We start from the raw sequence: 144,179 nt of genomic DNA on the forward strand, positions 1-144,179 counted from the left end.
GACCTGTGGAAGTCGTTGGCCTGTTTGTCTTCTCCCACCTCCCTTCTAATCTTACACCCTCTGTCTATTGTTTGCTATGTCCCTCTCATGTCTCTCTAAAGCACATGTTCATTTGTCTCGACTGGTTCGGCCTACCTTGCCAGTAACTCACTTCAGGTGAAACTCCCACACTCCAGGCTCATTGCTGACCTTCATTCTTTTGTTCCTCTTTTCTTTCACCGGTGGAACCAACTTCCTCAGTCCGTTCAATCCCATTCATCCCTTGAGGGCTTCAAGAAAGTTGTTCACCTCCTCTTCTGTTCATCCACCATCCATACTTGCAATCTTTTCTACCCTCATTAACCTTCTCAAAACCCACCCCTTCTTTTCTAGGTTAATTTGTTTTCTCCCATCATCCTCTATCCTCCTTTAAATTTTTTTTTTTAACCATTGCTGTTTCACTGCCAGTTTTCCCTCTGTCTTCTTTCAGCCCCCCTTACTTGCTGTGTTTGAGCTTGAGTATCCAGCTTCTTTAGCCCCTGTGTCTTTCTCTCCAGCCCCTTGCTCTCATTCTGCCTCTTGCCTATTTCCCTCCACGTGTCTCTCTGCTGTTTTCTGATACCCAGCTGTTAGTGCGTTTCCCACTTCCCGCTGTATTCTTTTTGTTCTGTGTTCATGCTTTTCCATGAGCAAAGACCCATCCCAAAATTATTTTTCAGCTTGCTTAGGATTTGCTGATGTCCAGAAAGTAAGAAGAAGCAGGTAGGCCATTTTAATTTGAAATTGTTTGTGACCAGGGTGTTAGCTTGATGGAGGACTACTATATTATTTAGTGTTACTCTTGTCGAAGCTTTTCAAATGTTCCAATGCTTTTCAGAAGTGAACTTCACTGTGTGTCTCTGCATAAGGTCTACCCAAGCCAGGCGTACAGGTCGCTGCCATTGGATCTGATGTCCAGCTGGTCTGCAACAAAATGGAAGAAAATATTCACTGGACTCTGAATGGGCAAGTGCTCCCCTCGAGCCTGATCTTTGTAGCTCAAGATGGCCACCTCAATCTGACCAACATTAGCTTGGAGGCAAATGGCACATACAGTTGCAACCGTCATTCCGGAGTCCTTCTTCATTCCACCACCCTGCTGGTTGGCTGTAAGGAAAAAAAAACTTCTAATATTCTGTGTCTGCTTTCTTATAACTTGTTTAATTGATGGACATTTTAATAATCGAGAGAAAGATAAGGAAAAATAAAACGTAAAACAAGATGTACAAAAGCTGTTTGTTCACCCCCAATTGAGGAATGTGTAACTTGAGGAAGACGACGGCAACCGGTGGAGGGGTCTTGCAGTAGGGAACAGATATGTATGCGACTTAAAAATTAGTGAACAAGAAACCTGCTGGTAGAAATGAAGTCGTGATTGGAAAGTAGCTGATTAGTTGGAATAGAAAATAACTTGAATGGGAATCAGAGGGCACAACATTTCAACATGATTTTGACTCACATGGGGATATTCCACAGGTGGGGGAAAAGGAGGAAAAGTTAGGTGTGAAGCTTTGACTGTGGGAATTCATGAGCGAGACAGGGAAGTAATTATTTTTGGTGTTGTTTTGTTTTATTCTTCAGATCGGCCTTCACCTCCAACGATAAAGTGCAGGGCTCCAAGTACGGTCAATTTTGGCTGCGATTGGACTCCGGGTAGAGAAAGTCACCTTCCCACAAAGTACTCCCTTATTATACACGCAGTAAGGTAAAAGGCTCAGTTTATTTTCATTGTGCTTCAGTGGAGGTATTGAATGAACAGTTTTATTTTGAATGACGGATTTTGAATATGAGCTCGGCTGTAATTCGGCTAAACAATGTGTTTTTTGTATCTGAGTAGAAAGGAGTAAGCTCAATCAACTGGAATTTTTAATTTTGGACCTTTTCTTTTGTCTTTAAAATAAGATAATTAAGCTGTGTTCATGAAATTTACATTTGGCAACCAAGCATACATATACAGCCATACTGTTGTGGAGCCGAGTTTCGGTGGTGAGCACGACCGCAAGGTGGAGCAGTGGAGTCGGCTCCACCGAACACCCAGAATTTAGATTGTGCTCCTCGGAGAACTCCGAAAGGCAAGGGTCTCTTACAGGACAGTGAATCGCCAATAATTCGGCCGTGTGGAATAGGGTTAATTGCCAATTTCAATATACCTTAGTATCCACGCGGCAAAGCTACCGGGGAATTCACACCCTCGGCAGGCCTTGAGCGGAGCGAACCGTTATCGTCCTCGAACCGTGCGTAACCCGAGCGGATGGTTACCAAGACCCATCGGTCCAAATGCACAATTTATCATTTCCCAATTTCCCAACATGCACCGTGCTAAGCCAATGAAAGAAACACAGAAACGAGCTGGAACATTTAACAGGGGATTTATTTATAATGGGGGGAAGGGAACACACAAAGAGCAGAGTTATCATGACTAAGCAAGGCAAATAATGTAGAACAAAAAGCACTTAACAATTCTACTTAGGCAAGACAGGCCCGCACACAGACACGCACACCCAAAATAAATGAACCTCAATGGTCTTTATTCGGCCCTTCGGCTCAAGAGGGAAGGCAAGCTGAGGGTCAAGGTCTGGTTGGTACCTCTCCGCCTCGTGCGGTCTTCACCGATCCGCGCTTGTGGAGTTCGGATTCCGTGGAAGGAAATGGGATCCTCAGTTCGCTCGCTCCCACACAACCCGCCTCGGTGGGACTCGAACCCACGCCTCCAGAATCCAAGGAGCGACTTGGCCAGCCGCGAACGCCGATCGGCGACCCGAGCACCATGAACACGAACACCAACTCCGACCAGCACGATCATCTACCAGGAGCCACAAACTCAACCAGCAGGAACCAACCAACTTCTCTATCTGGCGAGTAGCTCGCAACCTTTCTTATCCCTCCCCCTCGCGGGCGTGGAGTGTCTGCTCTGAGGTAACTTGCCTCCTGATTGGTCGGTTGCATCGCACGATTCGCTGGCCGTCCCTCATTGGACAGGCCCACGGTAGGCGGGGCAACCCCACCCTTCTGGGCGGAGTCCCGATCGGAGGCGTTTGTGGCTCTGCCTACCTCCTCACCTCCGGCCATGTGCATAATGGCGAAGGTGTTGAGTTGGAAACGGGGCGGGTGAAATGCCCGCTCCTTGCCGATTGGCCAAAGAGGGACGCCATGCCCATGTTAGACTCCGCCCACGCGTGCGCTTGCTGACGAGCACGCAAAGAATGCCGCGAGCAGAGTGTTGTTGTGTAAAAGTGAAGATGTAAAAAATCCTATCTATGAAATAATCCACAGCACACGTACGCTTAATTCCCATTAGACACAGGGGATGGATTCTAACTAGAAACATACTTACCGATATAACTGATCTCGAGGACCTGGCTGTTGTGTGTTCATGGCTTCCAGATTCGCAACAATACCTCGTATAATGCTGTCTCTCAGAATACTGTTTCGTTCTGGTGCTAATTTTCCTGGAGGAAGTTTTTACTCTGGAAAAATTTTTTTTAATTAAAATCTATAACGGTTCAGAAGTTCTGCACAAGAATACGCGCAGGTTTGAGCCGTGCCGCTCAACCAATCCCAGAGTTCAAAGATCATGTTACCCCACGCAGTATTGAAGTATATACTTCAATTTAAATAAAATATTAATTTTAAAAATCATTAAAAAAAATTCCAGAAGTTTAGCACGATTGAAGCTGTCTTATACACCACCTTATTTAACATGTCCAAGTACTGCAAAACTGGAGGTTCTTGGAGGTGTAGAGAAGGTGATTTTTGTTCTACAGTGTTCAAGTATATAATTCAATTTAAATAAAATAAAGATTGTAAAAGTCATACAAATCAATTAACTCCAGAATTTACCACCATTGACAGAGAGTCTTTATATTGTTATGGATTTGGAAGCCATTTACACACAAACAGACAGCAGTCACCAAGCTTAGTTATTTCGATAAGTGTGTGTTTATAGTTAGGGCCCCCTACCTGTGTCTAATGGGAATTACATGTGTGCGCTGCGAGTTACTTTTTTAGTCAGGGTTTTTGCAATACAAATCGAGCCTCCAGCCAACCAAAACCATCACTCCTTCACTTCGCACATCGCGTCATTACACACGCGTGTCCAGCCACGTATGTGGGCAGAGATTTCCATCGCCTCAGATCGAGACTCTGCCCAGAAAGGCAGGGGCGTGCCCCTTATCCAATCACGCACAGAGGGTGACTTTCCCACGACACCCCGGCCAATGAGGGTTGAGATGCCTCAGATGGCGATTTTCTCACCCCGCACAAGAAAATGAATAAAGGAACGCCAGGCTCTGGAGTGCTGGTCTTGGGGGTCGCGGGTCTTGGTGCTGGCTGGTTCATCTGGTCCTGGGTCATCATCGTCTCTGGTATTCTCCTTGGTGTTGGTTCATTGGTGCGTGGCTGGTTGGAGAGCACGATCCCTGGTGCTTGGTGCGGCGAAAAACGTGTGGGTTCGAGTCCCCCCCCCCTCCGAACCAGCTTGTTGTTGTTCTTTCTATTATTGACCCAGCACGGTTTGTGCTTGAGAACCAGTAAGCCGATTGGGCTGTAAGTTGTCGTTTGGACCAACAGACTTTGGTAATTCCGCTCGGTTACACCGGACCGAGATCACTAGAGCGACCCAGTTCAACAGAGTCCGTTGAGGGTGTGACTTCCCCGGTAATTTTACGACGTGGGTATTTAGATATATTGAAATTTGGCTATTAACCCTACCCCACGCAGTCAGAGAATTGGCGAGCACAGTCCTTAAGTGACCCATGACCTTCGGAGTTGTCCGAAGGTTACGACCTGCAATTCCGGGTATTCGGTGGGAGAGGGCTCTACTGCTCCACCTGGCGGCCGTTCCTCGCCACCGAACCCCGGCCCACAACAATATTACACCACCTTATCTGACACATTACATCAATTCTTTGTTCCTGTTGTTTGTGTCCTTTGTGACATCCTTGAAAACAGTTTAATTTCCTGTTTGAAAATATTTTCAATTTTGTTTGACTGCCAGACAGGCAGAGTAAAAACAATTACCTTATTCCTCTCCGCACATGTGCGATTGGGACGAATGCAGAGACAAATACTGCTAAACTGCAGGTTTGTTTTCTGATTCTATTCGTGTTCTGATTTTTTTTTCAAAATATTACATTGAAATTAAATTAAGTTGTTCCTAGATCATAAACTGACGTTTGTGGACAGACGGACGGACGGACATTAACCAATTGCTTAAGCCCGCTTTTCGCTTCGCGTGCGCGGGGTAATGAAGACTGTGTACGCTAGTTGGCGCTGCACCAATCAGCATACGCCTCGACCAGTTTTGAATGCTTCCTACAAAATCGCGTTTAATCTGCCTTAAGAACTCTTTTTGCCTTGTTATTGCATGTTGTTGAGAGCATTTTTAACCCATAATGTCTGAAAAAAGTCCTGAGAGTGATAATGTGGCCAACCAGTTAAGGAAAAGCACCAGAATGGATGTAAAAATACATGTGATAAGACGTGTGAAAGTGTGTGAATGTCAGATCGCCATTAAGATCTCTGGTGAAGCTGCAAGCATCGACGTCAGACGATAGTCGGCGCTTGGGTTTGAATACATCAACACTTAGACCATTCTCAAGAATGCAGACAAGATAAGGGCTTCTTCTTAATCCACCACTTCGTTAACTGCAACAAACACAACTCGTTCAAGGAGCATTTTACTGGACAAGATGAAGAGCCGATTGAGCATGTTGGCGGAATACAAGATCCGGCAACATGTTTCCTGAAGTCACGTGACCATTATGGAGAAGGCAAGGAGTATCTTCACCGACCTGCAGGAACTAAAAGGCAAGGGATCGATGACAGAGATGTTTCAGGCCAGTCAAGGTTGATTCGAGAAATGTAAGTGTCACAGTAACTTGCACAGTGTGCATATCTCTGGTGAAGCTGTGAGCGCTGACGATAAAGCAGCACGTGATTTTCCCGACACCCTGAAAGCGATCATCTGCCATGGAAATTACCCTCCCCAGCATGTTTTCAATGTCGATGAGACAGGCCTCTTTTGGAAGTGTATGCCATCACATAACATTCATCTTCAGGGAGGAGAGGCATGCATCAGGGTTCAAGGCTGCAAAAGATGGTCTTACGCTCATGCTGGGTGGTAAGGCAGGGAATTTTAAAATCAGGCCCATCTCGTTTACCATTTGGAAACAATGCGAGCAATGAAGGGGTTCTCCAAGGAACATCTGCCTGTTGTCTGGAAGGCTAACAAGACGGCATGGGTGACACCCGACATTTTGCACCAGCGGTTTACCTCCAGTTTTTTTCCCAGCGGTGTAGCGGTACTGCAATGTAAATAATAAGGAGCGGTAAGAAGTGTTGTTGCTGCTTGACAATGTCCCAGGTCACCCACAGAACCTCGACATCCTACAGACTTCAGAGTCAGTGGAAGCGGTCTTCCTTCGTCCTCACACGACTTCCAATGCAGTCGATGGGCCAGGACATCATAGCCAATTTCAAGGTGTACTACCTTAGATGCACATTCAAGCAGCTAGTCGAAGCAACATATGGTCAAGAGCAGTCGATTTGGGACTTTTTCAAGTCCTACTGCATCATGAAGGCCACTGAGAACATTAATGTATTCTGTGTAGCCTGGAAGGAAATACGCGAGACAACACCAAACTTGACTTTCACAGAAACAGCTGCTGATATTGGGGAAAGTGACGTCACTTCTCAGAGCAATCAAGGTACAGAAACATCGTATTTATGACATCACTTTTGTCTTTGCACTCAGCTGGACAATCAAGGAGGAAGTTCCTCCTCCCCATGGATGCCAACCGATGGGGTTATTATGTGTTCTATCCTTCAAATGCTGAATGTCAAACGAGGAAGCCACACATACCATAATTTTTGGTGTTTGGGATAACTTTAAACCACCAACCTCCCAGACTCAGAGCAGACGATGTTAAACTACATGTCTAGAATGCTATCACTCCCTTGTGGCCATCACCTGCCATTGTAACAGCACCCAGTCCAAATATTAAATTCCTGCCCAAAGCGATGAAAAGGGGGTGGAGGAGAGTTGGGGTGGGGTGGAGGAGAGTTGGGGTGGGGTTGAAGCGTGTGGATGAGGGTGCACTGCATGATTGGTCTTGGTGTGCCCCAGAAATGGTGGAAACCCACAGTTGAATCGATTTAATAATTGTTCTTTTCTTTTCTTTTGCTTCACCAGTTCATTCTTTCCAAAGAAGGATGAGATTGTGAAATGCCTCCCAAAAGGAACCAAACAACCTTACAGATGCATTTTTTATGCATACATCCATGACCAGACAAAGTTTCTTGTCAAAATGACCGCCGGCAATGCTCTTGGCTGCACTGAGTCAAATGGCGAAAGTTTTATACCTCGTGAGATTTGTAAGTACCGTATGTGAAAGGAAGTACACAAACTTTAAAAAAATATTAAAACTGAATGTATGTGCATTATCTTATTACCCCTCCTTAGGCCTACTGTATTCAGCAATTCTATAGGATGTCATTGTGAGTACAGGCCTAAGGATCAAACTTTCTTGGTGTTTGAAGCATAATATAAGGTATTCAATGTCTACAAGTCAATGACGGCAGAACAAGTGAAATTTCAACATTCTCTCAAAAGATGACATAATTCCTTATTCCATACCCTTATATCCTTCAAATCACACTTTCACTTTCTCTCCATGGCTCTCAATTCACAGATCCTCCCTTCGTCCTTTCCCTTTATCATTCGCCCACCCCCTCAAACTTATCCATGGCCTACCCTTTCAAACATCCGGTGGGCTTTCTTAGCCTCTGGTCTTATGACGATACAGAATTCCCAATATGACGTAATTTTTGCTTTTTTCAAACTTCCCATCCTCCACATCCACATTATCTTCAAGAGACTCATTCTCCATCTACACCAATAAGTGTGTGTGGTGTGTGTGTGTGTGGTGTGTGTGTGTGTGTGTGTGTGCCCTCCATAACTCCAAAACCATAAAACCGAGCATCCTGAATCTTTGCATGCAACTAAGGGAACTCCAAGGAAGTGTAGGAGTGAAAATTTGGTGTTTGGGTTAATTAAAACACCCATTTTGAAGATAATTAACGGCATTATTTAATTATGTCCTTCATCAGGCGCATCCTCGGCCACCTCACTCTCTGGGATCTGAAGGCGTATCCTAGGTAACCTCGCTGAGGTTTGAAGCCGCCATGTTTTTTTTGGCCTGCTCAACCATGCCTTGACTTGGAACAGGCCGCAACAATTTCTTCAAGATAAAGCTTTTTTTTTTTCCACTTTCCTCACTCATATTATCGAATGCCTGTTCATCATAGCTACAAATCGCTTTATACATCGCTTTTGTAAGTACGATAGTTTTCAAATTAGGAGCTTGGAGCGATTTCATGCATTATATGATATGATTTTCCATGATCTACTCTCACGGAAATAATCTTAAAGTTTATCATCGAAATATTATTTCGGTTTTGAGGATCAGATATAGTCCAGACTAAATAAGTGTCGAAATCTGGAGTGAAATCTATTGATTTAAAGAAACAACGAGTCTCATAACGAACCCGATATACCTATTTACCAGAAGCAAGCAAGGCTATGGTCGATCATTCTACATGTACATGCATAAGAAAATGAGAAATTTACAAAGCATTGAACTTATCTTTTTCTACTGAATGGAGAATTATATTGAGAGAACAAAGGATTTAGAAATGTGCCAAAATTAACCAACTCCATTGAGCTCAATGATTTAATGCATTTTCTACTTGACATCATGCCTTGCCCTGCAGAGGGACTACTTAGGCCTAAGTCACATTTGCCATGGCGGCCGTGGGGTCTACAAAATCTACGGCCACTAGCAATTATAGGGCGGCTGCAGTATTTCCACAGTCACACAATGTAGCAGTCACATAAGTTTTTATTTTTCGGGTAGCCGCACGGCGTATTTATAAATTGTGGGACACGTGCACAGATGAGCAGGCAACATGGCGGATTATTTGCAATGTTTATGTCACGTGTGATTAAACTTTGCGATGTCTCCTGGGTTGTTCTACATTAAACAGCAACTCTTTTGTGGATAAAGTCATTCTATATTTTATTTTATTAATATTATTTTGAACGAATTCATTTTATTTCTTAAACTGCTACATTCGCAATAAAGACCGGCTTTAAGGTTAAAGGGATCTTATGGTATGCAGCCACAGCCTGGCAAGCCATTCCTTATCAGCCATTTCATTGGAGTGCTTGCTTGAGTGCTTAAGCACCCGATAGTTGATAGCGGTACCATGCTACGCCATTCTGAATAAATCGTGAACTCACTGCAGACGCTTTTGCCGCACCACGTCGTCCTGAGCGAGTGGTTCGCGCTCCGTCGTCCTGAGCGAGTGGTTCGCGCTCCGTCATCCTGAGCGAGTGGTTCGCGCTCCGTCGTCCTGAGCGAGTGGTTCGCGCTCCGTCGTCCTGAGCGATTGGTTCGCGCTCCGTCGTCCTGAGCGATTGGTTCGCGCTCCGTCGTCCTGAGCGAGTGGTTCGCGCTCCGTCGTCCTGAGCGAGTGGTTCGCGCTCCGTCGTCCTGAGCTAGTGGTTCGCGCTCCGTCGTCCTGAGCGAGTGGTTCGCGCTCCGTCGTCCTGAGCGAGTGGTTCGCGCCCCGTCGTCCTGAGCGAGTGGTTCACGCCCCGTCGTCCTGAGCGAGTGGTTCTCGCCCCGTCGTCCTGAGCGAGTGGTTCCCGCCCCGTCATCCTGAGCAAGTGGCTCGTGCCCCGTCGTCCTGAGCGAGTGGCTCGCGCCCCGTCGTCCTGAGCGAGTGGCTCGCGCCCCGTCGTCCTGAGCGAGTGGCTCGCGCCCCGTCGTCCTGAGCGAGTGGCTCGCGCCCCGTCGTCCTGAACGAGTGGCTCGCGCCCCGTCGTCCTTAGCGAGTGGCTCGCGCCCCGTCGTCCTGAGCGAGTGGCTCGCGCTCCGTCGTCCTGAGCGAGTGGCTCGCGCTCCGTCGTCCTGAGTGAGTGGTTCGCGCTCCGTCGTCCTGAGCGAGTGGTTCGCGCTCCGTCGTCCTGAGCGAGTGGTTCGCGCTCCGTCGTCCTGAGCGAGTGGTTCGCGCTCCGTCGTCCTGAGCGAGTGGTTCTCGCTCCGTCGTCCTGAGCGAGTGGTTCGCGCTCCGTCGTCCTGAGCGAGTGGTTCGGGCTCCGTCGTCCTGAGCGAGTGGTTCGCGCTTCGTCGTCCTGAGCGAGTGGTTCACGCTCCGTCGTCCTGAGCGAGTGGTTCGCGCCCCATTGTCCTGAACGAGTGGTTCGCGCCCCGTCGTCCTGAACGATTGGTTCGCGCCCCGTCGTCCTGAACGAGTGGTTCGCGCTCCGTCCTCCTGAGCGAGTGCTTCGCGCTCCCTCGTCCTGAGCGAGTGCTTCGCGCTCTCTCGTCTTGAGCGAGTGCTTCGTGCTCCATCACCCTGTTTATGTCTGGATAGGAGTTTGTCTCCGGACACGTCGGGGCAGCGTTTGTCCCCGGACTCATCTGGGCGGTGTTTGTCTCCGGACGCGTCGGGCGGTGTTAGTCTTCGGACGCGTCAGGGCGGTGTTCTTCTCCGGACGCGTCGGGGCGGTATTCGTCTCCGGACGCGTCGGGGTGGTGTTTGTCTCCGGACGCGTCGGGGCGGTGTTTGTCTTCGGACGCGTCGGGGCGGTGTTTGTCTCCGGACGCGTCGGGGCGGTGTTTGTCTCTGGACGTGTTCTGACTAATATGGAAAACACGATAAATATCCGTAGATGAGAAGTGTTGAGTTGCATCAATTTTCTGTTCATATATGTGAGAGGCAGAAGATATGCAGGCATGGACACACACACACACACACACACACACACACACACACACACACACACACACACACACACACACACACACACACACACACACACACACTTCTTGTAAAAGTAAATATCCTCATTTTAAGAGTCGATTTAAAATTTACACTCTGATGGGAAGGACATTTCTGGGGTTTGTAAATGCAGTGTTCAGAAGCACCCAAACTGGGCACGGTGTTTCCATCCAACTCTTTAGTTGCGCATTATCACACTGCAGCTTTCTCTCAGGTATTTTAACAAGTATTTTTGGACTCTGTTAGAAGCTTAGCGAGCTAATTTAGTCAACAATCCTGACCACACACGTACAATCGAAGTTCACGTTCCCCAAATTTGCATGCGTGCCAAGCTTTGTGGTGGATTACTTCATTTTGAAAGTCCTGTGTTTTGTCGGCTCACAATCCACAAATCAAAAGACCCAAAATACCCACAGGATCCCTAAGACTCTGGTGACCATTTCAGACTCTACTATGAATGGATGAGGTGTGTGTGTGTGTGTGTGTGTGTGTGTGTGTGTGTGTGTGTGTGTGTGTGTGTGTGTGTGTGTGTGTGTGTGTGTGTGTGTGTGTGTGTGTGTGTGTGTGTGTGTGTGTGTGTGTGTGTGTGTGTGTGAGAGTGAGAGAGAGTGAGAGTGAGAGAGTGAGTGAGAGAGAGTGAGAGAGTGAGTGAGAGAGAGTGAGAGAGTGAGTGAGAGTGAGAGTGAGAGTGAGAGTGAGAGTGAGAGTGAGAGAGAGAGAGAGAGAGAGAGAGAGAGAGAGAGAGAGAGAGAGAGAGAGAGAGAGAGAGAGAGAGAGAGAGAGAGAGAGAGAGAGAGAGAGAGAGAGAGAGAGAGAGAGAGAGAGAGAGAGAGAGAGAGAGAGAGAGAGAGATATATATATATATATATATATATATATATATATATATATATATATATATATATGTTTTTTGTGGATTTCTACTGGAGCATTCTGATGGGGAATGTCATTCATCAAAATGATCATCATGACCTCCTGAGTTGATTCGACCAATTGAATGTAAAATCTTTTGTAATTCCCATGTTTTAAAAACGCAGACCATGTTAAGGTATATTAAGCAGCTTCATATGTCCTTCCACCATGACATGGCATTGTAATTACAAAATAAATCTTAAGGCCCAGTCACACCTTGACGTTTTAGCCAACGTATGCCGATTTTTGAAATTTTTTTCTAAAACGCTGGCACACGTTGAATACGTTATGGGTAAGTTTTGATAACATTGAGAGCACGCTGAAAAACACTGCCATACGTCGTTGTACGTTGGCTTTAAACGTTGTACTTTTTGGTTGTCCTCAAATTTTTTCATGCTTGAAATTTCACGACGTATGCCAGCGTATGACTCACACATTCCGCTACGCTGGCCACAAGTTGTATGCACGGTCTGCAATCGTTGACAGACGTCAACACATGCTACTTGTAAGTTAATCATAAGTTGAGACACGCCGAGGTAATGTTTAGCGTACCCGAAACTTATTTCTAACCTATGATTAATGTGTTGTTGGCACGTTACGCGATCGTTGCCACACGTCGACAGACGTTACTTTTAAGTTACTCATAGGCTGAAAGACGTCGGTATAATGGATCGTCCTTGCGTCAGCGTCCACGGCCATGGCCAGGACACTGATTTGCAGCATTCTTCAAACTTTTCTTCGGCATGACGAGGATGTTCACACTTCGATGTCTAGCTTGGCTATGATTCCAATTGTCCATCGGCAGCATCTATTTAAAATAGTCGAGTTTGAGCGCTTTAACACGTTCAGAAGAAACGCTTCAAATTTCCAAACCCCAGCGTCAAAAACACAAAGGCGAGTGACAGCAATTTAAATCGTTCATTATAAACAATGAAAATAGCTGAGTGGTACCGTTTAAAAGTCGTTGAGTGTAAAAAAATTCCAATTGTTGAGCGCAAGCGTCTACTTTCAATAGTGGAGATGCAGCCATTTAAATCGTTGAGTGGCAGCCTATGAATAGCAAACCCCACGTCAACGGCAAAGATAAACTGCCGCACGATATGGATAAGTTCGGCTATCGTTGGGCATAGTTTGTGAACGCCGGCTTCACGATAATTATTTGTTGGTATACTGTATCTATAAGTTATCGAAGCGCTCTATGCACATTATTCGTTCATTGTGCATTTGTCCAACCCGTTATGAATAGACCTAAATCGTAAAAACAAGCCATAGCTCATTGTTGAAAAAGCCCCATAAAAAATTAGCCGCGAAGAACTTCGAACAATGGTGCAAAGATGTCTCCTACCCGTGGACATGCGGACGCAAGGAGGATCCATCATAACCCACACCCTCCCCCTCACACTCACCTACTACTGCCAACATGAACAAACTACTACTAATACTAATACTGATACTGTTACTAATACTAATACTGATACTGATACTGTTACTGCTGACATGGACATCGACTCGAAAAGGACTCGAAAACACTGTTGGGTTCCCCTTTTATGAACACCATTTTTATATACCAATTCCCAAAATCGCTGGGAACACGTCTTCATATGGCAGTTGTAAGTTAGAAACACGTTAATTAATTTTTTTGTCGACCGGAAGACGTCATTGGAATACGTCTACATACGTCAATGTGTGTTGGGACTACGTAAAGAATTGGTTCAAAGCACGTCAAACATAAGTTAGAAATAAGTTTCACGTAAAAAAGACATTACCGCAACGTGTTTCGGCTTATGAGTCGCTTATAAGTAGCCTTTGTGGAAGTGTGTAAGCGTCCGCATATCGTGTGTACAACTTATCCCCATCGCATGCAGAACGTGTGTCATACGCCAAGTACGTCGTAAAATTTTGAACATGTTTAAAATTTCTTGACGTACTCTACTTACTACGACGTATGATAGCGTACTTTAGCGTTCTACTCACGTATACCAAACTTACTCATACCGTATTTGACGTGCCCCAACGTTTTAGACACATTTTTCGTAGGTCGGCATACGCTGGCAAGATCGCCAAGGTGTGACCGCGATGTTGACACTTCCATTTCTACGGCAGTGATGATTCGAATCGTTGTGCGTCAGCCTTTTAATAGGCTACGTCACGACATCGTCGGCGATGCGTGCAACGCGCTATGCCTAAGTTAGACTATCGTTGGGCATCGGTTGTGTAGGCCGACAACAGGTTCAGCATTCGTTGGGATAAGTTATCTATAACACAACGAAACGTTCTGTGTCCGTTACTAATGCGTTATACATAAGACCAAGTCGCAATGAATACGTCCGAATCTTTAAAAAAAAACATCAAAAGTTCAACGTAAGCCAGCGTTTTAGATACATTTTAATACGTTGCCATCGCTGGCTAAAACGTCAAGGTGTGACTGGGCCTTTAATAAAAACAATGATAACATTGTAACAAAGCAAATATTAATTAATACTCATCATATTTATGACAATAAAAATAATAGTAGTATCATATGGCAATATAATACAGGTAGTCGTCGACTTACGAGTGTTCAACTTTACGACCACGTTTTTTTTTTGTTTTTTTTTGGATGTAAAATATACGTTGTTCGACTTACGACCGATTGGTCAGAACTAATTGCGGTCGTAAATCAACGACTACCTGTAATAACGAACATATAATCCCCACGCTGGCCCAAGCACACCTGGGCTTGGTGAAAGGCAAGCTCATGCTCAAGCAGTACAGCAGGCAGGTATGCTACAAGACCGTGAATACCAATGAAAATTTGGTCAAATGCACCAATGGGCCCACGAGTAATTCAAAACACCTCAGTGCACTGGAAAACGTGGGACCTGGAAAACTGTACTGCAGAGTGGGGGCTTGTAATACCCTCTTCCACCTGGAGCCACATTTATATCGAGAATTTCAGTCTTTCCCCTCCCTCTAACTCCCCCTGTTGGATAATTTTTTCTTAGTTAACGTTTTTTCTTTACCGACTCGGTGTAAATCCTGTTACTCAAATGAAAGCCACAATTAATTCACTTTCCACAACGGAAAGTACATTACATCAGATAATTTTATTTTAACTTGGTACCAAGGAGTTCAAAACACTGAGATGTAGACATCCACAATGATTTGCACTAAACCAAGATTACATTTCCTGGCATTTATATACTTTGAAGGGAGCGGAGAGGGGTCTGATAAGCATATAGGCAAAATAATTCAAAAATGCAATACGTGTCCACTAACTGGAAAGCAAATGACATAATCATGGCAAAAGTTGTAGCGTTATCAACCAGGTCACTTTGTTCCATAGCAAGACGTTCCTTTTATCAACATTTAGGTCAAAAGACTCTTGGCTAAAGGAAAGCATCACTGACATCCAATTTGACTTGTAGCATAAAAATTAAATTTATAAAGCACCAGCAACAATTATAATTGAGAGTACATTAATATAATTCTTTTCTCCCACAACCCCAAGACCACCAGCAAAAATAAAAACATTCCTATACACTAATTGGGGTCATGCTGATCCGATATCACAAGTCTGGATGGAATCAGCCCAGACCTATAAGAGCAGTGTGACACATAAACAAACACACACACACACACCAACAATCACCAGTCCATGAATTATAATCTAAGGCAGTAAGGATACCATAAGATAAAGGGAGATGACTTGCAATACCAGCTAACACCAAAGGTGGTCCTATTTCCACCACATGTCAATTTAGGAGTTTCAGTGACATCCACAGTTGCTCCATGATAGTAAGATTCACTGAATATTTTTTTTTATTACTATTTTAATTTCTTCCCTCAGTAAAACCTGATCCACCAGTCATTGTGAATGCAACCTCAGTTGACCAAGAGGCCACAAAGTTATTTGTTGAATGGAAAAACCCTTCAAGCTGGGTTCATACGTTTGACCACTTTTTGGAATACGAGTTGCAATTCAGATCACTTCGACATACTCACTTCGAAAGAGAGGTAGGTGGAGCATGGTGCTGTCCAAACCCTGGGAAATATGTAGGGATGGTTTTTAATTTACACATAATGTCTTCAAAATAAAATACTTCCTCTTACGACTTTTGTTGTTCCCATCTGAGCATTTCCTTCATGATGCTGTGGCCTGGATAAAATCCCATGTAATGTGCAGATTTTTTTCCCCCCAAAATCAATTTCCTCCTGTAACCTTGTACATTGTTACGGTGCTACAAAATCAGCACTCCCCCGAGGCAATGGCACACAACATACAGTGGTTCCTGAGACAGTTATTTCATTAGTATTCGTTTTAAATATGTCTTCTCTTACAGTGCCTTCAGAAAGTATTCACACCCCTCAACTTTTGTCACATTTTGTTGTGTTACAGCCTGAATTTAAAATGAATGAAATGTAAATTTTTTGTCACCGATCGACACAAAATACCCCATAAAGACAAAGTGAAAACATGTTTTAAATTTTTCTCACAAATTCATTAAAATTGAAAAGCTGAAATGTCTCGCATCAATAAATATTCAACCCCCTCAGTCAATACCTTGTAGACGCGCCTTTGGCAGCGATTACAGCTTCGCACATCTGGATTTAGGGATTTTCTCCCATTCTTTCTTGCAGATTTGCTCAAGTTCTGCCAAGCTGTATGCTTGGGGTCATTATCCTGTTGGAACGTAAATCTTTTCCACAGTCTGAGGTCTTTTGCACTCTGAAGCAGGTTCTCCTCAAGGATTTGCCTGTGTATGGCTCCATTCATTGTTCCCTCTATTCTTACAAGTCTCCCAGTCCCTGCCACTGAAAAACATCCCCATAGCATGATACTGCCACCAACATGCTTCATGGTTGTGATGTTGTTCGATTGGTGATGAGCGATGCCCGGTTTCCGCCAGACATAGCATTTTGCATTCAGGCCAAAGAAGTCAATTTTTTCATCTTATCAGACCACAGAATATTTTGCCACGTGCTCTCTGAGTCTTTCACATGCCTTTTTCCAAACTCCAGATGTGATGTCATTTGCCTTTTACTCAGGAGTGGCTTTTGTCTGGCCACTCTCCCATAAAGCCTAGATTTGTGAAGTGATGCAGAGATTGTTGTCCATCTCAGCCAAGGAACTCTGTAGTTCTGTCAGAGTGGTCATTGGGTTCTTGGTAACCTCCCTGACCAAGGTCCTTCTTGCCCAGTTGTTCAGTTAGGTCAGATGGCCGCATCTAGGAAGAGTCTGTGTAGTTCCATATTCTTTCCATTTCCTAATGATGGAGTGCACTGTGCTCTTAGGAACTTTCAACTCTCTTGAAATTGCTTTATACCCTTCTCCATATCTATGCCTCTTCACAATTCAATCTCAAAGTTCTACAGACAGTTCCTTGGACTTCATGGTGGAGTTTCTGCTCTGACATGCAATGTCAACTGTGGGACCTGATATAGAAAGTTGTGTTTCTTTCTAAATCATGTCCAATCAATTGAATTGGCCACAGGTGGACTACGATCAAGTTGTTGAGCCATCTCATGGATGATCAAGGAAATTAGATGCACCTGAGCTCAATTTGGAGTGTCATAGCAAAGGGGTTGAATACTTATTGAAGCTAGACATTTCAGCTTTTCATTTTTCATTAATTTGTAAACATTTCTAAAAACATGTTTTCATTTTGTCATTATGGAGTATTTTGTGTAGATCAGTGACAATTTTTTTTAAATTTAATCCACTTTAATTTTCAGGCTGTAACACAACAAAATGAAAAAAAGTCGAGGGGTGTGAAAACTTTCTGAAGGAACTGTATGTGTCGTGGGTTTATGAGACAACACGCGTTGCACGGGCTTTAGGTCGTGTTTTTTTTTTTGCATTCTTTACACATCTTTCATTCTTTACATTATTTTACTTTTCTGTGCACGACCTTTCTTCACACAAGCATGTACACTAAGGACCATAGGAACAGGGACAGGTCATAATGCGTGGACGTGCACAATTTCCCATTCAAACCGCGCACCATTATCCAACAGATGTTCCACTTCAGATTTCATCAGACTCGAACCCCATCGTTACAACATTTCATACACCATCAAGATTCCTTTATAAAAATCATCATGCCATCGGACCACAACCCAAGCTCACTTACCTTCATCATTAAGGCCTAGGTCACATTTGCCACGGCGGCCGTGGGGTCTCCAAAATCTGCGGCCACCAGCAGTTATACGGCGGCCGCAGTATTTCCACGGTCACACAATGTAGCAGTTACATATATTTTTATTTTTCGGGGGGCCGCACGGCGTATTTATAAATCGTGGAGACCAAAAACGTGGGGGTGCCGTATGGTCTTTGATTTGATGTCGCACGGTGACCTTAGGGCGTCGCTGCGGCGGCCATATAATTTTCAAGGCAGACGCAAGGTGCCCGCAAGGCGACCGCAGGGGGGGCCACAGGGGGGCCCTAAGGCGAACGTGCGGCCAGACGGACGGTAACGAGTGGGTATATATACCAGTTCTTTTTTTTACTGAAATAAAAATATACCAGTATATATAACTGAATATCTTCTTCTTCTTTCGGCTGCTCCTGTTAGGGGTCGCCACAGCGGATCATCCGTATGATCCGCATAGTGATTTGGCACATGTTTTACGCCGGATGCCCTTCCTGACACAACCCTGGTCGCCTCTTACGAGGCAGGGATATGGTACACCTATTTTAACCGGGGTATACACCGGCCCAGTACACTGGTACTCATTTCGCCGACCTCGGAAGGATGACAGGCTGAGTCATCTCCCTGGTGTATTAATTCAGTGGCCCAACGGGGCTTGAACTCAGGACGTTTTGGATCCCAAGCCGCTGCCCTAACCACTGCGCCAACACCAGGCTATATATAACTGAATATACGATAACTATAATATACCGTGGTGCCCCCAGAATCCAAACGCCCCAATATTTGAACAAATTGGAATCCGAACAATTTTTTCGAGAAAATTTTGCCCTAAAAACCGAATACATTTTTAAAAAAACCAAACACAACGTGGCGTTCATGTTTGTTCACGTGTCTCCCCCACCTGTTCAAGCCGCATCTTCGCGCTTTGTTCATTCAGTTCGTCGGTGGAAGTCCTCGTGAAAGCATCTCTCGTGTGTCGATCGATACTTTAGGCCTCAGTCACATTTGCTCCACGGTGAGGATACGGCAGCCGTACGCCCTCTGAATTTACAGAAACGTGTGGCGGCCGCAGATAAACTGAGGTGGCCTCAGGGTGGCCCTATGCCATATGGCTATATTTTACAGGTCGTAAGGTCGCCGTGGAATTATAACGCGGAGTTATAACTTTTTTTCATTTCTACGTTCGCCGTAGAAATTCGACAAGCCGAAACAAAAGAACTGGTAAAATAAATAAATAAATAAATAAATAACCCATTTGTTACCGTCCGTCTGGCCGCACGTTTGGCTTTGGGTCCCTCTGCGGTCGCATTGCGGGCACCTTGCGTCTGCCTTCAAAATTCTATGGCCGCCGCAGGAATGCCCTAAGGTCACCGTGCGACATTAAATCAATGACCGTAAGGCACACCCACGTTTTTGGTCTCCACAATTTATAAATACGCCGTGCGGCTACCCGAAAAATAACAAGGACAAATGTGTCCAAGAACAGCATCCAAAACCTAAAGGTTTTGTCGGCTATAAAAATAAAATAAAATAAAATAAAAAAAACAACAACAACAACTTCCGATATTTCGTCACGTGCCTTCATTAAGCCAATAGCGAAACCCGTCATAATGTATTTATGTATTTACGATATATCGTGTATTTACGAAATTACAATACGATAAATGGAATAATCTTTAAATAGTAACGTCAACTTTTCGAAACTTTAAAGCAAATGTCCGAATATATTTAAAAGTTCATGAGAGACGCTCTCAAAAGGCACCGTCTATGTGAGGATGTGTACATGTGGTCAGTATTTAAGGCGATCCGGATCTTGTATATACAAGAGCCGAGTCCGAGAGATTAATGTTTTGGAAGAAGAAGAAGAAGAAGAAGAAGAAGAAGAAGAAGAAGAAGAAGAAGAAGAAGAAGAAGAAGAAGAAGAAGAAGAAGAAGAAGAAGAAGAAGAAGAAGAAGAAGAAGAAGAAGAACCAAATGTGACTTCAGCCTCACCTCGTGTCTTCACCTTCATCTGTGATGTTTGTTCTTTTTAATCATCTTGTGTTTTAATTAATAACAAAAAAAGCAATCCGATCATGTGGTGTGACGGACTGTCGGGCAAGGATTGAATTTCACAGCAAAACCAGTTGGAATATCCATATATTAATACTGAAGGACCAATTTTGTGCTCCTCCTTGCGGTCGCGTCACGTTTTTCTCGGTGCTGTGACCTGGACTGAAAGAAACTTCGTACCTGTAAGAGTGCATCGCACATAGTGGCGATAGTCAACCTTCAACTCTGAAGCAGAATAAACACTTTTCGTTGAGACGGGGAGCGAGGAGTGAAGAGACGGGGGCGAGGAGTGAAGAAGCGGGGCCAGGGAGTAAAGAGGCGGGGGCGGCAAGGTAAGCAATTTTTTGGGCGGGGTAAGCAAATTGAAAGCGGGAGACGGGGGGAAATGGGGCGGGGGATGAGTGGGCGGGGGCTGGGGTGAATTAGGTGGGGTTCAGTGTGAGGGTGGACAGGGTGGCGGGGTGGCGGGGGCCCGGGGGCAAGTGGGGCGGGGAATCAAGAGACAGGGGGACGGGGAGTGAAGAGGCGAGGGCGGGGCCGGGTAATTAAATTTTTGGGCGGGGGTAAACAAATTGAAGGCGGGGGGGAATGGGGCAGGGCGGGGAATGGGGCAGGGCGGGGAATGAGTAGGCGGGGGCAAGCACGCCCTGTCTAGTCCATGTCCCTTGAGTGTGGGTGAGCTGGTGAGGATGGTTCAATGAACGGAATCCGTCTGTGACGGGATTTCGGCTCGTCCATGATTACGTCAGCCCGATGCATTTGATGAAAGTGATTGTGGTTCTGCGGGCATCATGTTTGATGAGCTGCCCTGGAGGCAGCGCTCTCGCAGAGTGCGCGAGCGGTCGGAACCCAGGACGGAGCACGAGCCTGTGTGGACCTTTGGATGTGGTGATTGTACCAGTTTACATACAATACACCGTCACCGAAGGTCATTTACTCATCTTATTTTATCTTAAACATGGGTAATTTCAGTTTAAAGTGTTTTGAAAGTGGGTTTTCTTTGGGTCCACGAACGGATTAATTCACTCCATTATTTCTTATTGGGAAAATATTTTTGGAATCCGAACTTTTTGCAATCCGAACAGCCTCCTGGAACGAAATAAATTAGGATTCTGGGGGCACCACGGTATAGGCAAATACCTATACTCCGATCTCTAGTGGTAGTGCACGGTCGACGCAGACTGCCACGGAGGCCGTACGTAGGTGCACGGTGGGCGTAGGGGAACCGTGTGTCGACCCTGCGTTGCCCGCAGGTAGTCACACAGACCGCAAGGCCACCGTACGGCGACCGTGGAAATAGTGCGGCCGCCATAATTTTTGGGGGGTTGAGAAAATTCATTTTTCATTGGGAAGAGCTTACGGCAGCCACACGAATAACGCAAGCCCACCGTAAGCCCTACGTACGGTCGACGTGGAACACATCTATGTCATAGCTTGGTTTGTCAAATTGCTACGGCGAATATAGAAATGAAAAAATGTTATAACTCCGCGCTATAATTCCACGGCGACACTACGGCCTGTAAAATATAGCCAAATGGCGTAGGGCCTCCCTGAGGCCACCTCAGTTTCTCTGCGGTCGCCGCACGTTTCTGTCAATTCAGAGGGCATACGGCCGCCGTATCCTCGCTGTAGAGCAAATGTGACCTAGGCCTAACAGCCACAACCACAATGAACCACCATGCCATAACTCACCGTTACGCTTCCGCTCCAAACACCTCAACCACAGGCACCACCAGCAATGACTGCCACTCCCTTTCAGACCAACAGGGAACAGGGGGAGTGTGGTGTACCATTACAGATACTCGGGTCTGGCTGTTCTCGCATCTAACTTGGAGCACAAGAGTGCGTAAGACTCCATTTGACATGTGGGTAGCCCTAGTGTTCCTCTCAATTATGGCCCTCATTGGGTGTCCAGTGGGTGTTCATGGCCGGAGAGCGCAACTGAATACCGCAGCGCCATGTTTATCTCGGAGATGGATTGTGTGGCAGAATTTGGGGCGAGTGAGGCCATTTCCACTGCCGAATTTTCGTATGGGCGAAGCTAGCTCCAGGGTAATCATCCATACACCAATAAGGACGCTGGAAAAAAAAAACCCATTGCTATGCCTGATCTGCTCCCGGGCCCACCTCCACCAGGGGATTGTAAAAGAGCACTCAGTTATTTGGCTGAGTGTTCTAGAAGCTCACTGTTCTTTGGCTGAGTGTTCTAGAAGCTCATGGCTCTTTGGCTCAGGCTCGGTTCTCTGGCTGTGCATTCTTGTTCTTGGGGTCAGGGTGTGGTGAGTAACGGAGCAACTGAAGTGAGAGGAACAGAGCAGAACCAATGGAGTGGAGTGTGGAACAAACAGGAAATCCAGATGCCAGACCGAACACAGTATTAGACAACCTTAGCATTTACAAGTACAGACCTCTTTACACTTCACTTTAGGACTATCTTCTCACATGTTCTTTGCTTTTCTTCCAACCCCCCTTGATCCACATCTTTACCACTTCCTCTCCGCACTTCACCTGCATATCACCACACTCTTCACCATGCCTCCCTCTGACCATGCACCATTGGCATCCTCAGTTTGCCTCCCACCTTCCTACCCCCACCCCCACCCGTGCCCCCTCCTCAGTGACTGGGTTTGTGTTGGTCCATCGACCTCGCCTGGTATAAAGAGGTGTAAACCACCTTAAACTTTCTCTCCCTCTGTACTATTCTAATTTCCTCGGGGAATGATTTTGATGGTGCCTGCTTTGTTAGCATAATTAAGATTGTATAAGATTAGTATCGGGGTAACTCTGCACTGTCTCTTGTGTTTGTAAATAATTGTGTTTCTTTTGCTGCACCTCACCAATCCTTGCTTTCCCCTGCTGAAAATATTTTCATGCATTAAATCCCTTGCTTATTGTGCCACACACCTTTCCTCACCCTTGCTATAAATAAATTGCTATTATTGTGAAGGTACCCAGTTCGTCGCATCTTCTCCTCAATTGGTCTAGCATAATCTGCACGTGGTGTTATCTGGGAAGTTTTACCCCACGTGATTTGCTCTGTTTGCAGCTCAGCTTGGCAGCTCCGTTTGGCTGCACTCGATCAGGTAAGATTAATACATGTATGCATCGAGGGCATGAGCGCCCCTTCATATTGTCGTCCAAAGTTAAGGTAACCACGCAAAGTAGTGACACCCTGCCAGAACTGGCTGTAACAATCGGTGTTCGTGGTTGATTAGCCACCTGCCAAGCCGCGGAATTTTCCACAGATGGCAGCCTCAGGACCGGCATTCGGGAGGAACCCGAGCGCTTCCCCTTGTGGAGAACCTCGATCTCTGGCCTGTAACAATATTCACAGAACAAAAACAAACACCCTTCACCATGCAGTGTTCCTCCATGATGGAGAAAACTCAATCTTTCATCGAAGTGCTCAATTATTTATTCTTCATTTCGCTGCTTTATCCTCTCTTTGTATTTTGAGCACAAAATTGGTACACTGATCACCTTTTACCTCTGTGCCTCCCAACCTCAAAATGCCAATTCTTTGTCTGCAGCGTCTCAACAAAAAGAAAAGAAAGTACGTGATTCCGAATGCAGAGCCCTTTACACTGCATCTCATACAAATGCGAGCCAAAGAATCTGTAAACTACGGCCAGTGGAGCGACTGGAGCCCGGTTTCCTACGTTGGGCCGTGGAATGATACACGTGAGCAAAATGGTTTGTGTTACAAGGGAAAAACGGATTGCAAACTAAAGAGATCATAGAACACCTTCCCATGTGCAGTCTTGAGAAAAAGGACATGGGAAGGGTCTTTCAAACTCTTGCTTTGCATTTCCAAGCACGATCTATAAATTATTTCCGACGACCCACCATTGTGTCTGAATCTCGATATTCCTCAATGATGAGAGCAAGAGCAGCAGATTTGATTGGTTGAGATGGTGTTAAATGGCGAAAATATTTTGCCCAAGTACAACACTGCGAAACTGTTGGTTTTATGGAAATGCCAAGAAGGTGATTTGTGTTTTACGGTGTTAAAGTATGTTAAACAATTGAAATAAAATGCTCCAATTGGTTCATATGCTTGTGAAATTGTTTATATGCTGGCTATTCTCAGAGAGCTGCCTCAACGCCAGCGAGTCTGGCATTTCACTCAACCAGACTGGCAGGGGACTGCAAACAGCCATCTCTCTTGAGGACTTTTCTCCCATATCTACTGTCTCTGATGTTAACTCAGCCCAGGAATTCTTTCAATAAACCTGTTCTCTCTCTCTCTCATGCACAGATTCATCCAATCTCGTCTTCAATTATCCTGCCCTTCTTCCCACCAATGGTACGCTGAATCCTGGTGTGAGGAAGTTGCTCTGAAACAACTTGCCTTCATTCCTGGAAGGCTAATCCGACTGAAGGCAATCTCAGTGCATTCAAAAAAGTCCACGACAAGTGTGTGTCCACTCTCAGGAGAGCCAGAAAACGACATCTATCCAACCTTAAGATTGAACTTTCAAACTTGTCTCCCTCCTCTAAAACCTGATGGCACCTTGTTAAGTCCGTCTCTGGAGTATGCTCCCCTCAATCCCTTCCCTCCCTTCAAATGGAACCACAGCCGACTCTGGTCGTGAGAACGCTGAATGCCTCAATTCTGTGTTTGCTTCCAAATCTTGTGTCCCCAACCCCTCACTTTTGGGACCCATCCTTCCCTTTCATACCCATCTACTCCTGGACTCTGTCTCTTGCACCTGAGAAGGTGAAGAAGGTTATTTCAACCCTTGACTCTGAATCTGCCAGTGGAGTGGACATCAGCTCACATGTTCTAAATATCTTCTCTTTCCCATCATCTCTCTGCCCTTTTCACCCTATCATTTGTGCGAGGTCATCTTCCATCTGCTTGAAAATCTGCCTACGTCACTGTATTCCATAAAAAAATGTGCAAAAACAGATCCCTTTAACTACAGATCTATCACCTTACTTCCAATCATCAGAAAGGTCACGGAATCCATCATCGCAGTCGACATAAAATCCTTCCTCTTCTCCGACAACCTCATCTCGGATCACCAATTTGGTTTCAGACCAGGTCACTCTACCTTGGACATGCTACTTATACCAACCCAACAACGAATGGAGCCCCTCAATATCAGACATGAGATCAGGGCCATCTCTCCGGACTTATCTCATGTTTTTGATAGTTGGGCACCCTGCCTTACTCTCCAAACTCTCTGCCCGTGGTATCAAAAGCCAACCAACTGGCATCCATTCAAAAGGGCTGAGAGTGACGAGATTGAATGACTCCAGAAGCGTGCACTCTGTTTTATTGCGTACCCATCTATTCATTCCAAAGCGCAACAAGTTAGTCATTTTCAAATACAATTGTTAAGTGAATGCAGGAATCGGCTTCTCTTGGTTTTGGACTCAGTCTTCTAAAGTCTGATCATCAATGTGGTATTCTTCCTTCCAACCGACAATATATAATATTCAACTCAGAAATGCACAACATATCGACCTACCTCAGTGTAAGACTCAAAGGTACAAAAATTCGACAGTTCCTATTTTGACTGAAATGCTTAAGTCTGTTATGCAGGTGTACATATCAATGACATGTACAATATTTGTTTGAATTGTTTTTGAATTTAGCTTGTGATCTTGGTGCTTCTACATTTGTTTTAACATGATTTAACTTCCTATTCTGATGTTAACCTTGTATTCATCCGTCTTCTGACTGTCTTTACCAAGGACATTTTACGATTTCATTAATAAACCAAAATGAATGAACTCCACAAATGGCTTCCTGACTTCTACTCTCGTAGCCAACATGCGGCACTCAACAGAATCCTTTCATCTCCCCTCCATGTCAAGGCTGGAGTTCCTCAAGGCAGTGTTCTGGGTCCAGTCTATGTTCCTGATCTTCATCAATGATCTGAAATATCCTCTTTATCTATTTGTTGATCAATCCACCTTCTGCCATGACCTACCTCATCCTTCAGACAGGCAGGTTGCATCCTCTTCCCTCTCTTCAGACCTTGACAAAATCACAAGCTAGTCAAACACTTGGAATATCAGCAGCAGGAAGTCAAACCAGCAGGAAGCTGGTCTCTGTTCCCCCACTGTTTTGTCCTTCCCTCTCCCACCCCTCTTTGTCTCATCCCCCCCCCCCCTGCTGTGCGTTGTGTGTTAGCTCTCATACGAGCCTTGACAATGTAGACAAAAAAATGTCTTTCAATCCTGACAAATCTCACTATCTCTCTCTGAAAGGACCATCTGGCATTTTGGATTTTGCAAGTATCGTGCTGTGCACAATGTGTTCTTGTTTGTTTGTTTGTTTGTTTGTTTGTTTGTTTGTTTGTCCGCACAGAAATGTTGTTTTGTCTCCACAACCACTTGTCGGATTGAGACAAAATTTATACCATAGGTGCGACTACTCATGTAGAATGTTTTAATGATAAATATGACATCATATGTCATGTGGTGTGGCAGCCATGTTGGAAAAATGGGGAAAAAAACTTTGGACTTCTGGATCTCTGAAACCGCACCAAGGAAAAAATTGAAGCTTGGCACACGGCCAAGTACTCCTCATGGGGAATAAGTGTGATTTACTTTTAAATGACATCATAGGTGCCTTCGTTATGATGTCATAATTGCATATGTAGAACGCTACATGTGATCAGTGTGAAGATTTTTGAGGGTCATCCAGGAATAAAATTGTTTACAGAAAACAACTTTATGACATCATCAGTCACGTTATTCGGCAGCCATTTTTTTTTTTTTTAAATCAAAAATCTTCTCTGAAGTGGCAAAACAGATCTAGGCGAAACTTTACAAGTATGACTGCCTATCCATGTGGAACAAAAGGTTCACACATGTGATGTTATCGATCACATGGTTTGGCAGCCATATTGGATTTACCCTAAAACCTCTAAAAATCTTCTTCTCCAGAACGGCTGGACAGATCGAGGGGGAACTACACACAAATGTTTCCCAAGGCATGCGTGTATAAGGTTCTTAAGGAATAATTGATAGGTCACATGGTTTGGCAGCCATATTGGATTGAAGAAAAATATTAAATAATGTTTTCTCTGAAACCGCTTGATCAATCGATGTGAAACTTCACATTTATGATATAGTATTGATGGGAATACATGCTTTAAATTTCAACTTGATTGGACACTATGGTCTGACAGCCGGAATTATTTAATTTTTTGATATTGGTTCTTTGTTAAATTACACAACACACCTGTACACAAATGCCACACAAAAGAAGTCCTGGTGAGGGTCTGTAATCTCTGATTGTTGTTGTAATATTGTAAATTTTCTTCTTTACATGTTGTAATATCACATCATGAAACAACTTACCAGTATTTGAGAATAAGTTACAGAATTAGGATCAGTTTTGTCTCATTCATTTAGTGTTTGTTTGTTGGCACCTTTTCAGGGATAAAAAATGTTTTCATCCAGGAAGATTTGTCAATTTTGCCAACTCAAAGCAAAGGTGTCAATGAAACAGGATTTCCAATAAACCAGGTGAGATTGGATGAATGGGGGAAATCAGCAATAATTTCAGCTTTTATGCACAACTCTTTGTTTTAGAGCTATTTTATTCATTACCTCCACCAACAAAGATGGGCAGAGATTAGGTTTTCACCCTTGTCTGTCCGTTTTTGTTTGTTTGTCTGTTTTGTTTGTCTATAAGCAGAATATCTCGAAAAGTTGTTGTCATATTCAGACAAATTTGGTGAGCAGGTTGGGTGTGTGACAAGGACGAATTGATTAGATTTTGGTGAAGATCCAGATCCAGCTACTATAATTTTAAAGTAATTCTTCACCATTGAGAGAAAGCCTGGTGTTGGCTTGACGATTATGGTAAGGTGGTTGGCTTGAGATGTTCGGGTCTTGCGTTTGAGCTCTTATCGTTCCGTTGAAATAACACAAGTTGGGTTGACTCAGACTGTCATCCTTTCAAGTTGGGAAAAATGAGTACCAGCTTATACTGGTAACGGGGGCACGACATCAGCGGCACAGCCACGTTTCCAGAAGAATGATGCAACAGCAACCACAGGCTATATACGAAACAACAACCATTGAGTGATGGGGCCAAAAACGACATATAGCACGATATATCAAAAAGTTGTGAGCGTTTTCGGACGAAACCGTGTGGACATACGTGTGTAACAAGGATAAATTGATTCGATTTTGGTGAAGGTTCAAATCAGGATCCAGATATGAGAATTGTTAATGGAAGTGATTCTTCACCATTGAGAGATAGGGCCAAAAACTATACACAGTGTAGCATGATATTTCAAAAAGTTATGGATGGATTATGACAAAACTAGATGGATGAGTTTGTTTAGGTGACAAGAACAAGCATATGAGATTTTGGTTTAGGTTCGGATTCAGATCCGGTTTATAAGCGGGATACAAAAAGTAAGCTGTTCAGCCTGGTGAGTGCCGTTCTACTTACACATGTATTGGGGGGGGGGGGGGTGGGGGTTGGCTTCAAATGTAGGAATCACATTTTCAGGTTATTTTCAATTAAATATATATATTTTTAAATTTTCATTATTATTAATTTTTTTTGTATACAGTCAATGCTCATGGAAGAGGTAGAACATTGCTGAATGGATCAGGATGCAATAAAAAGGAACGAGAGACGAGAGACAGAGAGACAGAGAGAGACAGAGACAGAGACAGAGACAGAGACAGAGAGACAGAGAGACAGAGAGACAGAGAGACAGAGAGACAGAGAGACAGAGAGACAGAGAGACAGAGAGACAGAGAGACAGAGAGACAGAGAGACAGAGAGAGAGAGAGAGAGAGAGAGAGAGAGAGAGAGAGAGAGAGAGAGAGAGAGAGAGAGAGAGAGAGAGAGAGAGAGAGAGACCAACAGCATGGTTGAAGGACAAAATAGAGGAAAACATGAACAAACAATGGGTGTAGGGATGAATGAGGGGAAAGGGAGGATGCATGGGATGGACAAGATGGATAAAGAAGCAAACTGTCAAGAAGGAAAAAACTGGAGATTTGTCCCTGGTGTGGGAATGTTAACAGGGGTAGAAAAAGAAATCATGGTTTTCTTGGATTGGGGGGGTGTGGGGGGTGCTCTGAGATGGGAAAAAATAGGAACAAATGAGTGGAGGTGAGCAGTGATTCTAGATTTAAGTCGTTTCACCAAAAGGGGGTTGATTGTGAACCGTGTGACAAACCTGGGGGGGGAGGGGGGAGAAGAAGTACAGAAATAGCAGAGGATGCAAAACCAGAAAAGAGGCGGTAGAAGACAGACAGACCACCAATCTGTCTGGGATGGTGAAGTGATCAGCCCATAGACTCGGTTTCATCAGGAATATTCTAATAATCTTGAAGGTCTTGGTTTCCATGCCATCAAGTTGAGAAAGGTGTGACGCAGGAGTGTCTGATCAGAGGGGAGAGTAGTACTCCATCAAGCTGCAGATGAAGGCCTTGTAGGTGGATATGAGTTCAGGAGTGCAAAGGAAGGACTTTGCGTGATGGAGGATGCCCAATCAGCAGCTGGCTTTGGAGGCGAACTTTGAAATGTAGTTTGCCAAAGAAAGATCATGGCTGATAATAAGACCCAGAGGTTTGAAAGACTGAACTTCTTCAAGAAGATTGTTAAGAAAGTAGATGGGAGAGTTTTCCAGTCTGTCCTTTCAGAGAGTGAGATGGATTATGACAAAAATAGGTGGATGAGTTGGAGAGAGGTGACAAGAACAAGCAGATTCGACTTTGGTTCAGGTTCGCATTCAGATCCGGCCTATCAGTGGGATACAAAAAGTAAACTGTTCAGCCTGGTGAATACCATTCTAGTTACATATGTATTGGGGGGGGGGAGGGGATGGGTTGGGGTGAGAGTGAGATTTATCAGGATTGAAAGACATAATCCAAGTGTTTGACCAGCTTGTGATTTTGTCAAGGTCTGAAGAGAAGCAAGAGGCTGCAGCAGACAGACAGACAGACAGACCGACACCAAATTGTATATTATATTATGACAGGTCACTTTAAAAATCCGGATCCGAATCCTCACCCAAATTGAATCGATTGGTCCTTGCCACACACCCAACGTGTCCACCAAATTTCGTTGGAATCCGTCGAAAATATTTTGAGATGTCCTACTCATAAACACACAGACAGATAGATAGACTGTTTGCACGCTCACACTCACTTCACCCCATTCTTTGTAATTGCAAGTTGTAATGTTTTTGTTTTGGAAATCAAAACAAATTCTACTCTCATTTAAGAATGATCATAACTCAGCCGTGAATTGACCTTTCACTTGTTTTTTTGTTGCAGACTTGGGATCCACAGCTGCTGATCGATTCTCACCAGTGCATTTTGAATGAGTTTGTCATGTATGCCGTGGTAGCTGTATTTGGTCTTGCAGTCTGCATTTTAATAGGTCTCATCATCGTCATGCAAAGGTAAGTAACTGATGCCAAACTATTTAATGTTTGACATGAACCATTTTTGTGAAACATTCAATTGGTTTACAGAAGAGCAGCATCTAATCTAATATATAAAATTTCTTGTCTGTCTGTATGTCTGTATGTCTGTATGTCTGTTCGCGTTTTTTTGCAAAGACCGCTGGGCCGACTACCACCAAATATGACCCAGGGATTGTCCGTCCTAAGGGTATTTTCATCCAACACCACTGCCTTTAAAGACCCTTAAGACCCTTTATATCCCAAAGACCCTTAAGACCTCATTGAATCCTAAGATGGTTAAGACCCTTAAGACGTTTAATATCCCAATAACCCATAAGACTGCAAAGACCCAAAAGGCCCTTTAAGACTCTTTGGACCCGAAAGACCCTAAAACCCTGTTATGACTCCAAAGACCCTTAAAGCCCCTTAACCCTTCAGGCAGATTAGACAGCTTGGATGGGAACCTTGACCATTTAGACTTTCAAGCTGCAGATCACTTGGACCTTTTTAGACCATTTTTACATGCTTGAAAGATTGGATCCTTTCGACCCCTTAGCCATGAACTACAAATGGAACGTACCCTTTAGAGACTTTGGAGTTTAGACCATCTAGATTATTTTAAGCACACACCACACCAACATCTATATCTATAGTCTTCTTACAAAACACGAACTATACTTTTTTTAAGTAAGTAATGTGGAAACTCGACCCACCCACGGGTGGGTAGGTACTCTGCTATCTAATATCTTACCTGTCACAAGGAAGGGGTGGGAGTCCAGAGGAAGGGATGTGGGAGGAGGTAGGAGGTGGGAGGAGGATGAAGATAGGAGGAGGAGGAGGGAGGAGGTGGGGTGTGAAGAGGAAGGAGTGGGATGAGGGAGGAGAAGATGTGGGAGGATGTCTTGTTCTTCCATGAGCCTCGCTTCTGTAAAAAGAAAATACATGATCTCTAAAGACCCAACATGCTGACTTGTGAATGGCTGGTGCAGCTGATGAAGGAGTAATTTATAGTGGAAATCATGACGGGAAAATAGCATTAAAAAACTTAGAGAGGCAAAATCTGGAGAGGATCAAAGCATCATTGGCAGTTCAACATGGCTGGGTGGGGAGGTCGGCGGTTGGGGGAGATCGGATTCCCATTGAGAATCTCGTTCGACTCACATTGAACAAAGATCAGCTCAGCTTCAAACAGTTCGTTCAGAACTGTCAGTACCACCAAATGTGTCGGGATGACTTGAAAGATCGTTTTATTGCTCGAAAGCGAATTTGGCATTGGATGTGGGATAGCCCAGTTTACTTCTGCAAGGACTCGTTTGTCATTTGGCTTGCTCAGAGCAACAGAGCGAGTCATTTAATCATGCACAGACAGCCTTAGGCTCATGTTACATTATCTCTGTGGGTGCGGCTGTTACAATGATGCAGTGCCCCCCTCAGGTCAATAATTTGAGACTTGACACGAGCGCTGGCAGAAAATGGCTTGTTCTTTTTAAAAGGTGTTGGTGCCCCTAACAGTCTTTAATAGCACCTCTGGTGTCTTTATTAGCCTTGGTAGTTGTGAAAACACTCAAGAACCAGAATAAAAGCTGCTTTGTAAAGGCTTTATGAATGTCCTCTAAAGCAGACTTTTTAAAATATAAGTTGCACACACTTATCGTGCCTTCCAGAAAGTATTCACACCCCTGAGCTGTTTCACATTTTGATACAGCTTTGATTTAAAATGGATTAAATTCAAATTTTTTATCACCGATCTCCACAAAATACCCCATAATGACAAAGTTAAAAACTTGTTTCTAGAAATTTTTACAAATCAATTAAAAATGAAAAGCTGAAATGTTTTGTGTCAATAAGTGTTCAACTCCCTGAGTCAATACTTTGTAGAAGCGCCTTTGGCAGCGATGAGAGCTTCGAGTCTTCTGGGGTATGTGCGCATCAGCTTTGCACATCTGGATTTGGGGATTTTCTCCAATTTTTTCCTTGAAGATTTGCTCAAGCTCTGTCAAGTTGGATGAGGAGCGTCGATGAACGGCAATCTTCAAGTCTTTCCAAAGATTCTCAATGGGATTCAAGTCTGGGCTTTGGCTCGACCACTCAAGGACTTTCACGTTCTTGTTCTGAAACAATTCCAGTGTTACTTTGGCTATATGCTTGGGGTCATTGTCCTGTTGGAATGTAAATCTTCACTGCAGTCTGAGGTCGTTTGCACTCTGAAACAGGTTCTCCTCAAGTATTTTCCTCTATTTTGCTCCATTCGTTGTTCCCTGTATCTTTACCAGTCTCCTAGTCGCTGCCACTGAAAATCATCCGCATAGCATGATGCTGCCACCACCATGCTTCACGGTAGGGATGGTGTTAGATGGGTGATGAGCTATGCTCGGTTTCTGCCAGACATAGCACTTTCTGTTTAGGCCAAATTGTTCAATTTTCGTCTCATGAGACCACAGCATCTTTTGCTTCATGCTCTCAGTCTTTCAGTGCCTTTTTGCAAACTCCAGGTGTGCTGTCACGTGCCTTTTTCTCAGGAGTGGCTTCTGTCTGGCCACTCTCCCATAAAGCCTAGATTTGTGAAGTGCTGCAGAGATTGTTGTCCTGGCAGGTTCTCCCATCTCAGCCAAAGAACTCTGTAGTTCTGTCAGAGTGGGCATTGGGTTCTTGGTCACCTCCCTGACCAAGGCCCTTCTTTCCCACTTGCTCAGTTTGGTCAGGTGGCCAGCTCTAGGAAGAGTCTGGGTAGTTCCATATTCTTTCCATTTCCTAATGATGGAGCTCACTGTGCTCTTGGAAACTTTCAACACTTTAGAAATTGTTTTATATCATTCTCCAGATCTATGCCTCCTCACAATTCTATCTCAGAGTTCTACGGACAGGTCCTTGGACTTTATGGTGGAGTTTTGGCTCTGACATGCACCGTCACATGTGGGACCTGATCTAGGAAGGTGTGTTTCTTTCTAAATCATGTCCAACCAATTGAATTGGCCACAGGATGGATTCCAATCAAGTTGTAGAGACATCTCATGGACGATCAAAGGAAATTGGATGCACCTGAGCTCAATTTGGAGCGTCATAGCAAAGGGGTTGAATACTTATTGATGCGAGACATTTCAGCTTTTCATTTTTAATTAATTTGTAAAACTTTCTAAAAACACGTTTTCACTTTGTCATTCTGGGTTATTTTGTGTAGATCAATGACCAAAAATTTAAATTTAATCCATTTTAAATTCAGGTTGAAACACAACAAAATGTGACAAAAGTTGAGGGGTGTGAATACTTTCCGAAGGCACTGCATCTCAGAAGTGTAGATAGATGTAATTACAAATTTGCCGCCAGAACACTTGGCTCACACCAAGTCCTTCTCAAGACTGCGTGGGATAAGTATTCAATGAATACCATCTTTTTTTTTAATTTATAATCGACTCCTTTTTGTGGGGCACACAAGGTAATAACTTATCTTTCACAGGTAGCGGGAATTGGTTGGGTTGTGATTTTGACACTATTTATGGGCAAAATGTACCAAAGTAGGAATGCCATGTATGAATTTTAAATGAAGGTGTGTGGCAATATAATAGAGGGAAATATATATATTTTTAAGTAAACACCTCACACAATCACAATTTAATGTATTGGTATGTCCACTCTCTCTGGGAGTGACAGGAAGGGTCATGTCATTATCCTCTCTCGGGTATAGAGATTACAGCGGATCTTGGCTCGCGTCCATTCGTCTGTGGTGGATGCGATAAACATAGAACGCCTCAATGATGTCGGGATTCACCAGATTTCTTTCAGTTTAGTGTTAACTAGCAGTAGTGACTGTTTATAAATGTAATCATATGTGTTTGTGGTTTATAATTTTTTTTAAACTTCTGGTGGGCTTGCCCAACAAAATGCCATGATAAGATATTTATACACATTAACATGGCGTTTCTTCAAGGACGAAAAACCTTTTGTGGAGAGGGGATATTATTAGTATTCATATTGTTTTGTAATAACATTAATATAACATCATTAGTGTTGTTATTACTTTTGTTACGAGAAGCGGCCTTGGAAGAATGCCATGATTAGCTATCTTAACATGAACATTCACCTTAACACAGATTTTTCCCAATGCGGAAAACACTCTTGGGGATGGGGGCAAATTAATCCGCCACAACCTCCGTCGTGGGACCGTTAGTCCTCCTATCAAGTTTGGTTGAGATTGGATAAGTAACGACTGAATGTATCATGGTCAAACATAGACAGACAGACAGACAGGCACCAAATTGTGTATTTTCGTATGATAACACTTAACCGTGTTCAATAATACATATGATTAAGTTTGAGATACGCACACGTCACCCGCCTCTGAGCTGTCTAGCCTGGGTTAGAATCCCGACCCAGGTATAAACTGTCGTCCCGGTGTTTCACAGGCAGCGTGATTCTTCAATGTGTGTGCCATCCCTCGGATGGATGTTAAACGGGTGTCCCGTCTGCTGGTATTCATTGATGGATGTTAAAGACCCCACCAGTGTGCTTCATGAAGAGTAGTTGAGCTCTCGCACCATGACCAAATTCCTGCTCTAACCGAAAAAGGACACTGCATCAGCGGTACAGCTGTGATGCTACTCCACAGCCAATAATGCTACTCCACAGCCTTGTCTTGCTTATGAAGTAAGAAGAGGCTTGAGATAAATATGTTGATGCCATTCAGCATCAACATGTTGCTGTTCCATATACTTAGTGCAAATGTCTTGTTTCCAATGGCCTCGGCAGGCTCTCGTTGTTCTACCATGACTTCATGTGGATATACAGGAAATATTCAGGCAAAATGCCAACTTGATATTGGAGGTGCAACATTAACTGTCTTATCTCTTCAATGTTGAGTGGCCACCTTTCAGCGAGGTGCTCAGTCTTCAACCGGTTGATAAAATACCATACTGACAACTAACATTCTCCACACCGTAAGAATGTTGTGACGCTGGGATATTTTGCCATCAATATAGAACTCAATAGTCCTTGTAATGCTGAAATGGAGTATTCTCTTACTTTGTTTGTGCTGACCATTGTGGGAGTGAGCGAGCATAGGATGGTGGTGGTCGGTGAAGGGTGTGAGCAACGGCACTGGAATTAAAGTGGTTGTGCATTGGCCCCGCTGGTCCATGTCAAGCAGCAAAAAAAAAAAAAAAAAGACATGATTTTATTAAAGGACAAATTTGCTGAATTTGATGTTTGTGTTTGCTTTTCAGAAAAAAGAATTTCACACAGAGCACCAAAGTCATCAATCGTGTCCCATCTCCTCAACCACCAGCCGACGTTATATTCTTTCCACCAGATCCCAAGCAGTCACCCGTGGAAAACGTCACTTTGATGAACTGGGAATATTTTGCTCAGTCGAACACGGCAAATGCTTTGGCTGCACTTGAACGTGGTGATTGATCAAACAGATGCTTTTTGCAGCAATCCTTCAGATTTTACTTGGTTGCAATTTTCATTTAATCACCGCATTTATTGGAATATTTAGCATGGAAATACTAGTCATAGACATCCACATCCACGACCCATGTGGAACGTCGGCCGAGGCCGTCACTTTTTCACCTTTATTACCTCCGCCACCGAAGGTGGAAGGAAGTTGTTTTCATCCCTGTCTCTCTGTGTGTTTGGCTGTTTGTGAACGAGATATCTAAAAAAGGTTGTGGATGGATTTGGACGAAACTTGGTGGACGCGTTTGGTTTGTAACAAGGAAGATTTGATTCGATTTTGGTGAAGATCCGGATCTGAATCCGACAATTATTTTCAGTGATTCTTCACCGTTGAGTCATCGGACTAAAACGACATATAGCATGATATCTCAAAAAGTTATGGATCGATTCGGACGAAACTTGGTGGATGAGTTGGTTTGGTGACAAAAACAAGTCGATTAAATTTTGGTTTTGGTCCGAATCCAGATGCAGCCTATCAGTGGGATACAAACTGTAAAGTAATCAGCCAGGTGGAGGTATGCGCTCTTCCGAGTAGCGTTCCAATTCGCTTTAAAATTATTTTTCTCCGCAACCACTTGACACACAACTTTCAACATAGGAGTGTCTGTCAATGGAGAATACTTTAACAAAGTTACATGATGATTGGATGGAAAATGTGACTGACATTCTGTTTTCTGTAGGCATGGGTTGCAGGGTTTTCACGTATTGGGACTAAAAGGGCCCAGACCTCGCTTCGCTCGACATCGGCCGAATTATCTCGTGATACAATGCAGTGAAATAATTATTGGACAAATGTAAAATGGAAATGCATTAGATTCCCATTATGAGGAACACCAAGAATACACTTCATGATAATCAATGTGGACAATCACATTTAAACCAAAAACAAAATAAAAGTCAATTCTGAATAATGAACAGCGAAAAGTAAGAATGTTCAATATCTGGTGAGTCATTGTGGAGAAGTTAAATAAAACTCTGTCATGGCCTTTCCATGGAGTGCTGTTTATGGGCAAAATGGGGAATGCAAATCCAACCACATCGGGGCCAATTTCATTTTTAGAGAATTAAAAAATATTTGGTCCGATTGTGATTTTTTTTTTTCCGCAATAAATTACTTTTAACACAACACAACCAGTCCATGGAATGTACCAGTTTGTTGCAAGGAGACTCTACTGTATTGTCCATTATAATGGATCACTCAGGTGTATCACGTACAAAGCACACAGCACGCAGATACCGATCATTTAAACTACGTTGCAAGATTTGATAATATATCAAGACTTTTATATTAACAGCAAAAGCAAATCAGTTAATAATGGTGCAGCAAACACTGTATAATCTTTTCCTGTGAAGTATTTTGAAAGCATATTTAGTGATCTTAATAAAAAAAGGTTCAATTTGCATAATGTTCTTCTTTTCACATTTCATTTTAGTCATCTAAGCACAGGTAGGTTGATGATGATGAGAATAATTCAGTTTGTGGGCCATCTATTATAATTGGTAGGTAAATACTGTTGTATTAAATAGTAAATACAACTGTTCTGGTAGCAACTACTGTAACCGCTACTCCCACTGTATAAATCAAGTACACTTTGGAACTTTGTCTCCAAGATTTCATATGACTGCTGGATCATCCCCATGCTTTTTTTTTTTTTTTCAAAAAGGAATATTGCTCTGTATTTGTTCCCAATAATTGAACAGAACCCACTGTCAATTGGAAATTATAATGAAAAAAAAAACTTTTGTAAATGTTTTTTTTTTTTAATGAAACAAAACCTTTCCTTGATAAAAAAAATATACCAAATAGTAAAAACATATTTCTAAACACGAAGTTTGTAATGTCAGGAAAAAAAAAACAAACTAAAAACTAAAAATGTGCATGAGAATTTATCGCTACCATACTTCTTTAACGGTCACAATAATTCCCACTCTTGTGGGGTTGGCCAAGAGAGGTTTTGGCTCGTCTTTCACGAACAGGCTGGCCAGGCCTGTTTGACTAAGGTTAAAGCAGGATTTTGTCATTTGTTCAGGGTGTTAGTGAAAGCTTAAATATTCTTCGTGAAGGACATCGTGAGATGTTTAACGTCCGCCAACTAATTCCGGCAGATGGGACACTCAGTTTAACGTCCATCCGAGGGACGGTAAACACAATGTGAATCACCATACTTGTGAAACACTGGGATGACAGTTTATAGCTCGGCCAAGATTGGAACCCGGACTCGACAGCTCGGAATCCAGTGTGCATACCGCTGGGTCATCCCATCAGCCCTTCTAAAAATGTATCACAAATTTGTTTTAATTCACATTTTTATCTGAACTTCCACTTGGAATGCAGGTGGGTGCTTAAGCAACTCAGCCTTTCTTTCTCTCCACAAGTGTGAGGCTCAAGAAAGAATAAGGTTGAATTGACAGTGGGGTAGCAGGGCAACAATTGGCCACAATCAGTAAGGGAATGAATATGACCAGGAAAAGGAAAGAGAGGAAGGGAAGAAATAGTGAAACCAGCAAGTAAGAGGCTTGAGTTATGAAGGGTTAGTGGGGATAATAAGGATCATGGGAATAACAGGACGTGGTGGTGCTCTGCCTACTTAACCTGGAGGGAGAGTGGAAAATAAAGGCCTCTGGGATATACAGGAGAAGGAAGGAATAATAGAGTTGAAGTGTGCAGTCACCTTGGATTTTGGAAGTTTAACCAGGAAGGTTAAAAACCATGTTCTTGTGTCTTGAAAACACAGACCGAGTGCCGAATCCGAACAGATTGATGGGGACTCGAGATTATCTGATACTTAGGATACCATTCCACTTCTTGGTTCATGAATGGTTCGTAGAGAAGAATCATCTCCGATGACAAATGATTCCGGTAATTTGTTAATCATCAAGTATACACCTTGGGAACAAATTGAATGGTACAAATCAGATCCATGAACGCTGCGGTCAACATCAGCTGTCTTCTGAGGAATATCGGGTGATCCCACATTCAGACACCACATCTTCGGTTCTATACACGTGAAAAAAAAACAACAAGCTGAATACCATGAATGACCCTGACGTTGAATGAAAGCCGATTACCAAATGATGTTGATACTTGGGTAGCCGATTACCAGACAATATGAATGCGTGAGGCCGCTCAAAGTAAACACCTCCATTGTCCAGAGAAATTTATTTAGAACGTCATCACATTGTTTTCAAACCTGCGCTCACGGCCGTTAAATAAACACTCTGAATTCTTGTAAATCATGGCTTTCTACACAAAGTGTTGGTGTTCAACAGAAAGGACCCGAGAACCACCGAAAAGTTCAATCTCTCGCGAGATAAGGCGAACTTGCATAAGACGCCATGTTGCCTGCATAACGTCACATGACCCGCCAGCTCGTGGTCCGATGAAATGTTTTAACAACATTTTAAAACGTCCGTTTTTCGCCGGAATTATTTTGGATACTTGCAGAGCACGTCACCAAACGTTCTAAAATATAAGCCAATATCAGATAGACGCTACCGATAGGCAGTCCACCAGGGGGAACACGGTACGAGGTCAAGCAGTGAACGGAAAGCATGTGGTGTTCAACGGTAATGTGAAATTAATTCATTTTCCTCATGAAAAGTGTTTCTGCTCGGATTTTACGAAAATTATCTATGTTAAGACTGGAGCTACACCAACAGGTCCCAAAAGTGAAAACAGAAATCCAATAGAACTTAAGATAGCCTCGTGAGGTGGCATAGAAGCCGATGGAAGCCTCCCATCGGTGCAATGCATTCCACACAGACCGAGGATACAAAACATTCAAATTTCACAAATCTTGATGCAACCGAGTGTGAATCAACCTTCGCGATTGTGAAAAGTGAAAACAGAATTTAAATTGAAGTAAAAAAAATAAACAATTTGAAAACTCCTATTGACAGAGTCAAACATCAGGGTCACATGGGCTGAACAGACCAATCACAGCAATGACGTAAATGTGAGGAGAAAACAATTGGAAAACCCCTCCTATTGACAGTCAAACATCAGGGTCACATGGGCTGAACAGACCAATCACAGCAATGACGTAAATGTGAGAAGAAAACAATTTGAAAATCCCTCCTATTGACAGTCAAACGTCGGGGTCACATGGGCTGAGCAGACCAATCACAGCAATGACGTAAATGTGAGAAGAAAACTTGGAAAATCCCTCCTATTGACAGAGTCAAACGTCGGGGTCACTTGGGCTGAGCAGACCAATCACAGCAATGACGTAATTGTGAGAAGAAAACAATTTGAAAATCCCTCCAATTGACAGTCAAACATCAGGGTCACATGGGCTGAACAGACCAATCACAGCAATGACGTAAATGTGAGGAGAAAACAATTTGAAAATCCCTCCTATTGACAGAGTCAAACATCGGGGTAATAAACATCGGGCAATACTTCTGGGTGCTCACCTGGTAGAATTCTAAGAAGGAAGTCAACGTGGGACAGAATCATCAAAATGGACCAATGAACCAATGTTGTAGCAAATACCAATTTTGGCAACCCACTCCGCTGCCCGTAAATCGCTTTTGACCCCGACGTTTTTTTTAATGTCGTGAACAAACTTTGGAAGACTTTTGGTGATGAAGATCGTGGTGAAGTTTCATCACAATCGTGTATAGTTTCTGAGAAGAAAGAAAATACCTATTTTAGGGAGCAACCCCCCACCCAGGCCCGTAGCCAGGGCTCAGTATTAAGGGGGGCATATGAGCTGGATGGGGGGGGCACAATTATTATATTTAATATTTTTGATAACCCGGTATACTATTGTATTCATGCAGCATTGACACATCTATACTGAGGTTGCCGTCGCATACTAACCAAATTGATCTCAGCTAGATTTAATATGTTCCGATGTTTTTGGCCTAAAATTATTCGAATGCAGGAGAGCTGCAACAAACTGGCACATTCACAATGCAAATATTCAATGATTAGACAATTGGCACCAATTCAGGTGCACTTATACAAGGTGTTGTGAAGAATTGGCATTAGAAAATTAATATACCAGAGATACAATGACTAAACGGGGGAGGTTGGCACCAGAATCAGTGCACTATGAAATAAGATACAGGAGGCTATGACCTGCGATCATCACGTTAAACTATCAACAGCAAATACGACCGGCCTGAAGATACCACAAGGTCCACATTTAAAGCAGTCAACTACACAGAGCTAAGGTTATGCACAAAGCACTAGATATGGGATATGCAAAGCACCAAACACAACATTTAACTTAAACATCAGAAGTACAAAGCAGCCGACCACGGCGGGTGCTGACCACAGCCACACTGCAACCACAACCACACACGCATCACCAGTAGTCACACACACACACACACACAATCTGAACTCCTCGTATAGTTTTTATACCGCTGTACTCGGTGTCAGAAGAGCTGCAGGCGACGCGTCTCGGTGTGGAATCTTGTGAGGACCTTCTCCTTCCATTCCTTTAGGCATTTACGTGTGAGGTCTCTCTCGAAGGCCAGCCGTACCAGTTGTGCCTTGCGTGCATGGCGCATGGACCGTTGATGGTCAGTGAAGACATTCCTCAATGTTGAGAATGAGTTTTCACACATGGCAGTGGACGCACCAAATGTTAGTCCAAGTCTCATAGCAGTCACTACACTTGGCATGGCTTCCAGCGTTTTGTGGAATGTTGAGAGGAGTTTTTGTGTTGTCCATCTCTCGTTTGGCTGCTTTTCTGTCTGTGAGCGAATAAACTGCTTTGCAACCACACACTCTGTTTCACTGATGGTTGACTTTGTTAATGTCATGATGTGCTGGAGCAAGTGGGGATCCAAAAACGTGCCATTTTCAGGATTCAAGGCAGTGAGTGAACAGGCGAGTTGTGTGTTGCGCTCACTGAAGCGCTGAGCGATCTCTCCAAGCACAGTGTCAATTGCGCTGTAAAAAAAACCCTCTGCAGTTCCGTCTTGTCATTGTTGTTGTTTTGTCCTGTAGTCTCCAAAACTACAAACTGTTCCAAGTTCTTATGCATTGTGCGTCTCCGTTTTGGTGGTGCAGGTGTAGAAGTGCGAGCATCGAAGGCCTTGTTCCACAGATCAGTGAACTCATCCTCGGAGCGGAGTTTCTTCACACACTCTGTAGCACTCGCCACCAGTTCCAACCCCGTTCGCAAGTCCATGTCCTCTGCCTGCAAGAGTCTGTTAGGGCCATCTAACAACATCAGCAGTTTTTGTACAAAGATAGCAATGAACATGAAGGCAGGCCCAGAGACTTCGCGCAAAAGCCCAATAGCCTCCATCCTCATCTCTGCACCGTAGGCGCGCTCTGCATCAATCTCCGACAGTAAGGATGTGATATCCTTAAAATATCCTATGATCACAGACACGGTGGCTAAATGTCCCGTCCAACTTTGATCAAGAAGTCGTTTTAACCGCTCACCTTTATACTGTGCAGCAACAGTGGGCTTTCTGAAGAATTTGTACAGGCAACAACAAACCTCGAGGAAATCAGTGACAGCTTTCTCTGCTGTCAGTGCGTGGACAACTACCAGATGGAGTTGGTGATTTAAGCAGTGCACAGAGGGGATTTCTCTTTCCAATATCTCTTGCAACAGCTTTTGCACCCCACCGTGCTTCCCAGCCATTACCGAAGCCCCGTCATACACCTGACTTAATATTTTTGACGTGTCAAGTCCTGTTTTTATCAGTTCTGCAATTATTAGGTCTGTCAATGTTTTTGCATCTCCAGCGTCGGCTGTATCTATTGTGAGTAGACGCTCTGTTGCTTCATTTGATGCCGATACAAAGCGAATGATGATCGATATGTTCTCACATTCAGTGGGATCCCTCGTCCCATCCACCTTGGTGGTAAACCACGATGTGCCTACTTCTTCCACGATGGCATCCGTCACAACATTACTCAATGTGCAGATCAGTTCATTCTGCATTTCTGGACTAGTATAGCTTGCGTTTCGTGGGATATGCTTTATTATTTCGGCTAGCTCGGTGTCTTTTTGGAGTGTGTAGTTTAAAAACGAGAGGAAGAGCCCACTGTGCCCGTCTGACATATCCTCAAAATTATCAAGGCTCCCTCTAAAAGGTATCTGATTTTCGGCGAAAAATCCCACAACATTTATAAGAGCAGACACATAGTTCCGGTTTCTATTTAGCTGGTCAGCATTGAGGAGTGTGGAAATCTCACCACAATCGATGCGCCTCTCATTCTCCTTCCACCTCAAAACGCAAGTTAAATGTTCCTTTGAAGTTGCGTGTTTGTGAAACCCCCTGCCTTTCTCAACGGCATGTTTCCAATTCCGGTCGCCTCGCACTGTGAAAGTGGAGTCCACTGGGCCACGTGTGGTGTTAAACTTCCTACATGGATAGCAGAATGCTGCATCTGTCTGCACACTGTATTCCAGCCATTCATTAGTCTGGTACCACGAGGACACAAACGAGCGACTCTTGTTCTGCAACAGATGGCCAGGGTACCGCTGTAGAACAACTTGATTCGGTCTCTCACTTCCAAGATCATCGGGAAGCAGCTTGACAGTCACACCCGATCCCGAGGCCGCCGCCGAGCGTCGAAACTCGGCTGCCTGCGCTGGGGCTCCAGCCGCAGGGCTGACGTTGCTGGCTTGGCCAGGTTGGCCAGCTTCTGTCGGTATTTCATCGAGATGATCGTCTTTTCCTCCTCCTCCTCCAACTCCTCCCACAACATCTTTCATCATCTTCTTCATTTTCGTCGCTTGCATTTTTTCCTTTTCTGAGCCATTTTTGTATATCCATCATCCACGTCTTTTCTCCTGCTGCGAGCTCGTGCTCTGTGATTTGTCTCCCGCGACTCGAGTCACTAACCTCGCGACTCGCGACATTTGACGGTTGACGGTTTTATTTATTAAATGATCCATGCATCAAAAACAGGTATTATCTGCATAATTTCAAATGTAAGCACGATTGCAAACACACATTTTAAATTTTTTATTATAAAATTACTTTTGTAAGATGGAGGGTTGACGGGTTGAGAAGGTCACGTGGTGCACGTGCACTTCATCTTTAATTATGTAAATTTATGTCTTTTCCTTAATCATATTATCATATTATGACTATATTACATTTATAACTAACTTACAACCAATCAGGTAACCTGCTCAATAGGGTCTCCATATCGAATACGCCGATTGGCTATTCCTTAAAACTAAATGATCCACGATATATATATATATATATATATATATATATATATATATATATATATATATATATATATATATATATATATATATATATATATATATATATATATATATATATATATATATATAACCACCCACAACATCGACATTCGACATGAGGTCTTGGCTGCCGGTGTTGGTGCTTGTGTTATTATCTTTTATCTTGTGGTCTTGGACTGTATTGTCTTGCCAATTGCTTTTGGAGATGCGCTGGGAAGCACACACTTATCTCTTGACTGTTATTCAAAGAAGGAAATTATTAAAGAACAGTTTATCTAAGAAGGCCTAATTATTCACCATGTTGAACATCTGGAATAAGGGGTTTAGTTCACACAGGTGAACTCTTAAACAGCAAGTTCACAGTCGGCGCTCGTCCTTAAACACTAAGTTGTTCACAGGATGCAACAGGGCATAAATGGGTGGTGTACAAGTGGGGAGGGGGGGCACCAGATGCGTCATGGGGGGGCATTGCACCCAAATGCCCCCCCCTAGCGACGGGCCTGCCCCCACCCCTGAAGACCACCTTCAGGCCTGATTTTTTTTTCATGCTGTGAGCAAACTTTGGTGCATACCCGGTGATGGATGTGGTCAAGTTTCATCGAAATCCTGCGTGTCGTTTCAGAGAAGAAGTTGCAAGTCTTAATGGACGGACGGACGACACGCTAATAATTGAGAAAATTAATGCAAATAAATTGTGAATACAATTAACAAGTGATTCATATGCAAGTAAGCCCCTTAATCCCAAACCGACCCCCAGTTCCCTTTCCCCCCAAATGCTGGAGCCACACTGATAAATTACCACCGTAAAACTCAAGTGTTATGAAGCAAAATGTGACCCCAAGTTTAAATCATATATATACTATCGATTACCACCACATCTGCAACGGCTCCAATTATCCCCACCTTGTGGGATTCAGCTGGGGAACGTTTTTAGCCAAGTCTTTCACAAACCGGCTAACATGGTCAGATGTTCGACTGAAGGCGACAGGAATTTGTAATATGTTCAGGTTGCCGGCGATAACTCGCCTACTCTTCATCAAATACACCGTGGGATGTTTAACACCCACTAGCTAATGCTGGCAGATAACTTGATGTCCACCCGAGGAACGGTACACTTTGTAAATCCACACTCTGCAAGAGAAGCACCGATCTGACAATTTATAGTGATTCGGGAAGAAAAACGAACCCAGGGTAGCAAGATAGGATGGTCCAAGGTAAGCACGCTACTTCTGCACCATCCAATCACAATGAAATCCTACACATTGTGATCAATATTTAAAAACAAAACAAAAAAAAACTGGGTACAAATGTGGATTTGAGGCCACGTCACTGGGGAAGTTACTCCAACAATGGCTTGTTGAGGTAGGTTAACCACGACCAGGTTGAGAAACTCAAGCTTATGATGAATAACCTTGAATAAACACAAAGTCAAATTTTATTCTCATCTAACATGCTGAAAAGACAAGGGAGAATTGCCCATGACCAAATGCAGATAAAATACAGACATGTATTTGCAAGTTGTGAAAAAAAAACAAAAAAAAAACATGATGATGATACAAATGGGTTAATGAACTTCATTTGAAATTATTCAAATTTGATAAAATAAGGAGCAAACATTAAAAACCTGCATGAGAACTAAAGTGTAGGCCAGTGGTTTGTTCTTAAATAAGTCAAGAAAAACAAAAAGGACAACATGACAATATCTCGAACCATTTCCAAACCCCATGTGTAGACTCTTTTTTTTTTTTTTTTTTTTTTTCCCCCCCCCCCCACGAGCTCCTCCGATATGTGCCAACGTCCATCCTTGTAAATGCACACAAGAGTTCCTCAAAATCTTTCAATGCACTCAGAAAAGTGGGCCGAGGTGCCACGGCAGTGGAGCAGGTAATTGTATGCTACATACTATCTTCTACAATTCGATGTCTTGCCGAATAGATCCTGGCTTCATATAGATGTTCGAGGTGACCCTGAAATGATCAAAAGGAATAACATGAAAAAAAAAACAATTTTGTTCAAACAATGGCAAAAATTACTCTGACACCAAGTGTATCATAAAATTACATTTCAAGTCAAATCATAATTTAAAAAAGGAAGAAAATAAAAGGAAGAACAATGAAAGTTTGTATCACCTTTTCTTGCGCCAGAAAACGTAGCATGCCACCAGCACAGCTGCGAGGCAGCCCAGCCCAAGTAGCATGCCCAAAATGATGCCAATGTGCGTCTCTACAAAGGAAAGCAATCGGACAAGGTAACCGAGAAGCAGCCATCAGTACGTGTCCACTCAGTGATTGTAGTTTCATTTTTCATCAACAGTTATCACACTTAGACTGCTGGTTGGTTTGCCTGCAATGAGCATCTGAAAGGTGCAAGAAACGAGCTAACATTTTGAAGTACGTCAACACAAACAGCTCTTGGAACACGAACATCGGCTGAGATTACAGGTGGATGGAACAGGTGTGCACAACTTTCATGGGGATCTTTTGTGCCCATTACCTGAACATGCCTGGTGTTGGCTTAATGGTTAGGGTGGTGGGCTTAGGATCCTAGGATCCTAGGATCCTGAGTTCAAATCCCACTTGGCTGTTGAATTAATACCAGGTGGGGTTGACTCTGCCTGTCATCCTTCTGAGGTCGGCAAAATGAGTGCCAGCTTACTGATATCCTTTGTCGGAGTGGTGACCCGTCCAGGATTGTGCCCAATAGCCTAGGAGACTGCTTCAGCAGCACCAACGCTCTGCACAGAGTATGGTCCCAATGGATGGATGGATTACCTGAACCGAGTTACCCTCAGCACATGCACAAAATTTGGTGGACAATGGTCAAGGGTTGTGGAATTGTATATAAATCAGCAAAAAGGCTTCACACACACACACACACACACACACACACACACACACACACACACACACACACACACACACACACACACACACACACACACACACACACACACACACACACACACACACACACACCTCGCTCATATATATTGTGATGGTTTTGCGAAACAGTCACTCCCCAACGCAATGGCACACAATATATAGCAGTTCCCAAGCAGTTATTTCATTAGTATTCATTTAGATAGCCCTTCCCTTATGTGTAATGGGTTTTTGGGTCAATATGCATTGCATGAGCTCGAGGTAGGTTTTTCTGCCCCTTCGCTTATTTTACTTTCCTGCACTCACGAACCTCTCCTCCCTTCACGCATGCATGCACGCCAACGACCATAGCAACAGGCAGTCATGAGCATACGCATGCCAAAACCAATTAAATCATGTGCCATCACCCAATGGACATGACAGCTCAGCCCTCACCATACTCGAACCCCAATGCTACAACATTTCATACACCAAGAGTCCATTATAATTGTTACAGCATCGAACCACAACTCAAACTCGCTTAGATTCTCCATCGATGCCACAACCATGGACTGACCACCTCCACCATGTACCACCACATTGCGACCTCAGCACAACACCACTGCCATCCCTCAACCACAATCACAACCAATGACTGACACCACCTTTTGGGAATGACAGGAAATGGGGGAGCAGGGCATGCCATTACCGATGCTCAGACATCTAACTCGGGGTGCGAGTGTGCGCTAGGCTCCGTTCGACGTTGTGTGGGTAGCCCCGATGCTTCGCTCAATTATGGCCTCCATTGCATGTCCGGTGCACATTCACAGCCGAATCACGGGACCAAATACCCTGCATCATGTTAATCGTGGAGTTCAGTTGTATGGAAGAGCTAAGGGTGAGTGAGGTAATTTCCGCTGCCAGACTTTCACATGGGCGGGGCCCAGCACCCTGGTGATGTCCACGCGCCAATGGGGGCACTGGAAAACATCTACCACTCCACCTTATCTGCTTCCACACTCTGCCCCCACCACGGGATTATAAAAGTGCCATGCATTCTGCACAGAAGGGCTGCTGCGGTTCGTTCTTATACTTTGCTGGTGATCACAGTGCATTACTGGTCGGCGGACAATGGAGCTTGGCAGAGAGAGCGGAGCAGAAGAGCCCACAAACGAATGGAAGAGCCAGGCGCCAGACCAAGCACAGTATTAGACAGTATATCTATACACTCGCAGACCTCCTTAAACTTAACTATAAAGCTATCCCCTCACACATTATTCTCTTAATTTCCAACTCGTCTACTGTGGACACAATAAAAGGGCAGTGATTGCTCGGGGCCACTGATCCACATCTTTCACATTTTCTTCTCTACATATCACTTGCACATCACCGCATGCTTATCCTGCACATCCCCAAACCAGGCACCATAAACACCCTCCGTTTTTCCTCCTCCTCCCCCCTCCTTATAGCGATTGGGTTTGTGTAGGTCCATCAACCGCACCTGGTAAATAAAAGGTCACACATGCCTCAAACTTTCTCTCCTCTCTCTGAACTATCTAACTTTCCTCGGGAGTCTTTCTGATGGCACCTGTCGTGTTGGTGCAACATTAGATCGTAGAAGTTTTAGATCGGTATAACTGCACTGCGTCTATTTGCTTTTGGAAATCGTTGCATTGCTCTTGTGGCACCTCACCCATCCTTGCTTTTCGTGCCGTATGTATTTTTATGCATTAAATCCCTTGCTTGTTGTGCCACATCCCTGCCCTTGCTCATAATAAAATTGCCTGTATTATAAATGTACCCAGTTCATCGCATCTTTTCCTACCTTAATCCAGCATCGTCTGCACATAGTGTTAACCAGGAAGTTCCACTCCATGTGATTTGCTCTATTATCCAGCGTACACTCACTGTATCGTTCAGCAGTAATCAGAGCGTATGCTGAGGGCACAAAACCCGCTTAGTGCAGTCGTCCAATGGTAAGGTAACCACGCGAAGTAGTGACACCCTGCCAGGATTGGCAGTTCCAATCAGCGTCTTGGTTGCTTAACAACCCACCGGGCCGTGGAGTTATCCACGGCAGGTGGCCTTAGGACCGGGTGTTCTGGAGGAACTCGAGTGCTACCCCTCGTGGCGAACCTCGAACTACAGGAAATAACAACATTATATATATATATATATATATATATATATATATATATATATATATATATATATATATATATATATATATATATATATATATGAATGGAGTATGCTTGTACATTGCAAGCTATAATGAACAGTGCTTCCCCATTGTCTCAGGTTGCTCACCTGCATTTGTTTTTTTCATTTATATATTTTCCTTTGTTTTTTCCCCATTTATTTATATTTTCATTTACAGATCCTTTCTGATGGTTCTGTGATTTTTCCCATTGTAATGGCTTCGATGTCCGTCGGCACACAAAATTTCAGCTAAGTCACCCGGAAAGCACCAAACTTTTATATCAGTCGGTCAATCGGTGAGTGAGTGAATCAGACTAGAATGAGCTGTACATATTACTAGCGGGGTATGCTTACACATTGTAAGCAATAACGAACCGTGCTTCCCCATCGTCTTGGGTCGCTCACCTGCATTTGATTTTTCATTGATTTATATTTTCATTTTTGGTTGCTTTCTGTTGGTGCTGTGATTTTTTTCCTGGTGTATCATCTTCGATATCCATCAGCACACAAAATTATCGTGCTTCCTAATTGTCTCAGGTCATTCACCTGCATTTGTCCATATATATATATATATATATATATATATATGTATATATATGTATATATATATATATATATATATATATATATATATATATATATATATATATATATATATATTGTCGTGATCCCAACTGTTTAATATCTTCCAGCACGGAATACTGACGTTAATGTCCGAGCTTCAAGCAGTCCACGTGTGGACAAAGAGAACAACAAAACACACCACTGTGTTTCAAATCGGCCTCCAACAATGGCGCCCCAGCTCTCTCGCGGCCCACCCACCACGTTCCGACTGGCCAACCAATCCCTGAGAGCCTGAAAAAGGTGACGTGGCGTTGTGGGCGGGACACTAAATTTGGTGAGAACATGATTTTTCTCATAGTCCTCCCCACCTTAAGTAAAACCCGTCGGATAGAAGGCATTTTGAAACCAGTTATTGTACTGGTTGCAAATCACAGGGCAATATGATGGCGGTGATCGTTAACATTCTTGTACAATAAACAATGTTCATCCACAACGCAATATTAAACACACTACACCACATTAATATCCACCCCACCTTATTTACCCATCACCCGCACCACAATAGAGAGACAAAGGGAACTAAACTTAAGTTGGGGAAAGCGTTTACAGGAGGGAAAACGGACCGAGGAGCAAGGCTCCTTCGGGAGGAACAAAGGGGCCCCAAACCGGTATCCCCTCTCCGCCTTATTGTCGTAACGGAGCTTTCTCTCTACGGCTTGATCCATCAGGCTGATACCAGCTGCTTTTAAGGCATCGTGTATCCTCGAGCAAGTCTCGTGGATGTGGTCCGGTATGGAACGTTCTGCGGATGGCGGGGATTCTACCCAACGTTCAAACAGGAGGTGCAAGGGCCCTCTGGGCTCTCTGGGCTCTCTACCATACAGCAAGAAAAAGGGAGTATATCCGGTACTCCGATGCGGAGCACTCTGGTACGCGAACAAGAGCCAGGGGATCACCTGATCCCACTCACCACCAACTTGATCAGTAACCGCCTTGATCATCGTTTTGAAAGTCCCATTGAATCGCTCACAGACGCCGTTGCATTCAGGACGGTACGGACTGGTGGTCAGGTGCTGAACACCGAGCTCGGACAGGAATCCTTCGAATACTTCTGACAAGAACACACTGCCTCGATCCGTAAGGAATTTAGTCGGAAGCCCATGCCGACTGAACATATCCTTGAGAGACTCTATGGCATGGGCGGAGTCAGCTTGCTCCAGGGAATAAGCCTCTGCATACTTGGTAGCCCGACACATGACCGTGAGCAAATAGCATTTCCCGGAACTGGTTTTGGGCAACGGTCCGACAAAATCCGCAGCAACAAACTGGAAAGGCTGACTGATCATGGGGAGGGGCTTTAGGGGTGCCTTGAAAACTTTCACTCCCTTTCCGAGTCGTTGACAAATGGGACAGCTAGCGCAATAGCGCTTGATGTCTCGCGACAATGTGGGCCATATGAACTGATCCTTGACCTTGGCTAAGGTCTTGGCCGCTCCGACATGACCCGAGGAAATATTGTCATGGGCCAATTGCATGACTGTCTGACGATGCCTCCTCGGTACGACAACTCGGTGTCGTACCTTCCACGTCTGGGTGGAGGTCATGTTCTTGGGGGAATATTTATGCATCAGCACACCTGCACCATTCACATAGTAGCCTGTTCGTCCAGGCTCGGAGTCTTCTCCCATTTCCCAGAGGGTGGCAAGGGTGGGATCGAAGTGCTGATCCTCCACTAGACTGGTTACCGCAGACAATGCGGGAGTGACCTCAGGCACAGAACTGGGGTTGTGAACCGCCTCGGAGGACTGATCCCCCTCACCGGATTTGCCGACCGGCGAACAAGTAGCTGGGGTCACCGTGTCACAGACGGGAACGGTCCCTGAGGAGCCCGGCTCCTGAGGTCGGCCTGACTGGAGGCTCGGGTGGACTTCATTCGAAGCAACGTCACCGTCAGAGGCTGGAGTCGAGGCGCGAGGCTCCTCAGGCCAGAGTGAAGATATGTCTGACTCCGCCACTCTCTCTGCCTGTTTGCTCTGGGATCTCATGACCACCCCACAGGTCAGAGTCAATAACTCCTCCCTGGCCATTGCATCATTTACAATCAGCAAGGATACCCCCGGTACCGGGTAGTAGGGTACCACCGCACAGGTCATCGGACCCGTAAAAATGTCACTCCGGACCTCGATGAGAGCAAGGGGATACCAGGCAGGTACCTGGTTAATGCCCAGGACGAGATACTCGCCGGTATAATGCATCTGAGAGAATGGAACTACCCCCGCCCGGAGAACACACAGCGTCGCCCCAGTATCCCGAAGGTATTGGGCCTTAAACTTCACCACCGAATCACGGCCACCCACTAAGGCTGTCCCTGAATAATCCTGATACAGAGGATGAACGAAATTAGCCTCGGTGGCAGTGACCTCTGTCACCGATGCCACCGTCATGCGCGAGGGCCCAGTTGATGACCTCCCTCCGATTTACCAGCCGGGTTTCCTCGAAAAGCCGGACGAGCTGGGTTAGAGAAACAGTGGTCTCCACCGTGCCCCACGCGTTTGCAGAAATCGCACCAGGGCCGTGCCCTGGCCTGCAGCTCGCGACCGCCACCAGTGGAGGGCATCGGGGGGCCCTTCCCCTCGATCCAGCCGCTGGGCAGATGGGGGGCGGTCTTGACCACAGAATCCTCCGTCTTACGACGCGACTGCGTGGCTTGCAACATTTTGCACGTCAAAACATGTTTTTCAATTAGCTTGACACAGTCTGACAAGGAAACAGTGTCTTTATCGACAAGAAACAACGCTAAGTCCAGCGGAAGCTGTTGATCGATACGGTAACGCACCAGGAGTTCCGCAACCGCTGGAGGTAACTCAATGCTGCTCCCGTCGAACCATCTCTGCAGCTGTTCCAACAAGACCCGCGAATGTTCCTCATAGGTTTGACTGGACTGACGAGTCCAACTGAAAAAATTACGCCTATAAATACACGCGGACACCGCATAGGCGTTCAAAATCTCGGCCTTCAACTTCTGTTATTTGTTTACGTCCTCGGTTGCCATCCTCGCATATACCCCCCTCGCCTTTTCAGATAGATGGCTAACAAGATGGCCGACCCACAAGCTCTCATCAATGCCACCGGAAGTAAACACCTTCTCCGCCATCTCCAGATACGTTTCTGGCTTCGTGTCTCCCGTCCAGTCCGGCAAACGAACATGAACAATTTCCGGGACTGGTGCAGCAGACACATCTGCCCGCTGTCGTTCAGTCAACATTCGCCACTCATGCTCTCTGACGCATTCAGCCTCTGCCGCTGCTCTTTCAGCTATCTCTGCGTCATGCTCCCTGAGTCGCTCAGCCTCTGCCCTGTCATTCTCCCTGGTATACATGTCGAGTTTTTGAACCGGGGTCAGCCCGGACCAGAAGGTCGAACGCATGCATTTCGTCATGATGGGATCGCCCCCTAACATATCGGGTTCAGTGACCGGGTCAAGGCTGATTGTGTCGCTCACATCGACACCACGTGACTGTCAACATGATCAGGTTGATCTCTCATGTCTCCAGCCGACATGGTTTGGCTATGAGTTATCATACGACAAGGGCACAAAACACTAAGTCTAAAAGGAGGCTGGGTCGAAATACTTCAGCAATATCTTTCACCACATGGGACGGGGCAATTCACACAGGGGAGGAAAACAATATTGGGGTGATACACGTAATTCGCACACAACGCTCTGTTGGGAAAATACGACACGAAATACCCAATATCACCACCGTACATCAAATTGCCAATGAGAAAATGCAACGTACAAACAACTCACGTTTTTTTGGGGTTTTTTTGGCCGATGACTGGCGTAAACACAAGATAGCATCCAATGGTGAGAAAATCCCTCCAAGATGGCGTCTGCTGGTGAGAAGGTTCCTCCAAGATAGCGTCTGCTGGTGAGAAGGTTCCTCCAAGATGGCGTCTGCTGGTGAGAAGGTTCCTCCAAGATGGCGTCTGCTGGTGAGATGGTTCCTCCAAGATGGCGTCTGCTGGTGAGAAGGTTCCTCCAAGATGGCGTCTGCTGGTGAGAAGGTTCCTCCAAGATGGCGTCTGCTGGTGAGATGGTTCCTCCAAGATGGAGTTTGCTGGTGAGGGGATGATTATCAGATGAAGGAAGATGGTGGCCCACTGTGGAATTTCTGTCTCAGTTCGAATGTCTCTTACTTGAATGATCCCGGACGAGCCCCCATTTGTCGTGATCCCGACTTTAATATTGTGACGTCCACGGGACTTGAACAGTCTCGCCAACGTAGAATGAGCCGAAACGATGGAGGCGGTTTATTTATTTATAACCCAAACATGGCGGTTCTAATCGCTCTACCGCAAACGGGACGAGGAAGGTGGCACGAGTCGCTTTTCACTGAGTTGATGATGTTTATTTGTTTTGATTATTAACCAGAAATAACAAGACTCGGCAAGAAGAGGGATCCGGGGCGATTCGAAGGGATGGTGTGGGATCGGGCATGGGGAAAACACAGACAATTCCAATGAATATACAGATCTCAAACCCTCTAAGGCGCCAGGTACACACACACACACACACACACACACACACACACACACACACACACACACACACACACACACACACACACACACACACACACACACACACACACACACACACACAAAACGTAGCTACTTCTGGTGGTCAGGCTGGACCGTGTTGAGGACGCAACTGTCCCTGGATCAGCGTCGGATGAGCTGGCCTTGCTCTCGTCGGGGGGGGGGGGGGGGCAGGAGAAACCGTGGTGCTGTCGACCTCCTGGTCCTGGCCCAAGTCCGCTCACAGCTGCCAGGGAACCAGTTCTGGCGCCAAATTGCGAGCAGGAGAGGGAGGCAGGTCCGCCCGCCGTTCGACCCCGTACTCCGAGTCAGCAGAACCCCAGAGCCAACCAAGGTGAGGCACGAGGCTCAGCAAGGCTCCAAGACACGATGAAGAACACGATCGAATCAGCACAACAACAAGTACACTTCCCGCGCAACAGCCTCCACACCAAAAAACACGATCTTTTTGTCCCGATCTTCTTCCTCTTCCTTTTCGACCCCGAACAGAACCTTTTTATCCTCCTGTCCTCGTCACTTCCAATCGAGCCGTTTATTGGTCCACCGCCGTCGCCTTCCGCCAATCGTGATCACGGGGCGGAGCCATCCGCTGCACTGTCCTGTGACGTCACGGCAAGCCTCCAGAGAATACCAAAAGGGGTTTACGCAGACACACTTACCCCATCCCGTGTCCCTATCTAATTACGTGACAATTATCATTTCCCCCTTGGAGAAATGAACATTTACTTGACAACTTATCACCACTGAATTGCTACTTATTACATCGAGATCCCGGTAAACTCGAACAGCATGGCATACCTAATTAAACATCCTAATTACCCTTTGAATGCATACCCCCCCCCCAAACGTAACAATATCTTCCAGCACGGAATACTGACGTTAATGTCCGAGCTTCAAGCAGTCCACGCGTGGACAAAGAGAACAACAAAACACACCACTGTGTTTCAAATCGGCCTCGAGGGGTAGGCATGATATTTTATTGGCTCGATCTCAAAAATGGCTGGTAACAGAATTGAATACACAGCACAACAACCTGCCAGAATTCTTGGCAACAATAGAGTTCCAAAAACAGGTCGTACAACTCACAGCTCCGCTCAACGATATCCGGGAATAACGATCACACTCTTCCGGATTTAACTCATTCGTTTAGACGGAGCTATCGACGATCAGCGCGACAGTGCTGTTGAGAGTCTTCAAAATCACTTGAAATTGCATTAAAACATGCGCGTCGGAGCGCTCGATATATTTTTCCACTCGCGATCTTAGAGCCACGTCTGTCACCAACAATGGCGCCCCGGCTCTCTCGCGGCCCACCCACCACGTGCCGACTAGCCAACCAATCCCTGAGAGCCTGAAAAAGGTCACGTGACGTTGTGGGCGGGACACTAAATTTGGTGAAAACATGATTTTTATTACAATATATATAGATATATATATATATATATATATATATATATATATATATATATATATATATATATATATATATATATATATATATATATATATTGTTGCGGTTCTACAACACCGCATGCCTCTAAACTCTAAAGCAATGGTACCCAACATTTAGTGATCCCCAGACAGTTATTTCGGTAGTCTTCATGCAGTTAGACCTTCCCCTCATGTCTCGTGGGTCTCTGTCTCCTATTGATTTCTAATCCAACCCTTTCCTTTAAGCCATGGTACAAATCAAACAAGCAACTATACACGCCATGCAAAATGTGATGAGTAATAAGCACACTACGATGCCTCCCGTGGCTTGGAACCAACAAAGCACACTCCACACTATACCGCACGCGCATCATGCGCCATTAATGCATTCAAATCTGCACGCCAATTTCCAACTGGAATTTCACCTTACTTTACCCCTCACTCACCAAACCTCACCACTTCGACCACAAATGCCTCCCGCACACGGGAAAATATTCCCGCACCTCCTTGTACCTCTGTATCACCATAATTCGCCATTATACAGAGGAGTGCTACATTACTCGGACTGCCCTCGGACGGCGCGATGCGGGGCCGAGCCACAGACATCAATAGCTCGACCGCATCTTGCCAGGGATGTCCCGGATGAGTATGCAGGATCGATACGACCCTCGTCCAGTCGCCAGAACACAGCAAGACAGGAGCGGCAAGGTGGGGTGGTGGGAAGGGTGATCCGGGAGTCTGGTACGGGGCCCAGGTGTGCATTTTGGCTCATTAGAGGGGGCCCATGGGTGGTGGGTGTGCATTGCTATTCAGCATTCAGACTGCACTCAGAGCATGTTCAGGGCCAGAGTGCCGGCTCATACCCTATGTTGAGTCAGGAGCTCCGGGCCGTGTTGAGTCGGATGAGCGACTGAGACCATTTCCGGTCCCGGGAGCCTGGCGGGGCGTAGCTCGGGCCACTGTGGCCCAATAGAGAAGCAGGATTCGGGTCACAAAGCGTCGCTTTCGGGTTGTCGCCCAACCCTTCGCCCAGGGTTTATAAAGATGGAGCGTGGACCGTTCGCTCTGCTCTTCTTCGCTGCTCTCTCGGCTCTTCGTTGTCTCTGCCCTTCACTCGCTGTTGGTGCGTGATTGCAGATACGTGCACCTTCTTGAGGATCAGTGCGGTATGCATGTTGCCAAGAGCCCCGGCAAAGTGACTAAGCCGGAGATAACACACCATATCTCGAGGTAGGTACACGCTACACAAACAGACCTATACATGACAAGGTTAATGATCTTTCAACTCACGCATCGCATCTTATCTTATCTTATCTTATCTTATCTTATCTTATCTTATCTCTCTCTCTCTCTCTCTCTCTCTCTCTCTCTCTCTCTCTCTCTCTCTCTCTCTCTCTCTCTCTCTCTCTCTCTCTCTCTCTCTCTCTCTCTCTCTCTCTCTCTACACCTCTATCCCATCTCCTTTGGATGCACAAAAGAGCATCATGACTGACTCGCAATCCCATTTTCCTCTGGTACAACACCGCACCCCCATATTGCACTACACCACACCTCTCACTCCCACACCTTAGACACCACCAGGATTCCTCCCTCCTACCTCTCCCTAAGCAAGCGTACTTGGTTGCGTTGGTCTGCCGACCGTGACAGGTATTACGAGGCCGTTTATCCCCCTCTTATCATTTTTTCTCTGGACTATATCTAATCTTCCTCAGGTGTGTGTGTGTGTGTGTGTGTGTGTGTGTGTGTGTGTGTGTGTGTGTGTGTGTGTGTGTGTGTGTGTGTGTGTGTGTGTGTGTGTGTGTGATGTTGCCTGTCCAAGTTTAAGTTAAGATTGTAGAAGTTCTAAAGGGATTAGTCTGCTCTGTCTCCTTTTGTAAGATTGCTTGCCTTTTGCCGCACCCCACAAATTCCTTTCTATCCTCTGCTGTACATAATAATAAACCCCATTCACTGTGCTACATACCTTTCCTCGCTTGATTGCAAATAAATGTTTTGTAGAGAAATGTTCCCAGCTTTTTTTCGTCTTTTTCTTCATTGGTCCAGTGTGGTTCATACTCAAGTCTAGCTGGGACGTGATCCCTGAACGATCTGTTTTCTAGCCGGTACATTCTTGCCAATTATGCTCGGCTGCATCTGATCTGGTAAGGTGATCCAGCTTGAGAAAGGTGTACCCATGGTGTGTCCCCTAGTAATTAAACCACGTGACCTTTAGGTAAACGGTATCAGAAGGAGGACCCTAAGTCACATGGTCAAGTTATTGGCGTTCACGGTCGATTAGCAACCAATCGCGTCACAAAGACATTCTGTCACAAATCGGCTTAAGATTCCGGAGAGACTGGTGGGAACCGGAGGTAGCTCACCCCTCGTGGTCTTCCTCACCCCCGACCCCAGGTCCGCAACAATATTTTCATTTACGGACACTTTCCAACAGTTCTGTGATCTTTCCCAGTGTATCAGCTTCGATGTCCATTGGCACATAAAATTTCAGCTATCTATGTAACCCGGAAGGTAATGAACATTAATATCAGTCAGTGAGTCAAGTGGTAAGAATGAGCTTTATATATTACTAGAGGGGTGTGCTTATACGTTGTGTAAGCAAACAAAACGTGTTTCCCCATTGTCCCGGGTCACTCACCTGCACTTGATTCTTCATTTATTTATTATTTACGTTATAATTTATGGATGTTGTCTGACGACTCTATGACTTTTTTCCGGAGTATTGACGTCAATATCCATCAGCACAAGAAATTTCAGCATTCTACATCATCTGGAAGGCAGTCAGTGGTTAGAAATTATATATATATATATATATATATATATATATATATATATATATATATATATATACATATATTTATATATACAAATATTTATTTATACAAATATATATATATATATATATATATATATATATATATGTCATGTCCAGGGGGGATAACCCTACGTGGACGGATAGCCAAACAGTTCTCCCTTGGAGGCCTACAGCCGAGTTTCTCGGAGATGAATGGCACGCGTGGGAAAACAGTTAAGCACTGCACTGGAATGGCACAAATACATGGCCACAAGCAAATTGAATTGACGAAATAATAATTTAATAACAATAATCTAATATGTACAATGACAATAATTCAAATTATAAAAATGAAAGAAAAATGTGAGGTCAACTAAATATAAATCTAATTGAGACACCTCCACGCAAACATATATACAAACAAGGGGAAAATGAAACGGAAAAATCCCTCCTTTATCCCGGCATTTAGCTGTGTGCCAGAGATGGCCTTGAGGGAGCTTTGAATCGAGGTGCTTTGTAGACGCGCACAAAAATGGCGCCAAGTTACTCTCCCGCAGCGGGACCATTCGTATGTCAGGCAATTTGTGAGCGGTATTCAACACCAAGGCTCAGAGACCGCCATACAGCTTCATTTCACGAGCGAATATCCCGACCGCTCCTCTCTTGCATCCGGTCTGTTCACCACGATGGCCCTCACGACGAGACGATTTCTTAGTCCCCGTGATCAGGCCACGAGGCACGCTCTCCTTCCATCCTCAAAAACGTAAACACTTCACGGCTCAGCCGAACCGTCAACGGCCAACGTCCTGCTCAGCATGCAAGCCGATTCACATAGCACGAACACGAGAATCGTGCAGCCTTCGTCGTGCCGATAGCAAAAGCGAGATCCTCAGTGTCCTCTCAGTAACGTCCTATTCCTCCTCTGCACTCCAGCATTCCTCCATCCTTACGCCTCTCTCGTCGCACCCATCAATCATCCACCATCGGGGTATGGCCTGCTTGCACGAAACCTGGGAAGGCGGAACCTCTGCTCACTTGTATTTGTTTTAGGGATGTACTCCCCACCTTCATTGCTGACCTTAGAATACAAACACGTAGGGAAAGTTCACAGGGGGCAATCACATACTGGGGCAACTATTCTTAGACCTGACATAATTAACACAGCACCATCCCCATGGAGTGACACGTAACACTTAATCTCACAGTTTCCCTACTGAATTACATCGAGAAGTCCCCTACACGTCCACGGGCCAAGCAACTCTATACGATCCTATCTTTCCTTTGAAATACCTTCCATCTACCCCAGAAACATAACAATATTGAATATGTGTGTGTGTGTGTGTGTGTGTGTGTGTGTGTGTGTGTGTGTGTGTGTGTGTCAAAAAGTGCAGAGCGTGATGAAGTGCTCCCACCCAATATCATACGGACGTGACTTGAGTCTCGTACATGTGCCGACCAAAGTGTTGCCTCTAACACGGAGGCTCAGCCTGGCCACTCATGTCAAAAAGACAGAGATTTCAAGTCATCATTGGTCAAGCATCAAACGAAGCCACCTATCCGGATTTCAGGCTTATTTGCCATTATCAGGACGCCACATCGTGTAAATATTTCACCAATGGTGACTACAGTCATCATTTAAATGCTATTGGCGTATCCTGGTGTTGGCTTTGTGGGTTGGGCGGTGGCGTGGGATCCTTGGGTCCTGAGTTTGAGTCCCGTTTTCCACTGAATTAACACCAGGGGGTTGACTCAGCCTGTCATCCTTCCAAGGTCGGCAAAATGACCACCAGTATACCAATAATAGAGGCACTGCATCAGCGGCATAGCCGTGCCCCTAACCAATGATGCAACCAGCAGCCAAAAAGGCAGCACACAATAGGAATGCTATTAGCACCCTCTGGCTGTGATAGTGAACATCACATATGGGACTTACATCAAGTCATGTCATGTCTGTTAGAGATTGGGTGGGGGGGGGGGGGGAGGGCGCTGTTCAAAGTTCAACGCGCTCTGCACTTTTTGGCCTATATCTCCACCCGATGGCATTTGCCTTCTGGTATTTTGGTGTGCATTGGCGGGAACGATCGTCTGGGTGGCAGACAGACTTTTGTTCTATGCATATTATGCGGTTTAAAGACATAATTTGCAGGTGATGTTCACCATCACAGTCAGAGGGTGCTAATAACATACATATACAGTCATCCCCCATTTATCGCGGGAGTTACGTTCCAATCCCCCCCCCCCCACGATAAGTGAAAATCCGCGATGAATGGATGCCTCCCAAAAAAAAAAAAAAAAAAAAAATCCACTCGTCTCATCTCGTCTCATCTCGTCTGGTCTGGTCGGCTTGGCAGTGATCGGGTTTGAGGTGCCGGAGATCGACTCATCTGGTTAGTTTGGCGGTGATCGGGTTTGAGGTGCCGGAGATCGACTCATCTGGTTGGTTTGGCAGTGATCGGGTTTGAGGTGCCGGAGATCGACTCGTCTGGTCGGTTTGGCAGTGATCGGGTTTGAGGTGCAGGAGATCGACTCGTCTGGTCTGGTCGGTTTGGCAGTGATCGGGTTCGAGGTGCCGGAGATTGACTCGTCTGGTCTGGTCGGTTTGGCAGTGCTCGTCCAACCGCGGCAAACCTTTTTCCTTCCCGAAGCATATCGAGCACCTTAACCTTCTCCTGAAGCCTCAGGACCTTCCTCTGGTGCTTCGTTCGGTTCCTTTCCAGAAGCCTTAGAAGGTGCAGGGCGTTTGGGCGGCATCGTAGGGCTTGGAGAAAAAAACGTAGAAAATGTTCGAAGTTCACAAGCGAAACTTTGTGTCGTGCGTTGTGTCACTAGTCGACGCCACGCGTTATAATTTATTGCTTAAATAATTTATATTTTATATATTATTACCACGATATACCGGGGGAATCCGCAGAAAAAAGTAGTTAGGTTCCAAGGGAAACCCCACGATGAACCGGGGGCGCGATAGGTGAACTGCGATATAGCAGGGGATTACTGTACACATACAGTACATATGTATATATACATATATATATATATATATATATATATACATATATATATATATATATATATATATATATATATATATATATATATATATATATATATATATATATATATATATATATATATATATATATATATACACACACACAGTAATCCCCCATTTCTTGCGGGGGTTACGTTCCAAACCTCCCCGCGCTAAATGAAAATCCGCGATGAATGGACGCCTCCCCCAAAAAATCGACTCATCTGGTCTGGTCGGTTTGGCAGTGATTGGGTTTGAGGTGCCGGAAATCGACTCGTCTGGTCTGGTCGGTTTGGCAGTGATTGGGTTTGAGGTGCCGGAGATCGACTCGTCTGGTCTGGTCGGTTTGGCAGTGATTGGGTTTGAGGTGCCGGAGATCGACTCGTCTGGTCTGGTCGGTTTAGCAGTGATTGGGTTTGAGGTGCCGGAGATCGACTAGTCTGGTCTGGTCTGGTAGGTTTTGAGGTGCTGGGTATGAGCAGTGCTCGTCCAATGGTGGCAAACCTTTTTCCTTCCCAAAGCATATATCGAGCACCTTTACCTTAACCTTCTCCTGGAGCATCCCAGGACCTTCCTCTTGCGCTTCGGTTCCTTGCCAGAAGCCTTAGAAGGTGCAGGGCGTTTGGGCGGCATCGTGGGGCTTGGAGAAAAAACGTAGAAAATATTCGAAGTTCACAAGCGAAACTTTGTCTCGTGCGTTGTGTGACTGGTCGAGCACCACGTGTTATAACTTATTGCTTAAATAATTTATCTTTTACATATTATTTCCGAGATGTGCCGGGGGAATCCGCAGAAAAAATTAGTTACGTTCCAAGGGAAAACCCGTGATGAACCGGGGGCGCGATAGGTGAACCGCGATGAAGCGGGGGTTGACTGTGTACACACACACACACACACACACACACACACACACACACACACACACACACACACACACACACACACACACACACACACACACACACACACACACACACACACACACACACACACACACCTCGCTCATATATATTGTGATGGTTTTGCGAAACAGTCACTCCCCAAGGCAATGGCACACAATATATAGCAGTTCCCAAGCAGTTATCCAATACAAACATTAAGTTTTGCAGGCGGGGACTTCCCTTTGTCTATGATGTGCAGATGCAGGATTCACTGGAGCCCACATTTGAAAGACAGGAGCGAGACGCCGATACAGATATTGATGAAGAGGATTCTGCAACGGCCTTAGTGGTCCCACCTCCAACTCTGCAACGTCCAATTGGAGAGCTGAACACTGAACAGGCTCCTCCCACCTCGACCGGTGGGAGGTGATGACGTATCAGTAGAAAACACCCAATCGGAATTGATTTTGTTGATAGTTGTCGATTGGACTGTTCTTCATCCTTACCTCATTCACTTTGTGTGAATTTCACCTGAAGAGAGCATTCTTTGTTGTACAAGTATTCAACCCCCTTGCCTAATTAACCCTAAATCACTTCAGGAGCAAATTATTTGTATGAAAGGTTACAAAATATGTGTAATAGGTTTCACCTGCATGTGATCAGTGCTTTAACTTTAAATTTAAACTACCACACTTATCCAAGGAGTTTTAAGGTGAAACTCACTTGGTTAATCAACAAGGCAAAAATGTAGACCAGGAAGCTTACCAAAGAAGTCAGACATAAAGTGGTGGAGAAGCACCGTTCAGGAGAGGGTTATAAAAAGATTTCAGTCACTCATTATCCCTTTGAGTCAATCACGGTGAAATCCATCATTAAGAGGTGGAAAACGTATCATGCAACCCAGACTCTACCCAGATCACATCGCCCATCCAAACACAGCAGCTGGTGATGCAGGAACCTGGTTCGGAATGTTACTGTAAATACAACAATGACTTTGAAAGATCTGTAAGGCCCTATGTCTGAGATGGGGGTCAGTCTTCATCAATCAACAATATCCCGTTCCCTTCACAAAGTTGGCCTGTATGGACAGGTGATAAGAAAGAATCCATAACTGAAAGACGCATGTAAAAGTTTGCATGGATTGAAAGACGCAGTTTACGAAAAAAAAATTGAAATTTTTGGTCTGAATTAAAAGTGTGAGATCTTGCGCAAACCTAATACTGTACATCACCAAGTCAACCATAAAGCCTGGTGTTGGCTTAGTGGTTAGGGTGGTGGCTTGGGATCCTAGGGTCCTGAGTTCAAGCCCCGTTGGCCGCTGAATTAATACACCAGGAGGTTGACTCCGCCTGTCATCCTTCCGAGGTCGGCAAAATGAGTACCAGTGTACTGGTAAGGGGGACACTGCATCAGCGGCATAGCTGTGTCCCAACCAATGATGCAACCAGCAGCCACAGGCTGCACTCGATAGAGAGAGAGAGAGACCAAGTCAACACCATTCCTACTGTCAAACACATTGGTGGCAGCATCATGTTCTGGGGCTGTTTTCATCACCAGAGACTGCCAAGATTGTCAGGATAGAAGGGACAATGGATGGTCCAAAATACAGGATAATCCTTGATGAAAACCTGTTTGAGTCAGCCATGAATCTGAAACTACGTAGGAGATTCACATTTCAGCAGGACAATGATCTGAGGCACAAAGATAAAGCCACACTGGAGTGGCTGAATAAGAATAAAATAAATGTTCTTGAGTGTTCCAGTCAAAGTCCTGACTTGAAATGTGGCATTATTGATGGGGGTGAATACTTTTGCAAGACACTGTCAGTATCACTATGCCTGATGTTGGCTTAATGGTTTGGGTGGTAGGTTTGGGACCCCAAGGTCCCGAGTTCAAATCCTGCCCACCGTTGAATTCATACCAGGTGGGGTTGACTCAAGCTGTCATCTTTCTGAGGTCGACAAAATGAGTACCAGCTTGCTGGGATGATTGAGCCATTCGAGTGTCCTGCGTTAGAGTGGTGACCCGTCCAGGATTGTACGCAATAGCCAAGGAGACTGCTTTGGCAGCACCAATGCTCTGCACAGAGTATGGTCCCAATGGATGGATGGACGGATGAAAGTCTCAATACCATTCATAAAAAATTTTTTAATGCTGAATGAAACACTTACATTTGATTGGTTAACACCCAGCTGGCTTATTGATGACCTTCAAGAAAGAGTTTAATCTGCCTGCTCCTCGTTATCTGGTTGACACGTCATATAAAATGCACAACATGTGATTTATCATCAATGCCCTCAGGACAGCAAGGGATGGGCACCAAAATTACATCAAAGGCAGCAACACCCAAACATCACCCAAACCCAAATAGTAACTCTCGTTGAGGTCAAAATTTACAAATAATGGCCTTGACAATGGTCACATGTTCTTTGTACAAAAAAAAAGAAAGAGGAAACACACCAGCTGTCTTTGTTTTGACAAACGATGCCAGGACCTCACGAGAGTTCAACAGCTGCGCTTTGCGGAAGTTTCTCTCCAGAACCGCTGTGGTTTTTTGCTCGTTTGACTGCAGAACACCATGCCGCAAGTGGTTCAACTGGAAAAGACAGATGAGACCCTTCTTATCAAACGTAGAGTCAGTGTTGCAACCCGCTAACACACTGCAGTCTCTCCCTGCAGGTGAAAACATCAATTCATTGCACAATCGTCCCATCAAGAGTGCTGTCATCTATGTTGCTGCCAAAGGTGATGTCGCCCGCCTTATAATCCACTCACTTCAGCCAAGTTAATGGTAATTAAAATGTGCATTGTTCCATTGAACACTGTGCCAGATTATTATTATGGGGAAGAATGTTATTGGACAAACTAAACAGTGTGTTCACGATCCAAGTTATGTATATTATTACTGCAATTATTAACCTTAAAAACTTCTATTACCAGTCATTATGATGGATTTTTTCTCAAAGATAACACCCTGTTCCGTCCATACATTGGGACCATACTCTGTGCAGAGCGTTGGTGCTGCTTAAGCAGTCTCCTTGGTTATTGGGTACAATCTTGGACGGGTCGCCACTCCGACACAGGATACCAGCAAGCTGGCACTCAATTTGCCAACCATGGAAGGATGACAGGCAGTCAACCCCACCTGGTATTAATTCAACAGCCAGTTGGGATTTGAACTCAGGATCCGAGGATCCCAAGCCCACCACCCTAACCGTGAAGCCACACCAGGCATACCCTGATCAATCAGGGCAGAACATACTCCTCCAGGTCACATGTGCCACTGAACCTTGTTCAGCAAAGCCTATCTGACAATTTGTAATGGTTTGGAGATTATTGTGAGCAGAAAGTCAACCAGACAAGGTCCATTTTATAGTTTTCAGCAGATCACGGCACCACCGTGTCAGATGTTGAAAAGACCCTCGTCACCCACCTCGTATATGGTGTAACGTAGAGCAATTGAATACCAAGCTGTGTCTCCAAAGAAACATTTTCTGTAAGCAGTCTCTTTCAAACCTGAAGAATTTCTAAATATTAAGAAGCTCAACATCATTCCATACAGAGGTGCTCACGTATTTGTGAACTGAATGCACAACAGAAACAACACATTCTTCCGACGCGGACGGTGTTTAGGCAAATGACAGCTCTGTATAGACACAAAAAAAAATTACCCGGGTTACGTGCATGAAGCAAAAACATAACTACTGCTTATAATTCAAAACACCTCACTGTCCTGGAAAACGTGGGGACAGAAATACTGTAAATGGTGGAGACTTGCAATACCCTCCCCCACCTGGAGGCGGCGCTACACGATACTGTACACATTTACTTGCCTGACCCCCACCATTCCCCACCACCCTCCAACCACTGGCAAAGATAAAACACCCCATTACACTAATTGGGGTCATGCTGATCCTATGTAGCAAGTCTGGATGTAATCAGCAAAGAACTGTAGGAGGAGTAGCGTGACCACACACACACACACACACACACACACACACACACACACACACACACACACACACACACACACACACACACACACACACACACACACACACACGGTTCATGGATTGTAGTGAGGATTCATGTGTGGTTACACAAATGTAACGAGCGAATATTTAATTTCACATGATCCTTTCCACATGATCAGTGTTTATTTAATTGCTTCATTCATACCAATGCTGAGTCTTAATGTCTTGTTGTTCGAACATTATTAGTTTAATACTTTTCTTAAGTTCAACCTTATTAAATGGTAACTTTACTTGCAACTTTGTTTTATAAAATAAGTCAATGCTACTCTGTGGAGAAAGAAATATGTGAACATGGTGGAAATAAATGAGTTTCAACACTTAAACAGTTACATGTATCCTATTTACTCGGATAGTATTTTAAAATGACAATACATGAGGTGAGTTGACGTTTTTAAAGTGAATGGTGGTGATGTGCATGGCGGTGAAGTGCATGGCGGTGAAGTGCATGGCGGTGATGTGCATGGCGGTGATGTGCATGGCGGTGATGTGCATGGCGGTGATGTGCATGGCGGTGATGTGCATGGCGGTGATGTGCATGGCGGTGATGTGCATGGCGGTGATGTGCATGGCGGTGAAGTGCATGGCGGTGAAGTGCATGGCGGTGAAGTGCATGGCGGTGAAGTGCATGGCGGTGAAGTGCATGGCGGTGAAGTGCATGGCGGTGATGTGCATGGCGGTGAAGTGCATGGCGGTGATGTGCATGGCGGTGATGTGCATGGCGGTGATGTGCATGGCGGTGATGTGCATGGCGGTGATGTGCATGGCGGTGATGTGCATGGCGGTGATGTGCATGGCGGTGATGTGCATGGCGGTGAAGTGCATGGCGGTGAAGTGCATGGCGGTGAAGTGCATGGCGGTGAAGTGCATGGCGGTGAAGTGCATGGCGGTGAAGTGCATGGCGGTGATGTGCATGGCGGTGATGTGCATGGCGGTGATGTGCATGGCGGTGATGTGCATGGCGGTGATGTGCATGGCGGTGATGTGCATGGCGGTGATGTGCATGGCGGTGATGTGCATGGCGGTGATGTGCATGGCGGTGATGTGCATGGCGGTGATGTGCATGGCGGTGATGTGCATGGCGGTGATGTGCATGGCGGTGATGTGCATTGCGGTGAAGTGCATTGCGGTGAAGTGCATGGCGGTGAAGTGCATGGCGGTGATGTGCATGGCGGTGATGTGCATGGCGGTGATGTGCATGGCGGTGATGTGCATGGCGGTGATGTGCATGGCGGTGATGTGCATGGCGGTGATGTGCATGGCGGTGATGTGCATGGCGGTGATGTGCATGGCGGTGATGTGCATGGCGGTGATGTGCATGGCGGTGATGTGCATGGCGGTGATGTGCATGGCGGTGATGTGCATGGCGGTGATGTGCATTGCGGTGAAGTGCATTGCGGTGAAGTGCATGGCGGTGAAGTGCATGGCGGTGATGTGCATGGCGGTGATGTGCATGGCGGTGATGTGCATGGCGGTGATGTGCATGGCAGTGAAGTGCAGAAGGTAGCTGAGGAGTTTGCGAACAGGCTGAGTGGAGATTGGGGGGGGGGCTGGGTGCTTTTGGGGGGTCCTGAAGAGTTGTGGAGTGCATTCAAGACCAACGTCCTTGATGTTGCCGGGAGATGTCTTTGAACTCACCAAAGGGCGAAGAAGAATTTTGTCTCTCAAGGGACACTGGATAACATTGAACAGAGTCGCAGGGCCAGGCTGAATGGCAGAGCTGAGCTGTTCAGGGAGCTGAGGCAGAAAACTGAACGTGCACGAAGGGAGGACAAGGAGGCCTATGTGTGAGGAATCTGTGAGGGGTTAGAGCACCACCTGTGGTTAAGTGATTCTCGTCCTGTTTCAGGGGAATTTGTGCATTGCGTTCATCCAAGCCCGTCCCTCGGTGTACTGCACTTAGAGCGGAGGGTGGTAAGCCCTTGACAGAGGAGTCCGAAGTGAAGGCCCGCTGGGCCGGTTACTTTGAGCAGTTGTACCAGGCTGATCCCCCAGCTGTCGAGTTGGACGTCAGGTGTGTTACTATCCCGATTCCTGACCCTCCAATCAACTATGGTCCACCTTCGTCTGTGAAAACACAGACTGCGGTGAACCGGTTGAAACGGGGTAAAACTCCAGGGATCTGTGACATCCATGCTGAACTTCTCAAGGCTGGTGGAAGTGCTGCACTCATGTCGTTGCATGCAGTTTTGTGCTCTGCCTGGAACACAGGCATCATCCCAACTGACTGGAAGAGGGGCCTTGTTGTCCTTCTCTGGAAAGGGAAGGGTGATCGCCAAGACTGCAACAACTACCGAGGGGTGACGCTGCTCTCAGTGCCGGGCAAAGTCTTTGCTCAAATAATTATTGATTGGGTTTGCCACCATCTGTTTGAGCACCAGCGTCCAGAGCAGTCAGGCTTTACATCAAAGAGGTCAACGATTCACCATATCCTTGCTCTTCGTGTCCTCACCGAACGCAGAAGAGAGTTTCGGCAGGGGCTGCTTGCAGCCGATGTTGATCTCTGTAAAGCATTTGATTCAGTGAATCGGGATGTCCTCTGGAGGATTCTTGGTCTTCGGTGGGTGTCAACAAAACTGATCAATGTAATGTCTGAACATCTCTGGTACTGAGAGTGCTGTGAGATGTGGTGGTACCATCTCTGAATTATTTTGCAGTTGTTACTGGAGTTCATCGGGTGTGTACTGGCCCCCGCACTTTTCAGCACTTGTATGGACTGGATTCTGGGGAGGATGTCGGAGAGATCAAGCTGCGGTGCATCGTTTGGGAATGTCAAGATATCTGACCTTGATTTCGCAGATGAAGCAGTCATATTTGCGGAGACTCTAGATATCTTTTTGGGGGCCCTCGAGGCGCTGAATGAGGAGTCGGATCCACTGGGATTACGGGTTTCTTGGGTCAAAACTAAACTCCAGGCTTTCGATGACATCTTGGATAATGCTGTCCTGTCTGTACCTGTTTGTGGCGAGGATGTTGAGGTCACGGAGAGATTCACTTACCTTGGCAGTGATATTCATGTCTCTGCTGGCTGTGAGCCAGAGGTCAACAGACATCTGGGTTGAGCCTGGGGAGTCATGGATTCACTGGATCATGGGGTGTGGAGCTGCCGGTACTTGTGTGGGAGGATGAATGTTCGAGCCTTCAGGTCCTTGGTGCTTCCAGTCTTGCTCTATGGATGTGAGACTTGGACTGTGACCAGGGATCTGAGACGAAGACTTAATTCCTTCAGTACCAGGTCACTTCGGAGAATCCTTGGCTATCACTGGTCAGACTTTGTGTCCAACGAGCGGTTGCTGAGAGAGACTCAAATGAGACTTTTTACCTGCATAGTCTGTGAGCATCAGCTGTGGTTGTGTGGACATGTGGCTCGTTTTCCTGATACTGATCCTGCTCACCAGATTCTTTCAGTGAGGGAGCCTCGTGAGTGGAGGAGGCCAATGGGCCGAGCACGTTCCGCATGGTTGTAGTAGGGTGATCAGCATCTCAAGGAGATGGGGGATGGGCCAGAGACCGTTGGAGTACCGGCAGAAAGTGGACACAGCGACGCGCTGCTCCGGCGCATGCTCCCATACCTGACCTGATCTACCCCTCAAAAAAAAAATTATTGGAAAAAATAATTTGAATTTAAATAGAAAACAAATAACCAGCACCAAGGTAACAAGTCAATGCTGTCCCAGGAATTTGCATTTTCAGTTGCAGTTTGAACCGAATGGTTTTGATTTTTGATCTTTGTAATTCCTTTCTTGGTGCAAAAACACCGGTGATTCTTCCATCATGTCACCAAAGTAAAACATTTCACCTCAAATGCAATTAATCTCATTCAATTATACATGAAAACGAGCTCAGAAATAAATAAGTAAATAAATAAATAAACCAATATCACCCGCAGGGTGACCAGTATCTTGCCAAAAGGTTATCACGTGTGACGTCTTTCAGGTCACACTGAGGTGAACAGAGCTGCTATCCACCAGGAGCGACTCCTTGAGGAATATCTGCCTACGAGAGATTCCGATGAGAATCGTTCTACAGAGTAACCATGAAAAATATGTGTTTGCCTCATAACGTCACCAAATGACGTCATAATGTCTCAAGCTTGACATATCTAGAAAGCACTCATCGAGGTGTTCAATTTGAGGTACTACATGATATGGTTCCTAAAACTTGAAAATTTGACCTTGGGGTCAAATATGTTTGACCTCAGGTGCTAACCATGAAGGTCAAGGCCAATCGCCACCAAAAACTAATCAGCTGAGCGCCAGACGATGTACTACATTCCCATAAAGTTTGGTTTACTCAAAAAATGAGGGTTTCGTCGACTCCCATGATTTGCGACAAAGTGACCTTGACCTTTGACCTTGACCTTTAAAATTTTATGTGCTGAAAGGGACCTCTCTAGGCCTCTGATATGCGAAGTTATAAAAATTTCCAATGATAACTGTGCTCTGCAGAGTGATTTATACGTGATTACAGACAAAAAAAAAAACGTACGAAGGTCAAGGCCAATCGCCACCAAAAATTAATCAGCTGAGCACCAGACCATGAACTATATTCCCATGATGTTTGAAGACGATCCGATCAAAATTACTCAAAAAATAAGGGTTTCGTCGATTCCCCTGATTTGAGACAAAGTGACCTTGACCTTTGACCTTGACCTTCAAAATTTTGTGCGCTGAAAGGGACCTCTATAGGCCTCTGGTATGCGAAGTTACAAAAATTTCCAATGATAACTGTGCTCTGCAGAATTTTTTATACGTGATTACAGACAAACAAACAAACAAACAAACAAACAAACAAAAAAAAACATACAAGCTGACGAACATATCTTGCAAAAACTTCGTTTTGGCAAGATAATAAATACGATCTGCCTCTCAATCGATATTCCCTCCCATCCTTTGCACTAAAAGGGTAAAGAAAAAAAAATCCCTCCATTTGACCATTCAGTGCCTCCAGACAAATGTGCTGCAGTTTGAACGATAGTATATTAGAGTTGTACTCTCATATACTGCAGTGATCTGCAGAGAATTACTCCAGGAAAGGAATGCTGTTTTTGCCTGGGGATGTCACCGTAGTGGTCATGGAGTGCCGCAGAGAAGTTCCTTACTAAAATGGATGATGTTCCGCCCCAGTGCGAACTTCACTCTTTTGTATGGGTTTACGGATGAGTGGTTTATCTTTCCCCGCTTTTATCTTGCCTCGGTCAAGCGCCTACCTCCGCCAGGCTGAACAGTTCACGTTTTGTATCCAACCGACATGCCGAATCTGCATCTGGACCTGAACCAAAATCTAATCAGGTTGTTCTTGTCACCTCCCCAACCTGCCCACAAAGTTTCGGCTGCATCTGTGCATAACTTTTTGAGATATCCTGCTCACAGACGAACAGACAGATAGGGATGAAAACATAACCTTCGGTGGAGGAGGTAATAATGTTTGTTTGTTTTTTTAACTTCAACCAACTGTAATCATGGGCTGTTCATATGATTGTACGTCCAACCCAGCTTTCAAAATATATCATGTGACAGCACTTTGAAAAGTCAAAATCTTTCTTGTCACTAATCAACTCCAAAGTGGCCTCAAGCCATATTTATAAATCGGGATGGTATCCAAATGATCTTCACGTCACACATTGCATCAGTATGTGCTTTTGGGTTTGCAAGTGTTTGGGTTTCATCCGATCTGGTGTTAAGTCCATGCAATGTGCTGCTGCTGTTCAGTAACAAACTGGTTAATTGGACAGTTCATTGTTCTTGTACACCACCAATTGATCTCCATGATTATGGAATCATTTTCATGGCTATATTACTCCTCAATCAGTCTCCAGCTGGGGGGGGGGGGGTTCTTTCTTTTTTGGATAATGGTCGAGGCTCATGGAAGAGCTGGAGCAGAATGAAAGAGAAGACAATTAAAAGGGTGAAACACCAACATCAGAGCAGAAGTGAGAGTGAGATCAAGAGGAGGGGGAGAAGGACATGGGGGTGAACAAGCTGCACACACGCCGAATCAAACACAGCAAGAAAGTGGGGGGAAATGGGGACTGAAACAGAAAAGGAACAAACCAACTGACAACGAACAAACAAAACGAGATGAGGGAGAGGTGGAAAAAGGGAGTGCTTGAGAATGAGGTAATTTGGGGTAGAATAGATCATGAGTATGGATGGGAGATGTCCTCGGGTAGTAGAAAACTGCTGTGTTGAAACCCTGGAGGGATGAGTGGGACTAAACAGACTGGGGAAGTGCGTTCCACAGGTGAGAGAAAAGAGGAACATACGAGTGAAGGTGAGCAGTGAGCCTGGATTTTGGATTTTGGAAGTTTAACAGAACAGGTTTACTGGCACACCAGGTGCACCCTGCAGAAAACTCGGAGGGACAGAGCCAAAAGGGCAGAGAGTGCAAGACCAAAAACGACATGATGGAATACAGAGGGACCACCAACCTGTCCAATCATTTGGTATTTGAATACTAAAGCATATCTAGTTCTCCCCAACCCCCAAGTCCTCCCTCCCCCCTACCCCCTTAGAGTCCCTACATACTCGGAGTAGCGAAGCGGCGAGTCACAGAAATTTCTGCATCCAGACAGCTCATTGAATGACAGGATGCTGTGCCATTAGATGCGCGAATCGATCAGAGAGAGGTTTCCAAATGTACAGATTCCCTGCAGATGCCGGAAGGAAAAAGATTTGGGAAAATAAAGTTCTTTGACCAACATGGAAACAGGCTTTGGGGTCGTTTCTGTGCCAATTAAGTTGTTGACCCGTGTGTGCACATTTGTGTGTGGTGCTGTTATCTAAATGTAGTCGGCAGTTGGGGGGTATGACTCGTAAGCAAACATAAATAATCATGGAAACGTGGATAGGTAATTCATGACACGTCAAGAACATCCTGGCAAAGTTGCTCATCGGTGAACACGTCGCTTGAGTGTCTGTAATGCAAGTTTGTTTATTTATTTATTTATTTGAATTAATCCAAGTGTTTCAGTTTCAGGAATACAAAATAAGGATAACATGCACATGGATGTTTTCAGTGGGACAGAACTTGTGTAAAAATAAATGAAGAGTTGGAAAAAAAAAATAACCCTCCACTTGGGGCTCATCGCTTTAATGCACCTCTACTCTCGTTTATTCCTTCCTTGTTGGTTCACAAGTCAGTAAGTGACCACTATATTCGTTATGGGTGTGTGTGTGTCTGTCTGTCTGTCTGTCTGTCTGTCCCGAGCATAGCTCCGTGGGTTTTAATCCGATCTTGATAAAATTTGGGTGGGAGGTTTATATCATGATCTAGTTGTGTTTTCCTGAGAATTGGCGTCCTGCCCCCATTATGGGTGGAACCACGCCCAAAAAAAACGTATTTTTAGGGGGTAGCCAGTTTCAAGTTACATCTTCTCCGAGGGGGTTTGTCGAATCTGGCAGGGGTTTCGGTATTTGGTTAGCCCAATGGCACCTGCATAGCCCCACGGAGCTCGATTTTTCATTTTCGTCCCAAGGTCAAGGTCACAAGGTCACGAACTTAGAAAATATCAAAAAAAAAAAAATCAATAAATTGGGCATCGAGCTCCTCGGGTTTTCAACTGTTTCGAATGAAAGTTGGTATGCAAGTAGTGCTCTTCGAGTGCAACAACTTTCATCATTCACGTTTTTCCTGATTCCCGCCAGTTTGCCCGTGGCGTCCCCTCGTGAACCATCGCCATCTCCAGACTTGTTCTTTCTATATTCCTTATTTTCTGTTCTGTTCAATTGCAAAGAAAAACTTTCCGTATCCATAGCTTCTCAAGAGGCTGACAAGATAGCCAAGAGATACACACACAGGTCTCTAAGCTGGCTATATAGCCTGGGTTTGAATCCCGACCCAGCTATGAACTGTCATCCTGGTGTTTCACAGGCAGAGCGATTCATCGATGTGTGTGCTGCCGTCCCCTCGGATGGGCGTTAGGCCGAGTGTCATATGCTAACATTAGTTGGTGGATGTTAAAGATCCCATGGTGTCCTTCGCCAAAAGAGGCGAGTCGTCACCGGCATCGTTGTCAAATTACAAATTCCTGCCCTGACTCACTGCTGGGAAGGCAATGGCAAACCATCCAGTATCACCCTTGCAAAGCAGCCAAGGGCCTGCCTACAGGCAGAGCACACAATCAATCAATCAATCAATCAAATCTTCTCAAATCTCTTTATATATTTTTCATTCACTGTTGTTGTCTTTTCAAATTCTCTCCTTTCAAGATGATGTGCACATCTGACGTGATGATGTGCCTCTATTTCTGACTTTCACCTTCCTCCTTCCTCCTTCCACCTTTCAAGTTTCTGCATTCTGTCACTACCGACATGTTTCTTCGACTCACCCACTGCACACCTTTCTTCTCCTCACTCAAGCTCTGTACACCTGGAATCGGGCACTCATCAGTGTGAACCTTTCCTCGCACATTACACTTCAGTTTGTCGTAGTTTCTGCTATACGTTTTAAGGTTAAACCATTCCTGTGATTGTATACGCTTAAATTCCGATGCATTGGAGGAACGAAAATAAAGCAGGAAGTGATATAATCTTCCTTTTTGGCACAAAGAAAGGCAGTTTGATGAGAAAACGGCGCGCATGATGGTTCACACACAATGGGCGTGGGTTCGGTGTGCCGCGCTCGTTGGAAACAAAATGGCTTCAAATTGCAAGTTGTCAATACTCCGAGTGTATGGAGACTCTACTTGACCCTCAATGCAGCTCCTTCCCCTCCCAACCCCATAACTCCCTTTTTCTCCCCTTCCCTGCATATGTAGTATGTACAGGTAGGGAACAAAAAAAACCCCATGGAAACACCTGGGTAAATGAGGGACACCAAGTATATTGAAAGTAACTGCTTCCACACAGGTGTGGCCCATGATTTAATTTAGCAAATAACATCCCAGCATGCTTAGGGTCATGTACAAGGATGCTGCACAAGCCTGGTAGCCCATAATTATGGCGAGCGTGGCTACAAGAGGAGACCTCAGTGGCTTTGAAAGGAGCGATTCTTGGGACGCATTTGGCAGGAGCTTCAGTGACAGACAGCTGTAGTTGCTGATGTTTCGCAAGCAACGGCGTCTAAGGTGATGTCGGCATGGAACTCCAAGGGAAAGACCATCATTAGCAAAGGTCAACAGAGTGTGGAAGCGCATATTCCAGGATCGTGATGTCTGTACATTAATTTGAAGTGCAAGGCAAAGCAGGTGATCAGCAGCATATCATTTGAATGTAAATATCAACCTGGGATGTGAGCAGCCAGTTTCTTCAAAAACGATCCCTGTGAATGGCACAGAGCGGGATACCAGAGTCGAGTTGCAGCGCACAAACCGCTCATCACACCTGACAATGCACGTTTGCGTGTCCAGTGGTGCAAAGGGCACATGCAATGGACCACTGAGCAGTGGAGAAATGTGATATGGTCAGATGAATCATCCTTCACCATGTTCTCGACAAACGGATGAGTGCACGTGTGGCGCCAACCGAAAGAACTCAACAACCACACCGGAGTGCTTGGTTCCAACAGTGAAGGGTTCTGGTGGTTCTGTAATGTTGTGGGGCACATTTTCCTGGTATGGTTTAGGTGCAGTCATTCTCTTAGAAGGAAAGGTCCAAGCCAACCGTGACTTAATAGTACCAAGTGATCATCTACATCCCATGTTGCAGCATTTCTTTCCGGTTGGGATTATAGTCTTCCAGGATGACATGCTCCCATCCACAGAGCACGTGCGTTACCCAATGATTTTATGAGCATGACGCTTATATTATCCATATGTCATGGCCGTCTCAGTCACCAGATCTGAACCCAAATAAGCATTTATGGGATATTCTGGAAAGACACCAGAGACAGCGTTTTCCACCTCCAACAGGTGTGAGTTGATTAACTTTCTCATAGAAGAATGGTGCCGCATCCCTCCTACAGAATTCCACATGCTGATGGACTTCATGCCAGGGTGCATACCCACCACATGTGGTGGCCCAATACCCGATTAAGCGACTTTGCATTGGTGTTTCCATTTTTTTGTCCACCACCTGTATATAATTTCATGAGTTCCCTTTCAAGGAACTTCAATGCAGGAGTAGGCCATTCGGTCCATCAAGCCTGTGCAATGGTTGGCAACCTATGGTTGTTTGTCCATGTTCTGTCCTTTTTAAATGTTGAGTAGCAAGCAAGGAAGCAACATGCACCATATTGAAACATTCATGTAACGAATGACTTGGCCGGGGTTTGAAACACCAAACTCCTCGACTCAGAGCAGACGTCGACCCATTAACAAATTAAATCAAGTCCACCAATAATTAAATTTAAGCTTATTTTGGACCTCTGAAGTTTAGTATGAAACATTTTTTTGGGTCCAATGCAAAATGGAGGTTTTTCTTCAATTAAATGTTCACCTTGCACTGCAACCATTGTTCAAAGGTTCAGTATAGGCTGCTGTTATAAACAACGGTGACATTGTTTGTTCAATTTTGTGAGAATCCTCATCCTCTATCACAGACACAGAGCATCGGTGCAGCCGAAGCACTTTACTAAGCAAGGGTTATACTCGGTGGTTTTACATTGCCTTCCAGCAGTAGTTCACACACAAACTTGCAATTTGGCCACGGTGCTGGCGATAGCTCGCCTACTCTGCGAAGGACACCATGGGGATCCTTAATGTCCACCAACTAACGTCAGTAGATGGGACACCCAGTTTAACATCCGTTGAAGGGACGGCACACACATTGATGATTCACCCCGTCTGTGAAACACCAGCATGGCAGTTTATAGCTGGGCCGAGGTTCAAACCCAGGCTGGACAGCTTAGAGGCGAGGACACACACCTCGAGGACATCCTGTCAGCCCAGGTCATATCTTCACGCACCGTTAATAAACAAACTGCGATTCCATGTTCTATTTGTTTGTTTAAAATGTTTGTTTGGGATCATGCATTTCTTCTGGTTGAATGTTGAGCTTCACCTTCATGTGGAACTTTTCAAATGTAGTACCAAAAGCAGTCACCAGAAACGGGAGACAGCCGAAAGCACAAATGCACGGACAGACACGGCGCTTCGCATTGTGCAATATATATCCCCCTCTCAACGTGTTTTAGACACATCCCCCTATATAACCCCAAAGAACACCCTACAGTGCCAGTCTAGTGACAAACCAAGAGAGCTGGTACAAAACCAAACATACCTGTTCCTTAGACACCTTGATTGTGTCATTGAAGACCGTCCACGTGACCACTTCAAAGCACGGTGGTGAAGTGAGTGATCCTGAATAGCGAAAGTATCGTCCAAGATCATCTGGCAACAGGCCCAGCACATTGAAGCCTGGTATTGGAGTTAACTGCCCTGCACAGGAGAAAGCCAATAAGTAAGTTTGATACGATTAAAAATATCTGGGCCATGAGATTAAACTGAAGGCAGTGCAAATGCAGAACAGAATAAGCATGTGTGGGCAAAGCACCAAAAGTGGAGAAAAAAAAATAAAACAGCTTAAATCGAAGATAGCACTAATAATTCTGGGCAAACTTCCTGATAATAAGCACAATTGGCATGAAACAGGAGATGAAGCAGAAATAAAGAGGGGTGGATGGGGGGTGAGCTGTTATAGATTAGCGACTGCAACGTCGCGCGTGACGGGGTGGCAGGATGGCCGAGAGGTACACACACTCGCCTGGGTTCAAATCCCGACCCAGCTATAAACTGTCATCCCGGTGCTTCACAGGCAGGGCGATTCATCAGTGTTTGTCCCGTCCCGCGAATGCACATTAACCAGGCGTCCCGTTTGCTTGCATTCGTCCAGGCGACTGAATACACAGGGTCGTGAGATAATGTTTTACGGCATGCTTCTGAGAATAGGAAGGACTATAAGTCACAAGTAAAGCGATGGATTTTTACCTTTGGTTGGAAGAATGGTGCTGGTAGCAAGGTTTTGGGTTTAGGAAGCAGATGGAGTCTTACCAGAATAGACTAAGTATAGGCCAAACAGAGAGATTAGTAGTGGGAATTGAAGAGAATGAATGGTGTTTTTAGGGTAGAGGATGGTGGCAAGGCTAGAAATGAAGGTACTGCTGCTGTAAACATGATTGGTAAGGCCAGGCAGCAAAAGTAATTACAGAAGGGAACAAAGTATAACAAATGCTGTATACCAACGTCAGGAGTTTCAAAAATAAGATGGAAGAGCTCGACAGTAAAGCAGATAGTGAGGAGTATAATTACAATTCAAAATTAATGAGACTTGGTTAAATAAACAAAGTAATTGGATGGCAGGAGCAGAAGGCTACAATACGTTTCGGTGTGGGAGGGAAGATAAAATAGGAGGGGTTGTGGCATCTGGGTAAAAAAAAAAAAACAATACGGTATTGTATCAAGAGAAAGGGTTGACAAGGAAGGATTAATGTAATATGTCAATTGAGATCATGGATTGTAACAATAGTAAGATACTTATAGGATGCTTCTATCGGGCACCAGGTGCGAGGAAAGAGCAGGAAACAATGAATAACAAGACAAAAGAGCAATCAGAGATTGCAGACCCTTGCCAGGATTGCTTTTGTGTGGTGAATTTTGTGAGGCATTTGAGTACTGGTGTGTTACATTATTAATAAGAGACAAAATTAGAAGTGCCACTTTAAAACTGCTGACAGTGATGACCGGGTACCAAGATGTCCCGCTTTGATGCAACCCAGCTTTGATCGGACACCTGACCCTGACCCATGACCTTTTTATGATTATTATTCATTACACTGAACAACAAATTTGAAAAAATTTTTTTTACTGGAGATGTTTAAAGTGATTAAGACTAATTTGGGTACGCTGATTTCAAAAATCATAACCGTTTTGCTGTATCACGTCAGGATTTTCAGGAACAGAAATATTCCCATTGCCTAGAAGTCAGGATTTCAATGAAATTTACATACGTCTTTAACATGTGTATTTCGTACAATTGTTGTTAACTTGTGTTATATTTCTTTCTTTCAGATAAAGATGAGTAGGCGTTCCTGTACCAATCATCCTGACAACTTCTGTTATGTCTGTGGTCGGTATACCAAAAAAGATCAACAGCGAAGTATATCTACAGCAGTGAAAATGAAGGCCGCCTACTTTCACTACTTCGGGTGTAAGGTTGGGGGACCAAGAACAGAGCTGGGCACCACACATCTGCTGCACAAGCTGTCACACAACCTTGACTCAGTGGTTGGTGGGCAAGCGCGCGAGCATGCCATTTGCGGTGCCCATGATATGGCGTGAGCCGCAGAATCATCATGATGATTGTTATTTCTGCTGCACAAGCATCGCCGGCTTCAACAAGAAGAATAAAGGTCACATCAAGTACGCTGACTGCGTCTCTGCTCGTAAACCTGTGCCTCATGATGACGAGAACCCCGTTCCAACACCTCCAGCTGATCAGAATATAGCTGTAAGCAGTGGTGAAGAGGATGGTGATGATGAACCTTTTGAATCCGACACTCAAGAATCACACCTTCTGAACCAGGGAGACTTAAATGATCTTGTAAGAGATCTCTCGCTGTCAAAGGCGAAGGCAGAGCTGCTTGGATCAAGGCTGCAGCAGTGGAATCTACTTGAACCTAACACCAAGATATCCTTGTTCAGAGCACGTCACAGAGACATGGCTGAGTTCTTTGAGATGGAAGACACGATGACATTCTGCAGTGACATCAACGGTCTGTTGAAAGAACTTGGGTGTGATCACGATCCTGCAGACTGGCGCCTCTTCATCGACTCGGGGAAGAACAGCTTGAAGGCTGTTTTGCTCCACAATGGCAACGAGAAACCATCAGTCCCACTGGCTCACGCGTTCGGCATGACAGAGACCTATGAGACTATGCGGCAGCTGCTTGATTCCATCAAGTACAATGACTTCAACTGGCACATCTGCGGAGACTTGAAAGTGGTGGCGCTGTTGTTAGGGCTGCAGTCAGGCTACACGAAATACATGTGCTTCCTTTGTCTCTGGGATAGCAGAGACGACAAGAATCACTGGACGAAGAAAGATTGGGAAGAGCGAAAAGAGCATGTACCTGGTCGACACAACGTGAAGCATGTCGCCCTTGTCGACCCAGCCAAGGTTTTCCTTCCACCACTCCACATAAAGCTCGGCTTGATGAAATGTTTTGTACGGGCAATGGATCTGAATGGGCGTGGGTTTTTATACCTCAAGGAAAAGTTTGGCAACACCTTGTCGGAGGCCAAGATCAAGGCTGGTGTCTTTGTTGGACCGCAAATCCGACAGATTATGAAGGACGAAACTTTTCCGACAACTCTAAACCCCAAAGAGCTGGCAGCGTGGAGGAGCTTCAAAGCTGTGACGGACAACTTCTTGGGGAACGAGCGCGCGGACAACTATGAAGAAATAGTGCAGCAGCTGCTGGAGTCCTTCAGGAAACTTGGCTCCAGGATGTCCCTGAAAATCCATTTCCTACACCAGCACCTGAACTTCTTCCCTGACAACTTGGGAGCAGTCTCGGACGAGCACGGCGAGCGATTCCACCAAGAGATTTCACTCATGGAGACGCGTTACCAAGGGCGGCACAACCCGAACATGATGGGCGATTTCTGCTGGTTCCTGCATCGTGAAACTGACACAGAGCAGCACAAACGCAAAGCCAAATGCCTAAAGCATTTTTAATTACATTCTAGTGGAGTTTTTCTGTAATTTCTATAATTTTGAAGCATTCATGATGAAATAAATGAATAAATGAATTTTTGTAAATTTCATTGAAATCCTGACTTCTAGGCAATGGGAATATTTCTGTTACTGAAAATCCTGACGTGATACAGCAAAACGGTTTTGATTTTTGAAATCAGCGTACCCAAATTAGTCTAAATCACTTTACAAATCTCCAGTAAAAAAATTTTGTTGTTCAGTGTTATTCAATTGAATTTAGAATGTGATCAAAATAAATTCAATTCACATCAAATGGAAGACCACATAGGTGAAGTCCTGCATTGGAGTAATCAGAAGGAACCTGGACAAGGAAAAAGAAAAGATGACGTCATCAGGAGGAACCTGGATAGGATTTGCATTTCAGCTGCTTCTCCTCTACCCTCAAACCAGTCCAGGCACAGCCAAGTGAGCTTTATTATAAATAAATAAATAAATAAATAAAAACCCAGATGAAAAAACAAAACAAATAATTCCAGCTGTCAGACCATAGTGTCCAATCTAGTTGAAATTTAAAACATGCATTCCACATCAAGACGAGATCATAATTGTGAAGTTTCTCATTGATTGAATAAACAGTTCCAGAGAAAACACCATTTAATATTTTTCTTAAATCCAATATGGCTCCCAAACCATGTGACATCAATTATATCTTAGCAACCTTGTACAAGCACGCCTTGGGAAACATTTGTGTGAAGTTTCCCCTCGATCTGTCCAGCCATTCCGGAGAAGATGATTTTGATATCTTTTAGGGTAAATACAATATGGCTGCCAAACCATGTGACCCATGACAACATATGTGTGAACCTTTTGTTCCTCATGGCTAGGCGGTCATATATGTAAAGTTTCGCCTCGATCTGTTCAACCATTTCGGAGAAGATTTTTGAAGGTTTTAAAAACAATTTATGTATATGTGTATATATATATATATATATATATATATATATATATATATATATATATATATATATATATATATATATATATATATATATATATATATATATATATATATATATATATATATATAGGGCTGCTGAATCACGTGACCGATGACATCAAAAAAATTTGTGGACCATTTTATCCCAAGATGACCCTCAAAAATGTTCATACTGATCGGATGTAGCGCTCTACATATGCAATTATGACGTCATCATGAAGGCATCTCTGATGTCATAAAAAAAAAAACACATTCCCCGTGAGGAGTACTTGCGATGTGCCAAGTTTCAATTTTTTTCTTGGTGGGGTTTCAGAGGTACAGAGGTGCAAAGTTTTTCCATTTTTTCCAACATGGCTGCCACACCACATCACCTATGACGTCATAATTATCATTAAAACATTGAACATAAGTAGCCGCACCAATGGCAAGAATTTAGTGTCAATCTGTCAAGCAGTTTTTGGAGAAAAACATGAAAGATCTGTGCAGACAATCAACCAAACAAACAAGAAGATGTCGGGCAGAGCACGATTCTTGCAAAACCCATTAAACAAATTTGACCCCAAAAATAATTGGTGGTTGAATTTAATGACCAAATGTGCAACTCCTCTTCAAATTTCAAGTTAATCAGATGAAAATTGAGGATTTTAGAAATACCACCTTAGTTGTTGACTGTGGGCCTATGTTGACCTTTTGGTCGACGTTGGCCTCAAAAATAATTGGCTAGTTGAATTCACTGACCTGAAATATAGATCCTCTTCAAATTTCAAGTCAATCGGATGAAAATGAGGATTTTAGAAATCTCACCAAAGTTTAGGACCTTTGGCCTATGTTGACCTTTTGACCTCAAACATCAATAGGCTTCTGCCTTATGACAAACTCTACCATGTGGTGAAGCTTCATGAAGATCAGTTTAACAGTGTGACTTGTAGGCAATAAACAGGCATGAAAAATCACTCAGAGTGAAAACTTGGCAAAACAGCACAAAGTCGAATAGCACTCGGTAGAGCGCACACCTCTGCCAGGTGGAACAGGTTACGTTTTTTATCCCACTGATGGGCTGGATCTGGACTAAAATCCAATCCGCTTGTTCTTATCACCTATTCAACTCATCCACCTTGTTTTGTCATAACTCGTCCACAACTTTTTGAGATGGATTCATATATTTAGTTTTTGGCCCTATTTATCAATTTTAGAAATTAGGCCTGTGTTGACCTTTTGACCTTAAAATTGATTGGTAGTTGAATTCAGTGATGTGACATGAAAATGCTCTTCAAATTTCAAGTCAATTGGATGAAAATTGAGAATTTTAGAAAATTTGGCCCAAATTGGCCTTTTGGCCTATTTTGACCTTTTGTCCTATGTTTACCTCATAATTAATAAGTGATTAAATTCAATGACCTGATATGCAAATGCTCTTCAAATTTCAAGTTCATTGGATTAAAATTGAGGATTTTAGAAATTAGGCCGATGTTGACCTTTTGGTCTATGTTGACCTTTTCGCCTATGGTGACCACAAAAATAATAGATGGTTGAATTCAGCAACCTGATATGCAAATGATCTTCAAATTTCAAGTCAATTGGATGAAAATTGACAATTTTAGAAAGTATTAAAAAAAAATTGGCCTATTTTGGGTTGACCTTCTGGCCTAATGTTGACCTTTTGACCTATGACAACCTCAAAAGTAATAAGTGGTTGAATTTATTCACCTGATATGCAAATCCTGTTCAAATTTCAAGTCAATCGGATGAAATTTGAGGCTTTTAGAAAATTTAGCTCAAATCGGCCTGTTGGCCTAAGTAGACCTTTTCCGTCGAACAAATTTTACGAACCGTCAATGCGTGACCGTCGCAGGGTTGGTGACATTAATCTCTGAAAATTTCAGAACGATCTGTTGAGCGGTTTGGGCTGGAGGTGAGCGGACAGACAAACAAACAAACAAACACAAACACACAAACACGATCAACATACTTGTCAAAAAATAAAAAAAATGCCAAGTAATAACAAAATCGACTGATCAATATACTTCAAAAATCTTTGATTTTGCAAGTAACAAACAGACCCAAATGCAATACTCTCAACTTTGGCGAGGGTAACAGGGACCTTTGACGAAGGAAGGGGGACAGGGGGCATTCGACCCATCATGCCTGTGCTACACCAACTTCAGATTAAATAAATTCATCATTCTGTGGACTTATTTTTACTTTGGGTAGGGGGAAGGGTGGAGGGAGGTGTTATTAATGCAAATTAAAATAACTTAAGTCCTTCCCTTAAAGGACTTAAGTCATTCCCTCGGAGGAATACCCGTTTGGATTTTAACACCCGAGGACAACTGCATGCAATTTTCTTTTTGTGGTGGAAAACAGTGCTCCACTGCAAAGGATAAAGGTGTTGCCAGAGAACAGAGTTAAGATGTGAATAAACAGGTCCAAGGGTGTTGACAAAAGTCAATAAAAGTACAGGTCGAGCCAGTTTCTCCTCGGTCCTTCCAAACAGGGTAAATCCCCTTTCATAAACATGTAAATATTCCTGGGAAAGGAATACGCTCACAGGAATGGTGAAATCTCCTGTAAGCAACTCTTGTTACCATTTGAAAGCCTCACACAGCAATAAATAGCATGGGAAACCATGAAAGTCCTTAATTTGGAAATAAAAGTATGACCTTAAAATTTAAGGAACACCAGCTCGTAGGGGGTGAGGGTGGAGGAGGGGGTGATAAAACTGTTTGAGAGTTGAGTGGAATGGAATGTTCTGCAAAAAAAACCCCAAAAAGCAATAGTAGAATGGTACTCGGTAGAGCACATACCTCTCTGCCAGGCTAAACAGTTTATGTTTTGTATCCCACTGATAGGTTGGATCTGAATCCGCACTTTCAGTAAAATAGAATTGGCTTGCCCTTGCCACCTACCCAACTCAGCCAACAGGTTTCATCCAAATCCGTCCATAACTTTTTGGGATATCATGCTACATATTGTTTTTGGCACTATCTCTCAATGGTGAAGAATCACTTTAAAAATTCTCAAAACCGGATCTTCACCAAAATTTCATCAACCGGATCCTTGTCACACGACACCCAACCTGTCCACCAAGCTTCGACCAAATCCATTCAAAACTTTTTGAGATATCCAGACAACCAGACTACCAGACTGTTACGGACCGGTATATTTATTCAATTGTGCTTGGAAAAAGGTTACCTTTGCTGTTAACAAGGCGAGGAGAAAAATAAAACTTAAAACGGAAGGAGAGGGAGCGAGAGAGAAGGAAGACGAGGGGAGCAATAAAGCATCGTCACATTTTCCTGAGCTGCCACGCTCTGTTCAAAGCGATTCATATCATTTTAAACTGACGCCCAGTGAAGGAGGAATCGGGGGTCTCGTGCATGTGAACCAGGGATGGTTCAGTGCCTCATCTATTCCCTAACCATGAAAGGCTACGTGTTGGTCTATGGATATTCAGCTTTGCTTCTTATATCACACCCGATGAGGTATTCTTCTCTGAACTCCCTCTACTCATGAAACCGATGTGTCAGACATTGCACTGCTGTTGTCTCGGCGACAAAAGCTGCTCCTTGTATTCCCTCGTTGGCACCATTTCACGTGATGGATGCACCATCTTTGAGAAGGCACTTGGCTGGTTGACCGACTGGTGCATATTCTTTGAGCTCAATCGTCCCTCAAGTAACACATTGTCCTTTACAGCCTGGAGCTCCCATCTTCATAATCTGAGATACAGCTTTACATGTTCACTCGGGTTCTTCTCGATGTTTCGGTGATACAAGGACTTCACCTTTTGAGGACTTGTAAAACGTGACTATCCAATCAGCTTCATCCTGTATGCATCCTCCGGACTAGATCCTTTCGACCATGCTCACCGCTGACCTTTCACCCAAATATAACCCACTGGGGCTACTAAACAAACTGCTTGTTTGGGCTAAGTTGCTGCATCGAAAGTCGTGAGTTAATGTAGAGTTGCATCGTTTTCTGCGACGTTTGTACTTGTTTAATTTGGGGATTTTTAGGGAAGTCATTCAGTGTAACATTTAATTAGCATTCTTGTGCTAAAGGTAGAAAGTAGGGATTAATAAATGTTCCTTATAAAGTTATCCTTCTGTCTCCTGTCGTATGTTTGTTTCACCCCTAAAACACCACTAAGGGAACAGTGGTGCCTATTATTTTCTGCCGTGACACCGTTACACTCGCTGCGGTACCCTGAGGTTGACATAACACAGACGGACAAACAGACAGACAGCGGTGAAAACATAACATCCGTCCACCTTAGGTGGCAGAGGTGATAAAAAAGGAGAGAAAGAGTACATAAACACAAGAAAGACCCAATTATCATAATAGAAGTTTTTGAATTCACTTCGCTCATCAAAAATTCAATATCAATTATGTAAAAATTACACCTGAAAAGGTGTTTACAATCTGTACCCCCAAGCGTTAGCAAGACTCACAAAGAATATATATATATATATATATATATATATATATATATATATATATATATATATATATATATATATATATATATATATATATATATATATATATATATTTTTTTTTTTTCCCCAGACATCAGTGTGACATCACAAATGGTAAAATGTGATATTCTCAAAAGTTTTGACGCTTTTGTGAGAAAACATTAACCTGAACACATCTGATCTCAAAAGAATGTCCGTTTCCACCATCCCCTCCTTGCTCCAATTTTAATGATCATACTCGAGGAAACATGACACTCCAAAAGAGTAAGCATTCCGGATCAGTGTAAAGAGCAGGAAGGATTAAAGATCATAGTGCTTTGCACAATGCATTCATTGTATTCATAACAAACATTCTTTAAATGGTAACCTGTACTTTGAAGAATCAAAGCAGCACTGTAACAAAAATAACAAGTGAGCACAATATATGCCCGAACAAGAAGGTACATACAGAATTGTGCTACGACATGGAAAACAGCATCCCGGTTGCCATGGCAACCACTTTAGATGACGAACGTATGTCGCGACACACCGTCTCCACAGTCTGTACAAACTATGTACCAAATATGAAATGTGAAAGTTGAAGACTTTGGGAGTTAGAATGCGGACAGGGACGGACAGACAGACGGACGACCGGTATCACATAATACGCCCCGATATATATATATATATATATATATATATATATATATATATATATATATATATATATATATATATATATATATATATATATATCAGGCATTTAACAAGATGTCATGAAGGAGCAGCTGAAGTATTTTCAGCTCCAGTGATGCAATTGTTCTTATTTCTTTCCAGGATCAAAGGTCAGTTGTTGTGGAATGCTTAAGGGCAAGGGGATTGTCTTCTGTCGATTTAAAATATCTAAGCAAACAAGTGGAGGATAAACTCCTTGTTGGATTCATGACAGACAGTCGGTTTGCTTCATCAGAATGGAGACATCTCTCATATCAGTTTGTAGCTTTCTTCCGGGCAGCCGGGTGCTTTCATATTTGAGCTGTAAGGAACCTCCTGAAGTGATGCCCTTTGGAAGATGAGCTTGGGAAGCATACTACCCGGCTCCTGAATCCTGAACTCTTCCCTGAAATGAACCTGGATCAATTCGCAGAACAATTTCTGAATCATCGGATGTTGGTGACCCACCACCTTACCCCCTTTTCCTGGTGTCAAAGATGATCAATCACACTCAGTTAATCTCCTCTGGGGATACCTAAGGAGCATAAAGGAACAGGCGCAAGCTGCTAAGATTATGACTCACTGGTCAAATTTGCAGAAGCTGTTATGACCATCCCTCATTCCAATGCGAGGGAGGAAAGTATCTTCTCCCTCATCAACAACACCACCCCCTAGCAGGAGGTCCTTGAAACTAGATGACACAATGCAATCTCTGATGGTTGCGACGATTCAGATGAGGAATCCATTACAGTGGAGACCCTCAGGTCTCATTGAAAAGGCAAAGAAAGCAACGAAAGCTTACAAAACAGCACTCGGACTCCACTCATTGATACGAGTGGAGCGTCGAGTGTTGTCGTATAATGTCATCAACAACCGTCTATAACAATGAAATGGGCAATCATAAAACTTCTTTCGTAAGCAGTTTTCCCACATGTTACAATGTGAGGATGTTTGTAAGAGATAGCTTGTCCGTGACCGACTTTGATGATGCCAACGTTCAATCCGAGTTCTCTTAGATCATATGGTGTAATATATTTGCTGTATGTGATACAATGTGGCTACCTGTAATGTACACTACAAGATGGAATACACTGTCAAACTGAGAATAGTCTGTTTATTACTACAATACTGTGAGTAGCTGGACAAGACACCATCTTCGATCATTCCTGAAAGTTCAGGAGCAGCTGGAGACTTCAGCCCTGAATCCTCACCAGGGACCGACGTAGCTCCCAGATCCCTGGCCGTTTGGAATGGGTCTCACTACAGACTATAATCGCAACTTTAGAGGTCTGCAATGGATTATTGCTGTCCGCTATGGGCTGCCAATCCAGTATCACATCGCTCTCTTCTGGATTCTTCGGAATCTAAAGCTTTCAAAATTATTGGAGTCTCCCATGATGAAGCCGAAGCACAAGGTCTGTTGCTCTCACATGCCTGGCAGATCGGTGGTCTCTGTTCTCTACCGTCTATTTTCCAACATTACGCCCTCCTGCTCTCTCAGTCCTCCAACCATTCCCAGCTAGCTCCAGGGTGCACACATTCTTCCAGTAACCCCCGGCTGGTTATATTTCCAAAACCCAGGCTCTCCATCCACCTCCTTTTGTCCTGTTTATGGAACTGCCTTCAGGAGATGGTTCAATCCAACCCTTACCATCTGCATCATCCCCCACCCCTACCCACAATTATTTATATCCCATTAACTCTCCCCAACCAAATCCTCTTACTTGCAGACGTTTCCCTCTCTCTCTCTCTCTCTCTCTCTTTTTTTTTTTTTTTTTTGTCCTGTCCATTCATTCCCTTGCTTTTGCATCCCACTCTTTATACTTTCCCTTTTTACCTTCCATCACCTTATTCTTCCATGCATCTGAATCTTTTTTTTTCCAAAATAAAAAGGCCGTTAACTCAAACCTTCCAATGAGCCAATGCATTTTATGCCTGCAGGTAACATTTGATTGGATGCTCACCTGTGTACTTGACCTTGTCCAATCTCTCTGTAATCGTCTTCAAATGTTCATTTTCTGTGGAGCCTTGCTGAAAATGGCAAAGGTGAAAAGAGAATTACAGCTCAGAACAGTCAGCATGTCAATAAGTTGAACAAACTAAGCAATCGAACCTTTACTTACATTATTTAAATTTTTATTTTATTTTAAAGAACAAACTCGGTCAAAGAATGACACAATCATGAAAGAAAATGGAAGAATGAAAGAACAAGGAGCCGATACTCTCGATACCCTGCTGTTTGGAGGGTACGAGGAATAGATCTGTGTGATACAAGAGCTAAATGGTGAACAGTATTTGAAATATCTCATACACAAACCAAGTTACCAGGATGGTTTCCATGGCAACAGCATTCAGCCAATCACAGCCATGATCTAATCAAGTTGAGATAACGTCATGAATAATATATATATATATATATATATATATATATATATATATATATATATATATATATATATATATATATATATATATATATCTGCAATATGAAAGCTAAATGGTGAACGGTTTTTGAAATATTGCATACACAAACCAAGTTACCAGGATGGTTTCCATGGCAACAGCATTCAGCCAATCACAGCCATGATCAAATCAGGTTGAGATAACGTCATGAAGAATATATATATATATATATATATATATATATATATATATATATATATATATATATATATATATATATATATATATATATATATATATATCCGCAATATGACCGTTTTTACAGCCATTTTTCCAGGGGTTTGGCTTTTTCTTGAGGCAATGTTTTTTTATGGCCGGATGCCCTTCCTGACGCCAACCCTGGTCGCCTCTTACGACACACAGGGATATGGTACACCTATTCTAACCGGGGCATACACCGGGACCAGTACACTGGTACTCACTTCGCCGACCTCAGATGGATGACAGGCTGAGTCAACCCCCTGGTGTTAATTCAGCAGCCAACGGGGCTTGAACTCAGGACCCTGGGATCCCAAGGCACTACCCTAACCACTAAGCCAACACCAGGCTTCATATATCTATCTGCAATATGAGAGCTAAATGGTGAACGGTTTTTGAAATATTGCATACACAGAAGTACATGGACGGATGAGCGGTCGGTCGGACGGAGCTCATTTTAATGTCCCCCCTGCCCGCCCCCGACATTATTGGAGGGACAGGGGACAAAATGTCATTGTTGGCATGTTATATTGTATGTGGGAAAGGAGGTAAGGTGGTGGGGATGTTTTTTATATACCCCTGATGATTTGTATGTATTGCCCAAAGACCATGTTGAGGCGACTCATGACCTTTGGTCCCTCCACCAAAGAGACCATGCGTATTTAGCAGCGTCTCGCGTAGCGAACGCTGCTCTAAGAGAGCTCGGCGTTGTTGTTCTTGTTGTTTTTCTTCTTCTTCTTCTTGTGAAGACAAAACCTTTGGGACTCGGCTCTTTTATATACAGGATCCGGATCTCCTTAAATACTAAACACCTGTACACATCCTCGCATTGACGGTGCCTTTTGAGAGCGTCTATCATCAACTTTTAAATATATTCGGACATTTGCTTTAAAGTTTGGAAAAGTTCACGTTACTATTTAAAGATTATTCCATTTAATATATTGTAATTTCGTAAATACACTATTTTTTCGTCATGAATGAAGATCGTCCATGACGGACGTGACGTGACGTGACGGCACGTGACGAAATATCGGACGTTGTTGTTGTTGTTTTTTTTTTCTTTTTTTTTGTAATTCCTCTTCTTGATCTTCTTCTGGTGAAGACAAAACCTTTAGGATGCGGATCTTGGACACATTTGTCCTTGTTGAGAGAATGCTCAGAAATCGTCAACGAAAGCTCACTGGTAACTTCTGAATTACGTCTTACCTCTATTAAAATGCTGAGGACAGCCAGGCCATCAGGCTCGTCTAATGCCCTGCTGAAATTGCCATAGCCCTCCTTGTAATGGACAATGTGAACCTGAAAACGAGATACAATAATGGGATGCAAAAGCAGCGTGTCAATCGTACTCTCAGTTAGAATGCAAACAGGAGTTTTTCACCAAGCAACACATCACTTACATGAGAACATGTTACTCGTGGAAAAATAGCAACACAAGAGATCAGTGAACCAGGTAGCAACAGGAAATTACTTCACTTTCCACGTGGGAGAAAATTAATAGTGCAACGGAAAAAAATTTTCAAATACATTTCTAAACTTCTGTTATGTTCTTTAAACCTTGCACATCACTGATCATAAACGCATCAAATAGAGTTTAGAAATATAAATGAAGAAATAAAAACTTTCAACAGAGGAGGAGGCCATTGGGCCCATGTCAATGTATAAGGGTTGCCAACCTATGGTCCGTGCTCCATCCTTTTTCCATGCCGATCGTGAAGCAAAGAAAGTAACACGTACCATTTTTAAAAGTGTTTGGTACGACTTGGCCGGGGTTTGAACCGACACCGTCGCAGACTCAGAGCAGATGCTCGAATTGTAAGATAGCAAGAAGAAGAGGATGAAATAAAACCACTCCTTTCTCATCTTCAGGTACATAGGGCTAGCCAAAGCAGTTTTCTATAGGTTCGGGGGCACAATCATGATGGATCGCCACCCTGACGCAGGATACTCAAATGGATCATTCTTCCCAGTAAGTGGGTACTCATTTTGCCGACCACGGACGGATGACAGGTCGTGTCAACCCACCTGTTGTTATTTTAACGATTCAACAGGGGTTAAAACCTCGGACCCTAACAGCAAGCTTCCATAAAGCAACCGAGTCTGGCATCAATCAGAATAAAATTTGGCAATTCTCTGTATGTTTGAACCTTATATAATTGAAAACGGCTCGGTCGACCTCCACAAAATTTTACACAAGTGGTTGGGGTACCCAAGGTCAGGTCGTAGCCACAAAATAATTCCCCCAACCCACACCCATGAGGAGGGGAAACGGGCTTGCAATTTTTGCCTGCACACATGAAACAGTGCAAGTAGTTGACCCCTGCCGGAGGGAGGGGGTATGGACAACACATTTCACTTTTGGAGGAAGCAGTAATGACTAGTTTCAAGAAAAGGTATTGGAAAAGTTTTTATCTTAAAAACAACAACAACATAATTATGTTGGACATAAGAAGAAGACATAGCAAAAGAAGAGGAAGTGAGGAAAGGAATAAGTGATTTGGAAATAGATATTAGAGAAAAGGGAGTCAACAAGCTCGAATGAGACAAGATCTTCGTCCTCTTAATGATGACGTCATAAAAACGAATATGAGGTCATTGTGATGCATCAGGTTTGCGATAAATTATCCGTGCTAATGCCTGGCTTGATTCCCGCAAACAAAATTCAAACACGTTGCCTCGTTTTGGAGATAATGGTATCAGCGATTTCCATTAGCGGCGATATAAATGACGTCAACTTTTTTTCTCGGAAGAATTTCCAAAATCGGAGATGGTTACTGCCTGCGCGTGGGCTTTCTGCATATACATGGCAAGTTTCATGAAGATCCGATGTAAACTCTGGGTTGTGAAACAAAAAATGTCAAAAAATAGGAATGACGTCATAAAAATTGATATGACGTCATAATGATGTATCATATGTGCGGTAATTCATCTCTGCTAATGCCCTGTTGGATTCCCACAAACAAAATTCAATAAGCTTGCCTAGTTTGAGATAATTTTTTAGGTGATTTCCATTAGCGGAGATATTTTGACGTTACAACTTTTTTTTCTCGGAGGAATTTTCAAAATCGGAGATGGTTACTGTCTGCGCGGGGTATTTTTACATGTATACTGAACAAAAATATAAACGCACCAAGCGATTGTTACTATTTTACCTCAAACTCATTAATACTAAATCTTCACAACAATTTGGTTATAGAATCCATGACAATTGAGCATTAAATTTCAAAGAGTTCCTTGAGAATTCTGGCGACAGTCTTTGCGCTACAACAGCCGACACAACTGAGGTGTCACTGTCAGAGTTCACACAGTCAGTAGCGGGTGTGTCCACCGTTGGCATCGCGCAGAGCGGTGCATCTCCGGCGCATGGACATCACCAGATTATCGATGGTGGCCTGAGGGATGTTTTCCCATTCCTCCTGGAGAGCCACACGGAGCTGGCGGACGTTCTCTGGGACTGCGTAACGTTGTCGTACGCGTCGATCAAGAACGTCCCAAAGGTGCTCGAAGGGCGACATGTCGGGAGAATATGGAGGCCAGTCGAGGACATCAATGTCCTCCTCACCGAGGAAGTCCATGCAGATCCTGGCAACATGGGGGCGAGCATTGTCGTGCTGAAACGTCACATGGTGAAGGCGCACAAACGGCATGACGATGGGTCTGAGTATCTCGTCCCTGTACCGCTGCCCGTTCAGGTTGCCTTCAATGAAATGAAGCAGAGTGCGCTCTCCATGGCATACGCCTGCCCACACCATAACACTGGCACCACCGTGTGACACCCGACGAAGGACATTGGCGTCAGTGTAGCGCTCCCCAGCCCGACGCCAGACGCGGAGTCCGCCATCAGCCCGATACAGCTGGAATAGCGACTCATCGGCGAACAGCACTCTCCTCCATCGTGCGAGGGTCCAGCGCAAGTGAACATTGGCCCAGTTCAGTCGGGTCTGACGCCGGACTGCAGTGAGGTCGAGTCCCCGGTGTGGTCGGCGGGCTCGGAGGTTGGCCTCCCTCAAGCGGTTACGCACCGTCTGGGCTGAAATATGCCTGTTATGCAGCCCGACAGTCTCATCGGCAGTCCTCGTGGCCGGTCGGAGTCGATCCCGGAGATGTTGCAGCCTCATGTGACGATCCTGACCGGCGGTGGTCACACGTGGTCGCCGGGCATGTGGGCGGTTCACGGTGCTTCCAGTCTCTCTGAGGCGCGTTCTCAGGCGGCTAATGGTGGAGTGGTGGACATTGAAGTGTGCTGCAACAGCCCGTACTGACGTCCCAGCATTCAGCATGCCAATGGCACGCTCCCTCAAGATTTGTGACATCTGTGGCATGTTGACATTTGGCACCAGTCCACATTTTGGGGAGGCCTTTTATAGGGCAAGCTATAGGGAGTGTTTGTGTCCTGGTCACGCTCACTGACCATCACTCTGTCAAGCCCCATGGTGCTCAATGGAAGGATTACTCAACGTGTGAGTCCACACACTCAGAGTGGTCGATTTCATTGGGAACATCTGTCTTGAGCAAAACAAAGGAACCATTGCTCAAACATATCATCGGTTTGACCATTTTCCCATAATGGCAATCTTGACTTAGATATTTAGGTTGGTGCGTTTATATTTTTGTTCAGTATATATGCCAAGTTTCAGGAAGTTTCGATGAAAACTGTCGGCTGTGAAACAAAAAAAGTCCACAAGAAGAAGATAAAGAACAACAACGTGAGTAAGACCTAGAGATCCTCCACGAGGATCTAAAAATAAGGTGAAAGTTTGCTTGACATTATGTTACACTCTGCTCCAATGAGCAGAGTGTAACATAAAATATGTGAAAGCAGCATGGTGCGGCAAAGTGCAACACGGAATAGTGCAACATACAACACATCGTGCTGCTTTAGGATGCGGCACGGCATAGTATCACAGACTCCTGGATCTTCCCACCTACCAGATGTTTTTTTGGGTGAAATTGTGACACTTTATTTCTGGTTCAAACTGTTGCTTTATCATAAAACTAGACTGTTGTTGGCTTAACGGTTAAGGTGCCTGGCTTAACAGCTTAGGGTCCTGAGTTTGAGCCCACGTCGTTCTGTTAAATAACACCAGGTGGGTTGACTCAGCCTGTCATCGGTTCCGAGGTCGGCAAAATGAGTACCAGCTCACTGGAAACGTGGAACTGCATCACAAGCACAACTGCGCTCCCAGCAATTATGCAACCAGCAGCCACAGGCTGCATACAAAATAATAGATATAATCATAAAACTATATTTCATGATGTGCGTGTTCTTTACCACAAATACATGTGATATGGGATTTTCAGTGCGATTCCTCTGGACATTGGTGTTTTTAGTATCGGAATCATCTTCTTCATTCGTATTCAGCACAAGGCTGCGGGGTAACATCATTGGCCGAGGGTGTGGCTGTGCCACTGATGCAATGCCCTCTGCTGGTTAGGGCAGGAATTTGCAACTTAGCCATGGTGCCGGCGCTAGCTCGCCGACTTCACAAAAGACACCGTGGGATGTTTAACGTGCACCAACGAATGCTGGCAGATGGGACGCTCACTTTAACTTCCATCTGAGGGATGGCACACACACTTGGATGAATCACCCTGCCTTTGAAACACTGAGATAACAGTTTATAGCCTGGTCAGAATTCAAACCCAAGCGAGATAGCGTAAGAGGTGAGTGTGCGGACCTCTCGGCCATGCTGTCGGCCCCAGTATTGGAATTGGGAGGTTATGTTTTCACTCCGTTCCGTCTGTTTTTCTGTTTGTGTGCAGGATATCTCAAAAAGTTGTGAACGGATCCGGATGAAAATTTGTGGACAGTTTGCTGTGAAACGAGGACGAACCGATGAGATTTTGGTGAAGATCCAGATCCGGATACGACTACTAGAATGTTCAAGTGATTCTTCACCATTGAGAGAGCAGGCCAAAAATGATATATAGCACGATATCTCAAAAAGTTGTGGACGGATTCGGATGAAACTTGGTGGACAGGTTGGGTGTGTGACTATGAATGACGAATTGATTCGATTTTGGTGAAGATTCGAATGCTGATCTGGATACGATAATTATTTACTTTTAAAGTGATTCTTCACCATTGAGAGGTCGGACCAAAAACGATATAGTACATGATATTTCAAAAATGTATTGAGCCCGATAAGTTCTCGTGGATCAGGCATTACGTGGCGGAGGTGCTTCTAGTTATTTTTAAATTATTATAAGTGGAAATTACAGGATAAGAGTAGAAAAGGAACCACAGTCATTCAAAATGACTTCCTGTAACAAGTGAAGGGAATTAAAGTCAACCACAATTCATCAGTTTGCATCACATATCGACCAGACAAGGTGGGGCAGGCAAAGTATCTGCCATCAAAGGTCATTCATGAGTCAGGTGGGTTTTTAAGGACACTGCAATAGCGACAGTGCAAGTCTCTTGAGACTAGTTTTGACTTCCTCGTGGTCAGAAGAAATATCTATAATTCTGCAGCTTCCAGGTGAATTTGAACAGACAACCTCCTGGATCACAGTCCGGTGTCCTCACCAATAGGCCACCACTGTACCCAGATTAGCCAACAGCCAGCACTCCATAAGATGATACTTTTGTCTTCCTAGATTAATGCCCAATGGATAATTTGTTAAACGAGACGACCCGTGAACCCGTTGGGTTCCCGTTGTGACAGCGGTTGATAAGAAAATCATTTCAAAAAGAAAAAGATAGCTCCAGCGAACAATACCGCTGAGGTTGTTTGTATTGATCAAATTCTCCCGAAGAGTACTTGACTAAATCGGGAATTGATTTTTTAATAATTTTTTTCGTTGCCTGATTTGAACGAAACTTGATACTGCACACCGCAGGAGCATGGTCAGTAAGGTGGCCCTAAAAGTTTTGCGCTACCATGTACCATTTTGGCTGTATTTCAGGAACATACATATATACATACATATATATATATATATATATACATATATATATATATATATATATATATATATATACATACACAAGATGAGAGTTTTAGTAGTATATATAGATAAAAGCCTGACAACCTGCTTTTGAAGGCATCTGCTAAATGTGTGATGTTCTGTTTCCAAGGCAATTGTCAATAATTGGATCACTGGTTAACAGGCAATGGCGTTCTTACCAACAAGTGCAGGTGTATTTGATTTAGTGGTGGCACAATGAGTGAATGTAACCACAAAAACCTTTCTGCTTTTCAGTGCCAGTTTTAGAGATATAGTTGGCAAAGCAAATAACACGCAGCAATATCAAAAAATAATACTTACATTTCTTATTAGTCGAGTTATGTATTTGATTAAAAATGTACTGTGGATACTATACATCCGTCTCTTTAGTCAATGCATTCCACAACTATGTATAATGCTCCGCATGCCCTGCTCAGCCCCTTACGCAATGCATACTTGCTTCCCGTGCACCACTTTGAACAATGAAACAAGCAATCACTGCTACTTGGCTACATCGGCCATGGCGACAGACTGAATGAAGACCATCATTGTCATGTCAGAGAGAGAAAAAGAAATTGTAACTCATGTCAACATACAGGTGCCATTTGATACCGAGATTAAACACTGAAGTTTGGTTCATTTAAAATTATTTGTTAAAGGGGAACCCAAACGCTGAAACCACCTCGACGCTGATCTATCCCTTGATACCCTACAAAAATTAGACACGATGTCTTTTTCCCCCCATTTCCGAATTATAAAGTGGGTAAGTTTGAGAGTAAAGGTCAAGATCTTCTTCTTTTCTTCTTCAGAATAGCTGTGACGTCACACCTACGAGTGGACTGCCAGATTCCGCACCGTCTCCGGGTTACATCATGGTACGATTCAACTCAGACGGCGAATAATTTTTGATTTTCCACAAGTAAGCCGAGTCGAACACCTTGGTGCTGTAGTAACACAAACCAAGATGGTTTCGTGCCACACCAATAGCCAAAAGACCCCACGTTTGCCGGAAATCGAACGTACGAGGTTTGTCCAAAATACCCGCGTGTGGATCAGGCTTACAAAATGTTAGCTTTTGTGTTCAGAATCTTTTGCAGTGCACTGTTATGGAACAACAGAGGTGGCGAGATCTTGTGGTTATCTGCCACAAATGAGAGAGGGTACCATCCCCAGGATTAAATGGAAGAAACTGCCATCACTCGAAACTGTAACACCATCTCTACCCAGCGACTAGCACATGTATATGTACATGTACAATTTGATCGGTGAATCAAACACCTGTTGCCATTTCCTGGCAGTTACCACAAGAGCACCTGAAAATAATGATCTTATCAACACAAATTCCTACAAATCAAACTAGAAAGTGCAATCAAAGATTGCAGACCCATGCTGGAACTTCTTTTGTGTGGTGTGTTTTGTGTGGTGTTTGTGTACTGGTGTGTTACGTGATTAATGAGACATAATTCGAACTGCCACTTTATAAATGCTAGCAGTGATGACCGGGTACCAAGACGTCCCGCTTTGATGCAACCACACTTTGATAAGACACCTGACCCTGACCCATGACATTTATTTATTATTATTCATTATTCAATTGAATTTAGAATGGGATTAAAATAAATTCAGTTCAGACCAAATAGGTACAGTGCTGCACTGGAATCATCAGAAGGAACCCGGACAAGCAAAAAGCAAAGATGAAGTCATCAGGAGGAACATGGATAGGATTTGCATTTCAGATGATACTCCTCTTCCCTCAAACTCAACCAGGCACAGCCAAGTGAGTCTTATTCAAAAAATCAAATGAAATCAAAAGAAAAAAAAAATCAAAAAAGAACCCAGATCAAAAATAAAATTCTGCCTGCCAGACCGACCATATGTCTGATCAAGTTGAAATGTAAAACATGTATTCACATCCCTACCACATCCTAATTATGAAGTTTCATGTCAATTGATTATGCGGCTCCAGAGAAAACATTATTTAATTTTTTTCTTAAATCCAATATGGCTGCCAAACCATGTGACCTATCAATTATTCCTGAACAAACTTGTACGCCCAAGGCTTGGGGAACATTTGTGTGATGTTTCCCCTCGATCTTTCCAGCCGTTCTGGAGAAGACGATTTTTTCACATGTTTTAGGGTAAATCCAATATGGTTACCAAACCATGTGACCCATGATGTCATATGTGTAAAAAACTTTTGTTCCTCATGGATAGACGGTCACACGTGTAAAGTTTTGCCTCAATCTGTTCAGGCACTTCAAAGAAGAACATTTTTGAAGGTTTATTTTTTTTTTTTTAAACAATAGGGCTGCCGAATCACGTGACCGATGACGTCATCATTTTTTTTTCTGTGAAACATTTTATCCCTAGATGACCCTCAAAATTTTTCAACCTGATCATATGTAGCGTTCTATATATGCAATTATGACATCATAACAAAGGCACCTATGACGTCATTAAAAACCCCCCTTATTCCCCATGAGGAGTACTTGCCATGTGTCGAGTCTCAATTTTTTCTTTGGTGCAGTTTCAGACATAGAGGGCCAAAATTTTTCCGTTTTTCCAACATGGCTGTCACACCAAGTGACCTATGACATCATAATTATCATTAAAAACATTCTACATGAGTAGTCACACCTATGGCGAAAATTTTGTTTCAATCTAACAAGCAGTTGCAGAGAAAAACATGAACATTCTGTGCGGACAAACAAAGACACAGACAGACAGACAGACAGACAGACAGACAGACAGACAGACAGACAGACAGACAGACAGACCCAAATGCAATACCCTCTCCTTTGGCGAGGGTAATGAACCACTGTCTATTTATAGTGGAGAGAAAGTATGCACGTATGCATCATCTACTCCTCCGAGAGGATTTGACCAAGGACACAAATTTTTAGGGTCCCCCTCCACAATCCCCCATCAATACCCACCACCACCCCACACCTCCTCTTCACCATAGCACCACTCCCCCCTCCACTGGGGCGGGACATTGACATCTCACAGACATGACGGTGGGACACGGCACAGAGACAAATGGCGTCCGGGGAAAGTATTAAACAGGACAATCCCATAACATACAAGATACCTGGTCAGCCTGCGATGGTGGGACAAAGCATTCATCACCCAATTTGTCTGATATGTCCGAGTGTCATTGCAGATAAGTTAAAGGAATCCATTTCCATTCCTAATTTATCAGAAAGGTCGTACCACAAAATAATTCAAATAATTGATATGCACAAAATAGCTCGTTAATATTCATGGACCTGAAAGTACCGTAGCTAGCAAAGAACTGTGGGTAATCAGGGAGAAATTAACACCCACATTGTTCTCGACAGTTTTGCTAACTACCGTAATTGATCGAGTTTGTCTTATACTTCATCAAGACTTATTTATGAATGAAGGAAAGAAAAATGGTGAAATTAGCCGATTCGACTTGTGATCGACATCGACTTCGAGGCCAAAAAACATGGTATTTTTAAACAGCTCGATGAACACACACAATATGTGAAAATCCATACAAGTATGAAATACAACTGCAGGAAGAAGTTTTACTTTTTTTTGACAATTAACGAGTCTTGCTTGCTGATAGCATAATTGCAGAGTAGGAAAACTATTTTTGATTCACAAAATGAACCCAATTATTAAATTCCCAATTTTAATGTCACTTCCAACAGGCCAGTCAAGGGAAACAAACAAACAAACAAACAAACAATTTTTCATGAAAGAGCAAAGCAGACACAGAAAATGCATTTTCCCCTCTTGACGGAATATTACATAGCCAAAAATATGTATAAATTACATCCGTTTAAATTGCAGGAATTGTCTTTAAAACAACCAGAACATTTGTTAGAGTTTTGATGAAGTTTTTGCTTACAAAACTGAGGATCATGGAAGAGCGAGGTGACAGAGGGTAAAAAGACACCGTAATCACAGTGGGACATTGGGGGTAACAGTTGGACAGAAGTCACAACAAGCTTTCTCACGAAGGGGGTTTGTATTAAGACAGGTGGTCTTTTCACTTGGAGAGTACTTACTGCATGGAATTGTCTCCTTGCAATTGGCAGCAGAAACGGAAGATAATGTAAGTTCAGATATTAATTAGATAGGTCCCTGGAAACATTGGGGGGGGGGGGTGAGAAGAGTACATAGATATCGACAGGACGAGCAGGTAGCTTGTGTATAGATTGGCGATTGTACAGTATATATGTATATATATATATATATATATATATATATATATATATATATATATATATATATATATATATATATATATGCAGTTATTGTGGTGCTGTGATATGTTGCGATATATCTGTGAGACCGTCTTGTCAAAAAGTGAATGTGCTGTTGGGGTTTGTTCATTCCGCACTTCCTCCCACGGCCATTCAAACAAACAAACATAAAACCACCATGTTGAGGGTTTGACTGCTTCATTGTTAATAACATGAAGAAAGAGTAATTCTTTCCATGGTGTCCCTTGTGCATGTCTCACTGTTCTCTTTCCCATCTCTTTTCACTCTTTCGGTAACATCAAGTAAACTAGAAAAGCAATCAGGTAAATAAAGGTAAATAAATTGGTAAATAAAAAAATGGAGGTAAATAAATTGATAGATTAAATTAATACGATCCTGATGGAGTAGTGCAGGCATTATTGGCTCAACGGTTTCCTCCTATGTCCAAGTTTCTTGTATATCCTTGTAGTTATATTACCGGAATGTCCAATCCCCCCCCCACTCCGACCCCTCCCCACCCCCCTCTCACTCCAAAGCTTCCATCTCAAGGAATCCTCATATCTACCTCTAAAAGCACATACAGTACCCGAGAGAAATTTCACAAAAGGAAATGCAAGTATATTTCATACAGAAAGAAAGTAATTTAATCTGCCACGACCATGACTAATGCATAAACCATGGTTCTCAAACTTTAATCATTCCCAAGTTCACATGTGCTGCCTTTCCTTGTTTCTTCCATTGCTCTACCCTTGCCAACTCGCCAACCTCAACCTATTAGCCAACAATATATCTATAATTCCAGCAGTGTGTGTGTGTGTGTGTGTGTGTGTGTGTGTGTGTGTGTGTGTGTGTGTGTGTGTGTGTGTGTGTGTGTGTGTGTGTGTGTGTGTGTGTCTGTATGCGAGTCTGTATGTGTGTCTGTCTGCGACCGCCGTTTCTCGACGACCATCGGTCCGATCCGATTGAAACTTGCCAGAAATATTGTCGGGACGCGCGGATGTGCCTTCGAAGTTTGATATTAATCGGACGAGCGGTTCCCAAGTTACGGCCATTTATCTGTCAACCAATGACAAGACACGGTGCTATGACGTCACGAATGATGTCAATTAATGTTAAATTTTTTTTTTTTGCATGATTGACGTCACAATTCTTCTTCTTCGTTTGGTATGACATCACAATCTACGCTGGGGACCTGAGTATGTGCCTTTTCAAGGTTTGATATCATTCTTCATCCATTTCAGCTCATTCGCAAGGTTTCAAAGCTGTTTTTTTCCCAAGGTTTGAATTAATTGTTGTGCTTGGTAGACATTTGTGAATACATTTACAGAGAGAGGGGCGAGAGAGGAGGAGGGGAGAGAGAGGGGAGAGAGAGGGGGGGAGAGGGGGGAGAGAGGGGGGAGAGAGAGGGGGGAGAGAGAGGGGGAGGGAGAGGGGGAGAGAGAGGGGGGAGAGAGAGGGGGGAGAGAGAGGGGGGAGAGAGAGGGGGAGAGAGAGGGGGGAGAGAGAGGGGGAAGAGAGAGGGGGAGAGAGAGGGGGAGAGAGAGGGGGGAGAGAGAGGGGGAGAGAGGGTGGGGAGAGAGGGGGAGAGAGAGGGGGAGAGAGAGGGGGAGAGAGAGGGGGAGAGAGAGGGGGAGAGAGAGAGGGGGAGAGAGAGGGGGAGAGAGAGGGGGAGAGAGAGGGGGAGAGAGGGGAGAGAGAGAGGGGAGAGAGAGGGGGAGAGAGGGGGAGAGAGAGGGGGAGAGAGAGAGGGGGAGAGAGATGGGGGAGAGAGATGGGGGAGAGAGAGGGGGAGAGAGAGGGGGAGAGAGGGGGGAGAGAGAGAGGGGGAGAGAGAGAGGGAGAGAGAGAGGGGGAGAGAGGGGGAGAGAGGGGGGAGAGAGAAGTGGGGAGAGAGAAGTGGGGAGAGAGGGGGGAAGAGGGGGAAGAGGGGGAGAGAGGGGGAGAGAGGGGGAGAGAGGGGGAAAGAGGGGGAAAGAGGGGGAGAGAGAGGGGAGAGAGGGAGAAGAGAGGAGGGAGTGAGGGGGAGAGAGGGGGAGATAGGGGGAGATAGGGGGAGATAGGGGGAGATAGGGGGGAGATAGGGGGAGATAGGGGGAGATAGGGGGGAGATAGGGGGAGAGGTGGGGGGAGAGGTGGGGGGAGAGAGGGCGGGAGAGAGGGGAGGGGTGACAGAGAGGGGGTGAGAGAGAGGGAGGGTCAATTCAAGAGAAGGGGAGAGAGGAGGGGTGAGAGTGGGGGCGAGAGAGAAGGGCGAGAGAGAGGGGGGAGAGGAGGGGCCAGACTAGGGGGAAGAGAAGGGGGGCTAGAGAGGGGGGCAAGAGAGGGGGGCAAGAGAGAGGGGCGAGAGAGAGAGGAGCGAGAGAGAGGGGCGAGGGAGAGGGGGCATCACAATTATTCTTCTTCTTCGTTTGATATGACGTCACAATTGACGCTGGGGACCTGAGTATGTTTCCCAGGTGTTTCCCAAGTTATGGCCATTTATGATATGGTTGGTCTGACCTAATTGAAACAATGCCCCAATCCAGTCGTCGTTTACGAGAGCGAAGGAACAAAGCTGCACCTACTCGCATGCACCTACGGGCACGCACCTACAGGCCCGCACTAGTATAGAATAAAGTGATAAATGTGGAAGTAAGCTAAAAAAAAAACCCACACGTGTACATTTGTGCAATCACCTCTGCAGACAGCCTTTTACCATCCAAGAGGTGTTCAGCACCACCGGTGGGATCATCAATGCTTCCCCAGTGCAGATGAAGTTCAAAAGCCACATAACGTTCTGGAAGCCCCTGGGTGATGGCCATCGAGTTTGGAAGCAGGATCCTAACTGGAGAAGAAAAGAAAAGCCCAGGGTCAAAATATCACACTGTAAAGTGGGAGAGAGAGTCAAAAAATGTTTCCAATACCAATAATTTTCTCCAAATGCTGTTTGAGCGACTAGAAAATTCAAAATTGAGGAAAGAAACACCTGCTCAGTAATTAAGAGAATCGTTTTCCCTCTCATACAACAATATGTTTAAAATTTTAACATTACAATATCGAGAAACAGCTCTACCGGCACACATTTGAAAGTATAAATGTTAGTTATGGCTGTCACATTTGCCACGGCGGCCGTGGGGTCTCCAAAATCTACGGCCACTAGCAATTATATGGCGGCCGCAGTATTTCCACGGTCACACAATGTAGCAGTCACATATGTTATTATTTTTCGGGGAGCCGCACGGCATATTTATAAATTGTGGAGACCGAAAACGTGGTGGTGCCATACGGTCTTTGATTTGATGTAGCACGGTGACCTTAGGGCGTTTCTGCGGTGGCCATTGAATTTTCAAGGCAGACGCAAGGTAGCCTCAAGGTGCCCGCAAGGCGACCGCAGGGGGACAGCAGGGGGGCCCTAAGGTGAACGTGTGGCCAGACGGACGGTAACGAGTGGGTTCATTTTTTTATTTTTTACCAGTTCTTTTGTTTCGGCTTGTCGAATTGCTACGGTGAACGTAGAAATGAAAAAAGTTATAACTCCACGTTATAATTCCACGGCGACTCCTCCGGCCTGTAAAAGATAGCCAAACGGCATAGGGCCACCCTGAGGCCACCGCAGAAACTCTGTGGCCGCCGCACGTTTCTGTCAATTCAGAGGGCGTATGGCTGCCGTATCCTCGCCGTAGAGCAAATGTGACTTAGGCCTTAGGGAACAATTTCATCAAAAGTTCGAGCTCGGTGAAACTGACTGAGCACGTCAACAGTGAATTACACAATATCCCATGGCTTGGTGTCATGAATCAAATCAAGTATGATCTTGCGTTTCGCCTTCATCAAACTCCCTCACCCCCCCCCCCACCCCGAACAGTAGTTTCGTGGTCGAATTTAATATTATTTGTAAAATTAATTTGTGAATTTTTTTTTATTTTTATGCATCGATGAGGCTCGTATGAGAGCTAACACAACGCACAGCAAGGGGGGGGGCATGAGACGAGGGGCGTGAGAAGGAAGGAAAAACAGCAGGGAACAGAGACATTAGGAGATCTGTGGAAGGGAGAGGGATGGGGTGGGGAACATGGGGCACACAAGATGGACATTAAAATCGATCATACACCTGGAGGGGAAGGACGGGTTGGCCTCAAGGAACCTGGGAGGACAGGTCGACAAAAAAAAAAAAAAAACTCACAAAATAGCACGATTTTTAATTTGCAGCCAATGTCTTGCCACAAGTCTTGCCGATCAATAAGTTCTCCAGAGTAAGTCAAACTGAAGCTGAGAAACCATTCAAATGTTATCATTGGCAATGTTGCAGTTCAAAGAAAACTATTTGGACTGATGTCTGGAAAACAGATTTATAGGCAGGATTTGAAACAATATCACACACAATTAAATATTCATTTGGCGGAAGCAGTCACATTTTATACACAGCGGAGCTTCAATGCCCTATGGGGCGGGGAACAAGTCCGTATTAGAAAATGTATCTTGTCCCACTGAACACTGCAGCAAACTCAAGATGTGCTGCACAGCTAATCTGAGTCAATAACAATCAAGCACTTCTCAGGTTTCTGAAAATAATCATCAGATAGTTACAAAATGGCTTTTCGGTTCTTTTGCAAAAATGCCATTAAAATTTGTTAGAAAAAATGCCATTAAAACTTTTGCAAAAATGCCAAAAATGCCATAAACATTATGGCTTTAGACATTAGAATAAGAAGAAGGCAAAGTGAATGATTTAGGGGGGAAGATAAATTCAACAAGTTGATGTACAGTATGGACAATAAATAACTGACATTTAAAACTCAAGTAAAATCCGAAGCAATGACAATTTATGAATTTTTTTTCGATTGCAGATTATAAAGGACTCTTGTAAGTTTTACTAACACGGAGATGTGGACAAATAGTGAAAGAGAAAAGGATCCTGGAACTCCAATTCAAGTCCGGCTCGTTGAGACTTCAAAAATCATTTATCTTGCTCGAAAATGTCTTTCTAATAAAACCAAACTCTCACACGCCAAAAAAGTTTCATGAAACCGCCTTGCCTCGTCCACGACGACCCAGAAGTGTCCATATGCCAAACGATATTGCAGTTGTGCGTGTAGCTGTTCAGCGTAGTCCACGCCGTTCGACAAGAAAACTGTCACATGCATTGAATATAACGACAACATCCCTTCAGACCATGTTGAACGATGGTTTGCACATGTTTACATACGAAATTAAAGTGGTTCATGAACTTGATGTTGATTGAAAGAAGCAGGATGGAATTTTGTGAAACATTTCTTTGGGTGAGTGAGGATGATGACAGGGTTATCGAGACACTAATCATGGCAGATGAAGCTCATTTCCAGCTCTCTTGTTATGTGAACAAATAGAACACCAGATTTTGGACACAAGAAAATCCTGAGCAGTCCCGCCATCGACCGTCACGCAGTGATCGAGTCGCGGTGTGTTGTGGAATTTCATGCACGTAAATGCAGACATGAAAATGGCGGACACTCAGAAAGCACTGTTTTCAAGACCGAGCTCGCTGATGCATTTTCTTTTTACATGAAATACAGATTTTTAGGTTTTTTTTTTTGCCAACATGTAGAATCAGCCCATTCATAAATCTGTTTTCAAAACAACGATAGCGATACTATGAAGTGCTGCACTCCAACGAGCAAGCAGCACTCGAGTGTTCAGTGCAGACATCCAAATTGAATCGTCATTTCCATCAATTACACATCCCAAGGGTTGGTCTTAAGGTATGCCAAGTTGCAGTTGTAAAGTACAAAAGAAAAATGGTAGTATCACAAAACTCTAAGAAAGTCAATGCATTCATTTTTTGGCCATAAGTGAGGCACAACGTACCACTGTGACCATTGTTGGAGAGAATAAGGTTGGTGACGTTTGAAAGGTCGTAACCTTCCACACCAATAGGCAACAGATTAGAGTCGTGCCTCACATCGTTGGAAACAATGTTCACGGGGGACTGCTTAGCTCCACCGCATTCCAAATATTCTTTCTGCCAAGATGCCTGATCTGATTAGGAAGAGGAAACTTATTACAAGATAGGTTATGACTTGTACAAGGCAGATCATGCATGCTGTCAACAGTGTATCCTTTATTAAAAATGGAGTCAGCTCTTTATGATATACAGATGGGTGTGCAGGTGAGGGAGGGGAGAAGATACCAGTACATGCAGTACATAGTGTCTAAGGGGGAGGAACACAAAATGTTCTGCTGTGCTTAAATATTTACTAAATATGTGCCCCCCCCTCGCCAACAACAAAAACAAAACACAAATGACGTGTCCGGATAGGGGTTATGTCCAGGCAGACCCTCCCCTCACACTACCTTAACTTGCCCGCCCCTCATGCTGCCTTCCCTTGACGTTTCTGGACAGTATTATGTCCAGATGGACCCTCCCCTCACACTGCCTTCCCTTGCCCTCCCCTGACATATCTGGATGGCGGTTATATCCTGACGTGTCCAGACAGTGGTCATGGCCGGACAGACCCTCTCCTCACACTGCTTTCTCTTGCCCTCACCTCACACTGCCGTCCCTTTCCGCACCCTTCCTCACTTCCACCCCCACCTCCTTCCTCACTTCCCCCACCTCCTTCCTCACTTCCACCCCCCAACTCCTTCCTCACTTCCACCCCCCACCTCCTTCCTCACTTCCACCCCTCCACCTCCTTCCTCACTTCCACCCCCACCTCCTTCCTCACTTCCACCCCCCACCTCCTTCCTCACTTCCCCCCACCTCCTTCCTCACCCCCCACCTCCTTCCTCACCCCCCACCTCCTTCCTCACTTCCACCCCCACCTCCTTCCTCACTTCCCCCACCTCCTTCCTCACCCCCCACCTCCTTCCTCACTTCCCCCCACCTCCTTCCTCACCCCCCCCACCTCCTTCCTCACCCCCCCCACCTCCTTCCTCACTTCCACCCCCACCTCCTTCCTCACTTCCCCCCCACCTCCTTCCTCACCCCCCCACCTCCTTCCTCACTTCCACCCCCCACCTCCTTCCTCACTTCCCCCCACCTCCTTCCTCACCCCCCACCTCCTTCCTCACCCCCCCACCTCCTTCCTCACTTCCACCCCCACCTCCTTCCTCACTTCCCCCCACCTCCTTCCTCACCCCCCCCCCCCCCCCCCTTCCTCACTTCCCCCACCCCACCTCCTTCTTCACTTCCCCCACCCACTCCACACCCTTAATACTCCTGTCAGCGAAGCGACGTGTTATATTTCCTAGTCCACACACTATAATTATATTTATATTTATATATATATATATATATTCCACTAAAAGTCATGACTGCATTTGCATTGAGATTTGTACTGAAGGCAATGTACTAACAGTTTGTTTTTCTGTTCCATCATTGTGTGGGACGTATATTCTCTGGCAAAGCCTGGGACCTCATTCCATTTTCAGGCAGGGTTGATGCAGCACACTACGTTACTATCATGAGCGGTCATCTGCATCCCATGATGCAGCATTTCCTCCCTGCCGGAGGGGCATCTTTCAGGGCAATGCCGCAGTCCACAGGGTATGTATCGTCCACCAGGTGGTTTGAGGAGCACGAGGACGAAGTTACACATCTTCCATGGTCCTCCCAATTGCCAGACCTCAATCGCATAGAACATTTGTGGGACTGTCTGGAGAGGCACCAAAGACAGCGCTTTTCAACTCCATCAAACAGACGTGAACTTCCTTGTGGAAGAATGGTGCCACATTCCTGCAGAACCATTCCAGATTTCATACCAAGTCGTATCTATGCCATCCTGGCTCAAAACACTATTAAGTAACATTCTATTGGTGTTTCCATTTTATTTTTGTCCACTACCTCTATATTGATAGATCATAAGGTATTTTTGTAGGGATATGGCTCATATGTTTTGGTACACTAGTCAAATTTTCTACTTGCATTTAATTGTACAATTATCTCGATAATTATCTCTGCACGCAGCAGGTGTGAGTGTTGGGATGTGAATATAATATCGCACAAGCATGATGGGCCAAGTGGCCTTTTACCTGTGCCCCAATTACTGAGTGAATTATATTCATCTTCAGGTTAGTTGGCATCACCATCGACCCACCGAAAGAGTTGCGTCGCTTGTTCGCGAGTCGCGATTGTCAGGCCACCTAAACAATGGCGAGCCAATAAAACGTCATTTATCCAGAAAACCAAACGACATGCCGAGAAACTAGGACAGTACCAAAACCCGGACAACAACAAAATGGCATGTAAAGATAATTTGGGATTAAACCACCGTACAATACATCGCAAACAACCATCAATTTGCGATAATTTGTGATGAACAATGTTATAAACAACACAACTTAGCAAATTGGCAAGCCCAATTTTGTGCAAGCAATTATGTTCAAAGAAACGGAGATCCAGGATTAGGTTACTATAGCAACTCGGTTTATGACATATTTGGTGACACAGCTTTGGTCGGTCACAAATTACCGAATGTAAACACTCGATGCTACTTTTTGCCTATTGTGATCAAAATATATCAGAAGAGTAATTCTGGTGCTCGTATGGTGGCCCAGTTAAAACATAAACCTTTCCAAACATTTAGGTAATTAAACAAATAAGCAATGATTACACACAAGTGTCAAGTCAGATGATGATACACTTCATAGCGTTAAAATACTCATAAGCAGAGCATGTTCATCACACACCAATTTAACTTACAACTGGAGGGACACTCGGTAGAGCGCATACCTCCGCCACGTAATGCCTGATCCACGAGAACATATTGGGTCCCAATACATTTTTTTATCGTTTTTGGTCCTATCTCTCAATGGTGAAGAATCAGTTTAAAAAAAATTAGAGTATTTGGATGTGGATCCAGATCTTCACCCAAATCGAATCAGTTCGTCCTTATCACACACCGAACCTGTCCACAAAATTTAATCCGGATCCATCCCAAACTTTTTGAGATATCCTGTACACAGACAGACAGAGACAGACAAACAGACAAACGAACAGACAGAAAGGGGTGAAAACATAACCTCCTTCACTTTCGGTGGCAGAAGTAACAAAATTAAAACAAAACTTTAAAATAACAATAATTTCTGCAACAATTTAAAGTATCATCATCAATGCACCGTACTCTTTACAGAACGTTGGTGCTGCCAAAGCAGTCTTTTAGCAATGGCTATGCTAAGTGGTTTGCCATCGTTTTCCTAGTGGTCAGTCAAGGCAGGAACTTGGAATTTGGCCAGGGTGCCGGTGACAGCTCGCCTCCTCTTCATGAAAGACACCAAGGGATCTTTAATGTTCATCACCGACAAGGAATGGCAGACGGGTCCTCCAGACTAACATCCTTCCGACGGACGGTACACACATTGATACCTCGCTCTGCATGAGACGCATCAGGACGATGATTTCGAGCTGGGTCAAGATTCGAACCAAGGCAAGACAGCTCGGAGGAGAACGTGCGTCCCTCTCGACTATCCTGCCAGCCTGCAAAAGTATATTACTGACAGATATCAGATTTCACTTACTCAGTGCCAAAGGCTACTCATGTATGGAGTGTGGCTTTATTCTGGATAAAAAATTATCATCAAGACTCATTTGTAACATTTTGTTCCATGGAGTATGCGGCGGGCTTTAAAACCGATTGCACGAGCGTCTTGTGAAGTGGTCAAATTGAGAATTAATCTCTTCGCTGAATTTAACATCTTCACTCTCCTCCACCAATAACATCCCTCCAGCTCAAACGGTCGTCCCTAGTATCTGTGTGCGTGACAGTAACCCGTCCATGGTGTTTCGATCGAAATAAAACAAACAATGTATGAAACACAGATACAGTTACCTCCTGGACCCAAATGTCCACATAATTGCTTTTATTTTTGATGAAACATTTTTCTCGGAGACATCCTGGAGTCACTGACACTTGCTGTCAAGTTAACAGCTATGAGCAAAAATTGAAACACATTACAGGAATATTTAATTTGGATTTGAAACAAACAAGGGATGCAGGTAACGATGAGGGAAGACCGCAAAGGGTGGACAATGTGGATACATAAACATTTTGGGAAAGGGGAGGGGGGAGGAGGAGGGGTGGTTCAACAGTTGTAGGAAAGATCAAGGTTTTTGGATAGGGGATGACTTGAGATGGTGGTGAACAGCCGTCTTGAAGACCTGGAGAAAAGAATGAAAGTGAAGAGTATGGAAGGTGGTCACACAGGTGGTAAAAAAAAAAGAAGAGGAAAAATGAGTGGAGGTGAGCAGTGGTTCTGGATTTAGGCAGCTTCACAAGGAGGGGGGTTGCTGATGGACCGTGTGCATCCTGTGGGATACCCAGGGGAACAAAGCACAAAGCACAGAGGGGGTCAGAGGGTGCAAGACCAGAAATGAGGCAGAAAAAAGCAGCAACCACCAACCTGTTCATGATGGTGAAATGATAGGCCCATAGACTCAGCTTCATCACAAGAGATTCCAATGATATTGAAGGCCTTGGTTTTCACGGCGTCAAGCTGAGCAAGATGTGAGGCAGGGGAGCCAGCCCAGAAGGGAGAGCAGTACTCCATCGAGCTGCAGATGAAAGCCATGTAAGTGGACTGAAGCTCAGGTGTGCAGAGGATGGACTTTGCACGGAGGATGCCCGGTCAGCATCTGGCTTTGGAGACCAATTGTGAAATGTGGCTTGCCCAAGAGAGATCATGGCTGGGAGTGAGACCCAAGAGGTTGAGTAACCGAACCTCTTTGAGAGGGTTGTTGAGAAAGTAGATGGAAGGGTTTGTGGTACGGTCCTTTCAGAGAGAGAGAGAGGATGAGGGATTTCTCAAGGTTGAAAGACATATCCCAACTGTTTTACCAATGTGTGATTTTGTCAAGGCCCGAGGAGAGGGAAGAGGCTGCTACCTGTCTGTCAGAAGGATGAGGGATGTCATGACAGACGAGTCATCAAAGAGGTAAAGAGGATTTTCCAGAGTCTGTGAGATCATTGATGAAGATTACGAAATAAGATGGGGGCGTAGACCACTACCTTGGGGTACTCCAGCCTTGGCAGGGACAGGTGAGGAAAGGTGTAGTGGGTGATCTTGTGATATGGAGTACGATATGTGTGATCAATAAAATTTCTTTAAAAAAAATGACAAAAGTTACAAACTGTGTTTCCATGACTGTCGCAGCACATTGCCCACGTGGGCCGAGTGGGGTACTCCTGCCCAGAGTGGGAGTGTCCGCTCATAATTAAAATAATGAGTTCTCTTTCAATGAAGTTCGCCGCAGAAGGCATACATCGGGCCCATCAAAGCCTGCACTATTATTACCAACCCATGGTTGTTTGTCCGTGCTCTATACTTTTCAAATGCTGAGCAGCAAGCAAGAAAGCAGCAAGCACCATTTTTAAAGTCTTTAGTATGCCTCGGCCAGGGTTCAAACCACGGACCTTCCATACTCAGAGCGGACGAGCTAACCATTACACGGAGCCTGGTGAATAATGACAAAAGTAGACTCATCAGGAAAACCCTTTGTGTTTAAACACGAGGTGTGACAACCTGATACTGTGAAAGTACTATTAGTGCAGGTTAAGAGTTATGGGTGTGGAGAGGGCTGTTGGCGGTCGTGAATGGCGTGCTGCAGTGGAAACGCCGGCATCGAGAAGTCCTGTAAAGGATGAGGACGATCGTCTGGATTCATTGGGAAGAAAGTTCCACAGGCAAGAGAAAAAGATCTCCCCCTGAGGAACACCGACATCGTTACCATGTCACTCATTCACGGGCAGGTTAAAGTTCACCAAATGAACGAGCACACGCCACGTCACGTGGTCACGCCAACATCATCAACCTCAACTTTTAATTTCCAGCACACATCAGCATAACCAAGCCGGACGTGCGGGGCTCGCATCGGCAATCGCGTGCTCACCGTCGTACGACCACTTCACGCCACCTGCAATGCACGCACATGCACACGCCATTTGCCAATAAACGTCAAAGGCTTCCATGAGCCTCGACCATAAAAAATTTTTTTAAAGGGCATTGCAGGAAAAAAAAACAGTTTCACGTTTAGTCTTCCCAACAGGAGCTGCCAACCCAGCATGCTCTCAGGACTATTCGGTACGAGTGATGCGATCGAATTGCTCAGTCGTGCAGGTGAACACAGTCACGATGTGGATTATAAAAGGAAGATCATGCTTCATAAAAGGTAAGCTTTGCACTTGGCCCAAGGAAGGGCAAACTTCCAAAACGGCAGTTTTGCTTTGCTTCCCACGGTCGTTTTGCACAACTGTCAACTTGCACTTCATAAAACCGACCTGGTCACCTGTCTTGAATGACGTCGGCTGAGCAACTGCACGTGCAGAGGTATATTGGACGCAATAAATGTCAAACTCCTCAATTACCTGTCAGAAAGGATGGTGATGGTGATGGTGATGGTGATGGTGATGGTGATGGTGATGGTGATGGTGATGGTGATGGTGATGGTGATGGTGATGGTGATGGTGATGGTGATGGTGATGGTGATGGTGATGGTGATGGTGGTGGTGGTGGTGATGGTGATGGTGATGGTGATGGTGGTGGTGGTGGTGGTGAAACCTTTTATAAAATAAACAGCTTCTCTCCGGCCAATCCGATTGGTTCCCGAATTCCAAATGTTCCCAATGCCAAGTGGGAGATCAAATGACCACGGTGTACATGGAGAAATAAATCAGCTGAACAAGTACACCGAGTTATGTATCAAAACCACTGAGAATTTAAATTAAAATTAGATAAAACTGCTGTTTCAACGTCGGGGGGTCGTCAGAGGGAGGGGAGTCGTCACGGGGGAGGGGGGGCTCCGCGATGTGACCGACAAACCTGGGAAGTCGCAGGATCGTAGCGGAGCGAAGGAGAGGATCACACACAAGGTGGAGTGGAGACACAGAGCAGCTTGGCTGTGTTTGAACATGAACATTGTACTTGCGTTGAGGAGGACGAGAAGGAGGAGGAGGAGGAGGAGGAGGAAGAGGAGGAGGAAGTGGAGGACGAGGAGAGGACGAGAAGGAGGAGGAGGAGGAGGTGGAGGAGGAGGAAGGTGGGAACGAGGAAGAGGAGATGGAGGCCGAGGAGGTGCAGGTGGAGGACTCGTGAATGAGACGAGTGGACGAGGTAACGAAGCCCGATGGTGGAGGCGGACTTTGTGACTCGATCGACAGGGAGGGGCTTCAATGGACGGCGAATCCGAGCACTCCGGACTTAAATCGGTATTTATGACCGTTACGAACTTAATGAGCAATTCATTGGGGGACATCTATTTATTACGTACTCAAGGACGCCAATGGCGGTTGCGTGTACACACGTACACACACACCCACACGTGTGTAAACACACACACAAACACAAACACGTGTGTAAACACACACACACACACAAACACGTGTGTAAACACACACACACACACACAAACACGTGTGTAAACACACACACACACACAAACACGTGTGTAAACACACACACACACACACACACGTGTGTAAACACACACACACACAAACACGTGTGTAAACACACACACACACACACACACACACACACACACACACACACACACACACACACACACACGTGTTACACTCGTGAAAGAGGAGGGTTATTTCTGGTGAATCAGTGTTGGTGATGGAATAGAAGGTGACGATTTGAAATGTGAACCCGGTATCACCAGAAGCAACAAACAAAATCACAATGACAGGTCAGAAATAAACATACATTATTATATGTTTATATGTATGTATATATATATATATATATATATATATATATATATATATATATATATATATATATATATATATATATATATATATATATATATATATATATATATATATATATATATATATATATATATATATGTGTTTATATGTTTTGTTTTCTTCATGGTGTTTTAACTCACTGTGTCAGTGTCACCAAAGAGGAATTTCCCTGGATACGGGACAATAAACATGATTATTAAACACATGTTATGGAGATGGAGGGAGGGAGGGATAGATGCATGTTGGAGGGAGGGAAGGAGGGAGGGATAGATGCATGTTGGAGGGAGGGAAGGAGGGAGGGATAGATGCATGTTGGAGTGTGGGAGGGATGTGGAGGGATGTGGAGTGTGGGAGGGATGTGGAGGGGTGGAGTGTGGGAGGGATGTGGAGTGTGGGAGGGATGTGGAGTGTGGGAGGGATGTGGAGGGGTGGAGCGTGGGAGGGATGTGGAGGGGTGGAGCGTGGGAGGGATGTGGAGGGGTGGAGCATGGGAGGGATGTGGAGGGGTGGAGCGTGGGAGGGATGTGGGGGGTGGAGTGTGGGAGGGGTGGAGTGTGGGAGGGATGTGGAGGGGTGGAGCGTGGGAGGGATGTGGAGGGGTGGAGCATGGGAGGGATGTGGAGGGGTGGAGCATGGGAGGGATGTGGAGGGGTGGAGCGTGGGAGGGATGTGGGGGTGGAGTGTGGGAGGGGTGGAGTGTGGGAGGGATGTGGAGGGGTGGAGCGTGGGAGGGATGTGGGGGGTGGAGTGTGGGAGGGGTGGAGCGTGGGAGGGATGTGGAGGGGTGGAGTGTGGGAGGGGTGGAGTGTGGGAGGGATGTGGAGGGGTGGAGCGTGGGAGGGATGTGGAGGGGTGGAGTGTGGGAGGGATGTGGAGGAGTGGAGCGTGGGAGGGATGCGGAGGGGTGGGGTGTGGGAGGGATGCGGAGAGGGTGGGGTGTGGGAGGGATGCAGAGGGGTGGGGCATGGGAGGGATGCGGAGGGGGTGGGGTGTGGGAGGGATGCAGAGGGGTGGGGCATGGGAGGGATGCGGAAGGGGTGAAAGGGATATGGAGAGGGTGGGGCATGGGAGGGGTCGGGGAGGGATGATAATTTACACGCGAGCTTTGTTTAATTGACACTCCACGCGTTTAATGCTCTCTTGTAGAGTTCTATAATTTACAGATTATGAGAGATTCAATAAAATTTGATTTATAACAAAGGCTTGTAATTTCATTACTGATGTATGAACATCATTCTGTTCTGTGATTGGAAACAAATGCAGCACTTTCTGTTTGGCTTAAGCTTTAACCATCTAAAGGCCCGGTCACACCTTGACGTTTTAGCCAACGTATGCCGATTTTTGAATTTTTTTTCTAAAACGCTGGCACACGTTGAATACGTTATGGGTAAGTTTTGATAACATTGAGAGCACGCTGAAAAACACTGCCATACGTCGTTGTACGTTGGCTTTAAACGTTGTACTTTTTGGTTGTCCTCAAATTTTTTCATGCTTGAAATTTCACGACGTATGCCGGCGTATGACTCACACGTTCCACTACGCTGGCCACAAGTTGTATGAACGGTCTGCGATCGTTGACAGACGTCAACACATGCTACTTGTAAGTTAATCATAAGTTGAGACACGCCGAGGTAATGTTTCACGTACCCGAAACTTATTTCTAACTTATGATTAACGTGTTGTTGGCACGTTACACGATCGTTGCCACACGTCGACAGACGTTACTTTTAAGTTACTCATAGGCTGAAAGACGTCGGTATAATGGATCGTCCTTGCGTCAGCGTCCACGGCCACGGCCAGGACACTTATTTGCAGCATTCTTCAAACTTTTCTTCGGCATGACGAGGATGTTCACACTTCGATGTCTGGCTTGGCTATGATTCCAATTGTCCATCGGCAGCGTCTATTTAAAATAGTCGAGTTTGAGCGTTTTAACACGTTCAGAAGAAACGCTTCAAATTTCCAAACCCCAGCGTCAAAAAACAAAGGCGAGTGACAGCAATTTAAATCGTTCATTGTAAACAATGAAAATAGCTGAGTGGTACCGTTTAAAAGTCGTTGAGTGTAAAAAAAATCCAATTGTTGAGCGCAAGCGTCTACTTTCAATAGTGGAGATGCAGCCATTTAAATCGTTGAGTGGCAGCCGATGAATAGCAAACCCACGTCACCGGCAAAGATAAACTGCCGCACGATATGGATAAGTTAGGCTATCGTTGGGCATAGTTTGTGAACGCCGGCTACACGATAATTATTCATTGGTATACCGGATCTATAAGTTATCGAAGCGCTCTATGCACATTATTAGTTCATTGTGCATTTGTCCAACCCGTTATGAATAGACCTAAATCGTAAAAACAAGCCATAGCTCATTGTTGAAAAAGCCCCATAAAAAAATTAGCCGCAAAGAACTTCGAACAATGGTGCAAAGATGTCTCCTACCCGTGGACACGCGGACGCAAGGACGATCCATCATAACCCACACCCTCCCCCTCACACTCACCTACTACTGCCAACATGAACAAACTACTACTAATACTAATACTGATACTGTTACTAATACTAATACTGATACTGATACTGTTACTGCTGACATGGACATCGACTCAAAAAGGACTCAAAAACACTGTTGGGTTCCCCTTTTATGAACACCATTTTTATATACCAATTCCCAAAACCGCTGGGAACACGTCTTTATATGGCAGTTGTAAGTTGGAAACACGTTAATCTTAATTTATTTTTTTTGTCGACCGGAAGACGTCATTGGAATAGGTCTACATACGTCAATGTGTGTTGGGACTACGTAAAGAATTGGTTCAAAGCACGTCAAACATAAGTTAGAAATAAGTTTCGCGTAAAAAAGACATTACCGCGACGTGTTTCGACTTATGAGTAGCTTATAAGTAGCCTTTGTGGACGTGTGTAAGCGTCCGCATATCGTGTGTACAACTTGTCCCCATCGCATGCGGAACGTGTGTCATACGCCAAGTACGTCCAAAAATTTTGAACATGTTTAAAATATCTTGACGTACTCTACTTACTACGACGTATGATAGCGTACTTTAGCGTTGTACTCACGTATACCAAACTTACTCATACCGTATTTGACGTGCCCCCAACGTTTTAGATACATTTATCTTAGGTCGGCATACGCTGGCAAGATCGCCAAGGTGTGACCGCGATGTTGTCACTTCCATTTCTACGGCAGTTATGATTCGAATCGTTGTGCGTCAGCCTTTTAATAGGCTACGTCACGACATCGTCGGCGATGCGTGCAACGCGCTATGCCTAAGTTAGACTATCGTTGGGCATAGGTTGTGTAGGCCGACAACAGGTTCAGCATTCGTTGTTATAAGTTATCTATAACACAACGAAACGTTCTGTGTCCGTTACCAATGCGTTATACATAAGACCAACTCGTTATGAATACGTCCGAATCTTTAAAAAAAAACATCAAAAGTTCAACGTCAGCCAGCGTTTTAGATACATTTTAATACGTTGCCATCGCTGGCTAAAACGTCAAGGTGTGACCGGGATTTAAGAATGGAATGGTCAGGTCATGTGGTGCAGTATTCGACAGTGGGGACAAAGTTCCAATGTCTACTTCATCAGGATGAGGATGGAGTGAGGGACAGGAAGGTCTGGACAAGCTGCTTATAACAGGTTGGGGGTGGAGGGGTTGGGGGAGATGAGTTTAAAATATCTGCCATATTTGCATACTTATTAAATAGATGGTAAAAAGATGGCCCCTGAGTTCCTTGCAGGCAATCGTCTATTTAAATCATGTACAACTTCTGCATTTCTTTGTGATCTTTCACTCAGGGGGTTGAATACTTAATCCATCCATGATCCATCCATCGGGACCATACTCTGTCCAGTGTTGGTGATGCCTCAGCAGTCTCCTTGGCCATTGGGCACAATCCTGGATGGGTCACCACTCCGACGCAGTATACCAGCAAGCTGGCACTCGTTTTGCCGACCTCGGAAGGATGACAGGCAGAGTCAACCCCACCTGGTATTAATTCAACAGCCGAGTGCGATTTGAACTCAGGATCCTCGAATCCCAAGCCCACCACCAGAACCATTAAGCCAACACCATGCAATGAATACTTAATGACTCAAAACATTTCAGCTTTCCATTTTTTAATGAATTTGTAAAAAAAATTCCAAAAACACGTTTTCACTTTGTCATTATGAAGTATTTAATGTTGATCGGTGACAAAAAATTTAAATTTTAATCCATTTTAAATTCAGGCTTAAACACAAGATAATGTGACAAAAGTCAAGGGGTGGACACTTATCCAACCTAGGTATTCTAGTTTTGTATTTTAATTAATTTCTGAAATTTTTATAATTTGTTTTTCCACTTGGAAGTTGTGGGTTACAATGTGTAAAAAATAAAGCTGGAAAAAGTCTGATATAATTCCAGGCTACAAGGCAACAAAAGGTGAAAATTTGAAAGGGGGTGTCGACTTTCTATAGGCACTGTATATACACATTGCAGAAGTGTCATCCCAGGAGCACCTGAGTGATAAAACATTGAAATGTTTGTGCAACATTGCCTAGGTCGACCGGCATCCGAAGGAATTCGAACAGGCCAACAGGCATGGTGGCTGCTGCCTTTGGGATGTGATCTGGATCCATGGGAATCTGATGGTATATGCACGAATGAGGTTGATCATGGAGAAGATTGTTGAGCTAGGAGTGTCTCGGGAAAATCCTGAATGGGTGGAATGGGGTAACCGTCTGGAACAATCGTATTGTTTGAGGACCAGTAATCATCCCTACGACGCCGCCAATCCGCAGGTGTCCTTTTGGGTACAACGTGTAACATTGAAGCCCAACTGCTGGACGATGGTCTGATTATCCCATATTGAGCATATAGTCAAACTCCTGGCAGCGATACACAATTTATCAGGTGCTACTCGGTGAGCATGCACGAAAACAATGGGTCCCTTGCTCTCGTTATGCGTGATGTGGTGTTTGATGGGTGGATTGTGGCCAGTGGGCATGTTATGGACAGGAAGTCATAAAGTATTTCATGAGAAGGACACATGGGCGTGGATGGAAGACGTGATATTTAGCGATGAAATAGTGGATGCTTTACCAAGATCACCAAGCTGTGTAGAGGCATCCAATAGACAGGCTGGAGGAGACGATTTCCAAAAGTAGCAATAGCAATGTTGTTCGCAGCATGTAATGAACATTCTTGTCAATTTTTCCGTTCTGCGGCAGACGTATAGTACAGTAGATCAAGTCAACATTTCACCAGAATCATTCAAAATGTGAAAAAGTGTGAAAACTGGAACACATGACTACTTTTATATGCTCTTTCATATAAGAGCAGGACACACATGATCAGACTACAATTACGGCCGCCATCTTGAATTTCAAAATGGTCGCCACCGAAAACTATTTTTACGATATCACGGTCACCAAGAGGCCTAAGCACTTGAATAAAGAGTCTAATTCAATGTTTTCACACACAAGGAATCCAATAAACACACTTATAATGCTCCATTTTCAGTCTTTCTGCTTTAAAATCGAAATGAGACCCTTTCATAAACAACTAAATACTTAAAAGTGTTTGCTCGATGTTTGATATCCAAATGCTATGAGCGTGTAGAAATGGCTTTATCCAATTTAATTTTCAATATAATGTTTTGAAAGGTGTTATAATTCTAAGAGTTTGTCTGTCATTCGCTCTGAAACTCTGGTCTGCGGTCGTTCCAGCTGTCAGTCGATCCATGCGTTCCAGAGAACGTCCCTGTGCGTGGGTCAATCACTATCACTCTTTGAATGCATGAATATGATCTGTATTGCAATTGATGCACTAAAAATCAGTTGCTGTCTGAAAATAATGAGATGTATGCATGTATAGATGTGTATAAGCAGAAATATATGTTGTAAATTGTAATGGTGGTGGACGAACATTTTTTCCCCCTTTTTATCAGGACATTTGATACGGTGATACCATTGCACTGACATGCTATAACGACGTCCAAAAAGTGCAAGATAATCTAAGCTGGTGAAGGTGCATCTTCTAAAAGACAATGCAAAGAGAAAACAGCATTGATCGACTGGAAATTATGTGCAATTTGCCAAGAGGACACCGAAGAAAATCCCTCCCTATCCCCTCTCGTGTTCAGTTGTCTTACCCTTCCTCCCGCCCTTGGTTTACTGAAGCTTGTGGCGATGCAGTTGTCCTGAAACAACTTGCCTTTGCCTCATGGAAAGCAAACCCAACTGAGGGCAATCTCAGTTCTTTCCACAAAGCTCGGAACAAGTGTGTATCTACCCTCAGGAGAGCCAGAAAACAACATCTTTCTCATCTCAAGTCTGAACTCTCAAACCTCTCTCCCTCCTCAAAATCCTGGTGGCGTTTAATCAAATCTGTTTCTGGTGTATGTTCCCCCTCCATCCCCTCCCTTACCTCAAATGGCCGCACTGCTGATTCCACACGTGATAAAGCTGAATGTCTAAACTCGGTGTTTGCAGCTAAATCTTGTGTCCTAAACCCATCACTATCTCTACCCACTTTACCCAGTCGCACCCAACTGTCCCTGGACTCTGTATCCTTTTCTCCTGACAAGGTGGAGAGCTTGCTTTCAAACCTCGAGTCAGATTCTGCAACCGGTCCAGACGGCATCAGCCCACGTGTCCTCAAAGCCTGCTCTTCTGCTCTTGCTCACCCTCTCTCTGTTCTATTCACCCTCTCATTTGCCCAAGGTCATCTGCCATCTGCTTGGAAATCTGCTAACATCACTGCCCTGCATAAAACAGGTGCATAAACAGATCCCTATAACTACAGACCAATCAGCCTTCTCCCAATCATCAGCAAGGTGATGGAATCCATCATCGCCTCAGATATGAAATCCTTCCCCTTCTCCAATGGCTTGATTTCCAATCATCAATTTGGTTTCAGACCAGGTCACTCTATCCTGGATATGCTGCTTCTGCTCTCCCATCAATGGATGGAGGTCCTCAATGCCAGACAGGAAATCCGAGCCGTATCCCTGGACACATCACGTGCTTTTGACACAGTCTGGCACCCTGCCCTACTCACCAAACTCTCTTCCCATGGTATTCAAGGCCAACTCCACTCATGGCTCGCAGACTTCCTCTCCTGTCGCAGTCAACGTGTGGCCCTAAATGGAGTTCTTTCATCCCCTCTTCCTGTGCAGGCTGGAGTTCCTCAAGGTAGTGTTCTGGGCCCTGTTCTTTTTCTGGTTTTCATCAATGATCTCTCGGACTCTCTGGAAAATCCTCTATATCTCTTTGCCGACGACTCCACCCTCTGCCGTACCATCTGTCATCCCTCAGACCGGCAAGCAGCAGCTTCTTCGCTCACTGCAGATCTGGATAAAATCACAAACTGGTCCAACACGTGGAACATGTCTTTCAATCCAGACAAATCTCACACTCTCACTATGTCTCTTCGAAAGGACCGTTTACAAAACCCCCCCATCCACTTTCTCAACAATCCTCTGGAAGAAGTCTTTTCTTTCAAGCTTCTAGGTCTCACTATCTGCCATGACCTTTCCTGGAAAAGTCACATTTCCAACCTCGCCTCAAAAGCCAGTCGCCGACTGGGAATCCTCCGTCGTGCTAAGTCCTTCCTCGGCCCTCTTGAGCTCCTGACCACTTACAAAGCTTTTGTCCGTAGCCTGATGGAGTACTGCTCTCCCCTCTGGGCTGGTGCTCCTGCCTCCAACCTTTCTCGGCTTCACGCTGTCGAAACCAGGGCATTTAAGATCATCGGCATCTCCCGCAATGAAGCTGAGTCTTTGGGCCTCTCACTCAATCACCGCAGGTTGGTCGGTGGTCTTTCTGTCTTCTACCGACTCCTCTCCAGCCTTGCCCCCCTGCTCTCTCTGCGATTTGTCCCCACCACATTTCCACAGGGCGCTCAAGGTCCGCCAACAACCCCCTTCTGGTAAAACTACCAAAATCACGAATCACTGCTCATCTTCACTCTTTCATTCCTCTTTTTTCCCGCCTTTGGAATAAACTTCCTCACTCTATTCTTTCCCATTCTTCCCTCCAGGCTTTCAAAACAGCTGTTCACCACCACCTCTAATCTTCCCCCATCCAAATCCTCGATCTTTTCTACCCCCGATAATCCACCCAAGCCCACTTCCTTCATTTCTCCTGCTTTCCTTCCTGAAAGTCCCTGAAATGTCCATCTTCTCTTCGCCATGTTCCCCGTCCCATCCCCATCCCTCTCCCTTCCACAGTTCACCTAATGTGTCTGTTCCCCACTGTTTTGTCCCTTCCACTCCCGCCCCTCTTGTCTCATGCCTCCTTGCTGTGAGTTGTGTGTTAGCTCTCATACGAGCCTCGACCAAGGTATACAAAAAAAAAAAAAAAAAAAAAGCTTGTTAATCCCAGCATAGCTAAATATAGAGGAAGTGATAAAGAATGTGGCTACAAACTATTTGCTGAGAATATTTTGGAGTTTCATCAAATTGATGCCTTACCAGAGGATATTGACATTGTGAAGTGGGACAGTGGAGATGGCATTGAAGCCACGCTCAGAAAAACCAAGCAGTATGGCACAAAAGCTGCAGAAACAGGTTTGACAAACAAAAGCTCCAACATGCTCAGAAAAAGAAGTCAAAAGAAAACCTGGAATATGAGACAAGTCCTGTTAAGACCAGGCGACGCAGCGTGGGTTCAATGGCAAGGACATCTAATTGTTTATTTTGTGAAGAAGATGACACAAATGAGTATCTCCATGATGCAAGGACTGACAAAATTGATATTCGAGTTTGTCGATATGCACATGTGTTACAAGATAGGAAACTGTTGGAAAAGCTCTCCGAAGGTGACATCCATGCCTTAGATGTGAGGTATCATCTATCATGTCTGACTTCCGTCACCAACCGTGTGTGAAAACACAATGCTCAGCATGTAAGAGACACCCAAAGCACTAAAGTCGATAGTCTAATACATGGTGAGCTAGTTTTGTACAAAGAAGAATTCCGCCAAGATGAAACGTTGCCAGTCTTCAGATTGTCAGATATGGGGCGACTTTACGAGTCCAGATTAAGAGAAGATCCAGACTTTTCTGGAAAGTTCAATACAACACGATTGAAGGAGACTGTTGTGCTTAATCCCAGATATGAGAGCTCAAACTCAAGAAAGGTGGTCCTCATGTTTAATTCCGACATTGGAGAAGCGATTATAATAGCTTGCTCCAACAATGATGATGATGATGATGATGATGATGATGATGATGATGATGATGATGCAATCCACTTAGTTCATGCAGCACAAATATTGAGGAAGGACATTTTTGCCAAATAATATGCTTTTGATGGATCCATGAAACCTGCATGTGAAAATGATGTTGTCCCAGAAAGTGTCCTAGCTCTTGTCAGAATGATCCTGAGACGACCAAGTATCCAACATCAAAAGCAAGCATCAGGTGCCTCAACAAAAACAGCCTCATCTCTGTCTGAGCTAATAGTGTTCAACACAAAGAAAACCTGTAGAGATTCATCTGGATCTCAATCTCGGCATGTCAAAACAAGAGAGACACCACTTAGAGACACCCTGATATTGTTGTGGGCCGGGGATCGGTGGCGATAAACGACCACGAGGTGGAGCAGTAGAGTCGTCTACCACCGAACACACGGAATTTAGGTCGTGACTCTCAGCCAACTCCGAAAGGTCACGGGTCACTTAAAGGACCATGGTCGCCAATATTTCGACTGCGTGAGGTTGGGTTAATTGCCTAATTTCAATATACTTAAATACCCACGTCGTCCAACTACCGGGGAAAACCACACCCTCAACCGACTTTGTCCGAATCGAGTCGCTATCACCGACTCGGATCCGGCGTAACCGGGCGGAAGTTACCAAAGCCGCACCGGACCAAATGAACAATCCACGGCACGAACGGCCTTACTAATTCTCAAACCCGCACCATGCTATGCCAATGGGAGAAAGCACAGAAAACGAGCTGGTACATTTAACAGGGGTTTATTTATAACAATAATCGGGGAGGGAGAGACAGAGCAGAGTTATCACGAATAAAGAAATGTAATGTACAATTAACAAAAGCACTTAACAATCGTACTTAAAGACGGGGCCCACGGACACGCGCGCACACACACAAAATAAATGGACCCCGTGGGTTTAGTTCGGTCCTCAGCCAGGCCGGGGTACCTGTCCCACCTCGTGCGGTCACACAGACTCCAAAAACCACCACGGTGGGACTCGAATCCACGACCCGAAGTCCACGGTCCTTGTCCCTGGCTGCTCGGCCGCCGCGACCACAGACAAAGCCAATCGCCACCAAAAAGGGCCGCAGACAAAGCCATTCGCCACCAAGACTGCAGATCGCTCCAACCACGGCCACAGACCACTCCAACCACAACGACAGACTGCTCAGTCACGATGACAGACCGCTCAGCAATTTCCACGATCTCCTGTCTGCCGAACCTTGGTCCTGACAACCACACCCCTCTTCTTGAGGCGGGAGGGGTTTCTTTTCCTCACCACTCGCCTCCTGATTGGACGGTCGGTTGTCAGGCGACTCGTGGCGGCCCTTCATTGTTTGGGCCGAACACTCCATCTGGCTAAGGCGGAGCCAGCCCTGAGGTGACGAAACCTCCGCTTACGTCCGTGGTCCCGAACACGTGCGTCATGGCGACCGGGTCGAGTGAGGGTGGTGTCGTTGTTGTTGATGAGGATATAATAAACCTGACTAAAAAATAACTCGTAGCGCACACCTGTAATTCCCATTACACAAAGGGGCTGGATTCTAACTATAAACACATACTTATCGAAATAAATGAACTACGGGGACTCTGGCTGCTTGTGTGCCAAGGTTTCCAAATCCGTAACAATATAACGGACACTTTCTTGAGTTTATCCCAAGAGCCTTCATCAGTCTCAGATGGGAACGTGTGTTCGTCATATGTCTTTATGATAGAACCAGTGAATGCACAGAGGTGAATCAGGCAAGGAAGCTTCTGTTCGTGAAAGAAAGACAAATAGATCGCCTACCCCCCACAAAGGCAGCCCTCATGGAACATATCAAGAGGTCGACCTACCAGGCAGGACACATCTGCGGCCAAGCGCTGATATCTAAGCAGCAGTTACCAGGCCCATGCGACTGGGGATGGACGAAGAACGCCATTGAACATTGGATACCTTTCTGGACAGCACTTGCCGAGGCGGCCAAATCCTGCACAGAGCTGATCAAATGCGGCTGCAAAAAGGCATGCAGACTACCATGCAAATGTTTCTGTGCATCTCTCCCGTGCACTGAACTTTGCCATTGTGCAGGAACATGTTATCAGACAGATTGAAGTCAGAACTTTATCTCGACAAGATGAACTATACTTTGGACAGTGTATATGTCATTTTAAAGCAAAAAGACTGATAATAGAGCATTTTAAGTGTGTTTATTGGATTCCTTGTGTGTGAAAACATTGGATTAGACTCTTTATTCATTTTGCTAGGTCTCTTGGTGACCGATATATCGTAAAATATTATTTTCGGTGGTGGCCATTTTGAAATTCAAGATGGTGGCCGTAAATGTATTCTGATCAGGTGTGTCCTGCTCTTATATGAAGGAACATATAACAATGGACATGTATGCCAATTTTCACAATCTGAACGATTTTTCTTTAATCTACTGTACGAGGAGGAAAAATGCTCACCTCGACCCCGGTATCCAGAAGAAAACGAAATCCACGAGTGTGATCCACATGCAAGAGAAGGTGACTGACGTATGGCCCAGGTGAAGTCATCTCCATTAGTTGTGGGCCTCATCATTTCACCACAGCAGTCTGAGCATGGTGCTCTTTCCTGACGAGCATTCACACCGAAGGCCATGTGGTTCCAACACCAACCTCGAGTGTTCATGGAAGGTGAAGGCGAACGATAGAGGGAGGTTCGGCATTTCTCTCTGTTCCTACCAGGAGTATGGAAAGACAGGCATGACTGGTGTTGACAGCATCGAGTTCCAGGACGACCTTCTTTAGGTCCGCCATTTAAGATTGTAGATGTGTGATCTGCTGCAGGGGAGGTATCACATTAGCCACAGTCAGTGTAACGGTGTCAATGACATGATGAGCCACATCTGCAACGGTGGGTAGTGACAGCTCTGCATTAGCTGCAAGTATCATGCAGAAGTGTGGTGGTAAACATTGCAAGAACAACTCACGAAGGAGCAACAGGTTGAAGGTGGCATGGCGGTCACCGAGAAGCTGTTGCATATGGCGCAGTAGTTGTGTGGGTCTTGGATCTCCTAAATCCTCAGTTGTAAGAAGTTGTTGAAAGTGGCAGTGTTCAGAGGGGGCTTGTGCCCTCTAAAGCATGTGCTTTATGAGTGCGGCCTTCAAAATCGTGTACTGTACGAGTTGTTTGTTGGAGGTTGCAGCAAAATATCTCTCACCTCCGTCGCATACTCTCGTGACAAGGAGCCGACAATGTGTTTGAACCGCATCAACTGGGTAATAATGTTTCGGGTGTTAAATTGCACTTCGATTAGTGTGAATCACAGATGTGGGTCATTAGGCCAGAACCGCAGCAGCTCGATTGAAAATGCTGCCACGGATGAAACTGGTTGAGCGACCAGGAAGAAGACGGCTGCTTGGTCATTCCCGGCGACTGGTTGTAAAATTGTAACTCTTTATCCATCCATTTGGATTATGTTGGGGTCACCAATTTAGCGTGGAAGAAAAGACATCCGAGACACTTGGGTTCCGAATCAATTCTCTTTATTCAAACCGCCACCGTCCGACCCACTCGTCCTTCCAGCTCACCCAGTACTGAAAATCCCCCGATCAACCAGAGCTCAAGAATATTTACATATTATAAAATCAAAGGCAAAATAATGCCGCTGCATGACGATACCGTATCTCAATTTCAGCAACCAGATAACATATGATAATGAACAGTTTACATTTTGTCTCCCACTGATGGGCCGGATGTGCATCCGGACTTTAATCAAAATCTAATCGGCTTGTTCTTGCTACCTACCCAACTCATCTACCAAATTTTCTCATAATCCGTCCACAACGTTTTGAAATATCAGGCTATTGTTACAGTTGTCACCCGTCTAACTCCAGTAGGACGGTGAGTCTTTAAATACCATGGTCGCATTTCGTACCGTTAACCTCGAACCAGGTTCGGGTTTAAAGTCATCTTGCTGTTACCAATGAGGTTATCGTTCGGAATAAATAAAGTGCCAGCAGTTACATGACAGATCTTAATTGATTTGCTGAGCTGAACAAAGTCACGTGCTGCATTCTAATATAGAGCCCAATCTCTTGATTATTCAATCAGCATTTGCCATACACTGCTGTTGGGCCAGACAGGATGAATCAGGACACAAGAGTTTTAACCATGTATTAAAACTGCAAGTATCTACAATGACAATTTTGCAGGGCATATGTGTACAGGCAATCACATTCCATCTTATCCCCTACACATGTATACCCACCCTGGAATTCCTTTAATAGTCACTTACACTTTATATACTTTCCATTTGAAGCAAATAATGACGGATGTATTCTTTCGCAATATCGCAAGATTTCCGGAACTTATCGGCATGATGACAAAGACCTCAATAATGACATGGTCCCTGGTCGAGTCGTTGAAGAGAAAATAGTCTTCAGTCATTTTAAACTGAAGGGAAAACTTATCGGGAGGGTATGGCAATTGTGCATAGCACCAATGGCTTCGCATAGCACCAACATGGTGGCCAATTGTGGGTGGAGTGAGACCAGCTGTCCAACCACTGGGTGGGATGGACAGATGAGCAAGCGTATTATTATAGCCTAGATATTATTTTGTGTATGTAAGCAAAGCTAGATCTTTAATAACATACAATGACTTCTGTTACTGGTATTGTTTAATCCTCATATTCACATCTTTCTTCTAAAGCTCTCTTTCACACTTCCTGGTGCATTTGAAAATGTGATTGAAGTGATGCCATGGGTAGTGGGTACATGTGGCATCGCCCGTTAATTTTAACCATAATAGAACAGAATGATCCTCGCTGCCTTTAGGTATTGATTGGCTGATTTCATCTTTCTTGAATCACCTGAAGGTGTCATTCACTTGTGTTCCAAGACCGTAAGCTCGGTGCATAATCATTGCGAGGGAATGGGTTGATGACTTGCCATTTGGGGAAGATACATCAGTGTCAAAATTGCCTGATACAACTTGAAGTAACCCATAATTCACATCTGATATTCCTTGCTGCGTGAGATCATTAAGGGCAGCTACAGCAGCTGACTTCTTGAAACGAAAGACTTTCGCATCGGTGCATGCAACACGATAGTCATACATGTGGGACAGTAAGGCTTTTGAGTCTACCATCAGCACACCCAGTGCTACCTGAAGATTGGTTGGTTCAGCATTGACAATGCTTGTGATTAGGTTTCAAATCAACAAAGCTGGCAAGGATTTGTCTAATTTTGGAGAAAGTTTAGCCAATAATGTTTGCAGTGTGTTGGAGACAGATTTAGCAGCTGTGTGTGTGTGTGTGTGTGTGGCAATGTGGGTATTGGAGCACGATTTATCACGTACGATTGCCTTGCACTTTTTTGCTACATGCTTGGACACATTGTCAATACTTCGAGGGATATCGTCTTCATCATCATCTTTGACAATTTTTGAGTATTTTAGCAGTGTTAGCTTTGAACAAGATCATACTTGCAAAACCTGATGAGGAGAGCACAAGAAGTTCCCCTCCAAAGTGATAACATATTAGTGCCAGACCTACCTTTTTTTGTGCCTTGCCATTATTTTTAACCTCCGCCATCGAAGATCGGAGGTTACTGTTTTCACCCCTTTCTGTTTGTTTGTTTGTTTGTTTGTTTGTGAACAGTATTACGGAAAAACTCCTCGACGGATTTCGACGAAACTTGGTGGGGGGGGGTAAGTATGGTCCAAGGATCATGCCATTAGATTTTGGACTTGGTCCTCCCCCCCCCACCAAAATAAAAAAAATTTAGAGAATTTTTTTTTTTTTGCATTTCTACATATTTTTAGTGATTTCCAACCCCCCCCCCCCAAAAAAATTTTTTTAGAGAAAAAACATTTTTTTTGCATTTCTACATGTTTTAAGTGATTTCCAACCCCCCCCCCAAAAAAAAATTGTTAGAGAAATAAAAAATTTTTGCAACTTTTTTTTCAACAAAATTTCGATTTCTTTTTTTTACATTTCTACATGTTTTAAGTGATTTCCAACCCCCCCCCCCCACCCCCAAAAAAAATGTTGGAGAAAAGAACTATAACTCTGTCAGCACTGTTGACATCATATTTAATGAATAAGATATAAGGTTCACTTGAGTGACCCAGCAGTATTGGCGGCGGAGGTTTTGCACTCTCCCGAGTGCTCCCCCTCTAGTTTTTAAAGAAATGATGGTGACATCAGATTCCTCATGTTTGAAAACATATAAAACGACATTTTAACAATGGGTGTAACCTATCCAGTTGCAAAGATATGGGATTTCAAAAAAAAATGTTTACGATTCCGGTCACCATCTTGGATTTTCTGACTTTTCTCATTTTTCCCACCGGTGAGAAGTCCACGCCCATCTGGATATCATTAATCGGATGCTTGAAATTAATAACTTGTAATAGGCGTCCGTAACCATCCTTGACCATGTTGTGGACCATGTTGCCGAGGCCCTTTTTTGTTTTTCCGCCCTCAGTTTTCACCTTTATATTTATTAGCTCGCCTGTTCGAAGAACAGAGAGCTAGAGTGATACCCCTGGCGTGAGCGTGAGAATGTTAAAGTTTTTGGTGCAAGTTATTTAGAAGCTTGCCATTCATTTAATATGTGTACTAGGATGCTGATATTTGGCATGGAGGTTCCTTTGGGGTATACTATTGGTGTAGTGAAGTTGAAATTAACAAATGATTTTTAAAAAATTTAAAATTTCAACCTAAGATGGTGTCAAAGCCACCCAATGCTCGCCTGTTTATACTAGACGCTTGCCATTCATTTATTTAATATGCGTACTCGGGATGCAATGAAGTCCAAATGAAATAAATTTTGTTGGTGCACCTTTTTCAGAGACTCAATATTTGTGAAGTCAAAACACGACATATTACTTTTTCTTTTAGATGCATTTCTCATGGCAAGGCAAGTAGGTAATGTATTATTGCATAATGTTGATAAATACCATTGCACATGCACTGCTATAATTGTGATGCCATCATAATTACAAATATTTTTTTTTAAATGATACTGCATGGTAGTTCGACTTATTCATTAATAATGCTGCCACTGTAACATGATCTGCTCTCTGGTTTCTCTGTGTGTTTATTTGGTATTTGTGAATTTGTTATTTTTTATTTCAGGGCAAAGAACCTGTTCATATTGTTGTGGTTACCAGATTCGCAAACCACCATTCAGGTCCCTTAGGTGAGGTATCTCGGCAAGTATATGTGTAGTTAGGCCCAAACCCGTTGTCGAGTGGGAATACATGTCATTTATGCGTGCTGTGACTCTTCAGGATAGCCGTTTTTCTTTTACTATCTTTATTTTGGACCAACCGCCATGATTACCACCACAACCACAACATCAACCACCAACCACAACGCCGCTTCACCACAACCGCCACGACCTTCACGTCACACCTCGCAACCGTAGCATCGCCACCGTTCTTGCCCCGCTGTGGGTACCGGTGTTGGACTCGTGCAGGGCGCACGTTGAACAGCGTGTACAAAATCACGGATTTTGTGCTTCAAAAACGGATCAAAAACGACACATGCCCACTTTTTGCCGTCCAATCGGTGAGCGAGGGGCGATTTGGCCCCGCCTCCAGAACGATCGATATATGCAAATTTGTGGATCAAAAAGCCTTCACGCCCACTTTTTCTCGGGCCCATGGGGAGCGAGGTGAAAGGTCAAAGGGAGGGGGTCAAAGGCGAAGCTACGGGGGGATAAAAGGACCGTGTTCGTCAGTCAGAGTGTGTGGAAGTCTGGAGCCCGAAGCCTGCAGTAGCTGGAGAAGCTGGAGAGAGTCCAAAGAAGAGTCCAACGGGAGAGTCCAAAGAAGAGTCCAACGGGAGAGTCCAAAGAAGAGTCCAGAGTCGGAGAGTCCAGAGGCGGAGAGGCGGCAGCGGCGAAGGCAGACGAGGGGGTGCTCGCGTCGGTGCCGGGAGCTGCACGCCCGAGGGAGGCCGGCAGCGCGACCTGGCCGAGGTGGAGACGCACACCAGGGATAATAAAGATCCTCTATACCCCGAGCATCAGCAACCCCCTCCTGTTTCCCCCCGCGCTGAGATAGTGCGACCAAGGGGGCCCCTTTCCCACCCCCTGCCAGACACTGTCCGCGAGGCCCGCGGAGTGAGGCGCCATCGCCGCTCCGCGTCTCATCACCAGACGGGTAGGCGCGACCCGGTCTCGGCCTCAGGCCCGCCTCATTCTTGGGGGTATTCTTTTCCTTGGTTTTGGGTATGTGTTGGCGGCGCCGTCTGTGAGGTAGGATTGTATAAGTGTTGCCGTGTGCTCGGTAGTCGGTATTAGCTCTGCATAGTCTTCGCTTTTATATTTGCTTTTTTGTGTAAATGGAATTGTGTTTTCTTTTGTGTGCATTTGGTGGAATTGTATTTGTGTGCTTCCCGTGTGCCGCGAATAAATGTGCTTTATTGTTGAACTGTTCTCCCGCTTCGCTTCGTCTTTTCCTCCATTGAATCCTCATCTTGCTTCACGTAAAGGGTTGGTAGTGGGCTGAATACGCCCGATAATTAATCGAACCGTCGAGGTCGACGATAACACCGCTCGGTTATTCTGATAGTACGGAACGGGTCGCTTAAGTGGCCCGTGTCCGAAGTCGACCTGCGGCGAGGTGCGATCGCCCGGTCTACCCTCCGCGTGGGTACTTAGGTAGGTCGAATTTGGCGAGCAACCCTATCCCACGCGAGGGCTGATTGGCTCGATCGCGGTGAGACCGAAAGGTCCACCCGTGACTGGTTCCCGGCGTTAGTCCGAGAGGGTCACGACTGGATTGTCCGTCCGGTGGGCGACGTGCCGCGATTCGAGTTACGTGGCCGTCAGCACGCCGGCGGGCGCGAAATCCGCAACAATATCTTATTGGAAATCAAGGAGCCCATTCATATAATGGAAACAGTTTTTTTGCAACATGTGTGGAAAAACGTACAAATCTCGAGTCAATTTTCAGAGACATTCGTGTTTGTACTGCGAAAAATGCAGCACTTCATTCACCAGGAGAGAAAACTTGAACAAACACAACTGTTTGAAACAATCATTCAAATGTGACAAGTGTTTTAAAATATATGCGGGTGAAAAAAAAACTTGAGCCAGCCATAAATGTACATTTTGTGTTTTGTGCTAGAAAAAAGTTTAGTACATTTCACAGAAAAGTTTCCCATATTTGTTCAAAAAAATAATTGGAAATATCAGAACGTCATACAAAATCATCCAGAAACACAGAACCTGAGAACTTAGAAAATGCAGAACATGATACAAAAAAAAAAAAACTTGAAAAACACAGATCATGATAGAAAAATGTTTGGAAAAACAGAACATGAGAGGAAATCAATGGGAAACACAGATCATGAGCAACTGAAAGAAAAACAGCCAGTCAAAAAATCTTGGAATGATCAAAGTTTCAAAGGCAAAATTTCAACTTCAAATCCATTATGTACACAACAAACAGACTGCAGTATCACTCAAGTATCTTTTGAGCCCTTTATGTTCAAACCAATAGACTTGACTTGGCAACTTTCAAAATGTTTATAACTGAATCTGTCTTTAATTCATGGACATCTATCAATACACTCAAGTTTACCAATCACAAAACCAGGTGTTAAGAGCATAATTGGTGATGGGAATTGTTTTTCCGTCGCTTGTCTTATGTCATTACTGGATCTGAAGTTTACCATGCAGCAATGAGAACAACTGTTGTTCGGCATTTGGAACAAAATCAACATATATTTGACACTAAGCTCACTGAAGGAACAATTGAGTATGTAATAGGCTCCAAAAGGAAACAAATGGGAACATGGGCTACAGAGGTTGAAATTATTGCTGCAGCACACCTACTCTGTACAGACATCTACACATTTACATTTACTGGTCAAAGGCATGAATGGCTTAAGTACAGTGAGAGTATTGTTGAACCATCTCCGATTAGCCATGACAAGTCCATCTACCTCAACCACGCCAATCGTAATCACTATGAAGTAGTGTTATGTACACAGGATGCAGAATATCTATTCACAAAATCAACATACGATTCAAATGAGAAAAAAGGTGATGGAGCAGTTATACTATCAAGCAAAGTTGTCATCTAATCAGTCACGGAAGCATGTTGGTGCTGGAACTGTTCGTCCTACATCTCTTAGCGAAAACAACAAAGGACAGTCTGTTACAAAAAAAAAACGCAAAATTGCAAATGAAGAGAAAGTACCTCAAAAACCTAGATCTCGTAGCAATACACACAAAGTTGAAGAATGCAATGAACAATTTGAAAATGTGAAAAATCTAAACCAGCAAGATGAAAAGTCTGGCATATCTATGTCAAAAGATAACGAGCTTCAATATCAAAGAAAAAAAAGAAGAACATAGGCTATATATGCAGGAAAAGCGCAAGTCTCATGCCTATAGGTTACAGGAAAAGGAACTTAAAAAGCAAACAGTCAACAAGGAAGCACGTAAAATTCACATGGAAGAAAAGTGAAAGTCTCATGTGTATAAGTTACAGGAAAAAGGAACTTAAAAAGCAAACAGTCAACAAGGAAGCGTATAAAATTCACATGCAAGAAAAGTGAAAGTATCATGTGTATAAGTTACAGGAAAAGGAACTTAAAAAGCAAACAGTCAACAAGACAGCAAACAAGATCCACATGCAAGTAAAACGACTTGACATTCAGTACAAGAAAACTGAAGGGGCAGTAAAACAGGAAGTGCAGAGCATCAATGACCTAATTACAACCTTCCACAAAGATGTTTCTGCTGGGCCTGAGTATGTATGCACCTGTTGCGACCAGATCTGGTATCGTCATAGCGTAAGGCTAGCCAATTCTCATATGTCTACCAATAAGATGATTCAGGAAAAATGTATAACTGGTGTAACAAGTTATGATGGGATGGAATGGATATGCAATACATGCTCCAGATCTCTGCAGTCTAGAAAGTTACCAACATTAGCAAAGGCAAATAAGACTGAGTTTCCTGTTAAACCTGAGGTTTTAGATCTTACCAACTTAGAAGAGAGACTAGGAGCTCCCCATATAACTTTCATGCAATTACATGAGCTGCCAAGAGGAGCACAAGTAAGTTTGCATGGGAATGTTGTAAATGTCCCAACAAATGTCAACACTACTGTCAGTATACTTCCACGAAAGCCAGATGACACCGCTACCATACCACTAAAACTGAAACGAAGGCTTTCATACCAGCATCACTACCAGTTCCAAAACATAACACCAAACAGAGTTGTTGCTGCAGTTCAGTGGTTAGTTGAAAACAGCAAGCTATATAGAGACGAGGACATTCAAGTAAACAAGGACTAGGTGTCTACAGACTACACAGGAAATGTAGAAGAACCAAATACAGGTACAGAACAACCACAACAATCCAATGACAAAGATAAAGATAATTGGGACGAGATGACTGAAGACAATATACTTGCAGGAAATATGGATACTATGATGCAGAACAATATGGAGGATACAAGACAGATCATATCACTGGCACCTGGTGAAGGGGGGAAACCACTAAGTATATTTCTGGATAAAAAGTCAGAGGAGCTATCTTTTCCTACATTGTACTGTGGACAAGCAAGGACTGACAAACAAAGACAGAGACGTCAAAGTATCATACAGTGACATGTGTAAATCAGAGTTAAGGAGGAAGGATAGAAGAGTTGCTTCCCATATACCAAATCTGTTCTATAAGGTGAAGAAATTACAGATAAAACATATCCTCGATAAAGCAAATTTGTGCTTGAGGAAAACTAAAGGAAAAAAAAACCTATAACAGCTGGAGTTGAAGTCTCAAGAGAATGTTAACAATCTCATTCATAGAGATGAAGGCTACAAGGTCTTTGAAGACCTCCGAGGATCGCCTTCATATTGGGAAAAGATGAAGAAAGACCTATTTGCTCTAATACGACAGCTCCGAATCCCTACATGGTTTACGTCCTATTCCTCAGCAGGGACCAAATGGGAACATCTTCTTAATATTTTGGGAAAAACTGTTGATCACAAAGTGTATGGCAAGGAGGAAATTGCAGCATCAACTTGGCAAAAGAAAGATCTTGTACAGAAAGACCCTGTGACCTGTGCCAGGCATTTTAACTTTAAAGTTCAAAAACCCATTTCCAAATTACTTTCAAGTGAACACAATCTGGTTGGACATGTTATTGATTACTTCTATAAAGTAGAATTTCAGATGAGGGGATCACCACACATCCACATGTTGATATGGACACAGGACTCTCCACATATAGACACACACAAAATGGAGGATATCATCAGTTTTATTGATAAACATGTTACATGTTCCAAGAACAACAACATTGATGAGCTGATAAGTTGACAGATACATGCCCACTCGCGAACTTGTAAAAATAAATGTGAATGCAGATTTGGCTTTCCACTACCTCCTTTACCAGCAACCAAGATTATTGAGCCTCTTCCACCAGACATTCCAAATGATGATCGGAAGCGGTACAAAAGGAACTAAATGAATGCACAACCATTAAAACATGTGAGGATTTTCTTAGTTACCTTAATGTCAGTGAAGAGGAATATCTGAGTGCCATCTGTTCGTCAATTAACAGCAAGAAGGTATTTTTGAAGAGAGATATGGATGAGACAAGAATCAACAATTACAATACAACTCTTTTGAAATCTTGGAGGGCAAACATGGACCTGCAATTCATTCTGGACGCATATATATATGCATTGTTATGTATATTGTGTCTTATATCGCAAAATCACAAAGAGGAATGAGTAACCTGCTATACCATGCCCGTCAGGAAGCCAGGAAAGGAAATCCAGATTTAAAACAGCAAGTTCGCATGATTGGACACAAGTTTTTGACACATATCAAAATATCTGCTCAAGAGGCTGTGTACTTGACTTTACAAATACCACTTCATAAAGCGTCAAGAGATGTCATATTTGTTAACACTTCTCCACCGGATGAAAGGACTGTCATGATAAAGAATTTCACGATCCTTAAGACTCTGCCAGATGACTCCGATGATGTGACCTTCTTAAATGTAATGGATCATTATTCAGCGAGACCAAACACTCTTGATGATGTATGTCTTGCAGCTTATGTTTCATAGTACAGACGAATTCCATCAAAAACATCGAATACAAAGGTTGTACATTGTGTTGGCAGTGACAGTGATAAAGATGTGGATGAACAGCTATCAGTTGACGAGAACTCAGAAGAAAATCAACAATATCAACATGATGGTGGCTATATATTAAAGAGAAGATCCACTCAAGTTGTGCTTCGATATGTACGTTATACATATGAAAAGGACAAGGAGAGTCATTGTAGAGAGGCATTGTTGTTGTTTCATCCATGGAGAGAAGAATCTGAATTAATGGGTGGCTATACGACATACCAGGAGAAATATCAACACCTACTAGAAACTTCCACAGACTTCAAAATGAAAATGCAGTACAACCACTCATCAGCAAGTTTAGATAAAGCCATGGAAGATATTGAAGTTTTAGAATTTAGAAGAATCTGATCTGGAAGATCAATGGGATAAAGTGGCACCAAATACACAGTGTACGGAAAGAGAAGATGAGGAAACTGGCACTAAACCTTCAGATCTTTATCCTTCCTATGCACCTGTGAATGAAGCAGATCTAGATCATTCAGATTTGGCACACAACCTTGGCATGACAGGAAATGTTGATATATTGGATGTCATATGCAACATGATGAAAGATGATGAATACCGAGAATTGGTTAGATCACTCAACAAAAAAACAGAAGGATTTCTTTTACCATGTGATGAAATGTGTCAAAACTGATCTGGAGCCTTTCCACATATTTTTTGACTGGAGGTGCTGGAGTAGGGAAGACTGCTGTCGTCACTGCAGTACATCAGATGCTGATTAGATATTTTAACATAGAGAAAGGGGAAAATCCGGATGAAGTGAAAGTGTTGCTTGGAGCCCCAACAGGGAAGGCAGCATTTCTTATACATGGATATACTTTACACAGCTTGTTCCATATTCCTGCCTCTCAAGGATTTTCATACAAGGCTCTGACATCCAACAACCTCAATAACCTCAGGTGTAAATTTAGTGCAGTGAGAGTTTTGATAATTGACGAAATTTCAATGGTTGGAAACCAAATGATCAATTTCATTCACCAGAGACTTCAACAGATAATGGGAACATCGTTACCATTTGGAGGGTTGTCTGTCATTGCTGTTGGTGATTTATATCGGCTTAAACCAGTCTTTGATGGATGGGTATTTGATGATCTCGCACATTGCTATGGTCCATTGGCTGTAAATCTGTGGAAAGAATACTTCTATGTATACGAACTGACAGAAATCATGCGGCAGAAAGATGACCAACAATACGCATTGTTACTGAACAGATTAAAAACTGGGACACATACCTCCAAGGACATTGACATTCTCAAAACAAGGACAGTGGAAAACAAAGATTTAGCATATCCATTATTCACTCCCCATATTTTCCTGAAAAAAATGAACTTGTGGACATGCATAACAACAAGGTTTTCCTTCAGGAACCAATTTCAGCACAGATCTCTATAAATGCATTTGATACAGTGCTTGGAGATGTGTCAGAAGATGTAAAGTTGAAAATTAAAGCCAGTATTCCAAATGACTGCACCAAAACCATGGGATTGCTGAAAACCTTGCAAACAGCTGTCAGGTTGCATGTTGAATTATATCAACAAATGTGGATGTAGAGGATGGACGAGCAAATGGTGCTTCATGCATTGTCATGTCTGTTCGGGTAGATGCAAGAACATTAAAACCGATGCAAGTTTGGGTCAAGTTTGATTATAAAAACCATCGGACAAAACTTGAAAAGCAACAGCAAACACCTTTACCAAAAGAATGTAGACCAATCATGGATTCCAATTCAGCAAGTAAAAAAGGCAATTCAAAGTTGGCAGATACAAAATGGCTGAAGTTCTGAGATGCCAATTTCCTTTAAGACCTGCATCTGCCAAAACTGCTCATCGCTGCCAAGAAGACGCAATGGATTCGGCTGTTGTAAGTTTCCAGGGACGTGGATTTCCACATGTACAATATGTAGCCCTGAGTAGAGTTAAATCTTTAGACAAGCTCTTCATCAGCAACTTCAACGAAACATCAATTTGTGTCAGTCAAAAGGTCACTGCAGAAATGACAAGGTTACAAGGTGAAAAGAAATTGGAACTGGCTCTACCATTATCTGATATGTCTTCAACATCTGAAAACACTTTCAATGTGGTATTCCACAACGTCAGGTCTCGACATACAGTAAGCATATCAGTGAAATCAAGTCTTGTCAGTTTTATACTGCTGCAGATCTCCTGATGTTTGTGGAAGCAAACATTTCACCTTCAGATGAAATAGAAGCTTATCGAATTCCAGGATTCTATTCGTACATGTATCCCTTTACTCTCACAGTGGATACCAGTCATTCAGTCTATGGTACTGCAGTCTATTCACGTACTCCATTGTTTAGTAAATACATTCAGAATGTCCAACGACAACCAGGGATTGAATTCACCATCATCGTTCGACACAACATTTTCGACATGACAATGCTGGTTGTTGTTGCACTATATGCATCTCCCAGCACAACTATGGAAAGGCTACAAACAGTTCTACAAGACATGACATCTAGGATTAATCAATGGAAACCAACGAAAATATAATCCTTCTTGGAGATTTAAATGTGGATTTGCTGAAAAGGAAGAATAATCCGATTCTTGAGATCAAAAAATCAGTTTACCAACTACAGATTATGGATCATTGGTCGACCATGTTTACAGCAATATTACAAATTCAAGAAGTGAATGGGGGGGGGGGGTGTTTGAGTCATACTTCTCAGACCATAAACCTCTATGTTGTATTACTGAACTTAATGAATAATGATAATCTGTGGAATTTTTGATGATGAAGAGGGGTGCATGTTTCTATAATTGGAACTTATTATGTTTATCTGTGAAACTGTTCAGGAGGTTGTGCTTTTTCTCACATCAGATTTGGTAAACTGATGTGTTGCCTGCTTCGCACGAGAGTTAAATGTACTTGCTCATAAAACTATTGTGTGAACTGCCATTGTCACAATGTCATAGTAATTAAGTTGTGATGCATTTTATAACTGGGATGATGATGATGCAACTGTGGAACTTTTGATGAAAAAGAGGGGGGGGTGTATTCAATAACTGGAACTGATGATTATGATGTATTGTGTGTATATATATATATATATGGAACTTATGACTATGACGACGTCGATTTATCTTTAAATGGTAAGCATGAGTCAATATTTATTTCAATATTATCATGAGTTGAACACCTTGATGTGAAACGATTTTGTCATGTTCATGTTTTCATTTTTTCCTTTCTAATGTTTTTATCTACCACACTATTTTTTACTGATTACAATATTCAAATACATATATTGCTTTAAAATTATTTGGATCAGACTTCACTGCAATGCTTTATAAAAAATATTATTAGACTCGTCTTTTAAAAACGATAAATGTATAAACAGGCGAGCATTGGGTGGCTTTGACACCAACTCTCTGGTTTACTCTGCAACGAATTGAGCGATTGACACGAAACTTTCAATGTAGGAGCGCCTAACCGTGGAGAATTTTTTTTTTAATAAAGTTGCATGATCATTGCATGGAAAATGTGGCTGAGTTAAAAAAAATTCCGTTTTCTGTTGGCATGGGTTGCTTCGACCTCGCTTTGCTGAGCCTTGGCCAAATCACTAATTTATAATTAAACCAGAGAGTTGGTGTCAAAGCCACCCAATGCTCGCCTGTTTATACATTTATCGTTTTTAAAAGACGAGTCTAATAATATTTTTTATAAAGCATTGCAGTGACGTATGATCCAAATAATTTTAAAGCAATGTATGTATTTGTATATTGTAATCAGTAAAAAAAAAAGTGTGGTAGATAAAAACATTAGAATGGAAATAACTTGCACCAAAAACTTTAACATTTTCACGCTCACGCTGACGCTCACGCTCATGCCGGGGGTATCGCTATAGCTCTCTATTCTTCGAACAGGCGAGCTAAAAAAATATTAAAATAATTTGTTAATTTCAACTTCACTACACCAATAGTATACCCCAAAGGAACCTCCATGCCAAATATCAGCATCCGAGTACACATATTAAATGAATGGCAAGCTTCTAAATAACTTGCACCAAAAACTTTAACATTTTCACGCTCACGCTGACACTCACGCTCACGCCGGGGGTATCACTATAGCTCTCTGTTCTTCGAATAGGCGAGCTAAAAAAAAAAACAAACAAAAAAAAATTTATCTGACAAAAAGGGGTTCAGCGAAAATAATTCCATTTGTCTGCCTAAATATGGAGTTGAAGCATTAAACCTTTTCACACAATTCAGGCTGTTCTTGCTCACTGGAGATTAGCTTGGAGAACCTGAATAAAACATGTTTGGCTGGATGTGACATCATGATAGAGCACGAGGACTGAAATTTAACCCATAAGCAAACACTGTAATTGATTTACTAGAGGAGTTTTCTAGAAAGGTAATGATGAACCAACCAGTATAACCCTTGCCAAGAAACTGCTTCGGCAGTGCTGAACCTGCCTTTTGGAACAACACCAGAATACGAATACATGTTTTACAAATGCAACATTGTTCAAGAATAGAATTGGAATGTGGTTTGTCATTTCTAAAATTTAGTTCATTATGATAGAGGTCTCAGAGGGAGTGCGACGTCACGAAGAGGCAAGTCCAAACCAATGGACATGCCACACTCAGGACAAAAGAGGATGAGCGTGATCCTCGCTCTTGGTAAAAAGAGTATGAGCGTGACCCTCGCTCTTGGCAACCATGCCTACAAAGGTCACCAGACTCCAACCCTCCTGGACGTATAAAAGGGTGGGTGAAAGACCCCAGCATTTGGGTTCGGTATTTTTCATCTTGCAGAACGGAATGCTAATGGAGCGTTTGGAGACCGGAGCAGGCCAAGCGCTCAGGCAGAGCAGGAGCCTGGACCAACCATACCCACGAGATAGCTCGTTCCACACAGCGACACTTATCATTTCCAATTTCCCGTCCCCACACTTGGGATCAGCTCAGGCTCACAAGTCCATGCTGCGAGAGAGAGGGGCGCTAACACGCCTCAAACTCATCTTACCTTCCGCGAAATGAGTCCGACGGGGGGCCTTGTTATGTAAAATTAAGTAAAATATAGAAGATTGAATGTTCCGTGCAAGTCTGCTTTTTGTGCTTTTTCTATTTCATGACTCAATGTACGTCTTTTGCTGCACCACACAAATATTGTATGTCCCTGCTGTATCCACACATTTAAATAAAACCTCTCCTCATTGTGCCACATGCTTTTCCTCACTCCCATCCTGTAAATAAACCCTTGGTGTTTGTTTCAAACCTGTTCCTGGTGTTCATTCCTTCATTGATTCAGCAAAGTGCACACTTATTGCTAGCCTGGGATGTTTTTGCCCCAACTGATTGGCTCATCTGATTAGCCAGCGCTGTACTTCCTGTTCCGCTCGGCAGTTGTTCAAGGTGCAGCGCCGAGGACTTAGCCCCCATTTAGGTTGCCATGCCTTTGGAAATGTATTGCATAGACATCGGAGAGTAACGCTGCCGGGCTGCTAATTCTAAGTCAAACAACTACGGCTGTATAATATCCACAGCCCGTTGGACCATGGAGTTATCCGTTGTCAGCAGCCTCAGGACTGGAGGTAGGGAGGAACTTGAGGAGTCTCTCCTCGTGTTAAACCCCGAACCCTGGATCCGCAACAATACATATTTACCCTCTTGAAAGGTCAAAGTTCCTTGTAAGGGAGCTCACGTCATGAAATACACAAGATCGTACTCCATATGCAAGGATGACATGGGGAAAAAAACGGCTGCCCATTCAAACTGTATTCGGTTTGGTGTGGATCTTTTATAGCTCCAAACTCAGACAGTGTTACAAAATGTCCCAAGTATTTGTCAAACCAAAGTGGAACTGCATTCTCGAGGTTCAATCGCACTCTTCGCTCAAGTAGTGCACCGCAATCACATGTCATGTCATCCTGTTTTCTACCCACATTAACTCGACCGAATCCAACCCTCTTACTTGCAGGTTAGTAAGATTTCCTCCCGTGGAATCACGAAGGACACCATGGGATCTTTAACGTCCACCAACTAATGCCGGCAGACGGAACGCCTAGTTTAACATCCATCCAAGGGACGGCCCACATTGATGAATCACCTGCCTGTGAAACACCGGGCTGGGTCAGGATTCGAACCCAGGCTTGACAGCTTAGAGGCAAGTGTGCGTATGTCTTAGGCATCCTGCGAGCCCAACAGGATCATCATACTTTTAAATTGTTATGATCCCATTGTCTGGTTTTTTATTTTATTTTGTTGCTCTTCCATAAGCCTCTCTTGTCGAAACAACCTCAAACATTAGCCAAAGGCAGTGGAATCTGGAAATAGTGACTTTTCTACACATTGGCTCTCATGCAGACTTGTCAGAAAATATTTACTGAGCTGGGTATAAAAGTTTGGAAGGTGATGCTCAATTATTCCAAGTTAGCTTCTCTCTTTTACAATGAAGCGAAAGATTTTGAACAAGAAAAGAACTCAAAATTAAAATAATACAAACTATACATGACAATTATCAAATTTTTCTTTCTATCCTTGAAACATGAAAATGCACCTTCTTAGCAAATGCGACTGAAGAGTTTCTCTAATTCCTGTGGAGGCAACCACATCTTGCATGAACACGTGAACAGCTGGCTATGTGAACGTGATGTCACGTGTCTATTTGCACATGACAAGGGAAATGAACAAACCACATCACGTTCACTTGTGAGTACGATGACGAGAAAGACTTTGCCGGCGCATCAGATGGACAACCACATCTAAATTCCGGTCACAACTACCAGTTCAAATGTAAAGACCAACTGTTGAATCCCCTTCTCTAAGTGGTCCATGGTAATGCCCTGACAAGATCTCTCCCACATGTTCCCATAAATACCTTTCAATTTTCCTTACCAACTCCCACTTGTACATTCCCCCTACCCCCACCCCCCCATGTCTTCCACAAATTTACTCCATATTATAATACGAACTGATGCCACATTAATGTGGGTGTCACCTCTCATTAAGACCAATACGTGGGATGGCTGGATAGTCAAGAGGTATGGGTACTAACCACTGAGCTATCAAGCCAGGTTTTGAATCTCAGCCCATCTATAAACTGTCATCCTGGTGTTTCACAGGCTGG

General features: G+C 44.2%; 3 protein-coding genes across 6 annotated transcripts in view; 1 reads left to right on the forward strand and 2 right to left on the reverse strand.

The window, feature by feature from the left end:
• The window catches only part of LOC147016574 (fibronectin type III and SPRY domain-containing protein 2-like), an 81,625-nt gene extending 65,882 nt beyond the window's left edge, over nucleotides 1-15,743 (forward strand). The window contains exons 16-18 of the mRNA XM_085845361.1: nucleotides 888-1,127; nucleotides 1,600-1,723; nucleotides 15,608-15,743. The gene's annotated coding sequence lies outside the window, so the exon portion shown is untranslated. The remainder of the gene's footprint in view (nucleotides 1-887; nucleotides 1,128-1,599; nucleotides 1,724-15,607) is intronic.
• Nucleotides 15,744-45,782: 30,039 nt separating this feature from the next.
• On the reverse strand, nucleotides 45,783-114,294 carry LOC147016575 (carbonic anhydrase 14-like). Of its 4 annotated transcripts, XM_085845365.1 has the most exons (11): nucleotides 113,947-114,269; nucleotides 113,785-113,895; nucleotides 112,856-112,879; nucleotides 106,837-107,007; nucleotides 103,689-103,837; nucleotides 91,031-91,123; nucleotides 89,128-89,194; nucleotides 77,561-77,718; nucleotides 64,831-64,966; nucleotides 46,143-46,236; nucleotides 45,783-45,980 (listed from the first exon to the last, which is right to left on the reverse strand). In XM_085845365.1, the coding sequence occupies exons 1-11, from the start codon at nucleotides 114,215-114,217 to the stop codon at nucleotides 45,923-45,925; spliced, it is 1,332 nt and encodes a 443-aa protein (XP_085701491.1). In that variant the 5' UTR covers nucleotides 114,218-114,269; the 3' UTR covers nucleotides 45,783-45,922. The 4 variants fall into 4 exon arrangements, with proteins under 4 accessions (XP_085701491.1, XP_085701490.1, XP_085701493.1 ...); XM_085845364.1 differs by having other exon boundaries at nucleotides 113,785-114,267; XM_085845367.1 differs by lacking the exon at nucleotides 64,831-64,966 and having other exon boundaries at nucleotides 113,785-114,294.
• Nucleotides 49,743-55,647, reverse strand: LOC147016576 (uncharacterized). Its single transcript, XM_085845363.1, is given in 2 exon segments — nucleotides 49,743-52,104; nucleotides 52,107-55,647. Coding segments are annotated over 2 exon segments (2,922 nt in total). The 5' UTR covers nucleotides 53,098-55,647; the 3' UTR covers nucleotides 49,743-50,173.
• Nucleotides 114,295-144,179: the final 29,885 nt, after the last annotated feature.

This window comes from Eptatretus burgeri, chromosome 11, assembly GCF_056783735.1.
Source record: "Eptatretus burgeri isolate ZD-2024b chromosome 11, Ebu_testis_v1, whole genome shotgun sequence".
NCBI classification, from domain to species: Eukaryota; Metazoa; Chordata; class Myxini; order Myxiniformes; family Myxinidae; genus Eptatretus; species Eptatretus burgeri.

Excerpts from the sequence above, each read along its gene's own strand:
- LOC147016575 (XM_085845364.1), bottom strand. The coding sequence starts at position 114,217 with ATGTCCCCCAATGAATTGCTCATTAAGTTCGTAACGGTCATAAATACC. Across the intron at positions 107,008-112,855 it reads CGTGAAGTGGTCGTACGACG|ATCAGGCATCTTGGCAGAAA; the intron begins GTGAGCACGCGA and ends CTTCCTAATCAG. Across the intron at positions 45,981-46,142 it reads GTTTTCTGGCGCAAGAAAAG|GGTCACCTCGAACATCTATA; the intron begins GTGATACAAACT and ends TGATCATTTCAG.